Source organism: Aegilops tauschii, chromosome 5 (genome assembly GCF_002575655.3).
Source record: "Aegilops tauschii subsp. strangulata cultivar AL8/78 chromosome 5, Aet v6.0, whole genome shotgun sequence".
Classification (NCBI taxonomy): Eukaryota; Viridiplantae; Streptophyta; class Magnoliopsida; order Poales; family Poaceae; genus Aegilops; species Aegilops tauschii.
The window spans coordinates 575,946,418-576,090,596 of NC_053039.3; the positions used below are offsets into that span (position 1 = coordinate 575,946,418).

At 45.6% G+C, this 144,179-nt stretch overlaps 8 protein-coding genes and 3 pseudogenes across 8 annotated transcripts; 3 read left to right on the forward strand and 8 right to left on the reverse strand.

The window, feature by feature from the left end:
- Nucleotides 1–13,008: 13,008 nt before the first annotated feature.
- On the reverse strand, nucleotides 13,009–14,288 carry LOC109777774 (probable cytokinin riboside 5'-monophosphate phosphoribohydrolase LOG6). Its single transcript, XM_020336337.4, has 2 exons — nucleotides 13,604–14,288; nucleotides 13,009–13,476 (listed from the first exon to the last, which is right to left on the reverse strand). The coding sequence occupies exons 1-2, from the start codon at nucleotides 14,096–14,098 to the stop codon at nucleotides 13,228–13,230; spliced, it is 744 nt and encodes a 247-aa protein (XP_020191926.1). The 5' UTR covers nucleotides 14,099–14,288; the 3' UTR covers nucleotides 13,009–13,227.
- Nucleotides 14,289–43,040: 28,752 nt separating this feature from the next.
- On the reverse strand, nucleotides 43,041–44,164 carry LOC109777775 (cytokinin riboside 5'-monophosphate phosphoribohydrolase LOG3). Its single transcript, XM_020336338.4, has one exon. The coding sequence runs from the start codon at nucleotides 44,013–44,015 to the stop codon at nucleotides 43,269–43,271; it is 747 nt and encodes a 248-aa protein (XP_020191927.1). The 5' UTR covers nucleotides 44,016–44,164; the 3' UTR covers nucleotides 43,041–43,268.
- Nucleotides 44,165–49,670: 5,506 nt separating this feature from the next.
- On the forward strand, nucleotides 49,671–50,336 carry LOC109777777 (uncharacterized). Its single transcript, XM_020336341.4, has 2 exons — nucleotides 49,671–49,925; nucleotides 50,007–50,336. The coding sequence occupies exons 1-2, from the start codon at nucleotides 49,783–49,785 to the stop codon at nucleotides 50,131–50,133; spliced, it is 270 nt and encodes an 89-aa protein (XP_020191930.1). The 5' UTR covers nucleotides 49,671–49,782; the 3' UTR covers nucleotides 50,134–50,336.
- Nucleotides 50,337–50,762: 426 nt separating this feature from the next.
- LOC109777776 (receptor-like protein EIX2) lies at nucleotides 50,763–54,114 on the reverse strand. Its single transcript, XM_020336340.4, has one exon. It carries the CDS (start codon nucleotides 53,879–53,881, stop codon nucleotides 50,954–50,956), a length of 2,928 nt encoding a protein of 975 aa, XP_020191929.1. The 5' UTR covers nucleotides 53,882–54,114; the 3' UTR covers nucleotides 50,763–50,953.
- Nucleotides 54,115–57,375: 3,261 nt separating this feature from the next.
- LOC109777778 (receptor-like protein EIX2) lies at nucleotides 57,376–60,561 on the reverse strand. The gene has a single exon (XM_020336342.4). The coding sequence runs from the start codon at nucleotides 60,497–60,499 to the stop codon at nucleotides 57,557–57,559; it is 2,943 nt and encodes a 980-aa protein (XP_020191931.2). The 5' UTR covers nucleotides 60,500–60,561; the 3' UTR covers nucleotides 57,376–57,556.
- A 6,260-nt stretch (nucleotides 60,562–66,821) lies between these two features.
- Nucleotides 66,822–71,988, reverse strand: LOC109777887 (receptor-like protein EIX2; annotated as a pseudogene).
- Nucleotides 71,989–73,144: 1,156 nt separating this feature from the next.
- On the reverse strand, nucleotides 73,145–87,204 carry LOC109777886 (receptor-like protein EIX2; annotated as a pseudogene).
- A 579-nt stretch (nucleotides 87,205–87,783) lies between these two features.
- LOC120964200 (putative ripening-related protein 6) lies at nucleotides 87,784–88,529 on the forward strand. The gene has a single exon (XM_040388617.3). The coding sequence runs from the start codon at nucleotides 87,830–87,832 to the stop codon at nucleotides 88,229–88,231; it is 402 nt and encodes a 133-aa protein (XP_040244551.1). The 5' UTR covers nucleotides 87,784–87,829; the 3' UTR covers nucleotides 88,232–88,529.
- A 3,938-nt stretch (nucleotides 88,530–92,467) lies between these two features.
- LOC141023225 (uncharacterized) lies at nucleotides 92,468–94,141 on the forward strand. Its single transcript, XM_073499572.1, has one exon. It carries the CDS (start codon nucleotides 92,468–92,470, stop codon nucleotides 94,139–94,141), a length of 1,674 nt encoding a protein of 557 aa, XP_073355673.1.
- A 21,841-nt stretch (nucleotides 94,142–115,982) lies between these two features.
- Nucleotides 115,983–120,336, reverse strand: LOC141023226 (uncharacterized). Its single transcript, XM_073499573.1, has 3 exons — nucleotides 118,644–120,336; nucleotides 116,917–117,380; nucleotides 115,983–116,585 (listed from the first exon to the last, which is right to left on the reverse strand). Exons 1-3 carry the CDS (start codon nucleotides 120,334–120,336, stop codon nucleotides 115,983–115,985), a joined length of 2,760 nt encoding a protein of 919 aa, XP_073355674.1.
- Nucleotides 120,337–124,947: 4,611 nt separating this feature from the next.
- On the reverse strand, nucleotides 124,948–127,297 carry LOC109749245 (AAA-ATPase At3g50940-like; annotated as a pseudogene).
- Nucleotides 127,298–144,179: the final 16,882 nt, after the last annotated feature.

The following is a 144,179-nucleotide window of genomic DNA, read 5'->3' on the forward strand; positions in this document are numbered from 1 at the left end:
CAAATGTGATTTATTGGAGAGAATTAAACACAACTTTGAAGATTGGGAACTCGAGAAGGTAATGAGTCAGGTATAAACCTTAAGTTTGATTGTGTTAATATTTTATGGATACCAATGCTTTTCGTGATTTTAGCACTAAATATGGACTTGACTCTGAGATAGTAGCTTCTTTCTGTGAATCTTTTGCTACTCATGTTGATCTCCTTAAGGAGAAGTGGTTTAAATATCATCCTCCCATTGAAGTTAAAATAGTAGAACCTATTAAAGTTGAAGAAGAAACCATTACTTATAATGTTGATCTATTGTTCCTACTGCTTATATTGAGAAACCACCTTTCCCTTTTAGAATTAAGGAACATGCTAAAGCTTCAACTATGGTTCGTAAGAGTTATACTAGAACACCTACACCCCTGAACAAATTAAAGTTGAACCTAGTATTGCTATGGTTAAAGATCTCTTGGTTGATAATATTGATGGGCATGCTATTTATTTCTGTGATGAAGCTGCTAGAATTGCTAGACCCGATACTAAAGATAAACATGGACCTATTGTTGGCATGCCTGCTAAAAATAGGAGATCATTGTTATCATGGCTTATGTGATGTGGGTGCTAGTGTGAGTGCAATTCCTTTTTCCTTATATCAAGAAATTATGAATGATATTGCACCTGTTGAGATAGAAGATATTGATGTTACTATTAAGCTTGCAAATAGAGATACTATATCACCAATTGGGTTTGTTAGAGATGTTGAAGTCTTGTGTGGGAAAATAAAATATCCTACTCATTGTCTTGTTCTTGCTTCCCCACAAGTTGACTTTTGTCCCATCATATTTGGTAGACCCTTTTTGAATACTGTTAATGCTAAGATAGACTGCGAGAAATATATTGTTACTGTTGGTCTACGGGATATGTCTTATGATTTTAATTTCTCTAAATTTGGTAGACAACCCCATGATAAAGAATTGCCTAGTAAAGATGAAATTATTGGTCTTGCTTCTAGTGTCATGCCTCCTACTGATCCTTTAGAACAATATTTGCTAGACCATGAAAATGATATGTTTATCAATAAAAGAAGGGAATTAGATGAAATATTCTTTAATCAAGGGTCTATTTTGAAACACAATTTGCCTGTTGAAATCCTTGGGGATCCTCCTCCACCCAAGGGTGATCCTGTGTTTGATCTTAAACAATTACCTGATACTCCGAAATACGCTTATCTTGATGAAAAGAAGATATATCCTGTTATTATTAGTGCTAACCTTCCAGAGCATGAAGAAAAGAAATTGTTGAAAACTCTAAAGAAGCACCGTGCCGCTATTGGATATACTCTTGATGATCTTAAGGGCATTAGTCCCACTCTATGTCAGCATAAAATTAATTTGCAGCCTGATGCTAAACCAGTTGTTGATCATTAACGACGGTTAAATCCTAAGATGAAGAAGTGGTAAGAAATGAAATACTAAAGCTTCTGGAGGCATGTATAATTTATCCCATTGCTGATAGTAGATGGGTAAGTCTCGTTCATTGTGTCCCTAAGAAGGAAGGTATTACTGTTGTTCCTAATGATAAGAATGAGTTGATTCCACAAAGAATTGTTACAGGTTATAGAATGGTAATTGATTTTCGCAAATTAAATGAAGCTCCAAGAAAAGATCATTACCCTCTACCTTTTATTGATCAAATGCTAGAAAGACTATCCAAACATACACATTTTTGCTTTCTAGATGGTTATTCTGGTTTTTCTCAAATACCTGTGTCAAGATGATCAGGAAAAGACCACTTTTACTTGCCCTTTTGGTACTTTTGCTTATATACGTATGCCTTTTGGTTTATGCAATGCACCTGCTACCTTTCAAAGATGCATGACTGCTATATTCTCTGATTTTTGTGAAAAGATTGTTGAGGTTTTCATGGATGATTTCTCCGTTTACAGAACTTCTTTTGATGATTGCTTAAGCAACCTTGATCGAGTTTTGTAGAGATGTGAAGAAACTAATCTTGTCTTGAATTGGGAGAAGTGACACTTTATGGTTAATGAAGGTATTATCTTGGGGCATAAAATTTCTGAAAGAGGTATTGAAGTTGATAAAGCTAAAGTAGATGCTATTGAAAAGATGACGTGTCCTAAAGATATCAAAGGTATAAGAAGTTTCCTTGGTCATGCTGGTTTGTATATGAGGTTTATTAAAGACTTCTCTAAAATTTCTAGGCCTCTCACAAATCTCTTGCAGAAGATGTCCCTTTTGTTTTTGATGATGATTGTGTAGAAGCATTTGAAATACTTAAGAAAGCCTTGATTTCTGCACCTATTGTTCAACCACCTGATTGGAATTTACCATTTGAAATTATGTGTGATGCTAGTGATTATGTTGTTGATGATGTTCTAGGGTAAAGAGTTGATAAGAAATTGAAAGTTATTCATTATGCTAGTAAAACTCTAGACAGTGCCCAGAGAAATTGTGCTACTACCGAAAAAGAATTTTTAGCAGTTGTATTTGCTTGTGAGTTCAGATCTTATATTGTTGATTCCAAAGTAACTGTTCAAACTGATCATGCTGCTATTAAATATCTTATGGAAAAGAAAGATGCTAAACCTAGACTTATTAGATGGGTTCTCTTGCTACAAGAATTTGATTTTCATATTATTGATAGAAAGGGAGCTGAGAACCCCGTTGCAGACAACTTGTCTAGGTTAGAAAATGTTCTTGATGACCCACTGCCTATTGATGATAGCTTTCCTGATGAGATATTAGCTGTCATAAATGCTTATCGTAATACTCCATGTTATGCTGATTATGCTAATTACATTGTTGCTAAATTTATACCACCTAGTTTCACATACCAGCAAAACAAAAAAAATCTATGATTTGAGACATTACTTTTGGGACGACCCACACCTTTATAAAGGAGTAGATGGTGTTATTAGACGTTGTGTACCTGAGCATGAACAGGAACAGATCCTACGCAAGTGCCACTCCGAGTCTTACGGAGGACACCACGCTGGAGATAGAACTGCACACGAGGAATTGCAATCCGGTTTTATTGGCCTACTCTCTTCAAGGATGCGCGTAAGTTTGTCTTGTCTTGTGATGAATGTCAGAGAATTGGCAATATTAATAGACGTCAGGAAAACCTATGAATTATTCACTTGTTATTGAACCATTTGATGTTTGGGGCTTTGATTATATGGGATTTTTTCCTTCCTCTGATGGGTATACACATATTTTAGTTGCTGTTGATTACGTTACTAAGTGGGTAGAAACTATTCCAACTAGTAGTGCTGATCATAACACTTCTATTAAGATGCTTAAAGAAGTTATTTTTCCGAGGTTTGGAGTCCCTAGATATTTAATGACTGATGGTGGTTCACATTTTATTCATGGTGCTTTCCGTAAAATGCTTGCTAAATATGATGTTAACCATAGAATTGCATCTCCATATCATCCACAGTCTAGTGGTCAAGTAGAATTGAGCAATAGAGAGATTAAATTGATTTTTCAAAAGACTGTTAATAGATCTAGAAAGAATTGGTCTAAGAAACTTGATGATGCATTATGGGCTTATAGAACTACTTATAAGAATCCTATGGGTATGTCTCCTTATAAAATGGTTTATGGGAAAGCATGTCACTTACCTCTCGAACTAGAACATAAAGCTTATTGGGCAATCAAAGAGCTCAACTGTGACTTCAAATTTGCCAGTGAGAAGAGGTTATTTGACATTGGCTCGCTTGATGAATGGAGAACCCAAGCCTATGAGAATGCTAAGTTGTTTAAAGAAAAGGTTAAAAGATGGCATGAAAAAAGGATACAAAAGCGTTAGTTTAATGTAGGTGATCATTCTTTTGCTATACAACTCTCGTTTAAGATTTTTTGCAGGAAAGCTTCTCTCTAAATGGGAAGGTCCTTACATTATCGAGGAGGTATATCGTTCCGGTGCCATCAAAATCAACAACGCCGAAGGTACAAATCCGAAGGTGGTAAACAGTCAAAGAATCAAACATTATATTTCAGGTAATCCCATAAATGTTCAGACCAATATAATTGACACCGTAACATCGGAGGTGTACATAAGGGATACTTTCCAGAATGTTTCAGACTCCGAAAAGGAATAGGTATGTGGTACGGTAAGTAAACCGTCTCTGAAACATTTCCAATACTAATTTTTCTCCGTTTTGGAATATTTAAAAAATTAGGAAAATTAAAAGTAGTCCAAAAGATGCACGAGGAGACCACAAGGGTGGAGGGTGCGCCCCTGCCTTGTGGCCACCTTGTGTGCCCTCCGGACTCCATTTTCTTGCACAATACTTCTTTTGGTCGGTAAAAATTCATTATATAATCTCCTGAAGGTTTTGACCACCGTACCACGACAAAATACCATGTTTTCGTTTTGAGTTGTTTCTGCAGCAGATTTGGAGCAAGATGTCTTCGCAAGAGTCAGTCGGGGAGAGTCGTGTCTCTCATCCGACGCCGGGCCCAAGAGCAAACAGCGAAGCTGACCACTTTGGGCCATCAATGGAGGAAGAGATGGAGTCCGACTTGAAAAGGGTGGATGCCATGTTGGAGGATCAAGAAGTTACCTCTCGTCTTCAAAGTAGATTCATGATGGAGGAACTTCAGTGCTCAGCAATACCAAATTCGGTCATCCCTCCCAATGCTAAATTTCTCTCTTATGAAAATATGAAAAAGAGTGTTGCTTTTCCCCCGCAGCTACGAAACATCCATGGGTGAATGGAGCTCTAGCCGTCACGGGTAAACTCCGCAAGGAGGTAATGGATCTTAAGCAGCAAAATAATAGGCTCGAGGAGGAGAATCGTATCCTAAGGGGCATCGTCGCCAAGAATACCACATCACCACCTCCGAAGAAAGAGACATAAAATACATGGTATGGGCACTCCCCTTGGCAACTGCCAAGCTTGGGGGAGGTGCCCCAGTATCGTATTACCATCACACCTTTACCTTTATCATTTTTCTTAGTTTGATCCTTTTGGTTATATCTTTATCTAGTAGAATAAAGTTTTAGTATGATCTAGCTTTGAGTTTTGCTTTATGTTCCCTCTATGTAATCAAGTCCGTGAGTTATATATAATAAAGAGTAGTTTTGAGTTGAGGGCTTTGCTTTCTTGCTATGATCTTGAGGGAGTAAAATAAAAGAAAGAATAAAAAGAAATAAAAAGATCATATATTGATCTTATGGAGAGTAATGACTTCACATATAAAGAGTATGATGAATAAAAGTTGTTGAGAGTTGACAAACATAGTTTTGGTCATTGTTGCAATTAATAGGAAGTAATAATGAAAGAGAGGCTTCACATATAAATATACCATCTTGGACATCTTTTGTAATTGTGAGCACTCATTAAAATATGACATGCTAAAGAGTTGATGTTGGACAAGGAAGACAACATAATGTCTTATGTTTTCTTATATCCGAATAGAAGTTATATTGTCATGGATCCTCCAACATGTTGAGCTTGTTTTGCCCCTTATGCTAGCCAAATTCTTTGCACCAAGTAGATATACTACTTGTGGTTCCAAACATCCCTTAAACCAGTTTTGCCATGAGAGTCCACCATACCTACCTATGGATTGAGTAAGATCCTTCAAGTAAGTTGTCATCGGTGCAAGCAATAAAAAAATTTGCTCTCTAAATATGTATGATCTATTAGTGTGAAGAAAATAAGATTTATACGAACTTGTGATATGGAAAAAATAAAAGCGACATACTGCATAATAAAGTTCTTTATCACAAGTGGCAATATAAAGTGACGCTCTTTTGCATTAAGATTTTGTGCATCCAACCATAAAAGCGCATGACAACCTCTGCTTCCCTCTGCGAAGGGCCTATCTTTTATTTTTACCTTCTACCCTTATACAAGAGTCATGGTGATCTTCACCTTTCCTTTTGTACACTTTTTCTTTTGGCAAGCACTATATGTTGGAGAGATTCGTATATATATATATATATATATCCACTCGGATGTAGGTTATCATAAAGTATTATTGTTGACATTACCCTTGAGGTAAAAGGTTGGGAGGCGAAACTATAAGCCCCTATCTTTCTCTGTGTCCGATTAAAACTTTGTACCCATAAGTATCGCTTGAGTGTTAGCAATTGTGAAAGATTAAATGATAGTTGAGTATGTGGACTAGCTGAAAAGCTCTGATAATTGACTCTTTCCGATGTTATGATAAATTGCAATTGCTTCAATGACTGAGACCATAGTTTGTTAGTTTCCAATAAAGTTTTTGATTCATACTTTACCTTGTGAACGAATTCCTACTTTAGCATAAGAAATTATATGACATTATATGTTGCTGTTCTAAAGATGATCATGATGCCCTCATGTCCGTATTTTATTTTATCGACACCTCTATCTCTAAACATGTGGACATATTTTTCGATATCGGTTTTCGCTTGACGACAAGCGAGGTCTAAGCTTGAGGGAGTTGATATGTCCATTTTGCATCAGGCTTTTATATTGATATTTATTGCATTATGGGATGTTATTACACAATATATCACAATACTAATGCCTTTTCTCTCTTATCTTACAAGGTTTACATGAAGAGGGAGAATGCCGGCAGCTGGAATTCTGGACTGGAAAAGGAGCAAATATTAGAGACCTATTCTGCACAACTCCAAAAGTCTTGAAACTTCACGGAGAATTATTTTGTAATAAAAAAATAATGGGTGAAGAAAGCACCAGAGGGGGGCCACCTGCCATCCACAAGGGTGGCGGGCGCGCCCCCTGCCTTGTGGGCCACCTGGAAGGCCCCTGATGCCCATCTTCTGCTATATGGTGTGTTTTGACCTAGAAAAAAATCCAAAGGAAGCTTTCGGGACGAAGCGCCGCCGTCTCGAGGCGGAACTTGGGCAGAACCAATCTAGGGCTCCGGCGGAGCTGTTCTGCCAGGGAAACTTCCCTTCGGGAGGGTGAAATCGAAGCCATCGTCATCACCAATGATCATCTCATCGAGAGGGGGTCAATCTCCATCAACATCTTCACCAGCACCATCTCCTCTCAAACCCTAGTTCATCTCTTGTATCTGATCTCTGTCTCAAAACCTCATATTGGTACCTGTGGGTTTCTAGTAGTGTTGATTACTCCTTGTAGTTGATGCTAGTTGGTTTATTCGGTGGAAGATCATATGTTCAGATCCTTCATGATAATTAATACTCCTTTGATTATGAACATGAATATGCTTTGTGAGTAGTTACGTTTGTTCCTGAGGACATGGAAGAAGTCTTGTTATAAGTAATCATGTGAATTTGGTATTCGTTCGGTATTTTGATGAGAGGTATGTTGTCTCTCCTCTAGTGGTGTTATGTGAACGTCGACTACATGACACTTCACCATGATTTGGGCCTAGGGGAAGGCATTGGGAAGTAATAAGTAGATGATGGGTTGCTAGAGTGACAGAAGCTTAAACCCTAGTTTATGCGTTGCTTCGTAAGGGGCTGATTTGGATCCATATGTTTAATGCTATGGTTAGATTTATCTTAATTCTTCTTTCATAGTTGCAGATGCTTGCGAGAGGGGTTAATCATAAGTTGGAGGCTTGTCCAAGGAAGGGAAGCACCCAAGCACCGGTCCACCCACATATCAAATTATCAAAGTAACGAACGCGAATCATATGAGCATGATGAAAACTAACTTGACAACAATTCCCATGTGTCCTCGGGAGCGCTTTGCTTTATATAAGAGTTCGTCAGTCTTGTCCTTTGCTACAAAAAGGATTGGGCCACCTTGCTGCACCTTAGTTACTTTTGTTACTTGTTACCCGTCACGAATTATCTTATCACACAACTATCTGTCACCGATAATTTCAGTGCTTGCAAAGAATACCTTGTTGAAAACCGCTTGTCATTTCCTTCTGCTCCTCTTTGGGTTCGACAGTCTTACTTATCGAAAGGACTATGATAGATCCCCTATACTTGTGGGTCATCACTGTTGCAGAGATCGGTGAAGGTATGGAGAAGGAAGCCGGTGATGGTATTGCAGTGTGATCGGAGCATTGTGTTTTTGTACATCTTCACCACCATGGTCTGCGTTGTTGCTTCGTCGTCGGCCACTTCCTCCTGAAGTAGGGCCAGCGAACAAGCAATATCGAGGTTCGGCGGCTACTGAATCAGCACCACCGCACAAATATTCGAACGCAACCCCTTGAAAAATTGTGTCAGAAAGAATATGGATGAGTTAGTTCCGAACATGAAATCAAATGGTTCATCGACGTTTCAAAATGCTCAATAAAATCAACAACAGAAATTGTTTGACAAATAGCATAGAACTGGCAAATGTGTAGTTGATACTTATCACGACCTAAGCATGTGCCCAGGAGAGCAGTGAAGGATTCCCAAGTGATTCATGCCGATTTCTTCTGCACCAACTATAACTAGATGCCCACAGAATCGGAGAAATTGAGGATTGCCATGGGTACCCAGTATGATACATGCACAGTGAACATCTAGAAGTACTGCTCATAGAGCATCTTCCAAAGCTGTGGGGTTTCTCCAGTGAAATTCGAAAATGCCATGGAGGGTGGATGTTGACTGAGAGTGGCTAAAACTTGAGAGGACATTGGAACAGGGAATGGAGAAGAGGAGATGATCATACCATTGACTAGGGTTTCCTCCGGGGACTGGAGGGTCACTGACGCCGTGGCTTGATTACACGTGAGGTCGCCATGAGCCAAGAACGAGGTGTAGTAGGCACTCCTCTCGTGATAGTTGTTGTGGCAGAGGATCGTCCTGCATCGCAGAAATAGAGAGCTTTAGCTTGGCGAAGCATGCTTCGAGCTCCAGCTTCCACATGGTGAGGGCGTCAATGCATCCCGTCTGCGCGCCGAGCGCCTTGAGAATGGTGGCGGATTGGGCCCCCGCGATGCTGTCATGTTTGGCGGCGTGATCGATTGCATTGGTTTTCATCCTATCGAGGTAGGTGCAAAGTTCCAGATCCATGGCCGCAACGAGAGCTTCATGGGCTTGTTTCCGGCGAGGAGCATCCAACGCTGGCGGCCGCAGAATGGTCATGGTTGGTCTCTGATACCACGATCTTAGGATTCAGTTCTCTCTATTGATTTCACTCGCTCAAGTATAGTAGGTAGTCTCTCTCTCATAGTACAAGATTGCGAGAAAAGGTAAAACCAAAAATGTAAAAGTCGTCGAGCTATTGCCATGATCCACCGGATGCCTTCCTTCCCCTTGCACCTCTTCTTAAGTACTCCCTCTGTAAACTAATATAGGAGCGTTTAGATAACTAAAGTAGTGATCTAAACACTCTTATATTAGTTTACGGAGGGAGTAGCATTGGTCTAGTTGGGGCCAACATACTTGTGATTTGGATGCACGATCCGAGCTGGATGCTAGATGGGGTGACCCTCTCCTTGATTGGTCCCTGGGGTCCATGTGGCTGCCATGGCAGCGTTTCCTTGGGCCGGCTGTTTTGCTGCCGTGATAACGTTTTTGGCTGAAGCTGCAGCGTTGTCAACCGGGGCGATGACAGTGTTGTTTCCTAGCCTCAAGTCTGAATGTGCCACAACCACCAGCCTCGTGGAAAACATGCTTTTCTCATCGGGACCTCACATGTGAACGTGAATGTGCACTCCTCTAGGAATATACACATTCTAGCAGGCATGACTGGCCGCTCACGTCAGCAGATATTAACATGTGTAGCAGCCAACTGGAACAAGCATACGCACCTGTAATAATAATATAACACACCAAAGTCTGCCTGTCAACACTAATTGGGTATACACTATGGTCCAGGCGTACGTGTTGTTCTGCAATTGGTTCAGCAGTCTACGTACGTACTCGCTTGTTTCTTGCTTGACCAGCTCCGCGGAAGTAACCAAGGTAAGTTACCAAAGGAGGTTTGTCCACTTGAGGTACGACTTATAATAATCCGAAGATGCATGCGTGTTGACGATGCTAGACTACGTACGTTTGTACCAAATTTCAGCAAAGAAACCAGTCTTACCTGGCTAGATTAAAACAAAGTATATATATGGATAAATTAGCAGTTGCACTAACTTGTTGCCAACTACACGTTTGACTTGATGTCACCGGTGGAAATTTTAGAAACATACTTTTTCAAAGGGCAAAGATGCATGCATATATGTTGAACTCTGTTTCGACCAGCTGACTTTGAAGATATCTCTCTCCGCTTCAGCATGCAGTGCATGAATGATGAATCAACCTCAGCAGCTTACGTACGCGTAGGCATATTCGATTCCATTCGATTCTCGGACAAGATTCTTATCCAAATCTTGAAAGGTTGCTACTCGAATGGCCTATCTTGCCTCTTGGGGGGAGACATGGACGGCCACATGTACTACTTAAACAAGTTATGGTAATCAAACACAGACTGTAGTAACTCCGTAAAAAATGTTTGCCGTTCGGGTGAGTGGGATGTGTGTTGGTTGTTGAACTTATGCTCCTGTCATCTTTGATAGTGATGAAACCCAGGGGTGACTTGTAAGAAAAAGGCAAAAGATCTTTGTAACATGTTTACGTTTCTTTTTTTTCCTGCGCCGCCATTGTAACATTTTTAATTAACAGGCGTTCGGTGGAACCCAACCCAACCAACGACCTGACCATGTCCTTCATCGACTTGTCCCGATTTCAGCAAGTCGTTTGATCGATGACACACATGGAAATATTCGGGTCTTGGACCGGAAGGACACCGGAAAGAGTCGTTTCCTTTTTTTTTGGGAAGGTCTGGGTGAGAGATTTGGGTGGGTGGTGTTCCCTGCTGCCCCAAAGGGAAAGTGTCGTGTGCGTCCATCACTGGGAGAACACTAAGGGATCTATGACCTTGATGGTGTCATCACCCCGCAAGATTGACCAACCACACACCTTGCAATAGCCGGATCTCCGCGGAGCTCCTGTAGGCCAAATCCACTGCCACGCTACACCCACGCCGGTGCCTTAGCCGTCCGCCTCGCGGGAGATAATTATGTTTCCTAGACCATAATTCAGGGTGTGAAGTGCAAAAAATAGTAATGTTAGACTAGCCACAGTGGAAGTAACTTCAGCAGTACATCGAGTCCAACTTAACTCAGTAAATTTGGTTATGTGGCAATGAGTTAACGAGGAGAGAGGTAGTTTAAGTAACTTAGCTAGTTACTGTAACATCACATTTCCCAATGTAATATGAGTCTATAACCTAATAAATGAGGCTTTACATGTTACCATACTTATGTTACTACCCATTATGAAGGTAGTAACATAGTCTAGGGATATGTGTATGTTACTAGTGTATGTTACTCTCCATTGTGGCTAGTCTTATTAGGAGAGGATAAATAGGTAACTGATACTTCCTCCGATCCATATTAATAACTTTGTACTAAATCGGTGGCAATTAATATGGATCGGAGGCTCACGATGGGAGTATCATAACTAGTATCATGCATACTAGGCATTTTTGTTAGGCTAGTCATAGTGGGACTAACTTAGCTAGTAACATAGCGCACTTCGAGAAAATTCTGCTTATGTGGCAAGTAATTAATGAGAGCTGGTAACACAATATGTTACTGTAACATAGCGTTTTCCAAGACAAAATGAGTCTACAAGCTAATAAATGAAGTCATCTATGATACTACTATTATGTTACTTTGCATCACGAAGGTAGTAACTTAGACTAGTGTCCCAATATGACCAGCCTTAAGGTGACATTCAGTTAAATGAGGAGAGAGAGTGGATTGAGTATCATGATATGATACCGTATCATATTAAATGGTGTACTCCCTCCGTACCGGTGCATTAGTCATCTTAGATTGTGCACCGTGACCAAGACGGAGGGGAAAACGAGATAACTTAATGTTCATTTGCTAATTAATAATCCATCTATTTTTATTTAGTCCGCTTATTAACTTTGGTCAAAGTCAAACTTTGCAAACTTTGACAAAGTTTATAAACAAAAATATTAACATATAAACAATAACAAATCAATAGCATTAGATTCGTTGTTGAATGTACTTTCACATCATATACATTTGTTATGGTAAATATTTATATTGTTTTCTATAAACTTGGTCAAACATTATGAAGTTCGACTTCGGCCAAATCTAATATGCAGAGTAAATAAAAACGGAGGGAGTACCATTGTATGCAATGAACCACTATATATATGCCGTGCTAGATAGTCTCAATTCACTGAAAGCATACACGCCCCACATCTCTTATTGGTTGATTCCTTTATTCATGTTAAGAAATAAGAAACGATGTGAGAGTTAATGCACCGCGCCTAAGTGTTTTGGGATTATTTCATTTTTGCAATGTGCCTAATCCATCGATATGGAGGGAGTACTAATATGTGTCATGCATGATAATAAATGATGCAGATATGATGCTACGAATTTATGATATTGTGCATTATATTGTGGAGGTAGTATCATATGCATGATATACTAGTTTATGATACTTCTCATTGTGAGGAGTCTAAGAAGAATTGTGAGGGTGACTTGAGTAGAGTGAGCATTGTGAGCCATGCATTCTTTGGTTTCTTTCCACGTCTGGCCTGTGTTGGTTGGATACTTGGATTGGATCAGATTTGACTGGACAGCACATGAACAGCAGTACCTGGTTGGTTGGCTGCATCCTATCTTCCACAACCCCAGAGAAGGTCCCCGGCCACTACCGTTTGCTGCCCGGTGGTGCATCCACGTGCGTGAATTGCTGACCTCTCACACACATGCATGCACACGGCGCCACACGGGTAAAGCTGCAAGTTGTAGCTACTGCAGGTAGACAGGGATATGAATGAATGACTGAATGGATCCACCTTTTCCGACTGTTGGGGAGGTGGCCACATCCATCATCGATCTACCTTTTTGCAATGCAATCATTCATGCAACACATAATGTGTTGTAGTACATACGTACGTGTGTGGTTGCCAAGAACCCCCGAATGGGAATCAGCACCCCCCCCCCCCCCCCCCCCCCCCCCCCCCCCCCCCCCCCAGAAATGGGAACAAAAGATACCACATACTAGCACAAGCTAGCCAAAGCAGGCAAGAACACACATTCATATACAAGTCACAGAGTAATCACCAATTGATCAATATACTAAGTAGTCTATGTCTACAAAAAGTTCATGATATCAGTATGAATACGCGTACGGTTGGTTGGATGAATATATCATCTGATGTATAAATGTATGTCAATCTTAATTGTGTAGTTGAGCAGGTAGCTCCATCCTAGGCTAGTATACAAGCCAGGCTAGCTAGCTAGCGAGAGATATCGGGCTTGGATGGTAAGCAGGTCATGGTGTCCACGGACGACTCCCAGCTGAGCTTGACGGAGGAGGCGTCGTGGTGTGCCGGCACGTACTCCTCCAGCGCGGCGAGCAGCTCACTGGGCGTGGGCGCCGCCACGATGATGTGCCGCGCCGCCGGCGCCACGAACCCCTCCTCCACCGCCCTGTCGATGAACGCCAGCAGCGAGTCGTAGTACCCGTCCACGTTTAACAATCCCACCTACAGTTCACAAAATTCATTCACCTCGATCAAACTCATCACGAAAGCCAACAAAATCATCACAATTTTGCACGAAACTATACAGAAAAATATGTTCTTTGCGAGTTCATAGGGTGAGGTGACTAACCGGCTTGTCGTGGATGCCGAGCTGCGCCCAGGTGATGACCTCAAGCAGCTCCTCCAGCGTGCCGTAGCCGCCGGGGAGCGCGACGAAGGCGTCGGCGCGGCGGGCCATCTCGGCCTTGCGCTGGTGCATGCCCGACACCGCCTTCACCTCCTCCCCGCCGGGCGTCTCGCCGATCAGCTCCAGCGGGAGAACCGACCGAGGCACCACGCCCGTGACGCGCCCGCCGCCGCCGTGCACGGCGCGGGACACCAGACCCATGAGACCCACGCTGCCGCCGCCGTACACGAGGTCGATGCCGCGCTCCACCAGCTGCTGCCCGAGCTGCACCGCTGCCGCCTGGTACGCCGCCTTCCTCCCTGCGCTGCTCCCACAGAAAACGCATACCCGCCTGAACCGCGACGCCTTCTTGCCGCTGTTGTTGCTCGCCGGCGCCGGCGTTGGCATAGCCAGCGCCCCCGTCGTAAACGTCGGTGCCTCCATGGGATCTCTATCCATCGATCGCCTTGACTGTGCCGGCAGCTGCGCGCACGTACTAGCTGCTTGATGCAGGTAGAATCTAGGTGGGCGGAAGGGAAGGGAAGCAAAAGGTAGCTAAGGTGCGGTGCATATATATAGGCTGGTCTAGCTTGGTCGTCTTCCTCCTCCTCCTAGCTGCTTGGATGTTGGTATAATAAGCCTACCTGCCAGCCCAACTTAATTTTTTGTTGCTAGTTAAGCTGTAGCTAGTGGCCAGAGAGGATTCTTGGCAATCTCCTCTCTTGTCTCTCTCTGCCTTAGCATTAGTATTTGATTAATCTCCTTGCTAAGTAGCTAGCTAGCTAGTTCAGAATTAGTACAACAGAGCTACTTGATTAATTAGTTATTTTTTCTGCTGTCCATTAATCAATATAAGTAATAGTAAATGCACAATAACATACTGTTGCATATCTACCTATCCAAGCGTGTTTGTGTAGTGCAATTAAGGCTCAGTCCTTTTCGCGCATGATTCTACAGAATCAAAATTCTGCAAAATGCTCCCAGAATATGCCGTCGAGTTCATTTTTGAGATTACAATTTGAGATTTTAGAAAGAGTTGTGTGCTGAGAATCTGCCGCCGCAGTTGAGATGGGCTGCATTGGGAGTCAGGTGTGGCGGCGGCGAGGTCCACGGCAGTGAGGCGGGGCTGGCGGCGGCGTTGGAACCCTAGCGCTGGCCCTGCTCGAGTTCAAGCGATGCAAACAGATAGGGCATTGAGGCCCATGCGCTCACTCATCTTCTTCTGTACTGGACTTGGGTGGCTCGGTGGCATTCTTGTCGTAATAACCTGTTGCAACAGGGGCACTCTTTTAACTCCAAACATTTTCTTTTGTGGGATTACCCAAAATCCTGAGATTATGGAAAAATCCAACTATTTTAAAGATTTTGGATTGCACTAGGACGAAAGTAGAGGCTTTGCAACATCAACACCATAGATAAGATAGCATAGCCACCTCGAAACCACATATCCAAAATGCCATATGTGACAACCCGTAGGAACCAAAGCTGTTAGAACGTCTATAGCTGGGCGACTCAAACCCCCCTCAAACACCAGGTCTAACTGCTCTGTCAGTGACCGGTCAAAAAAAAAAGGAACCCTTACGGGTGCCTCAAACCGGCCTCAAATGCCCGAGCTGACAGACACCCGTCATATTCAGCCCAAATCTGTGGCGAATATGGGGAGGCCGGGCGCATCTGCCACATCGGAGCCGGCCATGCTGGCCCACCACAACCCCACATATATTCATCCATATCCGATTGCCGGACCCAATCCTAGCCAGTCCACTCCACTCCATTTCACTCCCCTCCGCCCCCAAGCTCACTTTCGGCGATCTCAGCCCTTCCGGCATGGCAGGCGGCGGATCAAGTCCTCCTCAGCCAATTTGTGAACTGGGACTACATCCCAGTCGGGTTTGAGAAGGAGATGACCGTCCGCACATCCACTGTGAGTAGAATGCCTCGCAGCTGTTGGACTCGATCCACTGGGAATCTACCACGTCCGCCCAAATGGTGCGTGGATCCAACGCATGGCGGGTCGTCGCTGCCTCGCTGGAGGCTGTGCGGTCCGTCCGGCGTCCAAACACCATGGTAGACCTGCAGCCCCTTCATTGTCGCACCAACGATGAGGCCATCCGTAACCCGTCTGGTGAAGGTATGGCACGGCGTGCCTACCGTGCGAGGTAGAGGGCGCGGGAGGCCGCGGCAGACGTTGGCGTGGTGGAGTCACACACTCCAGCATCGAGATGGATGGTCTACTACCTCGGGCGCCGCAGCCGCATCGTGCTAGACATGTCGGCCTCCGACCACGACGGATCCATCGTTGACCTCACATCCACCAGCGACGTCCCATGTCTTACTCTACCTTGCCGGCGACCGATGCTAACACTTCGAGGGGTGCGGCTGGCCGCCGGACATCGGCACGACGGAGCCGGAGGAACTTCGCTTAGATTAGGTTTTATGTTGCATGTAATTATATGGATTTGAGATTTGATAATTGTGATACCAATTGTGGAATGATTATTTAAGATGTGACCTATCAATGCCCGCGGATGCGCCGGACGCTGGCACATTCACGGTCTTTTAAGGGGGTAACATTTGGTGTATCCTGCTGTAGATGCTCTTGGTGCCTCATCCCAGGGGGTCGATGCCGTGATGAGGTTGGAGCCAGAACAACACTAATCGTAGCACCATCCCCGCAGGCGCATCATCGAAGCATCACCATGAGGTCATACACTCATGACGAGAGCGGACTTGCAGACTTGTCTCCGTGAGGTTGAGTTTTGTGTGACCGTGAATGCCCTAAAAAAGTATCAAATAATGCTCACACCGAGTATTATGTTAGGTGCTAAATATTTTCCACACTAGACGTTCTACTGATTGGACGGACGAATTTAACAAGACAAGAAAGGTCGATCTCTAGCCAGCCTTGAATGTCTTGTCCTGGTGTACAATGCACGGTCAGTCAAGCCAGCTGTGGATCCCAGTCTATAAATATAAATTCTTGGCTAGTTAAGTGACCCCTCTCTCACACACATAATATAAGATACTACTATATTGTGCTCGATCTGACAGACCAAACTGTTGGTTGAATTATAGAAAGGAGAAAAGAAAAGAAAGAAAGCTGGAGCTGGCTATGTCGATTGGGAGAGGACTTGAAGCCTGTAGGGGAACATTCTACTACTCAATTATTTGGCTGACTTGGCTCACTAGCAGTGTATACAAGTATACTACTCGGACACGTGGCGTCCTCCCATGGGTTCCTAGTGTATCTTCCACCATCTTCGAGCTCCCTGTCCAATCAATGTAAACTATGATCTCACTCTTGTCTTTCTCGAGTGCTTAAGGGAATTAGGTCAAACTACGCGGTTTCCTCTTACTGTTTTTCAATATACAATCTGCCAAAAGAAGATGAATTAAGTAATCCTTGATGATGCATGCTAAACAAGTTTTGCCACCCCTTTTGGCAAAAAAATTATACAAGCACCGGTCTCTGTCAGTTTGAAACGTGTACATGTATACATGTTTAGAAGCATAATCATGAGGGTCTTGTGTTAGTGGTGTGTGTGCAAGCACGTCTACATTACCCGCAAAAAAGAAGCACGTCCACGTTACTTATAAACAAGTAAGGAAAAATCCCCTAGAAAAAAAACAAGTAAGGAAGAAAAAGGTTACACCCTTTCACGAAAAGGAAAAGAAAGAAAAAGGTTACATCAACACACCTCGTGAAAAACTAGCTTGATAACAATATAGAAATTACTCATCATGCAAATAAGATGTGAAACACTAACTAAGTTAGTTGCACTTGATTGTAAAAAATTGTTCTTAATTGTTTTTTTTGCGGGGTCTTAATTGTTGTGCCTCGATATTCGGTGATGGAAGCAAGATCTACTCTCCTATTTGTATCGATAAATCCAGTCACTATTTGGTGGACGGCTAGCGATGCCGTCCACGTCAATAATAAAAATCACACGCTTTGTCTGATAAATTGTTTCGATTTTGCTGTTGGGGTGCATGATGTGCTGTTAATCATCTGCCCGAAAGTAATCTAAGAGCTAATTAAGTTCGGTGAGATAGCAAGGCACCATAGCTTAATTTTGGTAGCTTTATTAATTCCTCGTCAAAGATTCTGTTCCGTACCATTCCTAGTAGCTAGTGGGATTGATCAGCTCAATAATGCAACAAACGTGACTAGTAGTGGTCTACGCAATCGAAGCACTTGCATACACAGTTACCTTTTGCTTTAGAGGGACAGAGACGATTAAGGGGCATATCAACATGGACGGATGGCACAAAGTGATCACCTATATGTATGTGTGGCTAGATGCTGTTGTTGGAGAGGGAGAGGCAATCCAACATGATTCCATCGCATCAACAACTAGTATATTCCATATTGTCGATCCAGGAAAGCCAAAACGAATAATAAGTATCATTCATATATAAGAGCACCTCCAACAGTATCTCCATTTGTCTTTAAAAACCATGAGTTGGATTTGAAATAGATCAAGAGAAGACCGATCTAGGCGAGACGTCCGCCATGCGCATATAGACCAAGGGCCTATAGTCACGCAAGGCCGAAAGTGCAGGCACCCAAAAAAAATTAGGAACCTCCCTTTCTTCTCCATGAAAATTGACTTCAGACAACTTACAATTGGTTCACACGAATATATTCATTCAAGTGAATCTGAATATTAACGCCACGTCAAAAGATACTAACTCCGTGGAAAATATATATGCCACGTCAACAGATATTAATATGAGTATACTGTTGAAATATATTGCCCGCCTCCCTCCATCGGCTCGGACTTTTGGATGAGTTGACTGGTGCATGAATTTAATATGGTATCCGAGACAAGAGGTCTTGACTTCAAGACCCTGCCAACGCAGTATTTAAATAAAACGATTATGCGGCCTACATTGATCCCACGTCTAAGGACTAAAATAGCCTAGACGTGAGGGGGGGTGTTGAAATATGTTGCCCACCTCCCTCCATCAGTTCGGACTTTTGGATAAGTTGGCTGGAGCATGAATTCAATATATCCAACTGAAACACATATACGCACTAAGAAAAGTTCTGTCAACTACTAATTGAGTAAATACAATACTATGATCCAAGCTGATGTAGACTATTGACTCCAATGTAGCATGCGTAGGTGTTGCCCAGCAATTGGTTGAGCGGGCTGTAGAACATACGTACATGTTGAACATTAATTTAGCTTCGCCTAATTTGTTTGGTGTATTAGTAGTGTATATACTCCAGGTATGCTCCGGTAGTCCTTGTTTCTTGCTTGACCAACTCCGTGGAAAATGAGCTTGCTAATGGCAGTAATTAATTAAGGCAAGTTAAAAAAAGAAAGGTTGTCCATTTCAGGCGCTGCCTGCTCAGGCCTTAACCTCAACAATGTGTGTTGACGATTATAGACTCCTGTTCATACGATGAACCAAAATTTCAGCAAACAAATTGGTCCTAGCCTGATTAAAGTATAGATGGATCGGTCTTCATGAGTAGTTGCACTAACTTGTTGCCAACTGGTACGACTTGATGTCACCAATGGGAAATTAGAAGCAAATTACCAAGGTAAAGATGATGAACTCTGTTTCGCCCGAGTTCCACTTTACTTGGATGTTTCTCTCTTCCAGGAGGGGATTAGTTACTGCATCATCAGCTACGGATTAGTTACTGATTGATCTCACCAGAGCTTCAAGCATAAAGAGGGCTGGTCTATCTTGCCTCTTGGGAGACAGGGACTGCCACACAAGTAATCATGCACAACTAAACTCTGTAAAATTGTCTGGTGAGTGGGGTGCGTGTTTGGTGTTGGACTTCTGTTTCTTTATCTTTGATAGTGAAACCCAGGGGTGACTCATATGGGAAAAACATTAATATAAAATTTTCCATTAACATACGTTCAGTAGAACCCGACCCAGCAGATGACCTCATCATTCGCTGACCCGTTCCAAATTTCACGAGACACTCGATGGCACATCTATTTCTAATACTCTTTCCACTGTTCCGTAATGTAGTGCATATAAATTGTTTAAAAAGTCAATCATCACAAACTTTGACCAAATTTATGTAGAAAAACATTTACATCTAGAATACCAAACTTACATCATTAGATTCATTATAAGATGAACTTTCATACTTTATACATCTGGTATTGTAGATATAAATAGTTATCTCTAAAAACTTGATCAAAATTTTCAAAGTTTGACTTTTCAAAAAATTATACACACTACATTATGGAATTGGGGGGGGGGGGGGGGGGGTACTTCTTCTTGTTGAGATGACGGAAGAAGAAGGAAAAAAATATTCCTACACAAACAGTTTACAAATCTTCTTTATTTAATAATTCCACCTACTGCCCCAGATCCCCGTTTCCTAGGAATATGTGTGTGTGTCATCCATGTTAGACTGAGCTATGCCACTTATGGAGATAGTAGCAATTTGAGTGTTCCTCAAATGAATTCATGTCCAAAATGTTCAAGTTCTTTTTCATTTAGCTTAAAGAAAATTCCAATTCTTTTGCCACGAGTTTTGAATCGAGGAAGATTGTAGTAATTCAGGCCAAAATTACATGTATCACCATCATCCTAGCAATAAAAAAAACTCCCTATTTCTGAGCCCCTAACACATTCCGTGAGCCCCTAAATGCTAAATGGAGGTTACCTCCCATTACCTAACCCCCCGCCCCTCACGCTCCCGCGAAAATGCCTCCAACTCCAACAATAGTCCTCGTTTCTTTGCCTCTAGTTTTTATGAACCCATGGGAACCACTCGCTAGTGACTTTTCTTTATCCCCCACCAGTTCACTACCGGCTCATTTATTGTGGGAGCCCAAAGGCAGCAGATCGATGTGCGATGACGGCATTTGGTAGGATGTGAGATCAGAAAGACGACATAGGAGAAAATGCCAAAAAAACATTCCCCTAAAATGTGGGGTAGGGGCGGGGGAGACAGCCGCGCTAAAACCGACGTGAAAAAATTGTGCAAAGTTGTTTACAGATTTAAAATGGCAGGGGTGGGTGGGAGTTGACAGTTGACCATCGACACCAAGAACCGACAGTTGAAAATGTAGGAAAAGAACGACGAGGTTGCACCAAACTTATCTGATGTTTTGAAATCTTCAATCTAAAATATGTTTACTAAACTAAAAATTTGGAGTGAGAAGTGCAAACATATTAGGGCAGGATAAAATGGGACAAGCAGAATTGCTGAGGGTGACTTTAGTAGTGAGCATTGTGAGTCATTCAATCTTTCCACGTCTGTCAATCTGTTGTGATGGTTGGATTGGATAGTACTTGGTTGGTTGGTAGGTTGGTTGGTTGGTGTCTATCCATCTTCCACAGCACCACCAGATCCCCAGCCACTACCCATCAGTGTCGTTGCCTCCACGCGCGTCAACAGGACATGTCACATGCTCAATGTAATATCCCAAATTTTTAATTTGGAATGTTATACATTAGTTCATCACTGCATATCATATTTTATTGCATTGTGGCTTGATCCTAGAAATTCTATGCAACTCAAGGACCCACGGAGAGAGTTGGGGATTCGTTATTTTCATATTTGAGTTTTCTCGAATTTTGAAAAAAGGATCGTTTGATTTTAATTATTTTCTCTTTGAATATTTCTTTTATGAAAATAAAAGAGAGAGGATAAAATGACTTCCCCAAAACAAAGAAATATTGGAGATTTAATATTAAAATCAAATAAGAATTTTATTCGGAGTTTTACTGCTATTTTATTTGAATTAGGAAAATATGCGTTTTTAAAAATTGCACTAGAGTCCCAAATAAATGTTCAACTTGTCCGGTAGATTTTTAGAGGATGGGGAAATTTTATTTCAGGATTTTTAGAGTCCGTTTAGTATTTCTTTTATTTGCTTTTCTGCATGGAATAATTTAAAAAAAATTACCGACCTAACCGGGCCGTGTCCGACCTGGACACTAGCCTGGCCGGCCTTTATAAGCCGCGGAGGCCCGAGCCGCAGCCCCGCCACCCGCAAACCCTAGCCGCCGCACCGCCCGCTCCGCCTCCCAGCGCCGCCGCCCGTCCCGAGCCCCGCCGCCGGAGCCGCCCGCCACCGCCGCCGTCTCGCCGGACCTCGCCGGAGGTACCGCCGCCACCCTCGGTTTTCGCGAGAAAACAGGTCGTTTAAAAAAAACCCTAGATCCCGTTTTTTTATTTTTAGATCGGTTTTTTTCCCGGTTTATTTATTTAGCGAACGCCCGTTCGTTCGTTCGTTTTAACGAACGATTTTCACCGTTTAGCCGCAGACAGCGAACGTTCGTTCGTTAGCCTGTTCGTCAGTTTTTCTTTTTCTCGAATTTTTTGCGATTATTTTCGATCGCGATTTCTGATCCGATTTTCGTTTTAATTTATCTTTTCGCTCGTTTATAGGAATCAGGCGATTTAAGCGCCTAGAGTTTCGTCTCGAAGCCCTCTTTGTGTTTAATCAACTTAAACAAGTTTTTACTACTGTAAAATTTGACTTTAGTCCAGCTTAGTATACGAAGCTTGTTTCTTTCGTAGTTTGAGTTTCGTTGCTTCGTTTGTTTTGATTCTTTTTGCAAAACGGAGTTCTTAAGTTGAACTTCCTGGTTAGATCTTCTTATTTGAGTTTTACCCATGCATCTTTGCTTGATTGCTTATTGTATGCTTGTTTGTTTGCGATAGAGTACCCGGAGTGCGAAGCGTGCTACTACGAGTCTCTAGGTTTCACGGATCATCAGCAAGGCAAGTAACACTTTGATCATACCTCTTTACTACCCAGTTTTATTGCATTAGGTCAATCCTCAAACAATTGCATGGTTAGAATCTAATTAAATTGTGGGTTTTAGGAAGTAGATGAGGTAGTACCTATTCACCTGTTTATTATCAAACCTATGGGAGTTACTTCTACGTTGCTTACATTGCTATGCTATGCTAGTAGACGTGGTTTGGGTTTGAGTGTATTCATGACAGATGTGAGTATTGCTAATTAATGGTTAACTTAAGGTGGCAACTTTAATACACATCTGGGTGGATTGAGGCACCTGGGAACCCAGTGTTGTCTGTATTTTTGAAAATCCCGGGGTACCGTGTGATTCTCCTATGGACTGCCACCCAGGCTCAAAGGGATCATATGATTATTCAAGCTGGAAACTTCCGTGTGCAGCCACATGCCATTATGGGCTCTGGCATAGTTGAGTAAGTTGTGGGAAACCTTTCCATGATGGGCTAGCAGATGTAGGGGATTGTAGGTGTACAGGCCTATCTATCGGTTAAGGGGACCTCTTCGGAAAGACTATGTCTCGGTCATCCGTTTATCAAACATTATGTAGTGCAAGAAATCCAACGGAGGAGATCGTGTCTTGTGAGGAAAAGTGCACAAACCTCTGCAGAGTGTACAAACTAATCATGGTTAGTCGTGTCCCCGGTTATGGACATCTTGAGTATCTAGTTCTTGGATTATCATGTGGATCTCATCACTTTTAATATAATTTGATTGGGTTTAATGATGATGCTTAATTGGGATTGAGTTGGGTGAACCTTCTCAATGTTTAACAACTACCATGATAGTTAAATAAAATTTATTCCTTTGTTGTAGGAAAAAAATTGGCCTTCCGCAAAACATATTAACCACACAGCCTCCACCAGCCATATATGCATGTAGTGATAGCTTTATTCTGTTCATTACTCTTTTGTGTTGCCTTGCCAGCATATTCCATGTGCTGACCCGTGGGCTGCAACGTATCATGTTGCAGACTTTTCAGACGACGAGTAAGGAGCCATAGGTCGTTGTCTTTCACTCAGTGATGCCGTTGGAGTTGATGGACTCACTTTATCTTTCAAGCCTTCCGCTGTTATCGTATTAGATGGCCTTAAGCCATATTTATTGTATTAAGTTCTCTTTTGAGACATTCTTTGTAATAAGTGTGTGATTGCTACTCTGTTATAAATCCTTCAAGTACTGTGCGTGTCAGCAATACCGATCCAGGGATGACACTGATGCACAGAGATCAGACTGTTTGAGGTCTGGTCGCTACACTCAAACATATGCACACGACTAAGCTGCAAGTTTTAGCTAGTGTAGAGAGTTGGTAGATAGAGCTCTCATGATTGAAGGGAAGCAGCAGCAGATTGACAACCGCAAGAGGAAGTATGGACAAGGGAAGTATAATTCTGGAGCTCAGCAGAGACCCCGTTTCACCCCGAACTCGGGAGGACCCCTTCAGCATAACCATGGAGGTCACAATCACACTGGAGGAGGTTCGCACAACCATAGTGGCTCCAAGAACGGGAATGGTAATGGAGGAAGCAACGGATCGAACCGTTCCAACCCAGCAACGCCCGCTAAGATAGATCTAAGCCACGTTACTTGCTACAAGTGCCAGAAGACTGGACATTATGCCAATGAATGTCCTGAAGCTAAGAATGGAAACGGCAATGGAAGCTCTGGGAAGAAACCCAATCCTTTCACCAAGGGACAAGTGAACCACATTAACGTGGAGGAGGTTGAAGCCCAGCCAGATGAAGTAACAGGTAAGTTTTTGGTTAAGTCATTTACTGCAGTTGTTCTTTTTTATACTGGTGCATCGCATTCATACATATCAAGGGGATTTGTGGATAAGTATAAACTGCCCACCAAAGTTCTTAGTACGCCTATGTTAGTGAGCTCGCCAGGAGCAGAGTATATGGCAAGCCAAGGATGTTTTCAGATGCCATTGACCATAGGTAGGCATGTTTTCCCCTCAGATCTGATAAATTTTGGAGTCGCAAGGTTTGGATGTGATTCTGGGTATGGATTGGCTATCGATGTATGGAGGAAACATCGACTGCGCCAGTAAGACGATTTTGCTCACCACCCTAGAAGGAAGAAGTATCAAGTATGTATCCCGGCATGTGCCGAGTAGGACTCAAGTAAATTCCTTATCAGGAGTTGTACTGGAGGAAGTACTAGTGGTGAAGGATTTCCCGGATGTATTTCCAGAAGAGTTGCCAGGCATGCCACTAGATAGAGACATTGAGTTTTTGATTGAGCTTTTGCCAGGCACAGGGCCGATATCTAAGAGACCGTACAGAATGCCCGCAAAGGATTTGGAGGAAATTAAGAAGCAGATTAAGGAGTTACTGGATAAAGGTTATATTCGCCCAAGTTCGTCACCTTGGGGATCACCAGTGATTCTAGTGGAGAAGAAGGATGGATCGTTAAGGATGGTTGTTGATTATCGAGGATTGAATGAGGTGACGATCAAGAACAAGTACCCACTGCCGATGATCAATGATTTGTTTGATCAGCTGCAAGGAGCTAAAGTGTTTTCCAAGATCGATCTGCGATCAGGGTACCACCAGTTGAAGATTCGAGAGCAGGATATACCTAAGACAGCCTTTACCACAAGGTATGGGCTATATGAGTATGCCGTTATGTCATTTGGTCTGACTAACGCACCTGCCTATTTTATGAACATGATGAACAAGGTGTTTATGGAGTTTTTGGATAAGTTCGTTGTGGTGTTCATTGATGATATTCTGATCTACTCGAAGAATGAAGAGGAGCATAAAGAGCATTTGCGTCTGGTACTTGGGAAGCTCAGAGAACATCAGCTATACGCCAAGTTCAGCAAGTGTGAGTTTTGGTTGAAGGAAGTTGGATTCCTTGGACATGTTATATCCGGAGAAGGAATAGCGGTAGACCCCACCAAAGTTGTCACTGTGACAAATTGGGAGGCACCCATGTCAGTTGGAGAGATCCGGAGTTTTCTTGGACTCGCAGGATACTACCGGAGGTTCATTGAGAATTTCTCAAAGATTGCAAAGCCTATGACGGAGTTGTTGAAGAAAGACACCAAGTTCAAATGGACTGAGGAATGTGAGGCCAGTTTTTAGGAGTTGAAGAAACGCTTGGTTACATCACCAGTGTTGATTCTGCCAGATCAACACAAGGATTATGAAGTGTATTGCGACGCTTCTCGTCGAGGACTTGGAGCCGTACTAATGCAGGAGGGAAGAGTTGTTTCATATGCCTCACGACAGCTTAAACCCCATGAGTTAAATTATGCTACGCACGATTTGGAGTTAGCAACCGTAGTGCATGCGTTGAAGACTTGGAGACATTTTCTCATCGGAAACCATTGTGAGCTATACACAGGTCACAAGAGTTTGAAGTATATCTTCACGCAAAAGGAGTTGAATCTCAGGCAGAGGAGATGGTTGGAACTCATTAAGGATTATGATATGAGGTTGCATTATCATCTCGGAAAGGCTAACGTAGTGGCCGATGCGTTGAGCCGCAAGAGTCATGTCAATACACTCATGACCGGAGAATTACCCAAGGAGTTAGCAGAGGACCTTCGCGAGCTATATTTGGAGATAGTTCCGAGAGGCTATGTAGAAGCATTGGAGATACAATCTACTTTGATGGATAGGATAAGAGAAGCTCAGAAGACAGACAAGGAGATTGCCGAGATAAAGGAAAGGATGAGCAAAGGAAAGGCTAAAGGATTTCGTGAGGATGAGCACGATACCTTGTGGTTTGAGGACCGCGTATATATGCCAAATGATCAGGAGATCAGGAAGCTGATTTTGCAGGAGGCACATGACTCGCCATATTCGATTCACCCAGGAAATACCAAGATGTGTCTGGATTTGAAGGATAGTTTCTGGTGGACCGGAATGAAGAAGGATATTGCGGAGTATGTAGCAGTTTGTGATGTATGTCAGAGAGTGAAGGCAGAGCATCAGAAGCCAGCAGGATTGCTACAACCATTGCTGATACCCGAATGGAAGTGGGACAAGCTAGGCATGGATTTTATCACGGGATTGCCCAGGACTCGTTCAGGCTATGACTCGATATGGGTTGTAGTCGATCGTTTGACGAAAGTAGCTCATTTCATCCCAGTGAAGACCACTTACACCAGTGCTAAGTTGGCAAAGATATACATGACCAGGATCGTATGTTTGCATGGAGTTCCGAGGACCATTGTATCAGATAGGGGAACCCAGTTTACCTTAAAGTTTTGGAATCAGTTGCATGAAACTTTGGTAACCAGGCTAGAGTTCAGTACATCTTTTCACCCGCAGACAGATGGACAGACTGAGAGAGTCAATCAGATTCTGGAGGACATGTTGAGAGCTTGTGCACTAGACTATGGATCTAGTTGGGACGATAATTTACCATACGCAGAGTTCTCTTACAACAACAGCTATCAAGCCAGTTTGAAGATGGCCCCTTTCGAAGCATTGTACGGAAGGAGGTGCAGGACACCGTTGTTATGGGACGAAGTTGGAGACCGTCAGTTGTTTGGACCAGATTTGATTAAAGAGTCTGAAGAGAAGGTTAAGCTGATTTGCGATAGACTCAAGGTAGCCCTGTCCAGACAGAAGAGCTATGCGGATTCTAAACGCAAGGAGACTGTTTACAAAGTTGGAGACATAGTGTATCTTCGTGTATCCCCACTTCGAGGAGTGAAGCGCTTTGGAGTTAAGGGAAAGTTAGCACCATGTTTTGTGGGACCATACAAAGTTTTGGAACGTACGGGAGAAGTTGCTTACAAGTTGGAATAGCCCAAAGGATTGTCAGGAGTTCATGACATGTTCCACGTTTCGCAGTTGAAGAAGTGCCACGCAGAGATGGCTGATATCCCTCTGAGGGATACAGTGCCGCTGGAAGCGATTCAGTTGGATAGCGATTTGACCTACGAGGAGAAGCCAGTCAAGATTCTCGAGTTTGCCAGCCGAGTCACACGCAGCAAGGTTATCAAGTTTTGCAAGGTTCAGTGGAGCCACCATACCGAAGATGAAGCCACCTGGGAACGAGAGGAAGACCTACGGAAGGATCACCCTCACCTATTTTCTAGCCAACCCGAATCTCGAGGGCGAGATTCATCTTAAGGGGGGTAGGTTTGTAACATCCCAAATTTTCAATTTGAAATGTTATACATTAGTTCATCACTGCATATCATATTTTATTGCATTGTGGCTTGATCCTAGAAATTCTATGCAACTCAAGGACCCACGGAGAGAGTTGGGGATTTCGTTATTTTCATATTTAAGTTTTCTCGAATTTTGAAAAGAGGATCGTTTGATTTTAATTATTTTCTCTTCGAATATTTCTTTTATGAAAATAAAAGAGAGAGGATAAAATGACTTCCTCAAAACAAAGAAAAATTTGGAGACTTAATATTAAAATCAAATAAGAAGTTTATTTGGAGTTTTATTATTATTTTATTTGAATTAGGAAAAATATGCGTTTTTCAAAATTGCATTAGAGTCCCAAATAAATGTTCACCTTGTCCGGCAGATTATTAGAGGACGGGGAAATTTTATTTCAGGATTTTGGAGTCCGTTTAGAATTTCTTTTATTTCTTTTTCTGCGCGGAATAATTTACAAAAAAACATACCGACCTAACCGGGCCGTGTCCGACCTGGACACTAGCCCGGCCGGCCTTTATGAGCCGCGGAGGCCCGAGCCGCAGCCCCGCCACCCGCAAACCCTAGCCGCCGCACCGCCGCGCCGCCGCCGCTCGACCCCGCCGCCGGAGCCGCCGTCTCGCCGGAGGTAGCCGCCGCCGCCCTCGGTTTTCACGAGAAAACCGATCGGTTTTTTTAAACCCTAGATCCCGTTTTTTATTTTTAAATCATTTTTTTCCGGTTTATTTATTTAGCGAACGCCCGTTCTTTCGTTCGTTTTAACGAACGATTTTCACCGTTTAGCCGCCAACAGCGAACGTTAGTTCGTTAGCCTGTTCGTCAGTTTTTATTTTTCTTGGATTATTCGCGATTATTTTCGATCGCGATTTCTGATCCGATTTTTGTTTTAGTTTATCTTTTCGCTCGTTTATCAGAATCAGGCGATTTAAGCGCCTAGAGTTTCGTCTCGAAGCCCTCTTTCTGTTTAATCAACTTAAACAAGTTTTTGCTACTATAAAATTTGACTTTTGTCCAGATTAGTAAACGAAGCTTGTTTCTTTCGCAGTTTGAGATTCGTTGCTTCGTTTGTTTTGATTCTTTTTGCAAACCGGAGTTCTTAAGTTGAACTCCCTGGTTAGATCTTCTTATTTGAGTTTTACCGTGAATCTTTGCTTGATTGCTTATTGTATGCTTGTTTGTTTGCGATAGAGTACCCGGAGTGCGAAGCGTGCTACTACGAGTCTCTAGGTTTCACGGATCATCAGCAAGGCAAGTAACACTTTGATCATACCTCTTTACTACCCAGTTTTATTGCATTAGGTCAATCCTCAAACAATTGCATGGTTAGGATCTGATTAAATTGTGGGTTTTGGGAAGTAGATGAGGTAGTACCTATTCACCTGTTTATTATCAAACCTATGGGAGTTACTTCTACGTTGCTTACATTGCTATGCTATGCTAGTAGACGTGGTTTGGGTTTGAGTGTATTCATGACAGATGTGAGTATTGCTAATTAATGGTTAACTTAAGGTGGCAACTTTAATACACATCTGGGTGGATTGAGGCACCTGGGGAACCCAGTGTTGTGTGTATTTTTGGAAATCCCGGGGTACCGTGTGATTCTCCTATGGACTGTCACCCAGACTCAAAGGGATCATAAGATTATTCATGCTGGAAACTTCCGTGTGCAGCCACATGCCATTATGGGCTCTGGCATAGTTGAGTAAGTTGTGGGAAACCTTTCCATGATGGGCTAGCAGATGTAGGGGATTGTAGGTGTACAGGCCTATCTATCGGTTAAGGGGACCTCTTTGGAAAGACTGTGTCTCGGTCATCCGTTTCTCAAACATTATGCAGTGCAAGAAATCCAATGGAGGAGATCGAGTCTTGTGGGGAAAAGTGTACAAACCTCTGCAGAGTGTACAAACTAATCATGGTTAGTCGTGTCCCCGGTTATGGACATCTTGAGTATCTAGTTCTTGGATTATCATGTGGATCTCATTACTTTTAATATTATTTGATTGGGTTTAATGATGATGCTTAATTGGGATTGAGTTGGGTGAACCTTCTCAATGTTTAACAACTACCATGATAGTTATATAAAATTTATGCCTTTGTTGTAGGGAAAAAATTGGCCTTCCGCAAAACATATTAACCATACAGCCTCCACCAGCCATATATGCATGTAGTGATAGCTTTATTCTGTTCATTTCTCTTTTGTGTTGCCTTGCCAGCATATTCCATGTGCTGACCCGTTTCGGGCTGCAACGTATCATGTTGCAGACTTTTCAGACGATGAATAAGGAGCCATAGGTCATTGTCTTTCACTAAGTGATGCCGTTGGAGTTGATGGACTCTCTTTATCTTCCAAGCCTTCCGCTGTTATCGTATTAGATGGCCTTAAGCCATATTTATTGTATTAAGTTCTCTTTTGAGACATTCGTTGTAATAAGTGTGTGATTACTACTTTGTTATAAATCCTTCAAGTACTGTGCGTGTCAGCATTACCGATCCAGGGATGACACTGATGCACAAAGATCAGACTGTTTGAGGTCTGGTCGCTACACTCAAACATATGCACACGACTAAGCTGCAAGTTTTAGCTAGTGTGGAGAGACAGGGATATGAACGAATAACTGAGTGGATCCACCTTTTCCGACTGTTGGAAGGGCCACATCCATCATCAATCCAATCTTTTTTCAATGCAATCATTCATTCAACAGACGAACATACATGTGTTTGCCAACCAAAATGGAAATCAACATCTCTCCCCAGAAATGGGAAGAAAAGAAACCACATGCTAGCACAAGCCAAATTAGCCAAGAAGCCACACATTCATATACAAGTCGCAGAATAATCATCGATTGATTAGTAAATCCAAGATATACTAAGTACTTCCTCCGATCCATAATAAGTATTGCAGTTTTGAACTACCTTTCCTCAGTTAGTTCAAATTATGGGTCGGAGGGAGTGGTATATATCTACAAAAATTACATGGTATCAGTATGTATACGTGTATGTTTGGTTGGATGAATATATAACCTAATGTATATGTATGTCAACCTTAATTGGGTAGTTGAGGCTAGCTAGCATGATATGTCTGGCTTGGGTGAGAGCAGGTCATGGTGTCCACGACGACTCCCAGCTAGGGATGTCACCCGCAAGGTTTGGGTACTGGAGTAGCCAGCCCATACCCTTAACCATCTCATTTAGTCATACCCATCACATGTACCCATACCCGCTAGTGGATACAGTTTTTTTTCATAACCATCATTCGTCAGGATTAGTGGGTACCCGTAGGTAAAAATACCCATGTTTGCATAACATCAATTTGAGCAACACATAATCATAAACAACAACATATAATCATAATTTATAAAGAGCAACCCATAATAACATCAATACATACTTATAAATATTAACACATCATAAACATCAACACTTTCTTGTACACAACAGCACATCAAAACATCACCACATAATCATAAACAATATAGCACATAGTCATACATTTTAAGTTCACAAACTCATGACAAAGGGTAGAGGTAATCTGCCCATACTTGTTTGATTCTATAAGGGCACATGTGTATGCGGGTATGGGTTATATAATCCCATACTGTACCCGCTCTACCCAATGGGTTTGAGATTTCACTATTTATATACCCATGGGTAACTTTTTGTTCCATACCCATACCCTAATAGGGTTTTTACCCGCAGGGTACGTCGGTAATGGGTACCCGTTACCATCCCTACTCCCAGCTGAGCTTGACGGAGTAGCTGTCGTGGTTCACCAGTGAAAGAAACAGCAACGAATGAACAATAACATATCTACACATCCACCTTTTCTAAAACAAATCTACACATCCACCTACAGTTGGTAAGGCTGTGTGGATCACTCGATGCGTAGGCCGAGGGTGTTCCCCTCTTTTAGAAAATAAAAATCCACCTACAGTTGTTCTAGGGATGAACATGGGGTAGCTGGATAAATGTACATACACATGCGTTTATGTATAGTACAATGAAGGTTCTAAGGTGGTCGACGCTCACAGGAGGTCCCAACCTTTCCACTTGTACTCAAGTATATATGTCAGCTCGTGGATCATACCATTAAATCCCTGGCATGGGCCAACTACCTATTCCCTTTTCCCCTCAACTGCTTAGTTTTCGGCTTATTGTTTTTGAAAAGAAGTCTAGTTGAAATATCCACCATGGTCTAGTGAAAACTAGAAGATTGGCCAATGAATTGCTTGCACTGACATGTAGAGTATAAGGCCGAATCACCATAGTAGGTCCCGTCGATTGGTGGGACTATGTGGTGAGAAAAGACTAAGTCACGGGTGAAGCTCACCGGTCATGGACTAGCGGAACTGGAGGCTTTGCCTACATGAACACACATATGGGATAGCAGAGCCGCCTCGAAACCACCAGATCCAAAAATGCCAGACATGATGGCGTGTAGACACCAAAGCTCATTAGCGCCTGATCACCAAAAGGGTGCCGCCCCTGCTGATCAGGGTCATGATGATGTGCTCACGGTTTCTGTTGAAGTTCACAGCCAGGGCATGCGTTTTGGTCTATCTGCGCAAGGAGATATGCTCATGTCTCTCCTGCTGACTAACCCAGTCCGTTGCCAACAGCTTAATACAGCTCTGTTCTCTACTCTGCGCCCGCTAGTGGCTGCTTTTGGGCCATGGAGCTCGGGTCTTGGTTTCCGACAGGAGTCTGTTCAGGTGGAGATGCAAGTGTCCCTTTCGGGTGGAATTATTCAGTTTTCTCAGGTTCAAATTATGACCTCTACTGATCAGGCAAGTTTGTCTGCTGCACACGCTCCTCTGCCAGTGACTTTGCTACCTGCAGCTACTCCTTTGCTCCTATCTATGGAGTCGTCTGCACACCTGGATGAGATCACCAGCTCTGATGAGATGCACCTTGATGTTGAACTCCCTCATTATGCTCCGTTGGAGAATGTTGTGTCCGAACCCATGTTGACTTCTCTGTCGCTGCCTGATGAGGCTTCTCTGTCGTTGCCTGATGAGGGATCGAGCTCTCTGCCCACCAGTGCACAAGCTTCGAAATAGCGCAAAGGCAAGATGCTTGCCCCGATAGACACTGCTACCCTGCGTCGAAGCAACAGAATCAACAAGTATGATGGATTCCGGGTCACTCATGCTTCTGATGCGCGCCCTGTCAAGTCCAAGGTCAAGCCTCGAGTTATCCCTTCTGCTGTGGAGATCTCTGAAGACGCCAATCCTGCTGCATCTGTACCTGTTGCCTCCAGCATTGATGATGCAGCTCCGGCATTGCCCCCTCCGACACCCATTGCCACTCTGCAGGCCATTGGTACTAATCTTTGCGCCGTACCTGCTGAAGAGCTCACCACTTCAGCTCTGTCTGAAGAGTAGGTGGGTTTCTTTTATCGTTTCTGCAGTTATCTGAACTTTTATTCCCTTGATGCTTTTGCATAATTGGGATGTACTTTGCTGGAATGTGCGCGGTCTTAATGCGCCTGAGAAACATTTAGCGCTTGGTAATGCGATCCAGGCTAGTGGATGCGCTGTGATTTGCTTACAGGAGTCTAAGATGCCCTCCTTTGATGTTGCTACCTTAAAATCTTTATGTCCCTGACGTTTTGATCAGTTTGCATTTATTCCCTCGCATGGCGCTCCCGGTGGCATCATTACGATTTGGAATAGTAGCATTTTCACGGGCAGGGTCTTTTTGTCAGAGAATTTTGCGTTAGGAGTAGAGTTCACATCCACGCAATCTAATCATTGTTGGAAGCTTGTCAATGTATACGGTCCTTGTCAAGGTGAGCCTCGCACTACTTTTACAAGCTGGTTATTCGATTTGAATATCCCTCTTTCCGAAGATTGGCTTATTCTTGGCGATTTTAATTACATCCGTTCGCCTGATAATCGCAACAAACCGGGTGGCAGTGTTCAAGATATGGTCACCTTTAATGATTTCATTCGTGAACAAAACCTTACTGAATTGCCAATCAAGGGCAGAGCGTACACTTGGTCCAATATGCAACAACAACCACTTCTTGAACAGCTTGATTGGTTTTTCACCATGCTCAACTGGACTACCTCATTCCCAAATACAATGGTGAATCCGTTAGGGAAGCCCGTCTCTGATCATACTCCTTGCTCTATGATCATTCACACAACGATCCCAAAAAGTAAACTTTTCAGGTTTGAATCATATTGGATTGCTCATCCTGGTTTCATGGAGGTGGTGGAACATGCTTGGAACAAACCCATTAAACACAATAGACGCTCCAACTCTGCTGTGAGAATTGGGCAAAAATTCAAGGCTGTGAGGTATGCACTCAAGCACTGGAGCAGGAAAATCTCCCGCCTAACCATTGCCATTGAAAATACTAACAAAGCCCTTCTGGAACTTGATAACAGTGAAGATCGCCGGCCTCTTCGTACTCCAGAGAGAAATTTTCGCAATATTCTCAAAAAACACCTCTTAAGGCTTCTTCAGTACTAGAAAGATTACTGGAGGAAACGATGCACCATTAGATGGATTCAGTTTGGCGATGAGAACTCTAAGTTTTTCCAGACTGTAGCTACTGAACGTTACAGGAGGAATTGCATTAGCTCTCTTAAAACTACCGATGGAGGGATAGTTGAGGATCATGCTGGGAAAGAATCCATACTCTTTGAGGCTTTTAAAGCTCGGATGGGACAAGCCAACCCTTTGCCCATGAAATTTAACTTAGACAACCTGCTCAAAGACGATGTACTCTTTGCCAACCTTGTGGCTCCGTTCACACATAAAGAGATTGATGACGTGGTGGCGGCAATGCCACCTGACCCTACCCCCGGCCCTGACGGCTTCAATGGTGCTTTCTTGAAAGCGTGTTGGCCCATCCTCAAAGAGGATTTCTATCTTCTATGCGAGGAATTTCACCAGGGTGGCCTGAATCTGGAGAGCATCAATGCTGGCTATATCACGCTGATTCCAAAGACCAACTCGCCTGACAATGTCAATGACTTCTGGCCCATCACTCTACTAAACTACTGTATGAAGCTGATCACTAAAATTTTGGCCAGCCGCCTTCAGAACATTATTCTTCAAGTGGTGCATAAAAATCAATATGGCTTTCTTTGTGGAAGATCCATTCATGACTATTTGGCCTGGGCTTTCGAATACATACACCAATGTCAAGCTTCTAAGAAAGAAATTGTCCTCCTGAAACTGGACTTTGCCAAAGTCTTTGATACCATTGAACATTCTACAATGCTCCTTATCAGGAAGAAAATGGGTTTTCCACCCAAATGGCTCGCTTGGATGGAAAGCATCTTCTCTTCCGGCAAGTCTTCTATGCTTTTGAACGGTGTACCCGGTCGGCAATTTCATTGCAAGTGTGGAGTTCGTCAAGGAGATCCCATGTCTCCCCTCATTTTTGTCATTGTGGCCGATCTCTTGCAATCTGCCATTAACGAAGCGCTTGATCAAGGCATGATCAGACACCCCATCCCTCCCAAAGGTGATGCAAAGTATCCGGTGATCCAGTATGCGGACGATACTATCATAGTCTTGCCAGCGTGTCTTCTCCAAGCGGCCAAGATAAAACCAATTCTTGAAGACTACGCCACCTCCATTGGCCTTAAGATCAATTTTCATAAATCCACACTCGTGCCTATTAACACGCGGCGGACACATGCAATGATCTGGCCAATCTTTTTGGTTGCACTCAAGCCAACATGCCATTTACTTACCTGGGTCTGCCCTTAGGAACCACTCAACCTTCGGTTCTTGATATGACACCATTTGTGTGCAAAGCTGAAAGAAAGATCAGGACAGCTATGTCCCTCATGTCACATGCCGGAAGGTTGGCTTTGCTCAACTCGCTCATTACCTCGCTCGCCATCTATCCGATGGGCACCCTGCGACTGCCGCCGAAAATCCTTGCTCAGCTGGACAAAATACGCAGACACTGCCTCTGGAACAAAAAAACTGCGGATGGCGACAAACATAACTCACTAGCTGCTTGGCCCATGGTCTGTCGACCTAAATCTAGTGGTGGCCTCGGGATTCTTGATTTGAAGGTTCAAAATGATGGTCTGCTTCTAAAATTCCTTCATAAGTTTTTCAACAAAATGGACATTCCTTAGGTGCAGCTGGTTTGGGAGACATACTATGTTGATTCGATCCCCCATGCAACCGACATATGCGGCTCCTTCTGGTGGCGCGATCTTGTTCACCTAATGCCAATATATCGCGGTATCACTCACGTTCAAATCAAAAAGGGTACATCTGCACTTTTTTGGAAAGACAACTGGAATAATGTTGTATACGCTGATAAGTACCCGAGGGCTTTCTCATACGTCCATGATGAAGATTTATCGGTCCGAGACTTCTTGACGGCCACCACCCTGCATGAAACCTTTCAGCTACCGCTCCCCATGCAAGCCCATGATGAGCTCAAGCTATTCAGCTTGACGTCACGGCTGTGACTTTTGATGAGCATGACGATGTTTGGTCATATTGCTGGGGGTCGACTGTGTTCAAGACTGCCACGTACTATTAATTTTTCTTTCGTGATGTGGTCGCACATGTGGCTTTCCGTTGGCTTTGGCGCGCCAAGTGTACCCCAAAAATCAAGGTCTTTGGTTGGTTCCTGTTGTCTGATCGCCTCAATACACGAAACATGCTAAAAAGGAGACATTACAACATTGGTTCCAACCTTGATTGCTTGCTCTGTGGTCTTCACGTTGAAGAAACGGTGGAACATCTCTTCTTCCACTGCACTTTTAGCAAGGATTGTTGGTGGCGATTAAACATCCACTGTGCTGCTGTTGGGAATAGGCTGGATCTTGTGGAACAACTGAAGACACGGCATCCTCGCAAAATGATCATGGAAATCTTCCTGGTTGCTGCTTGGAGCCTATGGAAGGAGCGCAACAATAACTACTTTAAACACATCATGCCTTCCATGGCCTCCTGATGGGATCGGTTCAAGTGTGACTTTAGTAACATTCAATATAGATTGCCATAGCATAAGAGACATGTGGTCTCTTCCATCTTGCAAAACCTACATCAGGACTCTTAGTGGTTGTACATTGTTAGCCCTGACCAACTACCCACCTTTGTAATTACCACCATGTAATAGTTCTATTTTTTATTTAATATATATGCTGTAGGAATCTTTCCTACTGTCTTAACCTTCAAAAAAACCAAAAGGGTCGACCTCTATGAGGTTGAAGCCAGAACAACATTATGCCTAGCACCACCTCTATCGCCGCATCATCGAAGCAACGCCATGAGGTCAACCATTCAAGAACTAACCACACACTCAACAATTGAGATCTTAGACACCCCCCCCCCCCCCTCTCCCACCATCAGATCGGCGATAGAGGAGGATAGCGGATTGGCGGGCTCCTTCGTGAGGATGGATGTTTTGTTTGATTGTGAAGGCCCATTCTAAAAAAGATCAAATAATGCTGACACCAAGTATTATAGACCCATTAGGTGCTAAATATTTTCCACACTAGACTTTCTAGTGATTAGATGGACTAATTAACCAAACAAGAAAGGTCGACCTCAAGCCAGCCCTGAATGTCTTGTCCTGGTGTACAATGTATGGCCAGTCAAGCAGATGTGGATCCCAGTGCATAAAAAAAAATCTTGGCTAATTAAGTGACCTCTCTCTCTCTCTCTCTCAAACATATAAGATACTACTACTGCTATCCGACATACCAAACTGTTAGTAGAAAGAAGAAAAGAAAAGAAGGAAAACTGGAGCTGGCTATGTCGATTGGGAGAGGATTTGCAGCGTGTAGGGGAACATTCTATTCCTGCTCAATTATTTGGCTGACTTGGCTGACTAGCAGCATATACAACTATACTCATCGGACACATGTGGTCCTCCCATGGGTTCCTAGTGTATATTCCACCGTCTTGGATCTCCCTATCCAATCAATGCAAGCTATGATCCCACTCTTGTCTTTCTAGAGTGTTTAGAAGGAATCGGGTCAAACTACGCGGTTTCCCTCTTGCTGTTTTTCATTATACAATCTGCGAAAAGAATATGAACTAAGTAATCCTTGATCATGCATGCTAAACAAGTTTTGCCACCCCTTTTGGCAAACTATGTATACAAAAGCATTGGTCTCTGTCAGTTACAAACGTGTATATGTATACATGCTTGGAAGCATAATTATGAGGTTCTTATGTTAGTGGTGGGTGTGCAAGCACGTCTACATTAATTGACATCAAGTAAGAAAAAAAAGTTACACCCTTTCGCAAATGTTACATCAACATACGTCGTGTTAAGTTATAGTTGTTGAGAGAGACAACTAACTTAATTAGCATAAAGAAGTTATTTATGGTGCAAAGAAGACGTGAAACACCAACTAAAGGAGCGCTTGATTGTACAAATATATATTAATCGTTACGGCTCGATATTAGGTGATGGAAGCAAGATAGGATCTCCCATTTGCTTCGAGAAACCAGTCACTATTTGGTGGACGGTTAAGCGACGTCGTCCATGGTAATAATAGAAACAATGCGCGTTGCCAGATAAATAGTTTCGATTTTGCTCTTGTGGGATGCATGATGTGTTGTTAATTATCTGTCTGGAAGTAATCAAAGAAGTTCGGTCGGATAGCAAGGCACGATAGCTTAATTTACGTATCTTTACTATTTCATCGTCAAAGATTCCATTCTGTACCACTCCTAGTAGCTAGTCGGATAAATCAGCTCAATAATGCAACAAGCTGGCTAGTAGTAGCCTACGCAATCCAAACACTTGACTAAATAATTTCTTTTCTCTTTCGGGAGACAGAGACGACTAAGGGGCAGAGCAACATGGATGGATGCTGCTGTTAGAGAGGGAGAGGCAATCCAACATGAACCATGATTCCATCGCGTCAAGAATTAAGAATTACTCGCTCCGTTCACTATTACAAGATGTTCTAACCTTTTTATTTCCTGAATCGAATGTATATAGACACGTTTTAGTGAGTTTGTTCACTCATTTCAATCTGTATGTAGTTCATATTGAAATATTCAAAACGTCTTATAATAGTGAACAACGGGAGTTGTATATTCCATTCTGTCGATCCATGAAAAGAAAACTGAATAGTGCCCTTCATATATAGGAGCACCTCCAACGATATCTAGATTTAATTATCTCTATAAAACAAGATTTAGATTTAAAATGACACAGACGAAGACATGGCCTAGCGAGACATCCGCCACATGCACATAGACCAGGGGCCTATAGTCACGCAGGACATTAATGATGCCGGCATAAACCAGGCTGAAGCAAAGGCATCGCACAAGAAATATATGGGGCAGAGTGCACTCGCTTGCGGTCGCCTTGCCCAGGGCGGCTCTGGAGTCCCTACCCTAACCCTAGCGCCGCCACTCTTCTTACTCCCCCCTGCCGCCGCGGCGCCGCCAGATGACTTTGCCCGGCGGTCGACGATGGCAGCGGGGCTTCCTCTCGCAGCGCCGCCTGGATCTCGTGGGCACTGATGCGGGTTGTGCGTCGGCGTGCGCTAGGACGCGGGTCCTGGCGGTCGAGACGGAGATCGACTACTAGATGGACACGGTGGCTGTCCTTGGCGATAGGCCTTCGTCACGATGGTGGGTGCGTGCGGGCGCGGATGGGTGTGCGCTGACTAAGGCTGGGTTGCCGCGAGGGACTTGTTCCAGCGTGCGTGCATCCTCTGGCAGGCCGGATGGACTTGTTCCAGCCTGATCTCCCCTCGCTGACGCGCGGGGCATGGAACGGTGGTGGTGATCTCGATTTTGATCGGCCTATTGGTGGTGGGTGCAGACTGCCTGCACCGACCTCCTGTGGCTCCATGATGGTTGTGGCACCGATAGATCTTCGTGGGGGTGTACCTCTCCGGATCCGGTGCTTCGGCGATGAGATGCAAACTATGACGGCGACTTGATGCAGAGGGATGGTTGTGCAATGGCGGTGATTGCATCGCGTGTAGCTGCTGGGATTACGGAAAAGTGGTAGTAACATCACATGAGTGACTACGATGGTGGTGCGTATCGAGCACCCTGTATCGAGCTCCGAGGCGAAAGTCCAGGTCTGACCTGAGTTGGTTACCTAGCAATGGCGACTATTATATGTCATTACCTTGTTGAAGGCATTGCTCGGTTATGCTCGGACTGTTTCTTCATGGGGAAAACCTAGATCATGTCCTTCAGTGGTTGGATCTGATGACGACGGTGTTTAAGCGTTGCTCCCTTCCTGAAAGCGTTACTGTCAAAGAACTTTGTCGTCTGTGTGTTAACATGAGATGGCTGGTGCGGATATGGTCTTTCGTGTAGTTTGCCGATCTTGGATCTAGTCACTTAGGTTTTTTTTACCGCCTATGCATAGTTTTGGTCTTATATGACTTTGCTATTTGCCGACGTGTTTTTTGTGTGCGTTGGTGTTGGTTGTGTGCATCCTAGCTATGTAGAGGCCTGGTATGTGCTCATCGTGTTTATATCCTCTTGATGCTTCATTTTGAGTTAATAAAATTCACCCTTTATCGAAAAAGAGTGCACTCGCTTGCATTGGGGATGAGAGCTTGCAGGCGCCAATCAGGGTCGAGGTGGATACTGCCCGTATGAATATATTTTTAATCATGCGATTGTGAATGTGCACTCTCATATGAATATAAACGTGATGACGACACATGCCTGGCCGATCATGTCAACAGCTATTAACATGAGTAACCAACTGAAACAGACATATATGATCCAGCTGGCTGATGTAGAGCATTGACTCCATGGTAGCAACACGCCTACGTGTTGTCCAGCAATTGGTTCAGCAGGATATACGTGCGTACGTGTTGACCATTAGTTTAGCTACCCTAATTTGCTTGACCAGCTTTGTGGAAAATGAGCTGATAGAAGTTACCTAGGTAAGTTAACCATGGAGGGTTGTCCACTTCAGCTCTCGGCTTAATCTGAAGATGTATGCGTGTTGACGATCATAGACTCCTGCTCATACGTTGCACCAAAATTCCAGCAAAGAAATCGGTCCTTGCTAGCTAGCTAGATTAATGTATACATTGTAATGGATGGATAGGTCAACATCGATCAGCTGTTGCACTAACTTGTTGCCAACTGTTTTGACTTGATGTCACCAGTGGGAAATGAAGCACCAATTTCCCAACACGGAGATGATGAAGTCGGTCCGTTTACTTGTGCCCTAATCAACCTGTGAGCAGCTTCTTAGCTTCTTTTGCACCCTACGAATATTCAATTCTCTCTCGGACGATTCTTATCCAAAAGTTGAAAGGTATCATCGCATCGCATAAAGGAGGCTTGGCCTATCTTGCCTCTTGGGGGGAAACAGGGACTGCGTGCCACACGTACTAAAATCATGATCAGACGCACTGTAGTAACTCTGTAAAAATGTTTGTCTTGGGTGAGTGGGATGTGTGTTGGACCTCTGTTCCTTTTATCATCGACGATGATACTGAAACCCAGGGCGGGGTAACTCATATGAAGAAAAGGCCAATGTAAAATGTTTAATTAACGAAAAGGCCAATGTAAATTCTTGCTTCCTCGATCATCCTTGCCAGCACCGCTGATACAGTGGATGGTTGTTGTTTGAAAATTCTGGCATTGCGCTCGTTCCATGTGGTCCACCATACTAGCTGAACAAGGGAACTCCATTGTTTTCGCTCCGCTCCGGTGATCATGGTGGTGGTCTGTTCCGCCCATTGTGTGATAGATGTGGTGGTTGGAGACGGTGCTAGGTCCAGCCGCAAGTTGCAATAGCGCAGGATCGCCTGCCAAATTTGGATTGAGAAGGGGCATGTTGCCAGCAAGTGAAGCACATACTCCCTGGGTCCATTGCAGAGGGCGCAAGCCGCGTCATGCGGCCACCCCTTTTTCGCAAGCACATCAGCAGTGTTGCATCTGCCAAGCATGGCTAGCTAGGCAAAGATCTTGCATTTACCCGAGATTTTCACGAGACGTTCTATAGCACACATCTATTTCAAGTACTTCTTCATATTGAAAAGAGGGAAGAAGGGGAAACAAAGAGATATTCCTACTCAAACAATAGGGGGTGCTGATATCTCTCTCGCCCGCGCTGCAACGCGCGATTTCCGACATGCCACACTTGCCCTTTTTAGCAAGTCTGGGGATATCGTTTAAGGTAAATCCGGGCCCCACCCCAGGCCCCACCCGTTGAAATCAGGGGGGAGGGGTGAGATTAAGTTTTACGGGAGAGAGAGAGAGAGAGTAGGAGGGTCCAGCACTGTATGCGCACATGTAGGCTGATGTGTCTTCATGGGTGGGCCCATCTATCCTTGGCTTCCGACAGTGCGAGCAAACGAGATCGCTCGTTGCAATGCTCGCTCGCTAAGGAGTCTTTCCGAATGATAAGTCATGTTGTGTACATGTCTTCTATATATAGTAATTCCTATGATTGCTCCCTATCCCCACTTACTATGAAGATGTGTGTGTGTGTGTGTGTGTGTGTGTGTGTTAGACCGAACGACGCCACCTAAGGAGGGGGTGCCAATTTGAATCTTTTCCAAATTAAATCAAGTTTCATTGAGGCTCTTGAATTCAAGGTAAATTGTACTAATTCAGGTTAAAATGTGCAATTATATCAGCCTCTCTAGCAATAGTCCCCATTTGAGAGCCCCTAAAGGTTAAAGGGGGACCACCTCCAATTTCCCGGAGCCCGGAAAATGCCTCCAACTCAAGTAGTTGTCTCCATTTCTCAGCCACATTTTCTTATAACACATGGTTCAATTTTCACCATGTTTTTTTTCCTCCCGCCTCTCTCCTTCCTCATCTAGTGTCGCAACTCGGATGTGGTGGCGGAGCTTCACAGTTAGCGGATCGGTCCACGATGATGACATTGTATCGGCAATGTTGCGCGGCATGGGTGACGTCAGGAGGCTTCAGCTAGTGACTTGAAATGGGGATATTTTTAAGGTGGGATTGTGGGCCTCCCAATTTTGGACACCTCAAAAAACTTATTTGGTGACCTGAGAGGGGGGTGGGGGCTTGTTAGCTAGCTAGCAAGAGGATAATTGATGAGAAGAATTGGTGAGGGTGACGTGAGTAGTGAGCATTGTCAATCATTCTTTGTCTATTGTGTTGGTTGTGGATAGTACTCGGTTGGTTGCTGCCGGCCTATCTTCCACAGCACCAGGTCCCGGCCACTAGTGCTGGTTCCACGGTGGTGCATCCACGTGCCTGAATTGGCCACCTCACACCCGCACACCCATGCAGCTAGGATGCAAATTGCAGAGGGAAAGAGAGGACAGATGGACATGGATATGAATGGATCGGCCTCACTTGTCCCCTTCCCAACTTTTCCGATGGTTGGGGACGCCACATCCATCATCAATCCTCCTCTCATCAGTCTATCTATCCTTTTGCATTGCAATCAATCAATCAATCATGTTGCTGCTGCTGCTGTGGATCCGAATCATATCAAACCCCAAATGGAAATGGGCTTCTCTCCCCAGAAATGGGAACAGAAGATACATAAACAGCACAAGTAGAATGAAAGTCAGCCAAGCACAAGCACAAGAACATAAAGTATTTGCATACGTTCAACCATACGGCCCACAGAATGATATGATATCTAATTGATTAATCCAAGATATCCAAAGTATTTACAGAGTATATACGGATGATGAATATCTATGTTTGGTTGGGTGGTAATGGATATATAATCTAGAGTCTGGTATGTGTGTGTTTGTCAACTAATCTTGGGTTGGTGGTTGGTGACGGTGAGTTGATCCGGCCGCCGGCCGGCTAGCGCGAGATGTCCGGCCTGGGCGGCGAGCACGCCATGGTGTCCACGGACGACTCCCAGCTGAGCTTGATGGCGGATGCGTCGTGGTGCGCCGGCGCGTACTCCTCCAGCGCCGCCAGCAGCTCGCCGGGCGTGGGCGCCGCCACGATGATGCGCCTTGCCGCCGGCGACACGAACCCCTCGTCCACCGCCCTGTCGATGAAGTCGAGCAGCGAGTCGTAGTACCCCTCCACGTTCAGCAGGCCCACGGGCTTGTCGTGGATGCCGAGCTGCGCCCAGGTGATCACCTCCAGCAGCTCCTCCAGCGTGCCGTAGCCGCCGGGGAGCGCCACGAAGGCGTCGGCGCGGCGGGCCATCTCGGCCTTGCGCTGGTGCATGCCGGACACGGCCTTCACCTCCTCGCCGCCGGGCGTCTCGCCGATGAGCTCCCGCGGGAGGACCGACCGCGGCACGACGCCCGTGACGCGCCCGCCGCCGCCGTGCACCGCGCGGGACACCAGGCCCATGAGCCCCACGCTGCCGCCGCCGTACACGAGGTCGATGCCGCGCTCCACCAGCTGCTGCCCGAGCTGCACGGCGGCCAGCTGGTACGCCGGCTTCCTCCCCGGGCTGCTCCCGCAGAACACGCACACCCGCCGGAACCGCGACGGCAGCTTCTTGCTGCCGTTGCTCGCCGGCGCAGGCTTTGGCGACGTGGCCAGCGCCACCGTGGTCGTCGACGTCGGCGCCTCCTCCTGCTGCTCCATGTCTGTCTCTCTCTCGGTCGATCGACGGTGCTAGAGAATGTATATGTGCCGGCCGGAATGGGGGAGGAGAGGTGCCCGGCCGGTGTGGGCGCGTATATATAGCCTACTGTTGAGTTGCGTTGCGTTGGTCTTCCTCCTCCTCCTCCTCCTGGCTGCTTGGATAGGGACTATATATATAATAATTATCTCTGAATCTTTATCTATGTATATAGTTGATTGATTAACAATTTGTTGCTAATTTTTTTGAGGGGTAATTTGTTGCTAATTAAGCTGTGGGTATTAGCTATTGTTGGCTGGAGAAGATTCTGGGCGATCTCCTCTCGTGGCTTGATCTACCTTCTCTCTTCCGAGTCAACCAGTTTGATTAAATCAATCTCATGTGCTATACATGTTCCTACTTGCAAATCAACAAAGCCATAAAGCAACTAATCTATTTATAGTTAATCATCAACCAACGCGGGAATGAAGAGATACGGAGTACTCCCTCCGTTCCTAAATATAAGTCTTTGTAGAGATTCCACTAGGCGGGCTACATACGAAGCAAAATGAATGAATCTACACTTAAAGTGCATCTATATACATCCGTATGTGGTTCATAGTGGAAGCTCTACAAAGACTTATACTCCCTCCGTCCCAAAATTCTTGTCTTTGATTTGTTCAAATATGATGTATCAAGTCACATTTTAGTATTAGATACATCCGTATCTTGACAAAATCTAAGACAAGAATTTTGGAACGGAGGGAGTAGTATACATCTTCTTATCTGTAGATATCTACCTAGCGTTGTTTGGTCCAGGGACGGACACGAGGGTGCTGGATAATTGTACGTACACACACATGCGCCTGTGTACACATGTAGTGCACTTAAGACTCTGAGGTGGCGCCGGTGGTCCCACATGTCCACTTGTGCCAGTACCACTCCATCTGTTCACATGTGGACCCATCATTTTCACTAATTAAACCCTCGGCATGGGCCGACTATTATCTATACATTTCTCCACAACTTCTAATTTTTTTGTAAAATTTGTCACCGTCCACTCGTTGAAGCGCCTTCAATGGTTAACGGTTTAGCCGGAAAACCAGAAGATTAGGCATTGGATTGTTTTCACCGAGATGTGGAGTATAATAAGATCCCACTGAATTGTCACAATAGTAGCTCACTACATATATAGGACATGATCCCGAGGTGCGAGAAGGAAGATCCCCGATCTGGACTGACGGTTGGGCAGCCCAACAGGGCAAAGCCGATAGCTCATTGATCCCTTGGGTGCTCCTTGTCTGGCTCTTGCCTCCATTGTCCCGAACATTTTGCTGAATGCCAAACTACGATGATATGTGTCAACAAGTTGGGCTGGTGTTTCTTTTCTTCTCGGGAAAGAAAGAAAGGCTCCTAGACGTTTAGGGTTTCTCTACTGCCCGCCGCCGGCGCCGCCGATTTACCTCGTCTATTGTGGCCTTAGGGCCATGTAGGCGCGGTAGATCCCAATCCTTGCCGGTGGGAGGGCCCCATCTTCGTTTTAGGTGTTTTTTTAGTCTGTTTAAGATTTGTGTCATACTCGAAAAAGCGAGTTGGCGGCAGCTCTCTGAAGATAGAATAAGGCTCTCCCCGCCTAGCCCGCGTCTCGACCATGCGTCCTACGTTGAGAAATTGCAGGAGCATAGGGTTGCTGAACTTGCACTTAACTAGCTAGGAGGGGCATGTTCTTAAAAGAACCAAATAATAATGCTTAATTACGCAGAGTGATGTATCCGTCAGGTGCAAATATTTTCCACGCTACTTTCTGGCGATTGGATGGACGAATTTTAAGCAGACAAGAAAGGTTGACAGCCTCGACTGTCCTGTCTTGATGTGGTACTACCATGCAGGGTGTGGGTCCCAATTTTTTTACACAAGAAAAATCTTGGCAAAGTTAGATACTACTGTAGTATCTGCTCCGACAGACCAAACAGTTAGTGAGAAAGAGTGAAAAGAAATAAATAAAGAAAGGTTGGAGCTAAGCTGAGGTGGGTCTATGGGGAGAGGAGCTGCAGCTGTAGAGGGGACATTCTACTGCAGCTCAATTATTTGGGTGTCTAGAAATACTAATATACTAAAACTTGGACACGTGGCACCCTCCCAATGGGATCCCAGTGTACCGTCCCAGAACTCACTATCCAATCGATGTAAGCCATGATGTCACTCCTCTCTCTCTCTCTCTCTCTCTCTCTCTCTCTCTCTCTCTCTCTTTTCAGTTCTCGATCTGCTGATGTCGTGGGGGAATCGGGTCAAATTACGCGGTTTCCCTCTTGCTGTCATCTATACAATCTACTAGGACAACATAAATTATAACCTTAATCATGCATGCTAAACAAGCTTTCCCACACTTTCTGCAAATTATGTGTATATACAAGCCGGTCTCCGTCAATTACAGACATAATTATGTGTGCTTAGGGAGGCGTGAAACACGAACCTATGTTGTAAAAATTGTTAATCGTGGGGGCTCGATCTTAGGTGATGGAAGCAAAGATATAATCTTCCATTAGTGTTGGAAAACCCAGTCACTAATTGGTGGATGCCATAATAGTAAAAAACCGCGAGCTCTTGTCGGAGGGATTGTTTTCATTTTGATGCTTGCCAAATGCATGCCACGTTGTCGAGAAATCTATGAAAAGAACATGAGTAAACCATCTGTTTTTTCTTGTAATTTATGAATACAGACCGACTCTTCGTTGGTTCTAGATGTCTGGCTGTAAAGATTGTTAATCGTGGGCGCCTGATTTTGGGTGCTCAAAGCATGATCTCCAGCTAGGTCCCATTTGTATTTGGAAAACCCGGTCACTAATGTCGTCATCTATGGTAATAATAACAATCAAAAACATCGTGCTTGTCGGAGGAACTGTTTTAGTCGTGCTCTCGCTGGACGCGTGATGTATTGTTAATCATATGAGTAATTAATGAACTAAACCCGGTCAGATAGCAAGGCACCATATATTATCTTAATGAATCCTCGTCAAAGATCCCATTCCTGCTGGTGTCTTTTGACGATTACTGCTCGATGCGTACTACTACCCCTGATAGAGGAGCTAGACATATAGTTGGATTAATCAGCTCAATAATGCAAACAACCTGGCTAGTAGTGGCCTATGCGATCCACACACTCGCATACATGATTGCCTTCTTCTTTTCTTTAGAGGTGGAGACGATTAAGGAGCAGAACAACATAGATGAATGGCGCATCAAAGTCAGCTATATGTGTTGCTAGCTAGAAGCGATCGTTAGAGATGAATGGAGAGGCAATCCAACATGCATGGATCCATCCCATCAAGAACCTCTTAGTATATTCATTCTGTCGATCTAGGAAAAGGGATCCGAATACAAACGACCACTCATATATAAGAGCTAGCATATCTAACAACATTTATATTTAAAACAAAAGAAGCAAACAGTTGGATTTAAAATGGTGTGAGAGAGGACATAGGCCCATGGGAATGGGACCGATCCTTAGTGTCCACCTCTTGTTAATTATGCATATGGACCGGGTCTTCGTCGATTCTAGACGGTTGACTGTGTAAAGATTGTTAATCGTGGGCGCCTGATCTTGGATGATGGAAGCTTGATCTCTAGCCAGCTAGCTCCCATTTGTATTGGCAAATCCAGTCACCAATTGGTGGACGGTTAGCGATGTCGTCGTCTATGGCAATAACAATAACACCATCGTGCTTTCTCGGAGGAACTGCTTTAGTTCTGAGCTCGCGGGACGCGTGATGTGTTGTTAATCATATGTGTCACAGTAATTAATGGGCTAAACCCGGTCGGATAGCAAGGCACCATTGCTTAGCTAATTCAATTCCTTGTCAAAGATTCCATTCTGCTGGTGTCTGAGATGATTACTATAGAGGTGCTAGCTAGCGGGATTAATCAACTCAATAATGCAACAACCTGGCTACTAATGGCCTACGCAATCCAGACACTTGCATTTTCCTTTAGATCGATAGAGACGATTAAGGAGTAGAGCAATGTTGGTGGGTGGATGGATCAAAATCAGCTAAATTTGTGGCTACTAGATTGTAGAGAGGGAGGGCAATCCAACATGAATCCATCCCATCAAGATTCTCTTGTTGCATTCTCTCATCCAAGGAAATGGGAACCAAATACTACCAACACTTCATATTTAAGAGCTAGAATCTCCAACAACGTTCAGATTTATCTTGAAAAACAAACATTTCGATTTATGGTGTGAGTGAGAACATACTCCCATCCCATGGAATCCCATTTTATTGCTCCACCGGCATCGATCTTCCTATCCAATCAATCAACTGTGATGTCACTCCTCTACCTATTTCTCTCTAGTTGTTTCTGATCTAATTTATCTAAAGGACATAGATAATCCTCGATCAATCATGCATGTTAAACAAGTTTTTTTTTTACAATTTACCTTTTTTGCAAATTATGTGTATACATGCGTGTCAATTCTAGATGCATGTATATATGCTTATGGGGGGCTTGTAACACGGATCTAAAATATATAGTTGTTCAAGTTATAGATCGTGGGTGCCTGGTCTTAGGAGATGAAAGGCGATCTCCAACTAGCTCCCATTTGAATCTGGGAGATTCAGTCACTAATTGGTGGACCGTTAGCGATGTCGTCGTCTATGGTGGTAATAGAAGTAAGAAACACCTTGATGCAACCATGATGAAGGTTGTCAGCATCTGTTTTGCACATTCATACAAACACTAGTGTCGATAGCGCATGATCTAGCTAGGCACTGCCATTGTCGTTTGGTTTTCAATATCTTGACAAAGTGGTCGCATAGGCTGAAAAGTTGTGATCAAAAGGTGCACACTTTTTTGGGGCGTGATGATCTCTTCTCACTTTCTACGTGACGTTGCAAAACTATTGTGACGCCATGGAATTATGCTCGTGGGGAGCCTCCCCTAGAAGCTCGAAACATCAAGAAGTCTTGTCGGAGAACATTCTTTAGTTGTGTGTGCGTGATGTGTTGTTAACCATATGAGCCATCAATTGTAATTAATGAGCTAGTTAAGCTCGGTTGGGTAGCAAGGCACAATATAGCTTGATGAATTAAGTTATTCGTCGTCAACGGTTCAATTCATCCTGGTGTCTTTGATGATTACTGGATCCGTACCGCTCTTAGTGGGATTAACCAGCTCAATAATGCAAAGCTCTGGCCAGTAGTGTCCTAGACAAAAGGCAATCCAAGCACTCACATAATGGCCACCCCTCTTTGTTTCTTGGACAGTTAGACAGAGAGCATGCAACATGGTTGGATGGATGGTTCAAAGTCAAACGAGCTAGCACAAGGGGCGGACGAAGGAGGAGCGAAACACACACATTTTTTATGGATGGATGGATGCTGATCTAGGAAAAGAAAGTGAAATGGAACCAAATACTCCATGAACCATTTTTTAATTCTAGATGAACCGTGTGAAGGAAAAAATAATGTAAGGAGATATAGTGAAGGTTATTTTTTGACATTATTGACCTTAATAAGTTTGTAAGAATGAACTTGGTGGCTTAGTTTTTTTTTCATTGTTGAGGGGACCTTAGTGGCTAATTTCATTTTCAGCAATGAGTGCTCTCGTTGGAAGAGTTGATCTGCGGGCCCATCATGCCGTGGGCTCATATGGTGGCCCATACGATAGGATGGCCGACGCAAAGATCGGCGAGGCCGGCCCGGAAACCTCGATGAGAGACACCCCATCATTTCCCCTCGGCAAAAAAAAAAGTACTCGTATTTCCCAGAGAAGAATCGGGAGAAGTGACCGATGGAGAAAGACACGGCGGCGACGGCGACGGCGAGGGTGTGCCGGCGGTGCAAGGCGAAGTACTCGCCGTCGGGAAACACGCCGCAGTCCTGCAGGTTCCACCCTTCCTTCTTCGTCTGCCGCCGCCACGACGACCAGAAGAGGTAGCCACTCCGATCCCCACTCTCCCATCATCAATTCGCTAGATCTCGGCCTAGTGATTGACCACGGCGACGGCTGTGCAGGTACTACGAGCTTAAGGACGGCGACCCTCCCTACGCCGCCAAGTTCTACGACTGCTGCGGCGCCGAGGACCCCGACGCCGCCGGCTGCGCCACCAGCTTCCACCTCTCCTACGACGACCCTGAGTAACGAACTAGGACTAGTATGCTTGCTTGTTCCTCTGAAGCAAACGCACTGTTCTGTTACTTTGTACAGTCAGTAGAACAAACATCCATCTGAATTTTGTGTATAAATCCTATCAGTGTTCAGAATAAAATCCTATCCTGTAATATCAGTGTTCAGAATAAAATCGTCAGAATGAATTATGGCTGTGAACAATAATTCAGAACAAATTTGCTTGTCTCCAGATGTCTGAAACCTGTGAAAATGTTTCTCTAGTGAAGAAATTGCGTGTGCGTGCAGTATAGTGTGTCATGACTGAAAGGGTAAAATTAAAATCTTTCCTTTTGAGTTTGACAGCCTTTGCACAGACTAAATTCTGGCCGTCAGAAATCCTAGTCCTATTAGAATAAACATGATGAATTGGATTCAGAGCTAAGAATGGGATGTGGCAAGAGAGTTTGTCTCAAGTTTGAACCATGTATAATATTTTTCCAGTGAAAAGTCTGAACCCTATGCATTGTTTCTCTAGTGAAGAAACTGCATCGGCGCCCAGTATAGTGTATCGAATGAAGGAATCGAGCCTTGCTTTGTGTGCGCACGGGTGTTGATCTTATAACTTTGAGCACCGGTTAATTCAGTCATTGACAAACACACTCCTGGAACAGGGGTCTTGGTGTGGCCCCTGGCATTATTGATTACAAATCAACTTTACATTTATCCAAACCCTAGTCTACAACACAATCCACAAATATGTATATGTGAACTGTATGAGTACAATACTGTAACAACATTGATACATGGTAAAATCCGCACACTCAAATGATAGCAAATGGAGAACCAAAGCGAGCTAGTGATTGGTCTCAGCTTCTGCGCCTTTTTCTCTTGTCCAGGAAGCCCAGGTTAGAACCACTTGCACATAGACCCGGTCATACAAGCTGTCGCAAACCGAGTACCAATAAACTGTCCATTTCCTCTTGAACAGGAAGGTGCAGAAGACCACCCAGATACCCATTACATATCCAGAACCCATAGCGATGAAAAACGATGCCACGTCGTTTAAATCACCATGGTGTTTTGGAGTAGATGGAATTGGCTCTGGTTGTGGACATTTATGCGAGAGAGGTGGACCACAGAGGCCTGGGTTGCCAACATAAATATATTCTGGGTCCTCAAGTGTCCGCAGTTGATCTCCTGATGGCACCTCTCCTGTCAGGTTGTTATATGACAGGTTCAAGCGGCTTAATGATGTAAGAGCCGACAAGCTTGCAGGGATTTCACCAGACAACCTATTGTGCGATAGGTCCAGCGACTCCACTTGCGCCAAGGCGCCAATATTTTCCGGAATTTTTCCACTGAAGATGTTCCATGATAGGTTCAGGCTCTTCAATTTGACAAGAGCGCTGATATCTTTGGGAATATCACCAATAATATTATTACATGATAAATCAAGGTTCACCATGTATATGACCTCTCCTGTATATAATCTCTCTTGACCCTTTGTGACAACCGTGAAATTCTCGGTATAGGTGACCAATTCATTAGGGCCATGTTCCCATTCATCATTGAAGCCAAAAGCACGATGGGATGCATCACCACCATCATCATAATTATCTCTTGTTGCTATCATCCCTTTGCAGTTAACAATAGATTTTGGTATGCTACCAGTTATATTATTGTAGGCAAGGTCCAAATACTGAAGCCTGACTAGCTTCGTCAGCTCCTCTGGAATGTGACCACAGAACATGTTCGATCGTAGTCGTAAGAAAGCCAACTGTGGCAATTTCTCCCGAATCCATGTTGGCAAAGTTCCAACGAAATGGTTGTGTGCAAGATCAAGAAAGACGAGTTCTTGGCAGTGTTGAAGAAATGAAGGAAATTCACCGGAGAGATTGTTGTTTCTTAAGCTTAGGTTAAGAATACTCATACTGGTCATGTTTGTTGTGGATGTATTAGTAGAGCAATCAGGAATTGGTCCATTTAGCTTATTTCCGGAGATATCCAATAGTATTAATGATCTCATTTTGCAAAATGAAGAGGGAATGGTGCCAGATATGGAGTTATCAAATAAAACTAGTTTCATTAGATTCGGAGTTCCAAAATCTAGTGGTAGTGGTCCATCTAATTTATTTCTACTGAGATCCAAGTCACTTAGACTAATGGGAAGCTTAGGCATTGTGCCATTGAACTGGTTAGAACCAAGATCAATTGCGGTTGCTCCCATAAATTCTATTGTAGATGGAAGAGAACCACTAATTTTGTTATGTCCCATTTTTAGAGTGTACAATGTAGAAGCCGTTATCCAAAACCAATCTGGAACCGTGTCGGATATGCTTGTGTTTGAGATATCAAGATTGTCTAGACTAGTTAGCCATCGAAGCCACGGTGGAAATTTAGGCCCGAGAAGGCATGACCGAAGTTCAATATTTGTTAGACTTGAAGGAGGAACCCATGTCGAATTCACTGTGAGGGTTAAGGAATTATCAGAGAGCCACAACCACTCCAAGCTTTCTAGTCCTGATAAATGACCTTCATGTATGAAACCATCCAAGCTGTTGTAGCCCAGGTCTAGGTAAGTTAGCTTTGTGAGCTCTCCTATCCAGAGTGGCATAGGACCGATGAGCTTGTTACGACTGATATCAAGGTAGATCAAATTGTTTAAGGGTTCTAGTTTGGTTGGTAGTCTCCCTGTCAAGTTGCTGGAAGCTAGAGACAAGTATGTCAACTTATTCCATGAACAACTAGGCAAACGCTGGAAGAATTTTGTTATACTTCCATTGATGTTGGTTTCATGTACAAAGAACTCTTCCAAGCTACATATGTTCTTCAGGTTTGACGGTATCATGCCAAAAAGGTTATTCGATGATAAATCAAGCTTTACTATCGAGGTCATATTACCAATCTCGTCCGGTAATTGGCCATAGAAACCATTCGATGAGATATATAGATACTTGAGGCTAGTCAAATCCCAAAACCAGTTGCGTGCGATATGTGTATGGAAGCCATTGGCGGAAAGGTCAAGGGTTTCAAGAAAAGTTAGATTTGAAAGCTGAAGTGAAGCAGAGCTAGTTCTAAGATTGCAATTGATAAGATGAAGAACTTTTAGAGATGGAAGCATGTTCACCACCGGAAGCCAGTGAACAATTGTAGTGAGGTTCGTGCCGCTCAGGTCCAGGTGCACAAGGGATGTTAACTGTGACAACCAGGTGATATCCATAGAGTATGTGGTATTGAAATATTCCGAGTTGAGATTTAAGTATTGTAAGTTGGAGAGATTACCCAGCTGCGGTGGTATCCTTCCTATGAAGCTTAAACTCGATAGGTCGATATATCTCAACTTGTGGAGAGAACCCAAGAACTCTGGCACTTGCACCCCATAGAACCCGTTGCAGCTAAGATCAAGATACTGTAGATGTCGTAGACCAAGCAAAGAGGAGCTGATGTTGCCTCCTAGCACTTGCGTCCACGCATCGCTGTTGAGGTCACAACCATGGCCCTGGAGATCAAGCTTGACAACATGGCTGTTTCTGGTGCTGCAATGGACGCCCTTCCATTTGCAACACTCATCACCCTTCCATGATGAAAGGAGGTATGCAGGGTCCGAGAGGCCTGCTTTGAAGCCGAGAAGTGCAGACCTCTCACTAGCGATACAGCTTGTGACCGTATGGTTTGGATGTGTGTGAGAAGATGATGATGACTGTACAAAGCTCTTGCCTCTGGTGAACAAGAGAAGGGCACCAAATATCACTATGTGGATGGAGAGTAGAACCTTGTCCATTGGTGCTTTTTCAATGGATCTATGTTCTTCTTGCTATAGGATGCAAACTCCGTGTCATGATATATATAGTGTAGATTATCCCATGGTATATATCTCGTTTTCTCTTGAAAATAAATGAGAAACTTTAAGCATAGTATAACTGAGATTCCTGCGACACTGACCTGACAGAAATGTGACTACCCCTGGAGAAGAAATTTGAACCGGTGAAAAGGACACTGGTGGCCGTTCTAGATCGTATTCTGTTCACATGGTCAGCAAGTTGCCTTTCTTTTTCTTGGAGTACTGATTGATGGAAGTAATGAGCGCAACAGCATGCTTCTTCCGTTCGTAGAGTACCGTTGATATGGTTTCCAATATGCATATTAGATCGCTATTTTTTTATAGATATTTAAGTAGAAGTTTTTATATTCTATATTCATGACAAACTTGCTAATAGATGTTTCATCTTGTCAATCTAATTTGTCTGTGCATATTAATTAGTATATAGTCACATTTAGAAAAGCTTGACTGCACAGTACAAGTATATATTAATTAGTATATAGTTTGTATCTTTTAGTTTTTCAGCTTATACAAGTATATATTTGGTCTGCATATTAGTACCGTCTAGCGAGCACCCGAACGACGACTTGGACCTGACGACTTAGATCTCATGACTTGGAATTCCAGACGACCGAGACATCGATTAATTGACTCAAAATGATGGTAAGGTGTCACCAAAAGTGCCTTGCCAGATGTGTTGTTTTCGTCCCCTTCTATTCTTCACATGCACCCCACCATACCAACAAAGGCAGAATTTGTTTGTGTGAAAGCGTCTGAACCCTTGGTATTATTTGTTTCTCTGGTGAATAAATTGTGTCTGAACGCAGCATGTCTGAACCCTGAGCATTATTTGTTTCTCCGCTGAGCGAATTGTGTCTGGACGCAGAAAGTGAAAGCATCAAATTGAGTGATTCAGATCAGTTCTTGCGTTGTACGCCTGTAAGTTCGGCCATTGTGGCTTGTTGGTTTTGGGTAATTACTATCTATTAGTATAGTCACAAGTTAGAAAAGCTTGACCGCATACTAACATAGTTGGTGTCTTGTAATTTTTCAGAATATCCAAGCATACTGACAGAAAGGACTAACGAGTACAGGAACGATGACTTGACTTCCAAACGATTGAGGCATGAATTGACTCAAATGGATGGAAAGGTGACACCGAAAGCGTGTTGCCAACTGCGTCATTCTCACCTTCGTCGGTTCTTCCCGTGCACCGCACAGTACCTGATGAGGCGAAATTGGTTTGTCTGAAAACGTCTGAACCCGGGACGTCGACTTTGGTCAGATGACTTGGAATTCCAGGCGATTGAGGCATCAATTGACTCAAATGGATGGTAAGGTGTCACTGAAAGTGCCTTCCAGATGCGTCGTTTTCGCCCGGGCCCGCGCACCTCACCGTACGCGACGAGGCAAAATTGGTTTGTGTGAAAACTTGTGAACCCCGAGCATTGTTTGTTTCTCTTGTGAATAAATCATGTCTGAACGCAGCAAGTGAAAGCATCAATTTGGGTGATGCTGATCAATCCTTGTTTTCCTTTTTTGCAGTTGTAGTACTCGAGCAGCCCTCCCGATCGAATTAATTGTGCACAAGGAATTACTTGTTCTTCTGCCTGTGATCGATCTACAAGTCCAGTGTCATGGTCGTCTCCTCTGAAACAAAAGTGGTGTCCCGGCTGTGCGAAAACTGAAAAGAAAGTTTGAACCCTGTCAGTCATCTGGATTGTGTGTAGAAATCAGGGTTCAGAATAAAATCATATCCTGCAACATCACTCGTGTTCGACACCCTGTAATATCAGGGTTCAGAATAAAATCGTCAGAACAAATTCTGGGTGTGAGCAATCCTACCTGAACAGACAAGCTGCATTTGCATTCAGGCGATTTTGCTTGTCTGAATAAGTCTGAAACCTGTACAATAATGTGTTTCTCTAGTGCAGTATAGTGTGTCGACTGAAGGGTAAATAAATCCTTTCCTCTTTTGTTTTACACCCTTTGCACAGACTAAATTCTGGCCGTCAGGAAATTCTAGTTCTATCTGATTCAGAGCTTAGAATTTGCACATACTAAATTCTGGCCGTCAGAAATTCTAGTTCTATTTGATTCAGAGCTTAGAATGAGATGAGGCAAGTATAATATTTCTCCAGTAAATGTCTGAAGCCTGTACATTGTTTCTCTAGTGAAGAAACTATGTCCGCGCCAAGTATAGTGCATGAAGTGAAGGAAAAAAAATCGAGCCTTGCTTTGTGTGTGCACGGGTGTTCAACTTATAACTTTGGGCAAGGTTAATTCAGGAATGGACAGTTTGACACACACACACCCAGAACAGGGGACTTGGTGTGGCCCCTGGCATTATTCATTACAAATCAACTTTACATATCCAAACCATAGTCTACAACACAATCCACAAAAGTACAATACTTTAACAACGTTAGTACATGGCAAAAATCGCACACTCAAATTATACATGGGAATATTGTGATAACATTGTTAATAGTATCTGCTCCCTCTGTAAATAAATATAAGATCGTTTAGATCACTAATATTTCTTTACAGAGAGAGTATCACTTACGTAATCGTGTTTGAAATTTGCACAAACTTGATTATGTCTGTGGGTAATTCTATGCCTACCTGAACAGACATGACACGTTTGCATCCAGGCAAATTGGTTTGTCCGAAGTTTGAAACCTGTAAAGTGTTTCTCAAGTGAACAAGTATAGAGTCGGCGTAGTAAAATCCTGCCCTGTAAGGTCACTCGTGTTTCACACCCTTTGCAAGGCCTGAAGAACACACCTATCCTACCCTGTCATAAACTCTGGCTGTCATAAATCCTACTCCTGTCTGAGCACACCTGATGAATTGCTCAACACCAGTTAATTTAGGCCTTGACACACACACCCGAAACAGGGGACTCCTTACAGCCCCCTGGCATTACTCATTATACAACGACATTACATACTCAAACCTCACTCCACAACATAATCCTCAAAGAACACATCTGTGAAGAGTACTACTACAATGAGTACTTTAGTAACATCCATAATTCAAGGTAAACTACTTGAAGAAGTTTGAACCATGTATAATATTTCTCCGGTGAATAGTGTTAAACCTGTACATTGTTACTCTAGTGAAGAAACTGTTTCCACCTCTTCTACGACGGTCGACGACCCCAAGTAAAGAGCTAACTAGTAGGCTTACCTGTTCCTCTTCTGAATAAACATGATGAACTGGATTCAGAGCTTAGAATGAGATTTGGCAAGTTTGTTTGTCTGAACCATGTATAATGTTTCTCTACTGAAAAGTCTGAACCCTCTATATTGTTTCACATGTGAAGAAACTGTGTTGGCGCCCAATGTGAAAGAATAGAGCTTTGCTTTGTGCGTGGCTGTGGGCGTTCAACTTATAACTCTGGGCATCGGTTAATTCAGGCATTGACACACACACACCCCCGAAACAGGGGATTTGTTGCTGCCCCTGGCACTATTTTCATTAGATATCAACTTTACATACCCAAACCTTGGTTTATACGGCACAATCTTCAAACATGTATATCTGAACTGTACTAGTACAATACTTACACATCATTGATACATGGTAAAATCCCCATACTCTGCATAGTACCAAACAGAGAACCAGAGGTATCTAGCAATCGGTCTCGGCTTCTGCAGTTTTTTCTTTTGTCCAAGAAGACCAGGTAACGGCCACTTGTACATAGACCCAATCATACAAGCTGTCACAGACCGAGTACCAATTAACTCTCCATTTCCTCTTGAACAAGAAGATGCAGAAGACTACCCAGATGCCCATTACGTATCCAGAACCCATAGCAAAGAAAAATGAAACCTCATTGGTTACGTCGTCATGGTGTTCTCGAGTAGCTGTACTTCGCTTGGGTTGTGAACAATTCTTTGAGAGAGGAGGTCCACAAAGGCCTGAGTTACCAATGTAAATATATTCTGGATCCTTGAGTGTTTGAAGTTGATCTCCAGATGGTACCTCTCCCGTCAGGTTGTTATAGGACAGGTTCAACCAACTTAATGACATAAGAGCTGATAAGCTTGGAGGGATTTCACCAGACAACTCATTGTTGGATAGGTCGAGTGACTCAACTTGCACCAAGGCACCAATGTTCTCTGGAATTTTTCCACTGAATGTGTTCCATGATAAATTCAGGTTCTTCAATTCGACAAGAGTGCCTATTTCTTCTGGAATGTCACCACTAATGTTATTACAGGATAAATCAAGATTCACCATATACATGATCTCTCCTGTATATAATCTCTCTTGACCCTTTGTGACTACCATGACATTCTCGGTATAGGTGAAATCATTCAGGCCCATTGACCATCCATAACCGAGAGCACTATAAACTGCATAATCATAATCATCTCTTGTTGCTATCATCCCTTTGCAGTTAACAATAGATTTTGCTATGCTCCCTGTTAAGTTATTGTAGGCAAGATCCAAATGCTGAAGATTAACTAGCTTTGTAAGCTCCTCTGGAATGTGACCATAAAACATATTTGATCGCAGCCGTAAGAAAGCCAAATATGGCAATTTCTCCTGAATCCATGTTGGCAAAGTCCCAAAGAAATGGTTGTGTGAAAGATCAAGAAAAATGAGTTTTTGGCAGTATTGGAGAAATGAGGGGAATCCACCCGAGAGGTTGTTGTTTCTGAGGCTTAGATTAAGAATATTAAGACTATTCATGTTTTTTTTGGATGTAGAGCAATCAGGCATTGTTCCGGTTAGCTTATTTTTGGACATGTCCAACAGAAGTAGTGATCTCAGTTTGCACAACGAAGAGGGAATGGAGCCAGAGATGGAGTTGTCAAATAGAATGAGTGTTACAAGCCTCGGTGCTCCAAAGTCTAATGGTAATGGCCCAACTAAATTATTTCCACTAAGATACAAATCCGTCAGATTAATGGGAAGCTTAGGTATTGGACCATTGAACTGGTTAGAACTGAGATCAATTGCAGTTGCTCTCATAAATTCCATTGTAGATGGTAAATAGCCGCTAATATTGTTATGTCGCATATTTAGAGTTTTCACTGTGGAAGCCAACGTCCAAAACCAATCCGGCACCGTGTCAGATATGCTCGTGTTTGAGATATCAAGATTGTCTAGACGTGTTAGCCATCTTAGCCACAATGGAAATTTAGGCCCGAGAAGGCATGACCGAAGTGCAATATTTGTTAGACTGGAAGGAGGAACCCATGTGGAATTCATTGTGAGGGTTAAGTAATTATTAGACAACCACAAATACTCTAAGCTTTCTAGGCCTGATAGATGACCTTCATGTATGAAGCCCTCCAGTTTATTGTCGCTCAGGTCCAATTTAATTATCTTTGTGAACTTTCCTATCAATAGTGGCACATGACCAGTGAGCTTGTTCATACCAAGATAAAGGTTCCTCAGATTGCTCAAGGGTTCTAATTTGGTTGGTCGGATTCTTGTGAAATTGTTGGAAGGTTGATGCATGTATTTCAACTTATTCCTTGAGCAACTAGGCAAGCGTAGGAAGAACTCTGTTATGCTTCCACTCATGCTGTTGTTACCTACATCAAATTCTTCCAAGCTACATAGGTTCTTCAGGTTTGATGGTATCATGCCCACAAGGTAATTTGATCCCAAATCAAGCTCTACTATGGAGGTCAGATTACCTATCTTGTCCGGAAGTTGGCCATAGAAACCATTGCCTCCAATATCTAGATACTTGAGGCTAGTTAAACCCCAAAACCAGTTGGGTGTGATGTGTCTAGGCAAGCTATTGTAGTAAAGGGCAAGTGTTTCAAGAGATGTCAGGTTTGAAAGTGGAAGTGAAGCAGGGCTAGTTCTAAGATCACAACTTCTAAGAGAAAGAACGTTCAGAGATGGAAGCATGGCCACAACCGGAAGCCAGTGAACAATTGTACTGAGGTTTGTGCCGCTCAGGTCCAGGTACTCAAGGGAAGTTAACTTTGACAACCAGGTGATATCCTTGGAGTACGTGCCAGCAGCATAGGCGAGATTTAAGTATCGTAAGTTGGAGAGATTACCCAGCTGCGGCGGTGTCCTTCCAATGAAGCTTGAGTACGACAGGTCGATGTACATCAACTTGTGGAGAGAATCCAGGAACTCAGGTACTTGCACCCCATAGAACCCATTGCAACTGAGGTCGAGATACTGTAGATGTCGCAGGCCAAGCACCGAGGAGCTAATGTTTCCTCCTAGCACCTTCCATCTCACATCTCTGGGGAAGTCGTCACAACCAAAGCCCCAGAGATCGAGCTCGACGACATGGCTGTTTCTGCTGCTGCAAATAACGCCCTCCCATTTGCAGCAGTCATCGCCCTTCCATGATGAAAGGAGGTTTCCAGGGTCCAAGAGGCCTGCTTTGAAGCCAATGAGCGCAGACCTCTCATCGGCGATACAGCCGGTGGCCGTGTCGTTTGGATGCGAAGATGATGAGGATGACTCTACAAAGCCCTTTCCTTGGATGAGCAAGAGAAGGGCACCTAGTAGCACTATGTGGATTTTGGAGAGTAGGAACTTGTCCATCGGTGCTTTTTCCATGGATCTACGCTCTTCTTGCTGTAGCATACACACACGCCATTTGTTTGTTATATACAGTGGATATTATTCTACAATATACGTTTCATTTTCTCCTGAAAACGAAGGAAAATCTCGAAGTGTCATATTATAGAGATTTCTGTGATGCTGACCTGCCATAAATTTGAGGACAACTTAGAGGAGAAATTTCTACAGGTGAAAAGGATACTGTCGGTCATTCTAGACCGAATTCCGTCCAGGTTCAGCAAGTGTACGTCCTCTCCTTTTCTTTTAAGATACTGCAGTTTCCAAGCATTTCCAAATCACCGAGACTGCTGACTGACTGAGGAGCACAGCAATGACGAGCTGGGCAGGGCCTCCGGCCGTATCCTATGAGAAGTGAGTGAAAGCACCAGGGCCACGTACATACCTCAAGGTGAGTGATGCAGATCAATTATTGATTTTCAGTAGTGAGTAGTCCTTGAAAACTGAATAAAACTGTTGCTTATTGATGATTTGGTGTGGCATACAAGAGTATATAAGAGGGTACAAACCGACTTGGGGTAGGGGTACAAAACTGACTTGGACTAGAAGTCATATACCATAATGACTACTCTAACATCCCCCCGCAGTATCAACGGCAGGCTCGACGACGTTGAGACTGAAACAGATATCTTAAAACGGCTTAGTAGGCAGTGCCTTGGTGAAAATGTCAGCAAACTGAGCCGTAGAGGGAACATGAAGCACCAGAACCTGACCAAGAGCAACCTTTTCACGAACAAAATGAATATCAATCTCAATATGCTTTGTGCGTCGGTGTTGAACTGGATTGCTGGTCATGTAGACTGCTGATATGTTGTCACAGTAGACAATAGTGGCCTGCTCAATAGGCCTGTGTAGCTCGGAGAGTAACTGCCGAATCCAGATTGTATCTGCAACGGCATGTGCCACAGCGCGATACTCAACCTCGGCCGACGAACGTGAGACTGTAACCTGTCTTTTCGAAGACCAAGAAATCAAATTGTTACCAAGAAAAACACAAAAACCGGAAGTGGACCTTCGAGTGTCAGGACAACCAGCCCAGTCTGCATCAGAGTATGCGGTAAGCGAGTTTGGAGAAGAATTATTGAGGTGGAGACCATGATTGAGAGCTCCTTTTAAATACCGAAGAATGCGTTTAACATGATTATAGTGAGGAACCCGGGGATCATGCATATAGAGACATGCTTGTTGAACAGCAAAAGAGATTTCAGGACGAGTAATGGTGAGATATTGGAGAGCACCTGTTAGGCTACGATAGAGAGTAGGATCGGAAAAGGGTTCACCGGTAGCCGAAAGTTTAAAACTAGTATCGATAGGAGTGCGAGATGATTGACAGTCAAGCATACCAGCACGATTAAGAAGATCAAGAATATACTGGCGTTGGGAAAGAAAAAGGCTGGAGGAATCTCGAATAACAACAATGCCTAAGAAATGATGAAGGAGTCCTAGGTCAGTCATAGAAAATTCAGATCTAAGAAGAGAGACAATATGATCTAAGAACTTTTGAGAGGAGGCGGTAAGGATGATATCATCTACATAGAGAAGTAAATAGGCAGTGTCAGAAGTTTGATGATACACAAAAAGAGAGGTGTCGGAGAGAGATGGAGTGAAGCCTATTGTTTGAATGAAGGAGGAGAAGCGTTGAAACCAAGCTCGTGGGGCCTGTTTAAGACCGTAGAGAGATTTCTGAAGAAGACATACATGAGTTGGAAATGATGGATTTTCAAAACCCAGAGGTTGCTGGCAGTAGACAGTTTCTTGAAGGGAACCATGGAGGAAAGCATTTTTAACATCAAGTTGGTGAATGGGCCATGAAGAGGAGACAACAACACTAAGAACGGTGCGAATGGTGCTAGGTTTAACAACAGGAGAGAAGGTTTCTTCGTAATCAATTCCTTGTTGCTGAGAAAAGCCACGACAAACCCACCTGGCTTTATATCGTGAGAGGCTCCCATCGGAGTGGAACTTTTGGCGAAAAATCCATTTGCCAGAAACAATATTTGTATTGGGAGGACGAGGAACAAGTTGCCAGGTGTTGTTTTGAAGTAAAGCATTATATTCTTCTTGCATGGCAGCGGCCCAATTGGGATCAAGTAGAGCAGTTTTGTAATTCTTTGGAAGAGAAGTGAGAGATACGGAGGTATGAAGGTTTAGGCGGTCTTGGGGTTGATGAAATCCTGATTTGGCCCTAGTACGCATGCGATGATCATTAATCGGGGCTGCTGTAGGAATAACACGAGGGGGTAAGGTGGGTACTGGTGAGTCCGGCGCAGCGGAAGAGTCGGACAAAGGAGTAGGGCTGGATGGTGGAGTGGGAGCAGGGCTGGGTGGTGGAGTGGGAGTAGGGGCCGGGGGTGTTGGGGAGGGAGCAGGGGTCGGGGGTGTTGGGGACGTCTCGGGTGGGGTGAGTGTATGGTTGGGATTGGCTATGGTGGGTGTTAATGGTGGTGGTGATAAGTTGTGTTCGGCAGGTAGGGGAGTATATAGTTGGAAAGGACGGGGAGAGGGGGTGTTTGCGGAGCTAGGGGTGTTGGATGGTGTAGTAGTGCGTTGTGAGAAAGGAAAAATGTGCTCAGCAACGTGACATGACGAGAGACATGAACGTGTCCGGTGTGAAGGTCGAGACAGCGATAGCCTTTGTGCTCGTCAGAGAAGCCGAGAAAAGCACATGGGATAGAGCGTGGTGACAATTTATTTGCAGAAGTGGCGTAGGCATTGGGAAAACAGAGACAACCAAAAACACGAACCGCGGAGTAGTCGGGGTGGGAAAGAAAGAGGGAATAATAGGGAGTAGTGTTGGGTTTAGTTTTAGAAGGTCGAATATTTAGAAGGAAGGTGGCCATGTGTAGGGCTTCAGCCCAAAACTTGGGAGGCATAGATGATTGAATGAGGAGAGTGCGAACTATATCATTGAGAGTGCGAAGAGAGCGTTCTACTTTACCATTTTGAGGGGAGGTGTAGGGACATGATAATCTAAGCAGGATGCCATGTTGTAAGAAGAAAGTACGATTTTTAATGTTATCAAACTCGCGACCATTGTCACATTGGATAAAGCGAATTGGGAGGAAGAAGTGAACAGACACATAGCGTTGAAAATTAAGGAAAAGAGAATGGACCTCGGATTTGTTGCGTAGAGGAAAAGTCCAGACAAAGTGGGTGAAATCATCTAGGATAACAAGGTAGTATTTAAAACCCGAAACACTTGCAATGGGAGAGGTCCATAAATCACAATGTATTAATTTAAAGGGATAAGTGCTACAAGAACTAGAGAAACTAAAGGGAAGACGCACATGTTTGCCTAATTGACAAGACTCGCAAAACACAGAATTATGAGAGTCCCTATTACATGGTATGGTAAATTCACTAAGCATAGAAGCTAAGATGGCGGGGTTGGGATGGCCCAAGCGACGATGCCAGAGATCGACAGAGGCCAGCATGGATGTTGGAGGGGTGGCGGCAGGAACTCCATTAAGAGAATAAAGATCACCGGAGCTATTGAAGCGAGCGATCTCGGCCTTGGTCAGGTAATCCTTCACAGATAAACCAAAAGGGTCAAATTCAGCCGAAACTAGATTGTCGCAAGTAAATTGGCGAACAGAGATAAGATTTTTAATGAGGGTGGGTGCAACTAGAACATCGCGAAGTAAAAGAGGTTTGGTGGAAGAGGGAAGTTGAGCCTGACCAACACAATATATAGGAATAGATGATCCATCTCCAAGGATAATGGAAGGGAAAGGAGATTTAGTGCAAGAAGATAACCAATTACTAGATGCAGACATATGACTAGATGCCCCTGAATCAAACATCCAATCCGTACCTGAGTTTCCTTGTGCAGCAAAGTTATTCATGGCCTGGAGAAAGGCAGCTTGATCCCAGCTCGGCGTTGCAGGTGAGGGTGGCGTCGGAAGCAGTGCTGGCGGATACGATGGTGAAGGCAGTAGGGCCGGCTGGGGAGTGTAGTAGGCATTGGTCGGCTGTGGTGGGGGTGGCGTCGGGAGCAGGGCCGGCTGAGGTGTGTAGTAGGCGCCGCCGTCGGTGCTGTAATGACCATAAGGAGCATACGTCGGGGCGGCGTGATAGGCATTGGCCGGCTGTCGGGGGTTGAGAACCCCGGGAGCACCAGTAGGCGGCCGAAGGCCGGGTTGCCAGGCACCTGAGTATGCCGGCGGAGCACCGAGGGTGGACGGAGCGGACCAGGGCATGGGCCATGCTTGAACAAGCCCCGTCCAAGGATCATGAGGAGGCCGCCATGCAACCGCAGATGGAGCACTGGTGGGTGGTGCAGGACTCGGTGCTGGTGATGTCGTAGGCGGAACCGAACGAGTGGACGGCGGCCTGTAGATAGGGTTTTTGCCGCGGTAGTTCGGACTAGGACGCCAGCCTGGGGACGGCCCGGCGGCAGGAGCCGGCCTGGAAGGCGGCGCTGGTGTAGACGACAGAGGAGGACGAGCCGCCGCAGCATGAAAGACCTTGGGGCGAGAGTCCTTGCGAGCTTGTGTTTCCGCCGCGAGTTGTAGCAAGGAACGAACTTCAGCGAAGGTAGGAGGGGGCCGTATCATCGGTATGAACGAGGCTTGCTTGTCAAAGTCTTTGCTGAGGCCGACGACGACGATATTGATTAGCTGTGAGTCGCTAACTGTATCGCCGAGTTCGCGGAGCTCATCACCAATGGTCTTAACGCGCTGGCAGAACAGGTTCACCGGGGCGTCTCCTTGCACCATATTGCGAAGCTCGGAATGGAGAGCGTTTTTCCGAGCGTCGGTGTTGCTTTGGAAGAGCTGACGGAGGGAGTGCCAGATGTTGGCAGCGGTGGCGCCGTCGTGATCGAGCATGTTGAAGATCTCGGTGGTGATGCGGGTGTAGAACCACTGGACGATCGCGAGATCGTCTTTCAACCATTGCGGATCGTCGGGGCGGGGAAGACAGTTGGCGGCGACATGCGAGCGCAGGTTGCGGCGGCCGAGGTGGAGATCGAAGAGATGTCTCCAATGGTAGTAGTTGTGGGCGGCGAGATCAAGAACTATGGGGATGTAGGGGCTGACGTCGGAGATTGTGTCAGCAAGAGATATTGGTGCGGCGAGGATGGGTGCAGGGTAGTTTTGTGGAGCTATGGTGAGGGCCGAGAGAGAAGCGGCCGCGGCTTTGGCAGCCTTGGCGATGAGTGCGGCCCAGCGCTCGAAGTAGCCGGGCGGCGGCGGCGGTGGCGTTGGCGGAGCCATACCCTAAACCCTGGGACCGGTATCTGATACCATGAAAGCTGAATAAAACTGTTGCTTATTGATGATTTGATGCGGCATAGAAGAGTATATAAGAGGGTACAAACCGACTTGGGGTAGGGATACAAAACTGACTTGGACTAGAAGTCGTATACCATAATGATTACTCTAACAGTCCTTTCAAATTATTTGCGCACAACGAATGAGCTCATCAGGCAAGCATCATTTCTTTTGCGGTTCAGTGGTTGCGATTGCGATGGATGTGCACAATCAATCAACCTCTTTGATCCTGAATTTCATGAACCTGCTATTTACAACGACACAGCAAAGTTGATTGATGAACTGTCATTCACTCACTCACTTGCAGAAAAGAGAGGCTCAAGGACGGCGACACGCCGTACATGGCCAGGTTCTATGACTCCTGCGGCGCCGAGGACCCCGCCGCCGCCGGGTGCGCCACCGCCTTCCACCCCTCCTACGACGACCCCGAGTAAAGAGCCAACCAACTACTAGTACTACGCTTACCTGTTCCTCTTCTGCCAGTGCCTCCTCTATAACAAACGCAGTGTTCTACATGTCTAGCCTGTGACTCTGCACATTAAATCAAACACCGTGCAAGTGATCTCGATTGAGTGAAGAATTCAAACAGTGCAATCAACATAAAAAATCCTGTCATGCAGTAGTCTCACTTGTGTTTCACTATCTGCACAAACTTAATTGTGGTTCATTCAGGCAAGTTAGTTTGTGATGAAAGAATCTGCTGAAACTGAAGTAATTGCGGCTGCGCCCAGTATAGTGCGTGGGGTGAAAGAATCGACAAAGTAAATTCACTTGTGTTTGACACCCTTTGCACATACTTAATTATGGCTGTCAAAAGTCTGAGCCCTATTTGAACAGACATGATGGGTTGGATACAGAGCTTGAGAACAAGATGTGGCAAAACTAGCTTGTCTGAAAAACTCCGAAACCGTGCATTGTTTCCTTAGGGAAGAAACTGTGTTTGTGCAGCGAATGAAAGCGTCGAGCTTCGCTGCTGCCTGTGGCTGCACACCTTATACAGCTTTCGTGGCTTATAACAACTTCACACATTGACACACACACCCAGAACAGGGGACTTGGTGCTGCCCCTGCCATTATTCATTGCACATCAACTTACATATCAAAAGCTTACTTTACAGCATAATCCTCAAATTTATGTATCTGTGAGCAGTACTTAATAACAACGATACATGTAAAGCCACACACTCTACATAATACTAAATGAAGAACCAGAGAGCTAGTTGCCACTCTCAGCTTCTGCAATTGTTTCTCTTGTCCAGGAAGCCCAGGTAACGACCACCAGCACATAGACCCAGTCATAAAACTTGTCGCAGACGGAGTACCACTTAACTCTCCATTTCCTCTTGAACAAGAAGGTGCAGAAGACTACCCAGACGCCCATTACATGTCCAGAACCCATAGCGATGAAAAACGATGCCACGTCGTTCAAATCTTCATGGTGTTCTTGAGTAGCTGGAATTGGCTCCAGCTGTGAACATTTCTGTGGCAGAGAAGGACCGCAGAGGCCCGGGTTGCCAATATAAATATATTCAGGGTCCTCAAGCGTTTGCAGTTGATTCCCTGATGGCACCTCTCCTTTCAGGTTGTTGTAGGACAGGTTCAACCGACTCAATGATGTGAGAGCCAATAAGCTTGGAGGGATTTCACCAGACAACTCATTGTGTGATAGGTCGAGTGACTCCACTTGCGTCAAGACGCCAATATTCTCTGGAATTTTTCCATTGAATGTGTTCCATGACAAGTTCAGGTTCTTCAGTTTGACAAGAGCGCTGATTTCTTCGGGAATATCACCAATAAGATTGTTACAGGATAAATCAAGGTTCACCATATATACGACTTCCCCTGTATATAATCTCTCTTGACCCTTTGTGACTACCGCGGAATTCTCGGTATAGGTGAAATCAAGACTAAGTAATCCTTCATAAAATAAAGCAAAATGAATTGCAGAATATTCATAACCCTTATCTCTCGTTAGTATCATCCCTTTGCAGTTACCAATCCATTTTGGTATGTTGCCTGTTAGGTTATTGTAGGCAAGGTCCATGTACTGAAGATTAACTAGCTTTGTAAGCTCCTCTGGAATGTGACCTTAAAACATATTGGACCGTAGTCTTAAGAAAGCCAAATCTGGCAATTTGTCCCAAATCCATGCTGGTAAAGTCCCAAAGAAATGGTTGTGTGCAAGGTCGAGAAAGAGGAGTTGTCGGCAGTATCGGAGAAATGAAGGAAAATCACCTGAGAGGAGGTTGTTTCTCAAGCTTAGATTAATAATACTCATATTTTTTATGTTTGTTGTGGATGTATCGGCAGAGCAATCAGGAATAGATCCTGATAGCTTATTTTCAGAAATATCCAACAGGCGTAGTAAACGCAGTTTGCACAAAGAAGAGGGAATGGTGCCAGAGATGGAGTTGTTAAATAGAATAAGTGTTTGTAGATTTGGTGCTCCAAAATCTAGTGGTAGTGGCCCGTCTAAATTATTCCTACTAAGATCCAAGTACAATAGAGTGATGGGAAGCTTAGGTATTGGGCCACTCAAGTTGTTAGAACTAAGATCGACTGCAACTGCTCTCATAAGTTCAATTGTATATGGCAGAGAACCGCTAATTTGGTTTTGTCGCATATTCAGATAGTCCAACGTGGAAGCCATTATCCAAAACCAATCTGGCACCGTGTTAGATATGCTTGTGTTGAGATATCAAGATATACTAGGCGCGTTAGCCATCTAAGCCACAATGGGAATTTCGGCCCGAGAAGGCATGAACGAATTTCAATATCTGATAGATTGGAAGAAGGAACCCACGCCGGATTCACTTTGAGGGCTATAGAGTTATAAGACAGCCACAACTTCTCCAAGCTTTCTAGGCCGGATAAATGACCTTCATGTATCAAACCAGAGAGGTTATTATAGCTCAGGTCCAGATCAATTAGCTTTGCGAGATCTCCTATCCATAGTGGCAAAGGACCGGTGAGATCGTTAAAGCTGAGATCGAGGCTGATCAGATTGCTTAACGGTTCTAGTTTGGTTGGTAGGCTTCCTGTCAAATTGCTCACAGGCAGAGATATGTGTGTCAACCTATCCCATGAACAACTAGGCAAGCGTTGGAATAATTCTGTTATCCTTCCGTTGATGTTATTTTCGCCTACAAGGAATTCTTCCAAGCTACATAGGTTCTCCAGGTTTGATGGTATCATGCCCACAAGGTTATTCCCTGATAAATCAAGCGTTACTATCGAGGTCATATTACCTATCCCATCCGTGAATCGGCCATAGAATTGATTATCTGCGATATTTAGATACTTAAGGCTAGTTATGTTGGCAATTATGATAGGAAGGGCTAAGGAAGCTGGTCAAGTGGGTGGCCTGGTTCCTCACCTCGTTGATGGAGGTGTGTCCATCCTTCAGTACGCCGATGATACAATCATCTTTATGGAGCATGACTTGGCAAAAGTGAGAAATATGAAGCTGGTGTTATGCCTATTTGAACAATTGACCGGGTTAAAGATTAACTTTCACAAAAGCGAGTTGTTCTGCTTTGGTAGAGCCAAAGACGAACAAGAGGCATATAGGCAATTGTTTGGGTGTGATTTGGGGGCTTTACCTTTCACATACTTAGGAATACCAATCCACCATCGTAGGCTGACAAACAGAGAATGGAAGGGCAAGCTCATGTCATACGGAGGCCGATTAATTCTGATAAATTCGGTTCTCACGAGTATGCCTATGTTTCTTTTGTCGTTCTTCGAAGTCCCAGTTGGAGTAAGGAAAAGACTGGACTTTTATCGATCACGATTCTTTTGGCAGGGTGATGAACTAAAACGAAAATACCGTCTAGCCAAATGGGATATCATCTGTAGACCGAAAGACCAAGGGGGCCTTGGTATCGAGAATCTTGAAGTTAAGAACAAATGTCTTCTCAGTAAGTGGCTGTGGAAGTTATCTAGTGAGACTGATGCTACTTGAGCGCAAATTCTCCGTAGCAAGTATCTTCAGACCAAAACTTTGTCTCAGGTGACAGTAAGGCCGACTGACTCACCTTTTTGGAAAGGGCTTATGAAAGTCAAATTATCCCTGTTTAATAGGACAAAGTTTATTGTTGGTAACGGTGCTAGTACGCGATTCTGGGAGGATACTTGGCTCGGAGACACACCCCTAGCCATCCAATACCCGTCTTTGTATCGTATTGTTCAACGACGTGAGGTGTTCGTTGCAACGGTATTTCAATCTATCCCCCTTAATATTCAGTTCAGAAGGGTACTAGTGGGCAATCGTTGGGAAGAACGACTCCGTCTAGTAAGTAGACTGATGGAGGTTCATCTTTCTCAACAACCCGGTGAATTACGCTGGAAGCTTACTAGGTCCGGAGTATTTTCAGTTAAATCAATGTATGTTGATGTTATCAATTCAAACCCGATTCCTAGTTCCAAACATGTTTGGGCTGTCAAAGTTCTTTTGAAAATCAAAGTGTTTATGTGGTTTGTCCATAAACAAGTTATTTTAACCAAGAACAACTTGACAAAGCGTAATTGGACAGGACCTACTAGGTGTAGTTTCTGAGATCGGGATGAGACGATCAAACATCTTTTTCTTGATTGCCAGCTAGCCAAAGTTTTATGACGGAGGGTCCATATTGCTTTTAATATTACTCCACCGAATTCTGTCAACACGTTATTTGGAACATGGCTTAACGGGATAGAGCCCGATTTAGCGAGACATATTCGCGTAGGAGTCCGCGCCTTGTTGTGGGCTCTCTGGAATTGCAGAAATGATTTGTTTTTTAACAGGACAACACGCATTCATTTTTTGCAGGTTATTTTTCGAGCCACGGCGTTGATCCGTTCGTGGTCGCTACTCACTCCGACGGAGGCCAGGGAGCGTTTGGTTACTGGATCTATCCGCTGGGAGATGGTAGCTCGGGATATCTTCAACCGGTTTGGATGGTGGTCATGTAATAGGATAGACAATTAGTTTACCTATCTATCTTTTTGCCCGCCGGTTGTGGTGTCCTTTATTTGGCTAGTTTGTCTTCTAGCTTTTTTGGCTCTGTGTGAGCTCTCTCTTTTTTATTTTTATTTGGAGACTTTAAGACCTTGTTGGAACCTATTTATTTGTTTAATAAGAGGGCCGTATGCATCGTTCTGATGCAGAGGCCGGGGAGTCCCCTTTTCAAAAAAAAAAACTCCTAAAACCAGTTGGGTGTGATATATGTACGGAAGTTATTGGCAGAAAGGTCTAGTCTTTCAAGAGATGTCAGATTTGAAAGCTGAAGTAATCCAGAGCTAGTTCTAAGGAAACAATTGCGGAGGTAAAGAACTTTCAGAGATGGAAGCATGTTCATCACCGGAAGCCAGTGCACAACTGTACTGAGGTCCACAAAGGTCAGGTCTAGGTGCTCAAGGGAAGTTAACCGTGACAGCCAGGTGATACCATTGGAGTATGTATTAGAAGCGAGATTTAAGTACCGTAGGCTGGAGAGATTTCCCAGCTGCGGTGGTATCCTTCCCGTGAACATTGACATAGATAGGTCGATGTATCTCAACTTGTGGAGAGAACCTATGAACTTTGGTATTTGCACCCCATCGAACCCATTGCAGCTGAGGTTGAGATACTTTAGTTGTTGCAAACCAAGCAACGAGGAGCTGATGTTGCCTCCCAGCACTTGCGTCATCGTATCGTCATTATGGTCGCAACCATGGCCCGGGAGATCGAGCTTGACAACGTGGTTGTTTCTGCTGCTACAGTAGACACCCTTCCATTTGCAGCAGTCATCACCCTTCCACGATGAAAGGAGGTTCGCAGGGTCCAAGAGGCCTGCTTTGAAGCCGACAAGCGCGGATCTCTCGTGGGCGATACAGCCGGTGACTGTATCGTTTAGATGGCAACATGATGATGATGATGATGATGATGATTCTATAAACCCCTTTCCATGGGTGAGCAAGAGAAGGGCAGCTAATATCGCTACGTGAATGTGGGAGAGTAGAAGCTTGTCCATTGGTGCTTTTGCCATGGATATATGTTTCTTCTTGATGTAGGGTACAAACCGCGTGGTTTGCTATAAATTGTGTATATTATCCAACAATATACGCTTCATTTCCTGATGCTGACCTATCATAAATGTGAGTACATCTTGGAGGAGAAAAATCTCGAAGAGTCGTATTATTGCGATTTCTCTGATGCCGACCAGCCATAAATGTGAGTACAGCTTGGAGGAGAGATTTCTACAGGTGAAAAGGATACGGTAAGTCATTCTAGGCCGAATTCCCGTCCAGGTTCAGTGAGTGTATTCTCCAAGCATCTCAAAATGAGTGAGACTGCTGACTGAATGAGGAGCACAGCAAACGACGACCTGGGTATGATGACTTGGAATTCCAGGCATCAAGGTTGTTTTCGCGTTGCCGTATACGGCAGGGCCTCCGGCCATACCTTCTGGGAAGTGAATGAAAGCATCAGAACCACATACATACCTCAAGGTGAGTGATGCAGATCATATCCTCTCGAATTATATATTTGTGCACACGTTGACGCCCCAGAGTAACCAACCAACTAGTACGCTTGATTCTGTCACTATGTACAGTAGTTAAAAAGAACCAACCAACATAATAAAAATCCTATCCTGTAACACCAATTGTGTTTGACACTCTTGCACAAACTAAATTCTGGTTGAGAGTAATCCTAGTCCTATCTTTCTGAACAAACATGGTGACTATGCATTTATTTCAGTAAAATTTGTTTGACTGAACAAGTCCGAAACCTGTACTAGTGTCAGCGCCCAGTATAATGCGTCGAGTGATTTGATCTTCACAATAAAACCGTTTTGCTACAATTTCCTTTGTGTTTGACACTCTTTTACATAGTAAATTCTGTCTCTCGGAAACCCTAGTCCTATCTGAACAGACACCAGAGATATGGGTTGGATTCAGAGATATGCCAAATTAGTTCACATGAAGAAGTCTGGACCCCTGTACGATGTTTCCCTAGGGATATGCGAAATCACGTCCACGCCCGGCATAGTTCATCGATAGAAAGAATCAACATAGTAAAATCCTACACTGTAATATCACTTGTGCAGACTAAATTATCTATGTCAGAAATCTTAGCCGGAGTCGCATGTGGTAAATTAGTTTCTGAAAAAGTCTGAACCCCGACACCCCGTGCGTTGTTTCCCTAGGTAAGAAAATGTCTCTGCGCCCAGTATAGTGCAGCGAATGAAAGTGTCGAGTTAGGTCTGCGTGCGCAAACCCAGCCAAAGGCTGCTGCCTGTGGCTGTTCACCTTATACAACCTTAATTTGTGGTACTAGCTTAAAACTTCGGCACGCACGCCGACAACCGTTGCAAACTTTGGCCACCAGTTAACTTCACAGATTGAAACACACACACCCGGAACAGGGGACTTGGTGCTGCCCCTGGCATTATTCATTACACATCAACTTTACATGCCCAATCCTTATTCTAAGGCACAATCCTCAAATACATATCTGTGAAAAATAGTAGTACAATACTATAAATCCCCACACCCTACATGGTAGAAAATGGAGAACCAGCGTGAGCTAGCGATCGTTCTCAGCTTCTGTGGTTTTTTTTCTAGTCCAGGAAGCCCATGTAACGGCCACTTGCACATAGACCCAATCACACAACCTGTCCCAGATGGAGTACCACTTAACTCGCCATTTCCTCTTGAACAAGAAGGCGCAAAAGACTACCCAGAGACCCATTACATATCCAGAACCCATAGCGATGAAAAACGATACCTCATCGTTTAAATCTTCATGGTGTTCTCGAGTAGCTGGGATTGGCTCGGTTTTTGAGCATTTCTGTAAGAGAGGAGGACCGCATAGGCCTGGGTTGCCAATATAAATACTAGTTGGATCCTCAAGTGTTTGCAGTTGATCTCCTGATGGTACATGTCCTGTCAGATTGTTATAGGACAGGTTCAAGCGACTTAATGATGTCAGAGCCGATAAGCTTGTAGGGATTTCGCCAGACAACTCATTGTGTGACAAGTCCAGCGACTCCACCTGTGCCAGGGCGCCAATATTCTCAGGAATGTTTCCACTAAAGCTGTTCCATGATAAATTCAGATTCTTCAATCCGACAAGAGTGCTGATTTCTTCGGGAATATCTCCAATAAGATTATTACAAGATAAATCAAGATTCACCATATATATGATCTCTCCTGTATATAATCTCTCTTGACCCTTTGTGACAACTGTGGAATTCTCGGTATAGCTGATCAAGGCATTAAGAGCAGTTGTTGATTGCCAATTTAAAGCATCATCGAAATCACCACCACCGCCGTCATCTCTTGTTATCATCCTCTTGCAGTTAACAATAGATTTGGGTATGCTTCCTGTTATGTTATTGTAGGCAAGGTCCAAATACTGAAGATTCACTAGCTTCGTAAGCTCCTCTGGAATGTTACCATAAAACATATTTGAACGCAGCCGTAAGAACGCCAAATATGGAATCTTCTCCCAAATCCATGTTGGCAAAGTCCCAAAGAAATGGTTCTGACCAAGATCAAGAAAGACGAGCTCCTTGCAGTATTGGAGAAAGGAAGGAAACTCACCAGAGAGGTTGTTGTTTCTCAAGCTTAGATTAAGATATTCATGCTTGTGTTGTTTGGTGTGGATGTATCATAGGAGCAGTTAGGAAATGGTCCAGTTAGCATATTATTGGAGATATCCAATAGACACAATGATCGAATTTTGCACAAAGAAGACGGAATGGTGCCAGAGATGGAGTTGTCAAATAGAATAAGTGCTTCTAGATTTGGTGCTCCAAAGTCTAATGGTAGTGGCCCGACGAAATTATTTCTACTAAGATCCAAGTTAGTCAAATTATTGGGAAGCTTAGGTATTGGGCCATTGAACTGGTTAGAACTGAGATCAATTGTAATTGCTCTCAGAAATTCCATTGTAGATGGCAAATGACCTCTAATTCTATTCTGTCACATATTCAGAGAAGTCAACGTGGAAGCCGTTATCCAAAACCATTCCGGCACTGTGTCAGATATGCCTGCGTTTGAGATGTCAAGAAGGTCTAGACGTGTTGGCCATCTAAGCCACGGTGGAAAATTAGTCCCGAGAATGCATGACCAAAGTCCAACATCTGTTAGGTTGGAAGGAGGAATCCATGTTGAATTCATCGCGAGGGCTATGGAGTTATTATTGAATAACAACATCTCCAAGCTTTGTAAACCTGATAAGTGACCTTCATGTATGAAACCATGTAGGTTATTGTAGCTCAGGTCCAATTTAGTTAGCTTTGTGAGCTCACCTATCCATAGTGGCACAACACCAGTGAGATTGTTACCAGCTAGATTAAGGTGGATCAGATTCCTTAAAGGTTCTAGTTTGGTTGGTAGGCTTCCTGTCAAATTGCTGAAAGGTAGATTCAAGTTTATCAATGTATCCCATGAACAACTAGGCAAGCGTTGGAAGAATTCTGTTATGGTTCCATTGATGTTGTTTCCATATACAATGAATTCTTCCAAGCTACACAGGCTCTTCAAGTTTGATGGTATCATGCCCACAAGGCTATTTTGTGATAAATCAAGCCATACTATGGAAGTCATATTACCAATTTCGTCCGGAAATGGGCCATAGAAACCATTCCGTGAGATATCTAGATATTTAAGTCTAGTCAAACCATGAAACCAGTTGGGTGTGATACGTGCATGGATGTAATTGGCAGAAAGGTCAAGTGTTTCAAGAGAAGTCAGATTTGTAAGCTGAAGTGGACCCGAGCTACTTCTAAGATCGCAAGTGCTAAGACATAGAACTTTTAGAGATGGAAGCATGTTCACCACCGGAAGCCAGTGAACAATTGTACTAAGGTTCGTGCAGCTCAGGTCCAGGTGCACAAGTGAAGATAACTGTGACAACCAGGTGATATCCGTGGAGTATGCACCCGTGTTAGTAAACCCAGGGTTGAGATTTAAGTATTGTAAGTTGGAGAGATTACCGAGCTGCGGTGGAATCCCATGTTGCAAGATTGAGTATATTTTTCTTAGCTTTTTTGTCGATAGTGGATCATATTAAAGTGTGTGCTCAATTTTTTTTCGAAAGGGGGGCTCCCCGGCCTCTGCATCAGAATGATGCATACGGCCACTTTTATAAAAAGTAAATAGGCTCAACAAGGTCTTGCAGTCTCAAAACAAGTAATAAAAGCTCACAAAGAGCCAAAAAAAGGCCAAAAAGCCACAACCGGCTGGCACAAAAAAGATAGGAAAACTAATTGCCTATCCTATTACATGACCGCCATCCAAACCGGTTGAAGATATCTCGTGCTACCATCTCCCACCGGATAGATCCAGTAACTAAACTCTCCATGGCCTCCGTCGGAGTGAATAGCGACCACAGACGGATCAACGCAGTGGCCCGGAAGATAACCTGCAAAAAATGAATATTTAATGTTCTGTTAAAGACCAAATCATTTCTGCAGTTCCAGACTGCCCACAATAAAGCACATACTCCTACGCGGATATGGCTCGCTGTTTCGAACTTTATCCCGTTAAGCCACGTTCCAAATAACGTGCTGACAGAGCTCGGAGGAGTAATGTTAAAAGCTATGGGCACCGTCCGCCATAGAACCTTAGCCAACGGGCAATCCAGAAACAGGTGCTGGATAGTTTCATCCCGATCGCAGAAGCTACACCTAGTAGGTCCTGTCCAGTTACGCTTTGCCAGATTGTCTTTAGTTAAGATAACTTGTTTATGCACAAACCACATAAACACTTTGATCTTCAACGGAGCCTTGACTTTCCAAACATATTTGGAACTAGGAATGGAGCTAGAATTGATAACATCAAGATACATTCATTTAACTGTAAACTCCTCAGTCCTAGTAAGCTTCCAGCGCAGCTTATCGGGCTGTTGAGACAGCTGAACCTCCATTAGTCTAGTCACTAAATGGAGCCACGCTTCCCAACGATTGCCGACTAGCGTCCTTCTGAATTGAATATTAAGGGGGGTGGACTGAAGTACTGTTGCAACGTAAGCATCACGTCGTTGAACAATACTATAAAGCGACGGGTATTGAAGCGCAAGGGGTGTCTCTCCTAGCCAAGTATCTTCCCAGAATCGCGTGCTAGCGCCATTTCCGACAATAAACTTTGTCCTATTGAAAAAGGCTGCTTTAACTCTCATGAGCCCTTTCCAAAAAGGCGAGTCCAGCAGCCTCGCTGTCACCTGTGACAATGATTTGGACTGAAGATACTTACTACGGAGAATCTGTGCCCATGTGGTCTCAGTCTCAAAAGATAACTTATACAGCCACTTACTGAGAAGACATCTGTTCTTGACTTCAAGATTTTCAATCCCAAGACCCCCTTGGTCTTTTGGTCGACAAATGATATCCCATTTGGCAAGTCCGTATTTTCTTTTTTAGCTCATCACTCTGCTAGAAGAAACGGGATCGATAGAAGTCCAGCCTTTTCCTTACTCCAACTGGAACCTCGAAGAACGACAAATGAAACATAGGCATACTCGTGAGAACCGAATTAATAAAAATTAATCGACCTCCGTATGACATGAGCTTGCCCTTCCAACAACTCAGTTTCTTCTCAAATCGATCCTCGATGCACTTCCATTCTCTGTTTGTGAGCTTACGATGGTGAATTGGTATACCTAAATACTTAAAAGGTAACGTCTCCAATTCGCACCCAAACAATTGCTTATAAGCCTCTTGTTCGTCATTGGCTCTTCCAAAACAGAACAATTCGCTTTCATGAAAGTTAATCTTTAACCCGGTCAATTGTTCAAATAAGCATAACACCAGATTCATATTTCTCGCTTTCGCCAAGTCATGCTCCATAAAGATGATCGTATCATCGGCGTACTGAAGGATAGAGACACCTCCATCCACTAGGTGAGGCACCAAACCACCCACCTGACCAGCCTCCTTAGCCCTTCCTATTAAAATTGCCAACATATCAACTACAATGTTGAACAAAATAGGAGACATCGGGTCACCTTGTCGCAGGCCCTTATGTGTCTGGAAATAATGACCTATGTCGTCATTCACCTTAATTCCAACACTCCCTTTTTGTGTGAAAGATTCTACCTGGCGTCGCAAGGCTTCATCAAAACCTTTCATGTGTAAGGCCTGTTGAAGGAAAGGCCATTTGACTTTGTCGTACGCCTTCTCGAAATCCACATTGAAAACCACTCCATCGAGAGTAATCTCTTTAAACACAGGGACCCGCCAACTTCCTCAATTCTCCTATTCCTATTGTCCAAAAAAAAATCAGTTTTTTCGTCTAGTTTATCTCTCTGTGCAGTAAAGAAAATACCTCAAGTTCCCTCAAAAAAAAAACCCCTCAAGTTCAGGCCAGGATGCAGAGGTCTTTCTTTTTATTTAGCTCAGCACTCTTTGACTAGTCCTCCCGATTTAATTGTGCAGAAATAATCAACCCCTCCCGATTTAATTGTGCAGAAAGAATCAACCAAAGCATCATTTCATTTGCGGTTGAGCGATTGCGATGTGCACGATGAACCAGGTATGCACTTTCCTTCACTGTAACCACTTGATGAAATGAAGTTTTAACTTGAGTAGTATGTCTAGTCAGGTCCAGCAAAGTTCGTGTGAATAAACTAAACAATTCAGTAGTGCTACTCTTATCGGACTAATTCTTCATTTCTTCAGTAGTGGCTCTGGCGTGAGCACAACCAATCAACCAGTATGTAATTTCCACATTCAAAAAAGAAATGCAATTTCCGTCCCATGTGCACAACCAATTTGATTCTGGACTTCAGGAACCTGCTATTGCAACAACAAATAATGCTACTATGGACTAACCTTTCCCCTTGAGTAGCGCGGATTCAAAATAATCTTTTATAAGGAACAATTAATTACTGTCATTTGTATTACTCTTTAAGAATAAAGATAATGAAAAAAGTAAAAAATAAACTTACACACACCTTTGCACTAAAATTGTACTTTTGTAGTATGCAAACAACAATCATATACTAGTGTAATTTTTGCGCATATTGAATAGTATGTATGTGTATACATTTACACTCACTAACATCCAAAAAATACCTACAAAAGAAAAAGTAAAACCAACCAATAAAGAAAAACAAATAACAAAAGAAGAAACACATAAAAACATAAAAACAGAAGAAAAAAATAAAGGGAAAGAGGGCTGGGATGGGTTGGGCGGTACAGATAATGGGCTTCAGCCCTGTAGCAATCAGTTAAAAAAACCAAACCAACTGATACAACAGCCTAGAAAAGAACAGCACGAATCTCAGAGCAAAAATCAATGGGCAAGAAATTGGCTGACCCAAATTCAAAATTCAGGCGACTTACATATAGCTAAAGTGGAAGAAATTAAACAATCCAATCGACATAACAAAATTCCTATCATGTAGTATTTCTTGTGTTGGGCACCGAATAAATTCTGGCTGTGAGTAATCCTAGTCCTACCTGAACGAACATAGTGCGTTTGCGTTCAGTACGCTTCCTTCTTCCTCTTCTGCCATTGTCATGCTAGGTTTCTGCAGTCTGTCTTTGCTGTGAGTGATGCAATTGCCAGATTCGTGTGCCCCGGGCGAAAGCCACAGAGCCATCTCTGGATTGGATGATGACGGTGTTTTGATGCCGTCTCTACCCCTTGAGACTTTGTTTTTAGAGCCACAGATCCGCTGTTGGTAGCTTGATGTCTGGGTTTGAGTGCTTGTTGGGTTGTTTGAGTGTAGGATGGTGGCGGTGGAAGTGATTTGTTGCAGTGACAATTCCCTGGTCATTCTGGTGCTAATGGTTGACCTATCACCTGGGGGCTTGTGGCAGCGGTGAGGTCTCGGAGTTCGGTGCCCTTTGATGATGCCTGAGGTTTGGTAGCCTTGCATAATGTTCTGGTTCTCTCTATTTGTGATGGTGGTCGTGGTATGGCCCAGACGAGATGTAGGACTGTCTCAGTGGAACATTGCCAGTCGGCACGATCTGGGACTCTCTCCATCTTGTCGTGGCCAGGCCGTGGGAAGCCCTTCGATGGTGGCTGCGACCCTCCTAGTTCTTCAAGGCGTCGAGTGATCACAAGGCAGCAGGTGACTTCTTCTCTACGTCTTCTCGGTGACGTATCTCCTTTCGACTGATGCAACAATACTAGTTCCCGCTCTTCTCGGTCTACCTATTGGTGATGAGGGCTAAGCTCTTGGTGTTGGCTGCTTGCCAAAGCTCATTTCAGGTTCTCCTTTGTTCTTCCTTGTACCATCTGGCGTGTGTGTCAAAAAAAAACTCAGTTTTCTCAGTCTAGTATGGATTGTGTCCTGGTTTATATAAAGAAGAAACAAATCGAATCAGCAAAATAAAATCCTCTCCTGATACCGATACTAATGTTTTTTTGGTTTGTGTGAAAACTTGTGGTTGTGCTCCCCTCTGAACAAACATAAGGGGGTTGCATTCAGAACTGAGGATGATCGATGAGATGTGCCAAAAAAGAGTCAATTACATCACAGGTGTCTGAACTTAACGAGGAAAGTCAGTTTGGTGCTAAAATTTATGGCATACATTGAACCGGTGACAAAACTTGGCTTGTGCGTTCATCTACGGTGCTAATCGCGTTTGTATACGCATAGAATGATGACGAGGCTCGCCAACATGGCGTGGGACCCAGTGTCAATGACTGGAAGGCACATGCAAGGGCGTGTGCCTCGGTTTTTTGTGAAACCCCCTGGAATTTTATTTTACTCACAAAAAGACACGCAATTTTTTTCTTGAAAAAACAAATGAAACGTTACTATGGCACTTGGGCCCCTCCAGTCAGGGCGGAAATTGGGACGCAAAATATTACTGCACACAGGATCGAACACACGACCTGTCCCTATCTGGCTGGCCAGGTCGGCCACCACACCAAGCGGTGCGGATCCAGGACCCAGGCGGGGGGGGGGGGGGGGGGGGGCTGGGCCCTGATGATGAATTACTTCGTTGACTGTAGCAAAGCGCGCACTGTAGCGACATTGTAGAGGAACTGTAGCAGCATGGGCCCTGGGCTTGGCCCAATGCTGGGTCCGCCCCTGACACCAAGTATCACTCCCGGTCCAAAGACGATTTGTATCCTTAATGGATGAATATAAACGTTTTTTTAGGCAATGGACTGAATATAAACGAACACGCACATAAGGCTTAAGTGTGCAGCAGTCACCGCTGCCCATTTGCAGATGTTAGTTTTTCTTCCTTTCCTAGAATTCTGTAAAAATATCTAAATTAATAATAATATTCATACAAATGTTCACCGCAACCCATCTCGTTTATGGTCGATGTAGGGGCTGTTGTGCCTAGTTAAACTGATATATGGTGTCGCCAGGTTTTTCGTCCTGCAGTGGGTAATCTCGATGGCGAGTGCTCACAGTGGGTTTCCCGACGATGCTCGAACCCGCTCCCTCCTCTCCTATCTCTTTCTCTGGACTGATGTATTTCCATTATGTCACAGTAATGGAAAGGGGTTATGCCCGGTTTAAAAAAATATTTGCAATTATAAAAATTGTTCTTATTTAAAAGAATGTTCATTTTATTCGAAAAACATTCACATGTTATCTAAAAACATATAACTGAAACAATATTTATGAATTATAATAAATGTCTTTAAGTATAAAATTATTATTAATGTATTCAAAATATATTCATTTATTTTTAGGCTATATTAATGTGTTCACCAGAAATATTCGTGTATTCTCTTTACGAGACATATTATTATTTATAATAATGTTCACGTAATTTAAAGAAAAATCTAAAATTAAAATAATAAATATGATTTTTGTTAGTATTTACGAACTAAAAAATATCATGTGAAAAATGGTCCGCGGCTGCTGCTGCCCATTTAAGCCCGATTTTCGTGCTCGTATATGGTAATTAAGTTTGTCTATCCCAGTTAGACATGAAGCCAAACTTGGAGGGCTGGCTAGCATGGACCGCATTTTAGGTTAAGGTCGCCGGTATGTGGCGTGCCTCCTCAGCATCATTTGCGTATATAAACGTGATTTGCATCGTAGATGCACATTGAAGACAAGTTTTGTCACCGGTTCAATGTATGCCGCAAGTTTTAGCACCAAACTGACTTTTCTCGCCAACTTCAGACACCTATGGTGTTATTGACTCGCCAAAAAATTTAGTTAGTCTGTCTGAAAAAAGTCTGAACCCAGTGCAGCCAGTGTAGCGCAGCAAGTGGAAACATCGAGCTTTGCTCTGTGTTTCTAACTTTCAAGCTACTACAAACATATACCTCAGGTCCAGGGATGCAGAAACTTCTTGCTCTCTAGTTCAGCACTCGAGTAGTCAAAAAAAAAATGTTACATCAACTCGCTGCTCATGATCAAACATCAGCCAAAAGGTGATATTTTTTTGGCGGGGAACATCATTGCAGATACTCATCACTTGAAATAGTTGACCAAACCTGCCGCTTTGGTCCAAAAGGTTGTGTTATTAAGGGGAAATTTCATATCACGTAGTATCTCGCCTTGATCAAGTCTGCAGGTGCAGGTATGATCCTACCTCCGCATATGAAGCTGAGATTCTAGCATGCATGGATTGCACTTGTGTATTCCATGACAGAGTAAGAGTAAATTGTTGCTGTCGAGGAATACAACTTAGGTCCTACTGCCGTATGAGGACCGTAATGTGTCTTTGTTTGATTAATACGGAGCAATATAGTACTTCATTTTGCAGCCAAAAAAATAACAAAAAGACTTGACTTCTGACTTACTGATGAGCACACCAACGACGACCTGGTTGTGATCGATGACTTGGAATTCCAATGCCCAGACATCAAGGCCGGGTTGTTTTCTGCGTTGATTCCTCCAGAGTGCCTTGCCGTATAGGAGAAGAAAAAAGATGCTATGCTGCAGCAAGTGAGTGAAAGCAATTAATGTGAAGGATGCACATCATCAATTTTTTTTTTCGGTAGTGGTAACTTGTAGTCCTTTCAAATTACATTTTCTAGGGGAAGTCCTTCCAAATTTTACTGATTCGTGCTACCTATGTGTCCTTTGGTTCAGGTCAGTACAGCAAATTTGGGCCTCATGTGACCCGTCCCCGAGTCATACATGAAGGTGTTCGTCTTTATTGGTCACATTGATTCAGGTTGGTTGTCTTCCTAGCACCTTTTCGGTACAACTAGTTCTCCCCACCCGCAAAAAAAAAAAAATAGACACAATTATTTTCGGAAAGAATATATTTACATGTTTCCAGCAAACTATATTTTTATTGAAAATATTGTCAAGTTCATATAATTAAATGAAAAATAAGTTGTTTAGGTCAACCCTTTAGTCTCATTGTGTCACAATAAATATTTTAATACCACGAGTGGGAAAAAAAGTTCAGATAGAAATATTTTATTTTCCCCTAAAAAATATATTTCATTGAGAAAAATGGTTAAGTTCTTGCAAATTAATTGCAAATAAGTTCTTTAGGTCAACCATTTGGAGTCCCATTGTGTCATAATAAATATTTTATTACCACAATGGATAAAAATGTTCACATAGAAATTTTTTATTTTCCCTAAAATTTTGAGAATATATACATTACTGAAAATAATTGTATTCACATATGGAAAATGTTCTACCCAATCTACGAAATGTTCATATATTTGCAAAGATATCTAACACATACTCCCTCCGTCCCATGTTGATTGTCTTTGAAATGGATATATCTAGATCTATATTATTGCTAGATATATACGTTTGATCGGATGCTGGAGGAAGAAGACTTCGGCACCCCAAGGATATGAATGTAATGTTATTTTCTGTTTAAGTGTTTGTAAGGACCTGTGATGCTTAATATATGGCTTCAAACCCTTTTGAAAAAGAAAAGAAATCGTCCATACGTTTTAGGAAAATATTTGTACAAGAGGGTTGTTGGTGGTTGGATGTTAGAAGTTGGGGTAGGCAAGTAGGCACAGCGAGATAGTGAATCTAATGGATGGCGCCTATATAAAGCTAGCCAGCCCACAACCCATCAGTATACTACACCCACGGCAAGTTTTTTTTTGAACCAAAGACCGTAGAACAATCGTTCTACGATAAATTTCATTCAAAAATAAGCAAAGTTCTGTACAACAAAGTAAAGAAAATACAACATCCCGCCATCTAACCAATACCAGCTCTAGGAAAGTCCATGAGAAATTAAGTTAGATTTGTTGGAAATATGCCCTAGAGGCAATAATAAATTGGTTATTATTATATTTCCTTGTTCATGATAATCGTTTATTGTCCATGCTAGAATTGTATTGATAGGAAACTCAGATACATGTGTGGATACATAGACAACACCATGTCCCTAGTAAGCCTCTAGTTGACTAGCTCGTTGATCAATAGATGGTTACGGTTTCCTGACCATGGACATTGGATGTCGTTGATAACAGGATCACATCATTAGGAGAATGATGTGATGGACAAGACCCAATCCTAAGCATAGCATAAAAGACCGTGTAGTTCGTTTGCTAGAGCTTTTCCAATGTCAAGTATCATTTCCTTAGACCATGAGATCGTGCAACTCCCGGATACTGTAGGAGTGCTTTGGGTGTACCAAACGTCACAACGTAACTGGGTGACTATAAAGGTTCACTACGGGTATCTCCGAAAGTGTCTGTTGGGTTGGCACGGATCGAGACTGGGATTTGTCACTCCGTATGACGGAGAGGTATCTCTGGGCCCACTCGGTAATGCATCATCATAATAAGCTCAATGTGACTAAGGAGTTAGCCACGGGATCATGCATTACGGTACGAGTAAAGTGACTTGCCGGTAACGAGATTGAACAAGGTATTGGGATACCGACGATCGAATCTCGGGCAAGTAACATACCGATTGACAAAGGGAATTGTATACGGGATTGATTGAATCCTCGACATCGTGGTTCATCCGATGAGATCATCGTGGAACATGTGGGAGCTAACATGGGTATCTAGATCCCGCTGTTGGTTATTGACCGGAGAGGCGTCTCGGTCATGTCTGCATGTCTCCCGAACCCGTAGGGTCTACACACTTAAGGTTCGGTGACGCTAGGGTTGTAGAGATATTAGTATGCGGAAACCCAAAAGTTGTTCGGAGTCCCGGATGAGATCCCGGACGTCACGAGGAGTTCCGGAGTGGTCCGGAGGTGAAGAATTATATATAGGAAGTCAAGTTTCGGCCACCGGGAAAGTTTCGGGGGTCACCTGTATTGTACCGGGACCACCGGAAGGGTCCCGGGGGTCCACCGGGTGGGGCCACCTATCCGGGAGGGCCCCATGGGCTGAAGTGGGAAGGGAACCAGCCCTTAGTGGGCTGGGGCGCCCCCCATGGGCCTCCCCCCTGCGCCTAGGGTTGGAAACCCTAGGGTGGGGGGGGGGGCCCACTTGCCTTGGGGGGGTAAGTTTCCCCCTGGCCGCCGCCCCCCCCTTGCAGATGGGATCCAGGCCGGCGCCCCCCTCCCAGGGGGCCTATATATAGTGGGGGAAGGGAGGGCAGCAGGATGACAGCCCGTGGCGCCTCCCTCTCCCCCTGCAACACCTCTCCCTCTCGCAGAAGCTTGGCGAAGCCCTGCCGAGACCCCGCTACTTCCACCACCACGCCGTCGTGCTGCTGGATCTCCATCAACCTCTCCTTCCCCCTTGCTGGATCAAGAAGGAGGAGACGTCGCTGCTCCGTACGTGTGTTGAACGTGGAGGTGCCGTCCGTTCGACACTCGGTCATCGGTGATTTGGATCACGACGAGTACGACTCCATCAACCCCGTTCATTGGAACGCTTCCGCTCGAGATCTACAAGGGTATGTAGATGCACTCCTTTCCCCTCGTTGCTAGTATACTCCATAGATGGATCTTGGTGATGCGTAGAAATTTTTTAAATTCTGCTACGATCCCCAACAAGATTATCTGTAATCCATCCTCTGAAAGCCTCTCTGTGTTTCTCTTTGGTTCTGAGAAGTAACAACTTGAGATCATCTCTGAGAAGATTTCTCCATGCTTGAACTGATGGATTTTGAGCTTTGAAAATTTTAGAGTTTCTCTGCATCCAAATGTGCTAGCAACCCATGGTGCTGATGCTCATTGCGAACTGCTTGGGTAAATGGATTAATAACAAATTTATTTCATCGAAACACATTGATGCCTCTGACTTTGGAAGGCACAATTGAATCCCAGCATTGCAGAGCAAAAGGGCAGTCCCAGAGGAGATGAAGGCTGGTTTCCTCACAAGAACAGTTACAAAGTTCACAATTGTAGCTTGGCAAATGGAAATGCTTTCTAGAGAGAAGATTTCTGACATTTACTCTGTCATGCAATAGCAGCCATAGAAAAATCTTATATCTTAACATAGCAGCACTTTTCCAAATACTCTTAAACAGTGGAGGGCTACCTCTTTTCCTTGCAAATGACCATACATTTGGATAGCAGAGAATCCATCATTCTGCTTGTTCCATGGGAAGCACCATTTGTCTAGTGAATTATTCAGATGGGTAGCTTGCAAGATGGCTGAGAGTTCTTGAAATTGCTGGTGTGCTTGAATGGATAGTGGAGTAAAAAAATGTTCAGATACCTCCTCCAAGCCTTTGATTTTCTGAACTGAAATTTGCTCATGTCTGCTGAAAGAGAACAGCCGTGGGAATCTGTCTTTCAATATGCCCTGATTCCAGTTGTCAATCCAAAATCTAACAGTGTTCCCAGATCCTAGCTTGGGGACAGCAGCCTGTCTAAACTCAGGCACTAACTTTAGAATACTTTTCCACCAAAAAGATCCTTGTGGGTTAGTGGAAAGCATTCTGTCTGGATAATAAGCCTGCCAAATCAATTTGACCCAAGGAATATCCTGTTGATTTAAGAATTTATGGACATGTTTCACAAGTAAACATTTGTTGTGACTGGCAATATCCAAAACTCCAAGACCTCCTTTTTCTTTGGGCTGGCAAACTTTGTCCCAAGCAATCAAGGCAGTGCCTCTGTCTTCCATTCCATATTTCCTCCAAAAGAAATGCTTGAGATATTTTTTAATCTGCTCCATGACACCAGAGGGCAGTGCTAGTGTACACATGAAGAAAATGGGCAAGTTGTAAAACACAGACTTAACCAGGACTAGCTTGTCCCCATATGATAAGAGGGAGGAACAACCAGCAAGCCTTCTTTCAATTCTTTGCATAATGGGCATAAAATCCTCAATCTTTGGTTTGGAGAGACAGAGAGTTAAACCCAAATATGTGAAGAGGAGAGAGCCAACTTTGCAACCCATAATGTTAGCCAATTCCAGCATTCTATCATTTGTAGTGTTGATAGGAACAATTACTGATTTTTCATAATTAACCCTCAGGCCAGTGAATGTGCTGAAGTACATGAGCAAGTTTTTGAGCTGGTGTAATTGAGCAGCACTAGCATGCATGACAAGGACTGTATCATCTGCATACTGAATTATAGGAAAATCCTGATCAATATTAGCATGCAGAGGAGCAGAGATCAGATCATTCTTCATTGCTTCATTAAGAATTGTTTGGAGCAGATCAACAGCTATGACAAACAGTAAAGGTGAGAGAGGATCACCTTGTCTGACCCCTCTTTTACAGAGGAACTGTTTTCCAGGTACACCATTTAGCAGCACTAAAGATAGCCCAGAAGAGAAAATCATATCCATCCACATAATGCACCTAGGTCCAAAGCCCCTAGCAATGAGAAGTTTCTTGATAGCTTCATGCTCAATCATATCAAAAGCTTTCTCAAAGTCCAATTTCAGAATAATTAAATCATGTCCTGATTGATGACATTGGTGAATGAATTCATATGACCAGGCCAAACAATTCTGAATTGATCTCTTCTTAAGAAATCCATATTGATTCTGATGAACCAACTGTAGGATGACAGTCTGCAGTCTATTAGCCAGAAGTTTTGTGATGATTTTGATGGAGCAGTTGAGCAAAGAGATTGGTCTGAAATCATTAGCATGCACAGGAGCTTCCTTTTTTGGCAACAGAGTAATAAAAGAAGAGTTGATGCTTTGCAAGTTTAAATTGCCATTATAAAAATCTTCAATCAGCTTGTAGAAATCACCCACGGCAAGTGAATTGAAAGGCCAGCAAATAAGCATAGGCAGAAGCTTAGCAATGGCCATCACCAAGCTTGCGGTCGTTGCCATGCTTGTGATACTACTGCATGTGTCCATGTTATGCGCCGTGGCACAGCACCACGGCGTGATGACGCTGAACGGGTTCGAGAAAGGCCAGGAAGGCGGGGTGCCGTCGGAGTGCGACGGCAAGTACCACAGCAACAAGGAAATGATCGTGGCGCTGTCCACCCGCTGGTACGGGGGCGGCCGCCGGTGCCTGAAGATGATCCGCATCACCAGCGAGCAGAACGGGCGCGCCGCGCAGGCCAAGGTGGTGGACAAGTGCGACTCCAGCAACGGATGCAAGGACAGCATCGTGGACGCCTCCGCCGCCTTGTGGAAGGCGCTCGGCCTCAACACCGACATCGGCGAGGTCCCCGTCACCTGGACTGACACCTGAAACTATGCATCGATCCACCGGTAAGCAGCGGCGGGCGACCGCAAAGACGGCAGTGCTAATCGGTGCAGTCATGTCGAGTACGTATATACGCATATGGCAGAATAAACTACCCGTATGGATAGCAGTGCGGGTTTACGGAGTAAGTATCTTGTAATTTAACTAGTCGGTGTTTTCTGTTGTGCAATAACCCGACCTAGGCTATGCTGGAGTATTGTACTACTCTCGTACTGTATTACGGAAGAAGAAATGCTAGCTCTTCAGCAGTCTTCACTAAATATCTCTATCTGAGTTCATCTTTTGTGCTTGTGTACATTTTCTAGATCGTCCACTGGTGTAGAATCGTCCTATGCGAACGGTTAAAAACCCTTTTCCTGACACAGTTTTGAACCGCTGCATTGTGAAGGTGTGCGATAGGAAGGTTCATCGCTCACGACATGGATTAATAGTTTGCGATAGCTCCTTTGATCACGTCTGTGATTGGGATTTCGGAGAGCTATCACAAACAATTAGGCAGAAGAGGTCGTGTGAGATAGGGTGATCTATCACATACGCCTTTCCTGCTGAAAACGTTTTGTGGCCTGGCAGTATATCATAAACGTTTTTCTAGGAGGACACTGTTTGTGGTGATTCATTGATCCCAAATGCTCATTTTGTAGCAATTGTGTGTTGCTAGTGGTCATCGCCCACTGTACTTAATATGTAACTGTGTGCAATGCAATGACCCAATTAACATGTTTATTAGCCTATTATTATTAATCCTTCTAACAGGCAAATCCACATTTTATATCGAACAAATGTTCACCATGATTTCTTATCGGAGACACGATATATTTCATATCCATGTACTAGCCGCTAGGATTTTATAATTGACATCACGGTACATTATATAACTAGCTAGTTCACCATAACAAAATACACTACATAGCTAGTTCACCTTAGCCAGGTGCTCCTCCAGGATTTGGGGGCCAGCGCGCATGACAATCATGGCGACCTCATTCGGCCGTGCGGCCACAATCTGCTTCTACGCGGCCAAATGATTCTTGGGCTCCCGGCCATGCAGCGTGGACCATATTGACGTCTGGCGAGGGTTTGGAGGATCGGTTGATGATTTAGATGACATGTGTCACACCGGCAGTTAGACCATGTAGGATGGAGAAGGAGAAGGAGAAGGAGGAGGATGACGAGGAATGAATTACCTGACTAGATCAACGAGGCAAGCATGGAGAGGGGCTTTGCTGGCAAGGAGGTCCCGCATCAAGAAGGGTATGAGCTTGAAAAGGGGGAAGGAAACGTGTGAAATGTGGCTTTTGGTTGGAGAGAAAAAGGGGAAAAGGTAGATGTTGGCACGGCTCACGAAACATTTCTTCTGAACAATGTGTCATGAGACACAATTTCTTCTGAACAATTATGTGTGAAAGCTTCTCATCGCAAACGATTCTCATTCTTTGCCCGTGTGCGATGATTTAGAACATACAAATTTTGGCATGAATTTTCCTAGTTATAGTGATCATCCACATCATCACATAATTTAATGATAGTTGCTAATTTGAGTAAACAAAAGAGTCAACAAGATGGCTCATACTTACTTCATCAAGCAAGTTAACTAATTAAACAAAGTTACAAGAACTAAACATAGCTCTAAGAAAAGACATGCGCTCTACCAAAGACTACCAGTACATATAATTTAACAAAGCCACCGGCGCACCATCCTGTGCATCGCAGTTGACCGATGAGATGTTGATGACTTGTCCGGACATCATGTCTGAGGGGGAACACTCCGTGTCCCCTAGGCTGAGCTCGTTGTTGTCGTCATAATCATCGAGCACTACATCGTCGTAATGCTCGAAGTGGTGGCGGCGCCAGAGCTTGCGCTGGTACTCCACCGTTGAATACTCGATAGACCACCGCATCTCTTTCTCCGCCTGACGCCCTGACCAATGCCCTGAGGATGCTGCTGCTTTTGTTATGAAAAGCCCTACCTTCACATGTTCTTCAGATGGATGGATGAATTGCACCTGTCTAGCAGAGTTAGTCCAGCTAGTTTAGACTCATACGTGCCGGTTAGGGCAACTCTAATTCATCCTCAACCATTACAAGCAATGCAGACTTTCACCCGGATCCGATCCAATCCGATCATAGGAGAAGCTGCCTGTTTTAATTGTTCCTATTTGTTCAAAGTAATCCTAACTGACTCTGCTCAAGGGCAGGCAAAACCAACACACAATAGTCTGAACTCTCAACCCTACTTGCTTCTCTGCTGCTCCACAGTGCACTAGTTCCTTGTACCATGTAAGAACTTGTGCAGCTTTTCATAGCTGGCAGCCTCAAGTCTGAAGCCAGCTCTGTTGCAGTTTGTTATCGATAGATAATTACTACTACTCGGTCCAACAATATAAGACGTTTTTGCAAACTATGTCAGCTTGCAAAAACGTCTTATATTATGGGATGGAGGGAGTACAAGGCAAGAAGATATTTACAAACCAATCTCTTCCCCGAAACCCAACTATAAGTAAATACATAAATATCTTGACAAAAATGCAGCACTCTGCTGGTGAAAAACAAATAGTACTGTTTCTTTGGAGCAGGTGAGCAATTCAGTCTGCTGCATCAGTGACGGCTAAAATGCCGTGATTAACTATTCAAACTATATATTCCGCATCGTGGACGGGCAACAGATGCAGTGCTCATGCATGAATGCAATGTAATTAAACATAATATATCCTAGAGTTTATGATATGATGCTAAAGCTCATAGGCCAGCAGCTTTTTATTCTAGCGACCATCAGAACAGAAAACTCCGTGCACACTGCAATGAATCCCTTTTGAAACAATCTATCCATCCTGGAAAACAAGTGCAGCTTGTTGTTAGCTTGGTTGCAGTTTGTCTCTGAACTTAAACCTGTTAGTTAATCCATAAATCTCACAAGGCAATAATTCCTTACTAATATTTGTTGCAATCATCATACCATAAAATTAAGTCTGAGCCCTGCACACTGCTTAAACTTAAAAGCAACCTAAAAGGGCCATCTTTGTTTGCTATGCCGCAATCTGGAAAGCCAAAAGAAGAAGCTGAAAATCAAACTGTTTCCTGAGTTCTGAAGCCTTTTTTTTACTGAAACTCAAACCGAACTGTTCCCTTAATTCAGAAGGCTGTTACTGCATCTGTACTGTAGTGATGCACATAATAAAGTAGGAGTAGTACTTAACCCACCCAAGCTATGAATGAAATCAGTCACCATATCTATTATCATGAGATGGAAGGCATGAACCACTCCGGTGGCGGCCAGCTCCGGTGCCGCCCAAGGCCCTCCACCTTCTCCAGGCTGCCATCCTTGAGGCTGAACGCCCGGACGGCATTGTAGTAGTGGCCGCAGGCATCCTTGTATGCGCACGGATCATCCTCGGTGTAGTAGACGCAGCCGGCATGTCAGCGCACGACCTGCCCTGACAGCCAAGACCTAGGGGGCTGCCACGGCAGCGAGCCATGTCACCAACGACGGCCTGGCGGCAAGGCGAATCAGCAGCAGGCCCAAGAGGATAGCGCAGCCCAACAGGAGATTCATCGGGCCGGAATGGGACCGCTGAGCCCATGTCGCACCGGCGCCTACTTACCCCTCACGCGCAAAGGAAGAAACGAACGGCGGCTCTCCCCTCCTCTGCTTTCCCCACCTACCTTCCTTCTTTCCCAAGAACAACGAGAAGCTGAGTGTAATTCGAATTGAGCCTTGTAGCTGTAATAGATCGACCTGGTACCTAACATCCTGGTATCAGAGACCTCACACCACCTGATCCGCTGCAAATCCACCCTGGAAACCCGTCCCCGCGTCCACGCGCGGCAGGTCCTTCTCGCCGCCATGGATCCGGCGCTCAAGGAATATCTCGACAAGCTTCACCAAGATGTGAAGAACGACTCCGCCACCGTCCTCAAGCAGCTCCAGGCGCAGACGTCCCAGATCTAGAGGCCCGCTTCACCAAGCTGGAGACCACGGTCGCCTCGCTTCAAGCGGCCACGCCGCACTCGTCGAGTGGAGCGGCGCCCCTGCTTCCAACTCCGCCGCCGCTCTCCGCCGCGCGAGGAAGCCTCCACGGGCCCAGTGGCCACGGCGATGTCAATCTTACCGGGGGGCAGCCACCGGTGACCTTGGAGTCACCGGGGGTACTCCCGGTCACGGGTACGCCTTCCCTTCCACTCGTTCCCTCCTATCCACCTCCCCTGTCGTCCTCTGTTCTCGCCACCATGGGACAGCCACCACCGCCCGTGAATTTTCCTTTATTCACCGGCGAGAACCCACAACTCTGGAAAACTCTCTGCGAGCAGTATTTCCAGATGTTTTCAATTCCAGACTCCTATCGCGTACCAATGGAAACTCTCAATTTCTCCGGTCCGGCAGGGATCTGGCTGCAATCCGTTCAGAAAAAATTAGTTGGCCTGGACTGGGAGGCCTTTGCCTCTCTTCTCTGTACACGTTTCGGGCGTGATAAACACCAGATGCTTATCCGTCAGTTCTACGCCATTAAACAAACCACCTTTGTTGCTGATTTTATCGAGCGATTTGAATCTCTGATGAATCATTTGATTTCATACTCGGAATCTACTCACCTTTATTTTTTCCTAACACGTTTTGTTGAGGGACTGCGACCGGACATCTGTGCCGTGGTGCTCATACAGCGCCCACCAGACCTGGACACGGCGTGCTCTCTGGCCCTACTTCAGGAGGAAGTGGCCGACGGAGAGCCATGCTACGGGCGTTTTCCGCATGTTAACCGCGGCCAAGGCCAAGCTTCCAGGACGGCGTCACCACCATTCCTTGGGCGACCTGCCACGCCTACAGCCAATTCTGAAGATAGGCGCGGTACTGACGCCGCCCGAGCTACATCCGAAGTCAGCAAAGTGGCCGCACTCTGCGCATTCCGGCGCGCTAAGGGGCTTTGTTTCAAGTGCGGCGAGAAATGGGGCAAAGACCATGTGTGTCCGCCTACAGTTCAGATGCACATTGTAGATGAACTGCTCGCTATGTTCAGTATCGACGAAGCCTCATCAGAATCACCACCAGACTCGCCAATCTCTGACGAAGAAAATTTATGCACTCTGTCCTGGCAAGCTGAAGACGGTACATCAGCCCCTGGTGTTCTGCAGCTCCAGGCCTGGGTACAAGGGCATGAAGTTCTGCTCCTGGTTGATTCGGGCAGTTCCACCTCTTTTGTGGACAGCTCTTTCGCGTCCAAGCTCTCGGGTACCACTCTGTTGGCACGGCCGTGCCGTGTGCGCGTTGCCGATGGCGCCACTATTCCCTGCACTCACTATATCCCTGACTGCTCCTGGATCGCGCATGAGCACGAGTTCAAGATTGATTTCAAGCTTATCAAGCTCGGTTCATATGACGCAATATTGGGGATGGATTCGTTACGCAAGCACAACCCTATGAATATTGACTGGATCGAGCAACACCTGACAGTCACAACACCAAGCGGCCAACTAAAGATGTCAGCGGTTTCATCTGATCAGACACAATGTTCCTTGATCTCTGCCCTTGAACTGCTCAAAGCTTGCAAACAAGGCTCTGTCGCTCATGTTATTCACCTCAATTCTCTGGATGGGAGCAGCACAACTGACGCACCAATCCCAACTGAGGTCCTGCGCCTGCTAGAACAATTCACGGATGTCTTTGAAGACCCACGCAGCCTCCCACCACGACGCGAGTGCGACCACAGGATCCCTCTGATGGCGGGGGCTCAACCAGTCAACTTACGGCCGTACAGATACAAACCGGAACTCAAAACAGAGATCGAGCGACAAGTTCAAGAACTCCTCGACGCCGGCGTGATCCAAAAAAGTTCAAGTCCTTTTTCCTCACCAGCCTTGCTCGTCAAGAAAAAAGACGGCTCCTGGCGCCTCTGCGTGGATTACTGACGCCTCAATTCTATGACAGTAGTCAGCAAGTACCCAGTGCCTATCATTGATGAGCTCTTGGACGAGCTTTCGGGCGCCAAGTGGTTCTCTAAACTCGATCTGCCCGCCGGTTTCCATCAGATACGCATGGCAGAAGGAGAAGAATACAAGACGGCTTTCCAGACTCACTCAGGGCATTGGGAATTTCGTGTCATGCCGTTCGGTGTTGCTGGAGGACCGTCGACCTTCAATGGTGCCATCCACACCACCCTCCGTCCGGTGAACGGCGTCTGCGTCATCTCTTTCTTCGACGACATCCTCATATTCAGCAAGACTTTGACAGATCACATACAACACCTCAGGCAAGTTTTGCAACTACTTCGAGACGATCACTGGCAAGTAAAGCAGTCCAAGTGTTCGTTTGCCCAAAACCAGATTGCATACCTCGGCCATGTCATTAATGAGCACGGTGTTTCTACCGATCCCGGAAAAATTCTGACAGTTCAGGAATGGCCGACCCCCACCTGCGTTAAGGAGGTGCGTGGGTTTCTCGGCCTCGCTGGCTATTATCACAAGTTCGTCCAACATTTTGGAATCATTGCCCGACCGCTTTTCAAACTCCTCAAAAAGCACCAGCAGTTTGTTTGGACAAGTGACACACAACAAGCTTTTGATACTCTGAAACTGAAACTAGTCTCAGCACCAGTCTTACAATTGCCTGATTTTACCAAGAAATTCACCATTGACACGGACGCGTGTGCCTATGGAGTGGGAGCAGTTCTCCAACAAGAAGGGCACCCCATTGCTTACATGAGCAAGCCTCTGGGCCCCAAGAACAGAGGCCTGTCCACTTACGAGAAAGAATGCATGGCAATTCTGATGGCAATTGAACAGTGGCGTCCTTACCTCCAGACGGGCGAGTTCGTTATCCGCACGGATCAACGCAACCTCGTACACCTAGACGATCAACACTTGTCCACTCCCTGGCAACAAAAGGCGTTCACCAAACTGCTTGGGCTCAGATACAAGATCTGCTACCGACCGGGGGCGACAAACTCAGCAACTGATGCGTTGTCGCGTCGCACACCGGACGCCTCCATCACAGCCATTTCAGTTTGCAAGCCTGCCTGGCTGGACGATATTGTGGCCAGCTACAAGACAAACACTCAAGTGCAGCATATCATCAGTGATCTGGACAGGCGACCAGATCCCAAGAAGCGCTTTCAGATGCGCGATGGGCTGATATACTTTAGGGACAGAATCTGGCTTGGGGGCTCTCCTTCTCTGCAACAGCGAATGCTCCGTGCCTTCCATGACAGTACAATGGGAGGCCACTCTGGCGTGCCCATGACCTACAGACGCCTCCGCCGGCTATTCGCCTGGCCCAAAATGAAAGAGCATATCAAACAATACGTGCAATCGTGCTCTGTTTGCCAGCAAGCCAAGCCGGAGCGTGTTCGCTACCCCGGCCTGCTTGAACCTCTTCCAGTCCCAGATGGTGCGTGGAAGGTGGTCACCATGGACTTCATTGACGGCCTACCCTCTTCGGGCAAGTTCAACTGCATTCTTGTTGTGGTCGACAAGTTTACTCGCTACGGCCACTTCCTAGCTCTCAGCCACCCGTTCACGGCAGCTAAAGTGGCTCATTCTTACCTGGAGAACATCTACAAGCTGCACGGCCTTCCTGAAGCGATAGTCTCTGACAGAGACCCTGTGTTCCCCAGCAGCTTTTGGCGTGAGCTGTTCAAGACTATTGGCACCGAGCTCAACATGAGCACACCATATCACCCGCAAACAGACGGGCAAACAGAGCGCGTTAATCAGTGCCTGGAGATTTACCTCAGATGCTTCACCCACGCCAACCCGAACAAGTGGCACCGCTACTTGGCTCTTGCAGAATTTTGGTATAACTCCAGTTTTCACTCTGCTCTCAATACTTCACCTTTTGCAGCCCTCTATGGACATGAGCCACGACATTGGGGAATCGAGGCCGCCTCCACTTGCAAGCTGCCGCAGCTCAAAGAATGGCTCGAAGAGCGCAAGCACATGCAACAAGTCCTAGCGAAGCACCTGCATCGGGCACGTAATATCATGAAGAGCCAAGCTGACAAGAAACGCTCCGATCGCTCCTTCGTCGTCGGGGACTCTGTCTTCGTCAAGCTGCAACCATATGTGCAGACAACGGTCGCCCGCCGCTCCAACCACAAGCTCTCCTTCCGCTACTTCGGGCCCTACAAGATCGTCCGCATGGTCAACCCCGTCGCATACGAGCTCGAGCTGCCAACGGCGCCAAGGTGCACCCCGTCTTCCACGTGTCGTAGCTACGCCGAGCCTTGTCCCCTGCTACTCCGATCGAGACGACGCTGCCAACCCCAACTGAAGATCCTCTGACTCCAGTCGAGATCATCAACACAAGATGGCGCCACACCCCGCAAGGGCGACGCGAACAAGTGCTCGTGCGCTGGTTTGATCCCTCCGTCCTCGACGCCACCTGGGAAGACGCCAAGACGATGCAAGACCGCTATCCCTCTCTACTGGCTTGGGGTCAAGCCAGCTCTCAAGGAGGAAGGGATGTCAGCGCACGACCTGCCCTGACAGCCAAGACCCAGGGGGCTGCCACGGCAGCGAGCCATGTCACCAACGACGGCCTGGCGGCAAGGCGAATCAGCAGCAGGCCCAAGAGGATAGCGCAGCCCAACAGGAGATTCATCGGGCCGGAATGGGACCGCTGAGCCCATGTCGCACCGGCGCCTACTTACCCCTCACGCGCAAAGGAAGACGCATCCAGAAGGATCATAACGAACAGCGGCTCTCCCCTCCTCTGCTTTCCCCACCTACCTTCCGTCTTTCCCAAGAACAACGAGAAGCTGAGTGTAATTCGAATTGAGCCTTGTAGCTGTAATAGATCGACCTGGTACCTAACACGGCAGTGGCAGAGCTAGCAGAAGATCTCAGGGGGGCCAAACAAGAAATACACATCTTTGGGGGGGGGCAAATTGCTAAACTCTCCTTAATTTAACCCTCCAAAAAAATTCCTTCAGTAATTAGGCCAGGGCTGGGGGTGCAGTGGCCACCCCAGGACTGCATGTAGCTCCGCCACTGGCAGCCAGGCCAGAGCTCTGGGTGCTTCCTCGTGGACACGCAGAGGGAACCCTTCGCCCTAACAAACAGAGTGGCTTCGGCCGATGTCGTCCGTCTCCTTCCACCCTTCCTTGCCCGCGTTGAGGACCTGCACCATGAAGTAGTAGGTCCGTGTACCCCAGCGCTCCTTGAACTCCATGAGCACGACCATCAGCCGCCCGCCTGGTGCCGCTACCAAGTACTTGCGGTGGTGCGGGTGGGCCGGCAACTGCAGGTTTGGCGCGATGCCCACCGCACTTGTGAACACGCCGGGTGCATCGGCATCACAATCTTCCCACGCCTCCACTTCGCCGGAGTATGTGATTGAGTAAACCTGCCCTTGTGGTAGACTGTTGACGTATAATGTGTTGCCTAGTCTCTTCCATCAGATCGGTCTTTTGGTTGCATTGGCTAGAGCGTGCACTTCTACATGGTATCGGAGCCAAGAGGTCTTGAGTTCAAGACCCTGCTGGCGCAATTAAATTGCAGCCCACTTTCGGTCCACGTTTAGGCCTGAGGGAGCCACACGTGAGGGAGAGTGTTGACGTATAATGTGCTGCCTAGTCTCTTCCATCAGATCGGTCTTTTGGTTGCATTGGCTACAGCGTGCACTTCTACAGGCATCCTCGACGCCGTTGTGCAAGTGGCGTGGCAGCCTCCACGTATCGGCCTCCCCCGTGGCACCATGATTAGCATGGCGATGGCGGCGGTGTCGGAGAGGACAACCTTGTGGTAGAGCGAGCGTTGCATCTGGTCGGCTCTCAACGTCATGGTGCCGTGAGGGTACGGCGGCGGCCCCCTGAGGAACCACATCACGTCGAAGGTGAAGTGGCTGCGCCCGTAGTGGACGTCGAGGCAGGGGATGGTGTAGATGGCCGGGAGCACGCGCCGCTCGCCCGTGACCGGGTTGACGAGGCGCAGCCGGGCCCGGTCGTCGGCGGTGATCAGCCACCCGCAGGAGGATGAGGATCCCAGAACGGAGTGGCCGCGATCCAGGGCACGCGCGGCAGCGGCGCGGCGGTCGGCGAGGGAGAAGAGCTCCGGGGCGTCACCGCCTCGCCGGCCAGGACGAGACACGGCGCCTCCGGCCTAAACGCGTCGCGAGAGGTGCGGAAGGCCGCGGCGAAGGCCAGGCGGTCGACGAGGTTCATCCGGCCGTGGATGCTGGATAGCATATCTGGCGGGAGGCCGGCGGCGCCGGCGACGACCGACTTTGCTCGATTTCGCCGCATCGGAATGAGAAGGATGGATCGGGGGATCGCGATCGAGATCTAGGTGTCCGGATTGGAGATCAACGGTTCAAAAGTACCGACCTAGCTCCACCTTCCGCGTCTCCGAATCTCTATCGGGTGAGAAACTGCAAAAGACAAAACATGCCCAAGCTAAACAAACTTCAAAAGGTTTTGGAGTTGAAAACCCATGAGCACAACAAGCGTCTGACTTTTCAAATTAATAACAGAAATGGTAGCTGGCGAATGTTCGCCAGGAACAAGTGGCATTTCGAACGGTTTTGATGGCATTTTTAGTTATATGTGGGATGACGGTTTATGCCAGAAAATGCCAGGTCACTCTAAAGAAATGGTCATCCCACACACAACTAAAAATGCAATGAAAATGTTCACAAATGCGACTTCCTGGTGAATGTTCGTCAGATAAGAGGGTCCATTAATAAAGCCCTGAACTACGTAAGCACAATCACAGATAAATATGGCATACGATGCACTATAAATTTGTTTATTGTTGGCATGGATGGTATAGTTCTTTGGGCGTCGCTTGTGCCACCTCCGTGTCCTTCCTCTTCTTAGATGTAGTCACAGCTAAAAAAAGATGGACCATTTGAAGATGTAGTCAGCGGTATGACGAGGAATAAAACCTTCGACAGCAAGCTTGTTAGGGCATGGCCAATGCATAGCCCTAGGAGATGCCCCGGAGGCCATGTATGATCGGATATCAGAAAAAGTAGGTTCGTATGGTGTTGCGGGATCCTCGGCAGGAGCCGGGTGCTTGGGAGAAAAAAGTATAGTCCGGTGCATAAAGCTGAAAAAGTTGACGTGGAGGTAGGGATGCATGTGTAGTGGGAGTCTACTTTCTATTATTTGATAATGGCCACTTGTAGTAGTTTGCATTGGGAGAAGAAAAAATCAATATAGATGCATGAAGCTATTTTTTGTCATGGGGCATCTGTATCCATATGCCACCATTGTACATACCCTATTGACTACTTCATAAATGCCAGAAAGGGTTGCGAACACCCTTCAAGAGATTATAAATTATTGCCCGAATAACCCCATGAGCAGATGGATGGCTTCTTCAAAGTCAGAATGGTTTCAAAGAGCACCCGAAGCTCTCCCTGATACAATTCCAGAGAAACTTGGCCGGCGCATTAGAATAAAATGTGGTTAGCATCTTACGGTTCCTGACAAAGCGCACAAGTTCTGTTCTTAAGACCATGGTGTTTCTGGAGACGTAAGCCTATCTCGACTATCTTGCCACCGAAAGATGTGATTTTTAACGGAACTGGCATCACCAGCAATTATTTGGTATGTTGAATGGGGTGGACATCGACTAGACGATTATATAAGGATTTGACCAAGGAACTACCGGACATTTCCAGATCGAAGAAAACCTTGTCTAGCTCGTTAGAGCCTCTTGCTCGAAGATATCCGGGCGGGCGGCTAACACAAGAGCTCATGGTATTTGGTGTAGAGTGCCGCCTGATGTCTCTCTCATTTCCGACCATAGAACTAACCCCCTAACAAAAGATATATTTGCATTTTCTATCATGTTTCATATCTGAGCTCCTCTCTTATGTGAATAAAAAAAGGAGTCGGGCAAAAATCCATTTCTGCACCCGAGCTCATCTGCACCCGCGCCGACGAAAAAAATCAAAACAAATTCTAGAAAAATTTAAAAAATTACAAATAAAATTTGTGCGGTAGACAATTTGATGCGTGAGGCCCGCTCCAAATTTCAAGTCATTTGGGCATATGAGCAGCTCTCAGCAAAAAGACAAATTGGGGATCTGTAAAAATGTTTACTGTTCATGTACTATTTTGGCCCGAAATGTCCTTTTTGCTAAGAGCTGCTCATATGTCCAAATGATTTGAAATTTGAAGCGGGCCTCACGCATCAAATTGTCTACCACACAAATTTTATTTGGAATTTTTTGAATTTGTTTTGAATGTTTTACGATTTTTTTTCTAACCGGCTGTAGATGAGTCTGGGCACCAAAACGCCCTACTCGGAGTCGGGGAACTATTCATCCTTTAGAATTGGAGCCCAAAGGCAAGAGCTATTTTAGGAAGTTTTCCAAGCCCACATGGTAATCAGATGTTTGGAAATAAAGACCCCTAGCGCCCCTTGCGCTTTAGGGACACACAAACATCCTCCCGACGAACGGACCATGTAGTATTTCGTTTAAGCAAATAGTCGTTTTGGAGGACGACTCTCTCGGGTCTTGGTATCACCCTCGTTTGTTTCCCTTTGGATTCCCACCACGCCTTTATTACTCCTTGTATTCTCGCTTTAGAAACCACCATCCTGTTGCGTATAAGGTTGGCGTATATCACAGCATGGCCCATGTCTGCTATGCCGGCTGTTCGTACTTGGAACTCCTCCAAACAAATCGTGCACCTAGCCGCCGCCACAACCAGGCGACTAGGGAGGCGGATCTTCTTCCACCGATCTCCACCGGTCAGGATGTTGGCCCCCTCACCCTCCGGCTGCTGCTTCGGCAGCAGGAGGGAGGGGGACCCCTGTCGTGGAATTGTCACGGCAGATGTCCTCGTGTTAGGACTTAAACGTGGAGCCATCGCCGCTAGGAAGTTTAAAGGGGTTAAACGGGACAAGGAACACGAGGGTTATACTGGTTCGGCCCCTTACGGTGAAGGTAAAAGCCTACGTCCAGTTGAGGTGGTATTGCTTAGGGTTTCGATGACCAGGGAGCTTAATCGCTATGCCCGGTTCTCGATCTGTTTTTCTCTCCTCCTGAACCGCCGCCGGGTCGTCCCTTTATATAGAGAGGTTGACGCCCCGCAGCTCTCAGAGTCCTGGCCGGCTTATAACAGTATCCGGCTCGGACTCTTAATTACCCTTGCCTTACATTACAAGTCTTGCCATAACGGCGGGTTATCACTACGGGCCTTAAGCCGCCTCCGGGTCTAAGCCCATTATTGATCCGCCATCCTCAAGCTTGGCACTGGGCTTCGCGTGATGACCATTATGACGTAACCCGGCCCCTCCTGGGCGGGTGAATTTAATGGTTATATCCACAACATTAGGCCCCAGATTGATTTGAACCGGTTCATGTCAATCTTCAATCCTTCTGAAAGAAAATCTTCCGGCTTCTGCTTGTGCGAAAGTTATAACCCGCCGTGACGTCATCTTCTGTTCTTGGTAACCCGCCGTGACGTCATCTTCCATTAAATTTATTTTTTATTCTGTCATATCGCAACGGATCTTATCTTTAATGACCATCCCAAAAATCGAGGCGTTTTTGTGGCGAGATAATCACGTCTTGGCCTCCTCGTTTCTCGCGCCCACTTATCAGTCACCCTTATAAATAGGCCCGGCCCATAAGCCTTCATTCACTCCTCTCTCCCATCGTCTTCCTCCTCTGTCGCCCGAAAGCTCGAGCTCCGCCGCCGCCGCCGCGCCCCCGGTCTTCCTCAACCTTGGCCGCTGCATCACCCTGAACTGATCCAGAGAAACAGCGGCGACCTCCGCATCTCATCAGCGCTAGTAAGTCCTTGCACCTCCCTACAGTAGATTCGCATTAGGGTTCCGTAGTTCGTCCTCTGTTCTTCACAGTTCGTCGCCATTTCTTCACAGTTCGTCGCCATTTCTTCACAGTTCGTCGCCATTTCTTCACAGTCCTTCCTACACGGCCCCCTTGGATCCAGAAACCATATAGAGCTCGTGCGGCTGTGGTCTCGCACCCATTTTCAACAATAGCATGTCCCCTTTACTTGCAAAGATATCTTCTTAGAGCTCATGAACTTCTCTGTGTCAGCTTTCTAGGTCTAGAATTTTTTTCTTTCTGGACGATTATTTGATCCAAAATAATTACTGCGATATGTGAAACTTGTTTGTGCCACACTTAGTCAAAAATTGCATATGTTAGCTATGGCGGCTCATATCTCCGGCTTAAAAGAGGCCAAGCGCCGTGAAATTTCCGGCTCATTTATGATAGAGTTTTAAATAACTTGAATGACTCATGATGCCCGCAGCGGCTTAGCTAACCCGACACAATTAGCCATATGTCATTAGGCCCCTTCATAAGTCGCCATCTTGAATACTGAACTGTAATCTTCCTCCGGCTTATATTTGAACCGGACATTTCCCTTTGTCATAGGCTTTCGTCTTTCACAATGCCGCCCAAAGCTCCCAAGGCACCCATTACGTGCAACTGGATGAGATCCAATGTTACTGATGATACCTTAGCTGATTTCGTGAAGACGGGTTATCTGCCTAAGAAGGAGGTCATGTCTTATCGTGCCCCTGACCCGTCCGAAGAAAGACCTCAACCAAGAGATGGAGAAGTTGTGATATTTGCTGATCACATGAGCCGGGGCTTTGCTCCGCCCGGCTCAAAATTCTTCAGAGACGTTCTGAACTTCTTCGATCTGCGACCTCAAGACATTTGACCCAATTCCGTGTCGAACATTTGTAACTTTCAAGTGTTTTGTGAGGTATACCTTGGAGAGGAACCCAGTCTGCTACTCTTTAGGGAGTTATTTTACTTAAACCGCCAGAATGAGTGCGCCAATGGGCCTACCTTGGAACTTGGCGGAATCTCCATTCAACGACGGAGAGATTGCCTCTTTCCTTATGCTGAGCCGCCAAGCCACCCAAAGGACTGGAACCAGACATGGTTCTACTGCCAAGATACTTCTCCGGCTGATGAGAACCCTCTGCCCGGCTTTCGTGCCCTGCGTCTGGAGCCAACTCACCCCCTGCCAGACAAACTATCTCAAGCCGAGCGTCAACCACTGATCCCCACCATCAACAAGATTAAGGCTCTTCTGGGAAACGGCCTTAACGGCGTTGATCTGGTCCGGGTTTGGATTTCTTGGCGGGTGATTCCCTTGAGCCGCCGCCCCGGCTTAATGTGTGATTACACGGGCCGGAAGGATGATCCTCTGCGGCATAGCCCCAACGATCTACCTGAGGACGTCGTGGACGACATGACCAAGTCCCTCTTGAACGAGAGCTTAGCGGACTGCGGGAGGACCGGCTTAAGCCCCTTCTGCCAGGCTAACCCGGCTCCGGCGGTAAGCTACCAATCTGAGCACTTGACTTTCCATTTTAACAGTTTTCGTTTTAACCTCAAGGAAACCTTTATTGCATTTTTCCAGGCTAATGACAAGTTCTGGAAGGTCAAGTATGACCATGAGGCTTCTAAAAAAGCCAGGAAGGCTAAGAAAGCCGCCAGGAGAGCCGCTCCCCGCAAGAAGGGAAGTAAGCCTAGCGCCTCAGAGCTGCTTCAATTGGATGATAGCTCCGAGTCAGAGGTAGTTCTTGATTCTTTAGGCTCTTCTTTTGTTTTTCATCTGTTTTTAACCACCTTATTGACACTAATTATCAGCAGGATGATATCGGAGCGAGTAACCCGGTGATTGAAGAGGTAACTATACTTTCCTCCGACTCGGACCCCTCACGAAGGCTGAAAGTCCGAAGAGTAACCCGGAAAGTAAGATTTTCGCATCCTTTAGCTTATCAAGATCCTCAATTTCTTTTGAAGCAACAGATTCATAAGAGCCGGAGGCAAACCCGGGCCAGCAAGGATGCAGACCTCTCCTCCGGCTTACCCGAAGCATCAAGAAAGCGCCGGACCGAGGTTATCTCCAACTTATACCCTTTTCATCCTTTAGCGGGCGTCACTCGTCAACCACTCAATTCGTCTGATTCAAACTATCAGGAAACTTCACCTTCATCCGGTGACTCCATGCAATCCAACTTGCCGGCTTTCAAGACCGCACCCGGGTAATGATAATCACCTCATTTTGTGCTTATCTTACTTATGTTTTTTGTACTAACCTTTTGACTTTTAGTGCCCAAGCCAAGCTCAGCAAGAGGGCCAAGAAAAATAAGCCGGTCGAAGAGCCGGACTTAACTGAACCCAATGCCTCTGCCTCTGAGCCGCCATCTGCACCAGCTCCGGAAACCGCCGCCTCAACTGAAGAACAAATCATGGCGGGTTCTGTCAACCCGGAGATTCCCAGCTCAGCTCAACCGGCCGATGACCCGGATGTGGTGATTACCCGGACTGAATATGTTGAGCCGGGAAGACCCACTGTGCTGGCCAGATGCTCTGCCAAAGAAGAACTGCTGGAGCGCCGCAAGGCTAGACTGGAGATCACTGACTATGCTAACTTGAGCATTGGAGACATTGTTTCTGGTTACATTGGTCAAGTGCACAATAGCCGGGACCTAGAGATTGATATGGTGAAGCAGATACAGCAAAAATTGGAGGTACAACTCTCTTGCTTACTCCATAGTCATCCTTACCATGCTAGCCCCCAAGTCTATTACTTATGATAGAATATGTTGTAGACTTAATTTCCGGCTTACCTTCATGAACCGGCAATTGTAAATAGAATCTTTCAGCATACATTAGCCCCCAAGTGCCAAGTGTCTTTGCTTGCAAAGTGCTTGGGACTTCAATGTTGCATAATAATCACTCACACTGTAACCCGGAATTTGTACAGGCTGCCTGCAAGAAATTTGAATCTGAAATCGCTGAGCTGAAGAACCGCCTGAAGACTCGGGAAACTGAGACCCGGAAGGCCAACGCCAAATTTGAGTTCAGTGTTGCTGCACAAGAAAAGCTGAAGAAAAAATTTGAAACAGAAAGAAAGACTTGGGCCGAGGAGAAAACTGCTTTGCTCAGCCGGGCCGAACAAGCGGAGGCTGCTCTGACTGAGAGAACCGCCGAAGACTCCGGCTTAAAGCGCCATGTGTCACAGATGGTCGCCGCAATCTTCGGTAAGTCATTCTGCAAGCTTTTCACAAGTTTACATTCTTTATGTCTTATAAGTCCCACAATTGCCATCAGCTCACCTGACCTTGTTATACAGGTCCCAGAAGCTCCAACCTTATGTCTTATGTGTCACAGATTGTTCTGACCAAGTTGAAGGCTGTTTACACCTTGGTGGAGCAACTCTACTCCGGGTCACAGCGTGCGTTAGCCGTTGTGGCTCTGTCCAATGAGGTTCTGACTCACCTGGCGGACGTACTCAGGCGGCTTGCCGTTCTTCCTCAGCGCTTCCAAGAGCTAAGACGGGCCTCTGCAAGAGCCGGAGCTATAGCTGCTTTGAGCCGGGCCAAGGCTTTTCTCCCGGAGCTAGACCCGGCCGACATCGCTCTTGGATACCCCAGCCTGAAGGAAGATGGCACCCCCTTTGACCAGAAAGATTTCGCTGCCTGTGTAAAGAGCGTGCGCCCGGTGGCCACCCTGATTGGGAATGACACCGACCTTACCAAGTATCAGCCGGGCTATGACGCGGAGAATCAGAGGATCCCCACTCCACGCTATGAAGCAATCAGCTTGATCCCTCCGACTTGTAAGCATACCTTCGCCCCAGAAGTTGACCCGGCCGGGTTAATTGATGACGAGGCTCAGTTTGAAGCTTTGAGCGGCATTGACTGGAAATCATCAACCTTCCAGGTCATGGAATCAGCCGGAGGAGCGGAGAGGGATGAGCCGGAAGCTTCGACCCAACAAGCACCTTGATTTTTAGGCGGCTCATGGCTACACCTTAAAACAATGCCTCACCTTTTGGACTCGGGGAGTCTTGTAATAGAGTAGGACAAACACTTAATTTTGTCGTGCCATCGTGCACGTGTTGAATGCTTAACTCCATTTAGGCTGCTTCTTCATATTCCTCCGGGTTATAATTGATCATTTATTTTCCTTAAGTTTGAAGAACTGTCTTCAATTGTTCTGCATAGAAAAATAAATCACAAGTCTCTAGGCGGCTTACCGCATGGAGAGTCACATATCTTACACTTAACCCGGAACATAACCAAGGTCATAAAAGACCGGCTCCGGCTCTCAACCATATCTGGTGCTCCGGCTCTCAACCATATCTTCAGGATAACCACAATATCCTACCTGCAAACTTTGCAAGTATATGTCCGGTTTATGTAACCCAAATAATGAGGTTGAGAACTCAACTCCGGTTCACCAGCATTGATAATGCTTTATTGTGTGCTAGCAACATTGTTAATCGAAGTTAAGCCGGCGGAGCAAGAACTGCCCTTGCACACTGTTGATATGACCAGAAGAACTTGTTGCAAATCAGAAGATCAAAACTTAGGGGCTTCCGGTTCGAATACGACCAGAGAACCGTTCCAAAGGGGTTAAGCTAAGATTCGAATGCAATCATATAGCCCCCAGTGGCTGTGGCGTTGCCGATCAAGAGGGTACCGACATCTATGTTCTCTTTGGTTCGAATACGACCCATGTTTGAACAGGAAGCCCCCAAATGACCTTGAGAGTTGTTTAACGACGCCGATTCGAATACGATCCACGTCGGTTCTCAAAGGGGGTTGAGCTATGATTCAAATATGATCAAGAAAAACTCCCCAATGAGCTCGGCGATTTGCCAATCAAGTGGGTATCGACAGCTATGTTCTCTTTGGTTCGAATACAACCTATGTTTGAACAGGAAGCCCCCAGTGATCATATTGGTAACGGCCAGATGCGGATACGATCGTAAGCCGGACCCACCTCCAAGTGACCATGTAATGTTGTAATGGAAATGACACATTTACCTTTGGAGGAAAAAAGGACAGAGGTCCTGCTTTATTATATATACATGGCTATAGAAATATGTACATTATGAGAGCCGGTGGCTCAAGTGTAATAAGGCCGAAGCTGAGCTATGTTCCACGGCCGACGGGTCTCTTCCTCCGACTTGCGTGAATCTTTGTGCTCCCGAACATCGATAATGTAGTATGACCCGTTGTGCAAGTTCTTGCTGACCACAAAGGGCCCTTCCCAAGGCGGGGATAACTTGTGTGCATCTGTCTGATCTTGGATGAGCCGGAGCACCAGATCACCTTCCTGGAAGACCCGGGACTTAACCCGGCGGCTGTGATAACGGCGCAGGTCTTGTTGGTAAATCGCCGAGCGAGCTGCTGCCACATCACGCTGTTCGTCCAACAAGTCAAGAGCATCTTGGCGCGCCCGCTCATTATCCGCCTCAACATAAGCCGCCACTCGAGGCGAGTCATGACGGATGTCGCTGGGGAGGACTGCTTCCGCTCCATAAACCATGAAGAAAGGCGTGTAACCCATAGATCTGTTAGGAGTAGTATTGATGCTCCATAACACGGAGGGTAACTCCTCCACCCAACAACCCGGCGTCCGTTGCAAAGGGACCAAAAGCCGGGGCTTGATGCCCTTCAAAATCTCCTGATTAGCTCTCTCAGCTTGACCATTGGATTGAGGGTGAGCCACTGATGAAACATCAAGTCGAATATGCTCTCGTTGACAAAACTCTTCCATGGTGCCCTTAGACAGATTGGTACCATTGTCAGTTATAATGCTGTGTGGAAAACCAAAGCGAAATATCACCCTTTTCATGAACTGAACCGCTGTGGCCGCATCACACTTGCTAACTGGCTCTGCCTCAACCCACTTTGTGAACTTGTCAACTGCCACCAAGAGGTGGGTCTTCTTATCCTTGGACCTTTTAAAAGGTCCAACCATATCAAGCCCCCAGACCGCAAATGGCCAAGTAATTGGAATCATCCTCAGCTCCTGAGCCGGCACATGAGCCCGTCGTGAGAACCTCTGACAACCGTCACATTTACTGACCAAGTCCTCCGCATCAGCATGAGCCGTCAGCCAATAAAAACCATGACGAAAAGCCTTGGCCACAAGGGATTTCGAGCCGGCATGATGGCCACAATCCCCCTCGTGAATCTCACGTAAAATTTCTTGACCTTCCTCAGGGGAAACACAACGCTGGAAAGTTCCAGTGACACTGCGACGATGTAGCTCACCATTGATAATTATCATTGACTTAGACCGCCGGGTTATTTGTCTGGCCAAAGTTTCATCCTCAGGCAATTCTCCCCGGGTCATGTAAGCCAAGTATGGTACTGTCCAGTTTGGGGTAATGTGGAGAGCAGCCACCAACTGTGCCTCCGGGTCAGGGACAGCCAAGTCTTCCTTTGTAGGCAACTTAACAGAAGGGTTATGCAAGATGTCCAAAAAAGTATTAGGCGCCACCGGCTTTCTCTGAGAGCCCAGCCGGCTTAAAGCATCAGCCGCCTCGTTCTTCCTGCGATCGATATGCTCTACTTGGTAACCCTGAAAGTGTCCAGCAATGGCATCAACTTCGCGGCGATAAGCCGCCATGAGAGGGTCCTTGGAATCCCACTTGCCCGACACTTGCTGAGCCACTAAATCTGAGTCGCCAAAGCACCTTACCCGGCTCAGCTCATCTCCTTAGCCATCCGAAGACCATGGAGCAAGGCCTCGTACTCAGCCGCATTGTTAGTACAGGGAAACATCAACCGTAGCACATAACGAAACTTGTCACCTCTAGGGGAAGTTAATACAACTCCAGCCCCCGAGCCCTCCAATTGCCTAGACCCGTCGAAGTGAATAGTCCAATATGTATTATCCGGCTTCTCTTCAGGCACCTGCAGCTCTGTCCAATCGTTGATGAAATCCACCAAAGCTTGAGATTTGACAGCAGTGCGTGGCACGTATTTCAGACCATGAGGCCCAAGCTCTATAGCCCACTTAGCCACTCTTCCTGTGGCTTCTCTGTTTTGGATGATATCTCCTAAAGGAGCAGAACTAACCACAGTGATGGGGTGACCCTGGAAATAATGCTTAAGCTTCCGGCTTGCCATGAACATGCCATAAACAAGCTTCTGCCAATGTGGATACCGCTGCTTGGACTCAATGAGTACTTCACTGACGTAGTAAACCGGCCGCTGAACCGGATACTCCTTACCCTCTTCCTTGCGTTCCACCACCACAGCCACACTGACGGCTCGTGTGTTAGCGGCTACATACAGTAATAAGGGCTCCTTGTCAACCGGAGCAGCAAGAACAGGGGGCTCAGCCAGCTGTCTCTTCAAATCCTCAAAGGCAGTATTAGCAGCATCATTCCAGACAAAGTCATCTGTTTTTTTCATCAACTGGTACAGTGGCATGGCCTTTTCCCCCAAACGGCTTATAAACCGGCTCAAAGCAGCGATGCGGCCCGCCAGACGCTGGACGTCGTTTATGCACGCCAGCTTAGCCAGAGAGGTGATTGCCTTGATCTTTTCTGGGTTAGCTTCAATGCCTCTGTTAGAAACCAGGAAACCCAAGAGCTTGCCTGCGGGAACACCAAAAACACACTTGGCCGGGTTAAGCATCATCTTATAAACCCGGAGATTATCAAAGGTTTCTCTAAGATCATCTACCAGGGTCTCCTTCTCCCTGGACTTAACCACGATATCATCCACATAGGCATGAACATTGCGCCCAATCTGGTTATGAAGACAATTCTGCACACAACGCTGATAAGTCGCCTGCGCACTCTTGAGTCCAAAAGGCATAGACACATAACAGAAGGCTCCAAAGGGAGTGATGAACGCCGTCTTCTCCTAGTCCTTAACTGCCATTTTAATCTGATGGTATCCAGAATAAGCATCCAAAAAACTTAAGCGCTCACAACCCGCCGTAGCATCAATGATTTGATCAATACGGGGGAGAGCAAAAGGATCAGCCGGACAAGCGTTGTTTAAGTCCGTGTAGTCCACACACATCCGCCAAGTGCAGTTCTTTTTTAGCACGAGTACCGGGTTAGCTAACCATTCTGGATGAAAAACTTCAACAATAAACCCGGCCGCCAAGAGCCGGGCCACCTCCTCACCAATGGCTTTCCGCCTCTCCTCATTAAACCGCCGAAGGAACTGCCTGACCGGCTTAAATTTCGGATCAATATTGAGAGTGTGCTCAGCGAGTTCTCTAGGTACACCTGGCATGTCAGAAGGTTTCCATGCAAAAATGTCCCTGTTCTCACGGATGAACTCGATGAGCGCGCTTTCCTATTTCGGATCCAGATTGGCACTGATGCTAAACTGCTGAGATGAGTCACCTGGAACGAAGTCAACAAGTTTAGTCTCATCAGCTGACTTAAATTTCATTGCCGGCTCATGCTCCGTGGTCGGCTTTTTCAAAGATGTCATATCTGCCGGGTCAACATTGTCCTTATAAAACTTCAACTCCTCTGTTGCACAAACAGATTCTGCATAAGCCGCGTCACCTTCCTCACACTCCAAGGCTATCTTTCGGCTGCCATGAACCGTAATGGTCCCGTTGTGACCCGGCATCTTGAGCTGCAAATATACGTAACACGGCCGTGCCATGAACTTGGCGTAAGCCGGCCGCCCAAATATAGCATGATACGGACTTCTTATCTTAACCACCTCAAAGGTTAATTTTTCCGCCCTGTAATTGTACTCATCTCCAAAAGCTACTTCCAGCTCAATCTTACCAACTGGATATGCCGACTTACCAGGCACCACACCATGGAAAACAGTATTGGACTGGCTGAGGTTCTTATCAATCAACCCATACGACGGAAGGTCTCATAATAGAGGATGTTGATGCTGCTGCCTCCGTCCATGAGCACTTTAGTGAACTTATATCCCCCCACCTGAGGAGCCACTACCAGGGCCAGGTGACCCGGATTATCAACCCGGGGAGGGTGGTCTTCCCTACTCCATACAATAGGCTGCTCAGACCATCTTAAATAGCGTGGAACCGCCGGCTCAACAGCATTCACAGCCCTTTTGTGAAGCTTCTGATCTCGCTTGCACAGACTGGTGGTAAACACATGATACTGTCCACCATTGAGCTGCTTTGGATTGGTCTGGTATCCCCCTTGCTGCTGCTGCTGATGACCCTGGCCGGACTGCTGATTAAAGCCCCCTTGAACATTCTGAGAATTGGAATTTGAACCGCCGCCCGGGCCATGAAAGCCGCCGGCGCCTGAGCCGCCGCCCGGGCCATTATTGCCATTGAAAGTATTGGAATTTTTGAAGGCCTTCATGATTGCGCAGTCCTTCCACAGATGAGTGGCCGGCTTTTCCCTAGAGCCATGCCTTGGACAAGGCTAATTTAACAACTGCTCAAGCGTCGGGCCTGACCCGCCGGCGCGGGGAGGTGGTCTCCCCTTGCGCCGGTGGTTGTTAGCTTGTGAACTTGTGTTGGCCACAAACTCCATACTGCCATCAGCCTTACGCTTGTTACCCCCCTGGTTCGCCAGGTTATGCTGGGGGCCCTTGCCATTGCCATTCCGTTTTCCCTTCCCTGTCCTTTCATCATCCGACGCGGGATCCTTGGTACTATCAGAGTCGGCGTACTTAACCAGAGCCGCCATCAGCGTACCCATATCGTTGCAATCGCGCTTGAGCCGCCCGAGCTTCATCTTCAGGGGCGCAAAGCGACAATTCTGCTCTAACATTAAGACTGCAGAGCCGGCATCCATCTTATCAGATGAATGTATTATCTCCTTGACCCGGCGAACCCAATGGGTTGTAGACTCACCCTCCTGCTGCTTACAGTTAGTCAAATCCACAATTGACATAGACTGCCTACAGGTATCTTTGAAGTTTTGGATGAACCGGGCTTTCAGTTCAGCCCAGGACCCAATAGAGTTTGGTGGCAGCCCCTTCAACCAAGTGCGGGCAGTTCCATCCAACATCATGGTGAAGTACTTGGCCATTGCTGCTTCACTAACCTCCAGCAACTCCATGGCCATCTCGTAACTCTCGATCTAGGCTCCGGGTTGTAAATCAGCCGTGTAATTAGGCACCTTCCTAGGTCCTTTGAAATCCTTGGGCAGACGTTCATTGCGGAGAGCCGGCACCAGACAAGGGACACCCCAGTCCTCGTAGGTATACCCGCATCGATAGAAGCCGTCGGATAAGCCGGGGGTGGCTGGTAAGCCATCAACTGAGGCGCCTGCTCCGCCTCTTGTCGTGCCCTGTCTTGATCTACCGCATGAAAGGCTCCGTTATGAGCCGTCGGATAAGCCGGGCCATGGCCAGGAGGCAAGTCATTGCGTCAGACGTTACTTGAGCCGGTCGCTGAGACCATGTGTCTGCTATAACTCGGGCTCCGGCCTGGACGAGGGGTTGAATGAATCCTGTCCCGGCTATAAGAATATGCCTCCTGCTGCGCCAGAGCCGTCTGAAGGAGTTCTCTGACCCGGCGGGTTTCAACCGCCGTTGGAGAGTCGCCATCGATTGGGAGAGCCGCCAGTCGCGCTGCCGCGGCGACCATTTTTTCCAACGGGTTGGCATAATGACCCGGTGGTATTGGCACATACTGAGGCGGGGCAGCGTTCGCCCGAGGTGGTCCCATCACTTGGGGCTGAATTGATGTTCCAGCCCCGGGCGCCGTGACCTCTGGCGGGTTACTGGGCCCTGCACCAGGCATGTTGAAGAGGTTTCGAGGATCGTAAACCGGAGGGAGTCGAGATTGGGCCTTTTGATGCCTCCTTCTCATGACCTCATTGGACGCGTTCTGATCCATCGTGAGCCGGAAAGACTGTGCCTGAATCAACTGAGTCTGGGCGTCGAGAGCCGCCCTCTCCGCAGCCATCCTGATCCCTTCCGCCGCTAGATCCTCCTTGGCTTTTGCTAGATCCAGCTTTAACTGTGCTACCTCCGTGTCATGCTGAGCTTGATCTGCTGGTGTGACCGTGGCGGTTAACAGGGCCGTCATCTTATCTGTGAGATCCATCAGCACCTGAGCCGGCGAGGGCACAGGGCTTCCTGCCCCGGCGGCGGGGTTTTGAACAGGTTGTGCGCCAACCATGAAGATTCCAACCCGGCTCGGCAGCTCAAAGGGGTCCGGAATACTATCGTCATCGGAACAACCCCTGAGCCTGTCGTCTTGAAGCTGATATAACGAATCGGTCTCCTCTGTGGATGACTCGCCGTCAGAGCAAGCGGCCGTCTCATCACCAGATCCAGATCCTTCAGAGAGCTCTCCGTGGACGCATCCCACGAAAGCACGCTTCAAGGCAGGCAAAGCCCGGGCGGGTCGTGCACGTTGAGCCGTCTCGATGAGATCGGTGCAGAGGTCCGGCTCAGGGCCCGGCTCACCAATCTTGCCAATAAAGACATGAATTTCGCCGAAGGGGACCCGGTACCCGTACTCAATTGAGCCGGCGTCGGGGCCCCAGTTTGCATCGTCGATGTAGAGCTTGCCGCGACGACTCTTGGTCATCCGGCCCACAGCGTATCCCTTGAGCCCTTCGAAGCTGCCCTTCAAGAACTCAAATCCACCGTGCGCTTGCCCCACGGTGGGTTAAACGGGACAAGGAACACGAGGGTTATACTGGTTCGGCCCCTTACGGTGAAGGTAAAAGCCTACGTCCAGTTGAGGTGGTATTGCTTAGGGTTTCGATGACCAGGGAGCTTAATCGCTATGTCCGGTTCTCGATCTGTTTTTCTCTCCTCCTGAACCGCCGCCGGGTCGTCCCTTTATATAGAGAGGTTGACGCCCCGCAGCTCTCAGAGTCCTGGCCAGCTTATAACAGTATCCGACTCGGACTCTTAACTACCATTGCCTTACATTACAAGTCTTGCCATAACAGCGGGGTATCACTATGGGCCTTAAGCCGCCTCCGGGTCTAAGCCCATTATTGATCCGCCATCCTCAAGCTTGGCACTGGGCTTCGCGTGATGACCATTATGACGTAACCCGGCCCCTCCTGGGCGGGTGACTCTAATGGTTATATCCTCAACAACCCCGTTTCTCCGTTCTGTAGTTAAGGTTTGGATTTGTAGCTCGTGGTGCATCGTTGGGATGGTGGGAGCGGCGCCCGAACGAATAAATCTGTCTGAACTCCACTCCCACACTGGCGGTGCTCATCATGGCGGCGTCTCGGAGTTTATGGCATCGTGTGTTTGCCGATCCTTCAGATCGGCGGCATTAGGGTTCATGAATGGTGTCGGCGAGGCGGCGGCGGTGGCTCCATCAGGTGTGTCTCTCCTTCTGCTCTGTCCCCATTGCTACGGCGTTATCTCTGACGTCATGGTGGAGCAGGGAGGTTTTGTCGTCCAGGAGTACGCGCAGACGGTTGTCTACGAAGTGACAGCTGGAAGATGGTGCATCTTGTGCTGAGTTTGTGTTTGAAGGCTGGCAGTTCTGGTTTCCTCCTCCGGCGTCATAGTCGTGCGGTGGTGTCAGTTCTGGAGTTCAATGGCATGTCCGGGGACATGTTTTTTAACACAATACTATTTTTGAGGTCCGTAAAGCTGCTGACCAGCGATGGAGCCGCGTCGAGCTCGTGTGAAGAGGTGATCTGTCTCCTTTTCCTTAGAGGAGAGGGACAGGCGCCAGTATTTTGGATACGATTATTCTATCTTTCCAGTCATGTAATGTCGATGTTTACGTGTCTTGTAACTGAATCTTTATTTTATTAATGAGACACGTATTATCATGTAAAAAAAATCATGCACCATGAGTTGGTAGTTGTTGAGCAGGTACATGGGCCATGCACAGGAATCTTCCATTACGTCCCCTTAAAAACATATTTGACATAACCAAAACATTAGTACTTTTTTATGTAAATAAACAGCAGTGATTAAATCATGCTAAAAAAACAGCAGTGATCAAATCATGTTAATTAATTATTTTCCATTTAGCATGGCCCCTGGTTAAAAGTCGAGGTAAATTTTGGAAAATCAACGTAAGCAGCCAGATTCAAAGTTTATCCCGGCCGGCATCCAGTACAGGAGCCTCACGCACATTCAGTACCTAGCTAGAATATAATTTTTTTTAAAGTGAGATTATAGTTAGGTATTTTTTTTTCGAAACAGAATATAGTTAGTTGTAATTAGTTCAGTTTGTTTAGGGTTGAAAAGGGATCATCACTTAACCATCATCGCCAACTGTACGAGACCCCGCACATATTCTCCATCGGATTCCTGCATCACCGTGAAAAGAAATCCCGCGACTGGTTTTTTAATATTTCACTGGCACGACGCGGTGGATTAGCTGATCATTCATTGTGATGTGGGGGTAGTCTGGGAGGAAAGCTCGGGCATGTCATGTCATTAAACTAGTTGAGCACTGTTTGTGTTCCTTCGCTTCACCCGAACCCTGTACTCCTACCTCGAATTAAATCTGACACGTTCTGTTCTGACTCAATACAATGTTGTATACCACTGGTGTGTTAGACGTATTAGGGTTTGGAACAATGCTCGATACCCTTGGTGGGTACGGCTGTCATATATTTATAAGAGAGAACCGTACAAATACAAGTTGTGTTACAACACGTATATCTAATATATACTTAGTCTAACACCCTTCCTCAATCTTAACTATGTCCTGAAACACTCAAAAGGTTAAGATTGCGACGACATCCTTCAAAAGAAGGCAAGGGCAAGGGTTTAGTGAAAATATCAGCAAGCTGATCCTTCGAAGAAATAAACTTAATCTGAAGGAGCTTCTGAGCAACACGTTCCCTCACAAAATGATAGTCAACTTCGATGTGCTTCGTTCGGGCATGAAATACTGGATTGGACGAAAGGTATGTTGCACCGATGTTATCACACCAAAGAACAGGCGGCTGAGTTGGGGAGACCTTCAACTCTCGAAGCAATGACTGCACCCACATGATCTCAGCTGTGGCATTAGCAACAGCTTTGTACTCAGCTTCGGTACTACTCCGGGACACCGTAGCTTGCTTGCGAGCTTGCCAGGCGATCAAGTTAGGCCCAAAGAACACAACATGTCCCCCCTGGATCGCCGATCATCAGGACAACCAGCCCAATCGGCATCAGAGAATGCTGAGATCAGTCCAGAACGCGCAGGCTGAAGATGGAGACCATATGACCCAGTGTGACGAACATAGCGCAAGATGCGCTTAACAGTTGACCAGTGAGAATCACGTGGTGCATGAAGATACTGGCACACACGGTTAACTGCAAATGATATGTCTGGTCGAGTAATGAGCAAGTACTGCAGTCCACCCACAATGCTGCGGTACTCTGTGGCATCCTCAGGAGCAAGCAAGTCACCAGCAAGAGCTGTCAGTTTGTCTGTAGCAGACATGGGAGTCGTAGCAGACTTGCACTGCAACATACCGGCACGACGCAGGAGATCCTGAGAGTACTTCTTCTGAGTAAGAGTCAAGCCACCATCAGAATGAAGAACCTCTAGGCCCAGAAAATAATGCAGTCTCCCAAGATCCTTAACAGCAAACTCAGCACCAAGAGAGGACACAAGCCGGTTTGTAGTAGAAGCAGACGAACTGACAAGGATGATGTCATCAACATATATCAGAATGTACATAGTCACCTCAGGTCGCTGTAGAATAAACAGAGACGTGTCTGCTGTAGAAGGAACAAACCCATGCGCACGAAGAGCAGCGCCAAGACGGGCATGCCATGCACGCGGGGCCTGCTTCAAACCGTAGAGAGCTTTGACAAGACGACATAAATGATGTGGCTGAGCAGGGTCAACAAAACCTGGCGGCTGACACATATAAACCTCTTCTTCCAGAACTCCATGGAGAAAGGCATTCTGAACATCAAGCTGTCGAAGCGACCATCCGCGAGTAACAGCCAAAGAGAGAAGAACACGAATAGTAGTTGGTTTAATAACAGGACTGAATGTGTCTTCATAATCAATGCCATACCGTTGTTTGAACCAGAGGTGGCGCTGGAGCTGCCATACCAGAGGAGCCACTATCCATCAGCGGCGAGGAGGACGCACCGGCGGGCGAGTCAGCAGGCGCATCCAGTGGCACGGTCAGGGTCAGCGAAGACAGACCGGGCGTGATCGGCGTCGACGGACCAGGCGACGAAGACTCGGTGACCTGCGAGGCCTCCGGCTCAGGGGAGAGCGCCGCGGGTCCAGCCAGCCCGGCCGACAGCTCCGCAGGTTCGGCGGGCCCAGGCGACAGCGAGGCCGCCGGCCCCGGCGACTTGGTCACCCCGTCGGATCCTCGTGCATGGGGCATGCACGCGTGATCGACGTCGGGGTCAAGCGGGGTAGTGGCGGGGGCAGCCTCGTCGAGCGCCTCATCCGGCGTGGCAGCAACTGGCGCAGTTGTGGCCATATCATCATCCAGAAGCTCAAGTCGAGCGCCTCGTCCAGTCCCTGCACCATGGTTAGGCAACAACAGAGGAGAATAGGCAGCATCCACAAATTGATCAGGCAAAACTGGAAAAGAGTGCAACTCAGTGACGGGAGTATTGGTGGGTGATGTGAGTGTGGAAAACGGGAAGACAGTCTCATCGAACACAACATCACGAGAAATGTAAACACGATTTGACAGGATGTGAAGACACTTGTAACCTTTGTGGAGAGGACTGTACCCAAGAAACACACATTGTTTAGATCGATACTCAAGTTTATGCTTATTGTACGGACGAAGATGCGGCCAACACGCACAGCCGAACACTTTGAGGAGGGAGTAATCTGGAGTTTCATTAAGCAACACTTCGAGTGGAGACTTCATGTGAAGGCGTCGTGTGGGAATCCTGTTTATCAAAAAACGGGCAGTAACAAAAGCATCGCTCCAGAACCAAAACGGGACAGAGGCATGTGCAAGAAGTGTCAGGCCAGTTTCAACTATGTGACGGTGTTTGCGCTCAGCTGCACCGTTCTGCTGATGTGTATGAGGACAAGACACATGGTGTGAGATGCCAAGCTTCTGAAAGAAGGTGTTAAGGTTACGATACTCACCCCCCCAGTCTGACTGGACATGGATAATTTTGTGCTTAAGCAATCGTTCAACATGTGCTTGAAATTGCATAAAGACATGAAACACATCAGATTTGCGCTTAATAAGATAAATCCAAGTAAAGCGACTGAAAGCATCGATGAAACTGACATAATAGTTGTGACCACTAACAGAAGTTTGGGCATAGCCCCACACGTCTGAAAACACAAGCTCAAGAGGAGCCGTGACAACACGACTCGATACAGAAAAAGGCAACTGATGACTCTTGCCTTGTTGACAAGCATCACACACTAGAAACTCCTTATTACTCGACTCAACAGGAAGATGATGGCGATGAAGCACATGGCGCACAATGGGAGTAGCGGGGTGGCCAAGGCGAGAGTGCCACTGCGACGACGACACCCGAACACCACTGAAAACTTGAGAGACTCGTGGCACATCAAGTGCGTATAAGCCGTCGCGAGCTCGACCACTAAGAAGAACGTCCCTCGTGTCCCGGTCCTTAACAAAAAAATGGAAAGGGTGAAACTCAACAAACACATTGTTGTCACGAGTTAACTTAGGAATCGAGAGTAAACTACGTGTGACTGAGGGAACACGAAGGACATCAAGCAGATGCAAGGTTTTAGTGGTACGTGAAAGAAGAGATGCCTGACCAACATGTGAGATGGGCATACCTGATCCATTGGCCGTGCGGACCTGATCGTGACCGGTGTAGGGCTGGCGAGTGGCCAGCTTGTCAAGCTGACTCGTCAAATGGTCCGTAGCGCCCGTATCCATGTACCAGGCAGGATCCACCGAGTATGAAGGAGTGAACCCGGGATCCGGTGTAGCGAGAGCAGCTTGCTTCTCATTGCCCTTCCCATTGTTCCCAATGCCAAGAAAATCTCGTTTAAAGCGACGATGGCAGCGAGACGCCAAGTGCCCCTCGATGCCGCAGAGTTGACACTCAACCCCACCACCACATGCCTCGCAGTGGAGCCGCTTGCGGCCAGCCATCGGAGGTGGAGCGGGCGGACGGGGCTGGTTGCCTGAGGTTGGCGGCGCCTTCTGCTTGGCACCGCGGGCGCCCCCGCGGAGAGCAGCGTTCACAGAAGGGCCCTCCGTGTAGACGCCAACGGAGCGGCGAGCAGCGAGCCTCTGTTCGGTGTTGAGAAGGCGTGCATAGAGATCGCGAGGCGGCATCGGTGTGTCATGTCCATTAATGTTTTCAACGAGAGAATCATAGTCCTCATCAAGCCCATTGAGAATGAACGAAGTAAACTCCTCATCACGAAGAGGCTTCCCAATAGACGACAGTGTATCAGCCAAACTTTTGACCTTGTTGAAGAAGGCCGTGACGGAGAGGTCATTTTTCTTGACCTCACCCAGCTGGTTACGAATGGCAGAGGAACGGGCCAGCGATTGCGAGGAAAAGCTGGAGTCGAGCGTGGCCCATGCATCCCTCGACGTCGCGGCAAAGACGACCATGCCAGCCACGGATGGAGTGAGCGACGACTGAATAGCACCCAGGATGGCTTGATCTTGAGCAGTCCACCGACGATGAGCAGGGTTGGGGACCATGACAGAGCCACCATGGGACGAGGGTACCGGAACCATAGCCGAAGGGCACGGCAGGGAGCCATCAACATATCCTTCAAGGTAGTGGCTACGCATCAGCGGCAACACTTGAGCGCGCCACAGGGGATAGTTATCAGCAGAAAGCTTCACCGTCACTAGATGGGCTAAATGAAAAGGCCCTGGTTCGGCCATCGGCGCGGAGAGCGGCAGATCAGGCGGCAGACCAGGCGGCAGGACAGCACTATATGGGATTAGTGCATCGGCCGATGGTTGTTGATGATGGCCATAAGCCGCCGGGGAGTGCGCACCATACGGGAGCGCAGGAGGAGCGGCGTACATCTGGGCAGCGGCGTAGGACGTCGGGGCGGGAGCAGCATACGACGCAGCCGACGGCGCGAGGTAGGGCGCCGGGTACGGGCCGCCATACGGCGCCTGGATGGGAGCGCCATAGGGCCCCGAGGCCAGCGGCGCATCGTGGTACGGGGCCGGGGCTGGAGGACCACCGTAGGCCGGCTGCCCATTGGCGCCGTAGGAGGCCGATGGTGGAGGCGCGCCCCGCGACTGGATCGGGGTGGCCGCGATCGGAAGCGCAGCAGGCGACCGAGGCGGCGGCAGCATGGCGGGCGATCGCTGTGGCGCAGGAGGTTGTGATCCCGTCGCAGTAGATCGGGCCCAGGCAAGTGGAGGCGACGCCAGGAACGGCGACTCCATCGCCAGAGTGGAGAGAGGCGGCGCGGCGGCGGGGGCCGGCGCGACGGCAGCAGAGGCGGCGGAAGCGTGACGCGGATCGAACGCGTCGTCTGATACCATGTTAGACGTATTAGGGTTTGGAACAATGCTCGATACCCTTGATGGGTACGGCTGTCATATATTTATAAGAGGGAACCGTACAAATACAAGTTGTGTTACAACACGTATATCTAATATATACTTAGTCTAACATGGTGTGATGCATAACGAAGCCTGGACTGTTTGTAAAGTCAGCATGGACAACGGCACGGGAATCACGATCCTTATACGAGCGGGTGAGATAACGTCAGGTGCCCGTCCGCTGAAAATGCGCTCTGTTCGTTTGAGGGCATTCCCTTCCCAGAATAACTGGGATCGAACTTTGTCGAATTGGGTTTGAGTACCGTCGCATAAAAGGGACATACTCATCGCATGAGGAAATTGATGTGAGGCGAGTGTTGGCAAGGATCAGCCTCGGCCTCGAGGAGGGAAGTTGGCCTTGCCAAGGGTCAACCCTTTTTTTCAACTTTATCATGCGTGGTCGGATGCCATTCAGAATTGTTTAAGGTTTTGTGAGGCATAGGGATTTCAGGTAAGTGATTTCTTTTAACACAGTACAGACGCAAACGCTCATACATACACACATACATTCATCTCTATAAATGCACGCACGCACACCCTATCACTATGAGCACCTTCGAGAGACTGAGCCAGCATATCATCTTGAGATTTACGAAGCCAACGTAGGCGCCTCGTCATCGACGGGCGTCTCCTCCCACTGGAAGCGCATCGCCGGAAATCCTGAAATAAATTCAGGAATAATAATGCGACCACCAGGACTTAAATCCTGGTGGGCTGGGATACCACTGTCCCTCTAACCATCCAACCACAGGTTGGTTCGCGATATGATGGGGAATGAAGTGAGATTGCAGTTAAGGAGGTTGAGAATCCTAACACCCTCAATATGGTGTACCCCAAGGAAATCCTAAGGAACCGCTAGGGATTAGACTACTGATCCTAGCATTCCATCAGACCATCGCATCACCGTAGATTAGAATGCTTCTCCTCGTTGGATTAGTATGGATGTGGGTCCTCTTCTCTAGGTAGTTTCCATGTGATTGTTTTCAGAGTTAGTTGCACCATAAAATCTTGGTGGAATAATTAGCATTTGAAGCGTGGGTCCACAGTTGTTTCCATGTAAATTGCTCTGTCAAAGTAACAACATGAGAAAATCAAGCGAGGACAAAGCTACAAAATTATGTATTTCCTTCTTTCTACTTTTCGTATTCACACATGTCGTACAGGACTAAAATTGCCTTGAACTACTCCTAGAATTTGCTTCCTGTACATGTTGAGTTTGCTTTGGTCTAAGTATAAATTTGGTTTGCATTTAGTGAAAAATGCTTCAATTTGCTTCTATTGGAACATATGTAATTTCTATTCTTACTCCACGTTGCTTCTGACAATACCCAAATTTGCTTCAATTCAAGAATAATACGCTTCCATATTTTTTTCAGACTTCCATTAGTCATGGTGCTTCCATATACTGCAATCATGTATGTTTCCATATTCTCATGATGCTTCATTCTTTTGCATACTTGTTTCCATCATATGATAAGCATGCTTCCAACACTAGAAGTAATTCGCCATGACTCAAAATCGCTTCTTGCTCCAGATCATCATTCATTTTCTGCTATGAAGCATGTGTGACTGTATATTGAAGCACAATTTTGTTATGGTTGAAGCATGAAAATGTAGTATATTGGTGCATTTTGTACGCTAGTGAGCCATCGAAAACATAGTTTGGCAAATGTTGTAGCAACAACAAAAGAATTACCACCAACATTACCATGGTTGTGTAAATAAGGAAGCAAACAATTTGGAAACATAATGTAAGCTGGAAACAAACTACATATGATTTCAAATTACGTGTGTGCAACTAAAACAAAGGAAGCAGACAACAGGCAGTAGGAAACTTGATACACGGACCCAGAAGCATTATTGTATATGTGACAACAAACCACACATACTCACTCTAAGGTGCAGAGCCGGTCATGTTCAATTGCATGAAGAATCAGAGAAGATGCCGACTCGAACAAGAGTACTGTGCAGAGGTATGTCTTGGAGGAAGATGTTGCCGCCACCTACACTAGCAACCTCGATGTCGACGGCCCACTAGGGCAGTGGAGTCCAAGAGTCATCGTTGTCGTTCGGCCATGTGACATGCCTTCGCTCCAGAGAAGGGTCGGTGCACAATAACCTGCAATGTAAACCACGTCGCAGGCTAGAATCGTCGGTGTGCCTCCATGGCGCCTGGTGTGCCTACCACCCGCTGGTGAAGGGCACTGTAGCTGCCTACTAGCGACGGTGTGATCATATGGTGAGCTGCGACTGGTTGAGAAGGGGCCATGCCACATGTCGTGTTGAAGGTGGAGCGCTGAACAATGTCGAGCCCCCGAAAAAAACAACAACATCGAGGGGCATGGTCATCAGCGATGCAGTGGAGAGCAACAATCTATCCGATTTGGGAGGAAACTAACCGACCTGGGAGGAAGGTGTGGGATTAGGGGATGATGATCATAGGCATGCTTTTTTCCGCTGGAGTAATATAGGTGGTAGGACCAACATATTGTTGGAGCTTCTCAGCCATACAATTGAAAGGCAATCAACATGAGAGAACTAGTCAGAGGATCTTAATAGGTCAGACGTCTGCCTATAAGACTTTCCAAATCCCCATACAATTGAAAAGCAATCATCGTGAGAAAACTAGTGTGGGGATTGGAATAGATCAGACATCTGCCTATGAGCGTTTCCCAATCCTAAGGGCATGTATAATTGTGCTATTTTAAAAGTGTCATGTAAGATGAATGTTGAGTTGGAGGAGAGATAAACCACAATAAAAGGTTTGCCTTCTCTGAACTAAGAGATGATCTCTAACTATGAGAAATAAGACTAAGAAATAATCCATTGTACATCATTTTTTATTATCTCCTCTAGATTATGTGGCGGACTTAAGATAAAGCTGTCTTATCAAGCATTGTACATGCCCTAACAATCCTAAAAACCAAAAAAGAGATCAGAGCCTAAACTATTTGGAAGCACATATGAAATATAGAGTATATCAACATAGAGTAAATTAGTAAAGGCGATATTGGTTTTCCTTCCCAGAGCATATATGGAAAGCTTAACTAACTGCAGCGAATAAAGTACACTACCTTATACAACTCAAAAAAAAGTACACAACCTTTATTGAGATGGCAAATCAGTAAAGGCATAATTTACCTTTATTAAGATGGCAAAGTACTTTTATTTTGCCATGGCAAATTTACCTTTAGTGCAATAGCAAATTTAATTTAATTTTGCCACGGCAATTTTACTTTATACCATGGGAAAATTATTTTTAGTGCCATGTCAAATTTACTCTACATCCATGGTAAAATTACTTTCATTCCTCCTGGTAATTTTTGCTTTTACGGACCATGGTAAATTTATTTTATGAAACATGTCATTACACCTTTTTTGTGTTCTACACGATGGCAAATTTAAACCACATTTTTTTGTCTTCAAGTATATAGCAAGAATAGCTTACAAATTTTACACTCCTTATATTCTGGAATGGAGGGAGTATAAAACAACTTTTGCCATGTCGTTCCTGTAGTTTTTTGCCATAAAATTGAAATCATCGTAAACTTATAAGGCATCATTGCATGTATCGTGTGTTGGCCATGGCATTAGTTTGTTGCCATGGCAAATTATTGGGATCATGGCAAATTTTATTTGTTTCATATGCAAAACTATATACCTTTTGCCATGGACATTTGTGGTTTTAGTTAAAAATGGCATGGTGTTTTGCAATATGTTTGCCTGGATCAAACGACGCAGAGGGGGAGGTCGGGTGGGGGCTGAAAAATTCCTTTATATATAAATCATTCTTTTTTTTGCGAAACTTATATATAAATCATTCGTTTTTGTTTTGCAAGGTTTTCATATATTTTTTTCTTACTGTTTTGGTTTTTTTGGACTTCTTTTTAGTGCAACAGTAGGTAATTGGGTTGCGCTGGCCTTTTTCGTTTTTGAGACTGCTCCTGTTCCAGAAGGGCCAGCAGGAAACGTTCGATTTAGAGTCGCTCCCATTTTCGGTTAATCGGTTTGATCATTCGATCGGTCTGGGAGCTACCCAGATGGAACGTCAATATTGTGTTTTAACGTACGTACATTCTGATGTCTAGTTAAGGTACATTGTAGTCAAAATTGTACTACAACTAGACGTAAGGCGGCCACCTCGCTTATGCCTAATATATGCAGTACTTTCTTCAACCTTGTGTTTTAACATACTAGACGTAATTTTGTCTACTATTAAAGGAGAGTTCATTGATCATTTGGTTTGGTTTCGTCCCTCCACACAAAATCATGTCATGCATGAACTCAATTAAAATAAATAATTTTTTTTATCAAAAGCTCAACAAATAATCAAAACTTTCCTTGCCTCCCAATTCATATCCAAATCAAATCAAATCTTATCAAACCTCAACGAAAGCAAAAATTTCCTTGTCTTTTCCTATCTAGACTAAAATCAAACCTTACCAAAATCTACAAATATATATAATGGGTGTACTGACAAGATTAATATTGAACCACTAGAATTGTTATGTATGACCGGTTGCAACACACAGAGGCAACTTGGCGACTCTGCTATCCCGTTATTATGCCGTCGTTCTGCTTGTCGTTTGTTTTGCTTCTCCTTGCTTTGAGGAATTCCATAAGCACACGCAGCGCAGCGTCGACGTCTTCACTCCGCAGCAGCATCTCGGACACCTCCGCGGGTGTAACCTCCACCGCCGCAAGCAGTTGTTGAATCTCCGGGAAGAGAGCGTGGTCGTCGACGAGGTGATAGTTCCGGGCCAGCGTCCTGAAGGCCTCCCAGCCACAGTGTCCCATGTAGACGTGCATGTCCATGCGGCCCGGGCGTAGCAGCGCCCGGTCGAGGCGGTCCTTGTAGTTGGTGGTGAAGACGATGATGCGCTCCTCGCCGGTCGTCGACCACAGGCCGTCGATGACGTTGAGCAGCCCCGAGAGTGTCATCTTGTTGCGCTCCCGCCCCTGGAAGTATCCTCTTGCTCCGACGTCGCCGTCCTCGTCTGTGTCGGTGTAGTCGGTGTCGGCCGCCTGGCGTAGCTTGCCATCTTTTTCCCTGGACATGGTGTCGAAGCTGCAGTCAATGTCCTCGATGACGAGGATGGACTTGTTGGGCATGTCCATGAGCAGCCTCTGCAGGCACGAGTTGTCGTACACCCCGGAGAGGTCAAGGTCGTAGAGGTTGAAGCGGAGGTAGTTGGCCATGGCGGCGACCAGGCTGGACTTGCCGGTCCCGGGCGGGCCGTAGAGAAGGTACCCGCGCTTCCACGCCTTGCCGATCCGCCGGTAGTATTCCTTGCGCTTGAGGAAGCGGTCGAGGTCGGCCATCACGGCCTGCTTCATGGCCGGATCCATGGCGAGCGTGTCGAACGTGGCCGGGTGGTGGTGGTTGATGCCTCTCCAACTCGAACTCTCGTTGAGAAAGATCTTTAGCGCGCGGTCTCGCAGCCGCAGATCCTCCGCCGTGGACATAATGAAGGGCACGTACTTGTCGAGCGCCGTCTCCGTGTGCTCCGCGTCGAAGCTGAGCTCCAGGGATTCCTGGGCCCGACTCTTGCCGTCGTTGCCGCCGTTCTCGATGGACGTCCACCGGAACTCAACGCCTTGGAAGGTGTCGGCGGTGGAGCCCCCGTTCTCCATGCTCAGGAGCGTGCTCCAGCTGGCGCTCCCGCCGGGCTCCTTGTTGCGGGTGCGCGAGAGGCAGAGCCGGCTCATGCTCTGCGGGTTGATCTTGGTGGCCAGGTACGTGAGCGCCGCGTCGAACAGGTCGTTCTCGTTGTACCCGCCGCCGAGGCTGATGCCGCCGAGCACGCGCCGGATGACAATGGTGTGGCGCTCCTTCTTAGGAGCGCTGTAGCGGGAGCGCACGAACGCGGCGCCCCAGCGCACCGCGGCGCGCAGCTCCTCGGGCAGGAGCTCCCGCGCCATGCCGCGCGCCAGCATTGCGTACGCGCTCACCGTGCCGCCGTGGCGAGCGCCTTCTTGTACGCGTCCACCACCGTTGCCCCCTCCGGCGACGACGCCATGCTGCTTGTCTTTGGCAAGTACTCCATGGCTACGTACCAAGGACTTGTTTCGATCGAGTTGCGTCGCCTTGTGTTGCCAGTGTACGTCCTCCCCCTTGATTATTTATACTAGTATTGCAGAAGAAGAACCAACTTGATTGATTCTACCCGGACTCTACAGATCACAACGCGGATGATACGGAAACGGCTCTACGAGCGACCTGGCCTCCACACGGACTTTTACTGGGCCGGGCGATTTCTACTGGGCCGGTCGACGGTACTTCTTCCTATTCCTCTGTTTTTTGTCTTTCCTTTTTTTGACAAAAAAACAATAACGTCACTCGAAATCACTAATCGCAAAGACCGCTCCCACCTTGTCAGGTTATGACAAGTGGCGCGCTCAATGTGTGCCACTTGTCGCAACCTGCTAGTTTTCCCTTTCGTAGATCCGTTTATTCAAAATGTCTTATCTCTTAAACCGTGCGTTCAAATTTCGAACTGTTTTCACCGTTCGATTTCTTGCATCGATATCTTCAAAACTAGATCTCACGTTGATAAGTTTTGACGAACTTTTTTTTCACAAAAAAAGCCGGACGAAAAAACTTAACCGGGAGCATGGTTTTTTTCTTTTCCGAAACAGGCACGACCGTGCCTCTCCTAAAATCACAACCGTGCCACTCGAGGAAGCAAAACTGTGCCTCTCGTGAAAGAAAAAAATAAACAAAAAACACATTATTTTTCCGTTTTCGAGAAGGTACGACCGTGCCTCTCGCGAAAGAAAAAAATAAACAGAAAACACAAAATTTTTATTTCCGAAAGGCACGGTCGTGCCTCTCGCGAAAGCAAAACCGTGACTCTCGCGGAAGCAAAACCGTGCCTCTAGCAGAAGAAACAAAACAAAAAACGTGTTTTTTTTCGTTTCCGAGAGTCATGGTCGTGCCTCTCGAGAAATAAAAAACGTGCGTCTCGCGGAAGCAAAACCATGCCTCTGGCGGATGAAGAAAAGAAAAACAGAAAACATGTTTTCTTTCAGTTTCCGAGAGTCATGGTCGTGCCTCTCGCGAAAGCAAAAAATGTGCCTCTCGCGGAAGCAAAAACATGCCTCTGGCGGATGCACAAAAAAATAGAAAATGTGTTTTTTCCCGTTTCCGAGAGTCATGGTCGTGCCTCTCGCGGAAGCAAAACCGTGCCTCTAGCAGAAGAAGGAAAACAGAAAACGTGTTTTTTTTCGTTTTTGAGAGTCATGGTCGTGCCTCTCGCGAAAGAAAAAACGTGCGTCTCGCGGAAGCAAAACCATGCCTGGCGGATGAAGAAAAGAAAAACAGAAAACATGTTTTCTTTCAGTTTCCGAGAGTCATGGTCGTGCCTCTCGCGAAAGCAAAAAAAACGTGCCTCTCGCGGAAGCAAAAACGTGCCTCTGGCAGATGCAATAAAAATAGAAAATGTGTTTTTTCCCGTTTCCGAGAGTCATGGTCGTGCCTCTCACGGAAGCAAAACCGTGCCTCTAGCAGAAGAAAGAAAACAGAAAACTCGTTTTTTCGCGCAATTTTTTTCCTGAATTTGTTTTTGTCCAAAAGTTAACGAAGACCGGTGGAAAACCGAAACGTTGAAAAACACCGGGAAAAACTGTTTGAAAAGCCAAAAACGCGTGCGGAAAAATAAAATAAAATCCGAAGGGAGCGTCCAGAGCGCGACACGTGGCGGGTGGCCGAGAGCGCGCCAAGTGGCACTGATCGTTGTGAGGCTCCAGAAGGAGCGCTCCATAACTAGTTGCTCCCAACGTCACTTGATATTCTTATATTGACCAGGCCGTGTTATGAGCTATGATACAACGCAGGCCACAAACCAGTTCCGTTTGCCTCTCCCTCAATTTTTTTCCCGTCCACTCCTTCCATTTTGCTCAACAGAAATCATCTTTTGTTTCCTTCATAAATTGAAAACCTTCTACAACTCTGCATCCAGTTCACTGCTATTAAGTAAAGATCATCATGTAAAGAAAGAGAACACTTCAATTCAGCACCATAATAATAGGCTCTCTAAAACAATTCTACCAATAAGACAAAATTAATATGTTTTATGTTTGAGAGCGTTGAGCTCGCAAGATGGGTCTTTTTGTGACATGCTTCTCTCCTCGTATGGATTAGACATTTTGCTATTTCTCATGTGATCGAGAAAATGGTTGTTTCTCATGTGAACGCCGGTACTAAGAACCATTTAATCTAGTCAGTAACAATTCTTCAATCTCTTTATTTTTAGAAGAGAACTGTTATTCAAGCCAATACAAGGGATAACAACATCTTGACCTAACGTCTATCAGCATTCTCAGTCGAATTATATGGATGATCACTCACTTAGAACTATTTTGCATTTTTCTATCTCTTGTTATGTTTCATTGCAAAACAATTCTCTTGTTACATTTTTTTTCTCTTGCACCAAGTTAAATCCTAGTATGTTGAATGCGCTACAACACGTGAGACTCATTTAAGCAAAAAAATAAAGGATAAAGGCAACATATTGAGTATTTGGTGACAAGCCCTAGAAAGCATCAAATTTTTTTGCGAGAAAACTTCCAATGTATTCATCTTCAATCATGACAATACAACGGACACCAAAAATAAAAAAAATTATATCTAGGTCCATAGACCACCTAGCGACGACTACAAGCACTGAAGCGAGCCGAAGGCGCGCCGCCGTCATCACCCCTCCCTCACCGGAGTCGGGCAAAACTTGTTGTAGTAGACCGTAGGGAAATCGCCGTGCTAAGGCCCCATAGGACCAACGCAGCAGAACAGCAACCGCCGCTGATGAAGAGTAGCGTAGATCGGAAGCATCCAACCTGAAGAAACACAAACGTAGAAGAACTATGACCAAATCCGAGCAAATCTACCAAGGATAGATCCGTCGGAGACACACCTCCACACGCCGACCGACGATGCTAGACACATCACCGGAACGGGGGCTAGGCGGGGAAGACCTTATTCCATCTTCTGGGAGCCGCCGCCGTCTCGTCTTCCCGAGCAGGACACAAACCCTAACAAAACTTGAAGAGAGCATCAAATTTTTTATTTGTATGTACCTAATCATAAGCTAGAAACCAGTATGAGAATATATCCGAGACAATATGCTCTATTAAGATATTTACGGATACACACACATTTATATATAGACACTATGTCCATGAGATTATTACAAATTAATCTGCGAAAAATATTTCATTTTTTGGTTCTTCCTTATTTTCTCTAACATATATGAGGATTTAGTTTGAACATCTATTGTTTGCGGAACAATTTGAACATCGACACTATAATATGCAGTGTATTGGAGATAGAAAAACTAATATAATTTTCTCTATAAACACGGTTCAAATTTATCACAGTAGATGCATATTTTTCATGAAGATTTGCTATTGCATTATAAGACACAAACATTAATATTTCAACATTATCATCTGATTAATTATCACAATTAACTTAGAGAAAAGTACTCAACTCGGATAAAACATATCATCTGAGTATCATTTATGGTCTGATAAAAAAAGGTTATAAGTAAATATAGAAGTTCGGTATAAGTATATCTAATTTATTTCTTATTCGGTTTGGGGTAATTTTTTTTATTTGATCGTACCTAGAGGTGACAGTGATGATGGGTGAGAGAAATATTGGTTGATTGATTGGTGATTCTACCCGGACTCGATCACAATGGTTCTACGCGGATACAATCTCGAAAATCTTTACAAACTCAACACACGCACGACACGGAAATAGGACAACAACTGGGCCCAGCGATTTCTACTGGGCCTTTCTTGTCTTGGCTACCTAGGCCGACTGAAAGACATTGCCATTGTGCACCACCACCGCTGCCCCCTCCGGCGACGACGACATGCTGCTTGTCTTTGGCAAGTAATCCGTGACTACCAAAGGGGGCTTGTTTCGAGTTGCGTCGTGTTGTGTTGCCGGCATTCTCCCCCTTGAGAATTTATATTGCAACAAGAACCATAACAGATTGATTCTTCCCTGAGTAGATTAAAACAAGAACCATAACAGATTGATTCTTCCCCGAGTACGCGGATACAAACTCAACATGTGCACGCCACGGAAACGGCTCTACGACAAGCAGTCAGAGGCTAGCGAACCAGGCAAGGCAGACCCGTGCGAGCTACTGGGCCTTTCTTGTCTTCGCTACCTGGCCCGACTGAAAGGCATTGCCATTGTGCACTAAGAAAATACCTAGATGGCAAATTTGTGTAATTAAATGTTTTAAAAAGGGAAAAATCTACAGAAAATTGCGATCTTCCAATACAAAGAATTATAAACTGTAAAATGTTGCCCTGCCATGGTCCATGGCAATTCTAAGGGCAATATTTTATGTGCAGAACATGACAAATTTTGAAAAATGGTTCGGCTGTTCACATCACATTCTTTTAGAAAATAAGTTTTGTAAAGAAAAAACATGGAAAATTTGCATTGTCCAGTATGAAAATAAATAAATTAACTACACAGCAAATACCTACAAAATGTGGCGAACAAAACAAAATCTAGTTGCCAACCCTTCTACAATGCCCACTAAGAAGATCAGTTATGACTTGTAGATTGACCATGATGTAATGCAAGTATTTGCCAAATTTGCCATGAATGTCTACATACAGAAAAAGATCTTTGATAGATTTATATATTCTTGAGCAAAAAATCTAGGCTTGGCATGATTTAATGAACATTTGCCAATAATAGAAAACTAAAAGTAGCAATTGTACAACTATGCAATTTGCCATATTCTTTGAATCAACTTAGCAATGGATGCATCCCGCAAAAAAAAAACTTAGCAATGGGTGCAAAACTTGCCATAAATTTTATTTGTGCTTGTGAGAAGGCAGAAAGTTTCCATGTTGATAAAATATCGTAGTATGTAAAAAAAATAACCATGGTATGTTAAAAATTGCCATGCTGTAATTAATAAAGTTGCCATGATCTAAGTAAAATAAATTTGCCATGGTGAGTCTACTAAATTTTCCATTGTAAGTCAAATATATTTTCCCATGGTGAGTCTAATAAATTTGCCGTGATCGAAGACCAAAAAATGCTAATGTAAATTTGCCATGATGCATACATATGATACTACATGCCATGATGCTCTAAGTTCGAAAATTTTCTAAAATTTACAAAGTTTTGGAAGCAAGGAATATGTTTTGAAATTGTCATGTGACCATAAGAAACAATTTTCAAAATGTTCTATTGTGTGACAAAAAAATTTGCTAGAGTTGTTGTGTGTGGAAAACAAAATTCCTATAATTTTTCATGGTACATAAAGTTTATTTGCCATCGTCCATAAAAGTTTGTAGAGCCATGACACTTTAATATGCTCTACAACATGTCAAAATCCTTTTATTGTTAAGGTCCCATGGCAAATTTATGAAAATTATTCTCTCATACATGGCAAAACTGGCAAAAATGTCTAAAAGTCACATGGTAAATTTTGGAAATTCATTTCCTAAAGTAAACATGTGCAAGTTTGCCATGACGGTAAATTTAGTGCAAATTGCCATATGTGAGAAATAAAAATTCTCAAATTTGCCAAGTGACCGTACAAAATGTCTTCAAAAAGTTGAATGATATAGAATGTAATTTTCCCTAAAATTGCCATGATGTAGTTCAGCCAAAATTGCCATGCTGGAATCCAACAAATTGTTGTAATGGTCACAGAACATAAAAAAATTTCTCTAAGAAAAAATAGATCAACTAAAATATGCTTTAAAAATTGCAATGGCATTGAAATCGACCACTGTTGTGAAAACATTGTCATGGTCCACTGAAAACATTGCCATAGCCTACAAATACACTATGCTAACAAATCACTCTCACCTCTTATATGTTTACTTGATTCAAGTGGAATCATAATTCAAGCGAGCGCGGCAAAAAAGCAGTACACATCATGTTATCTACCTCACCAATTTGGAAGGGTGGGGACGCAAAGGGAGCATATGAATTTGCCGCCGTGGCATTTCACATCGCCTGAAACGCGGCACACACAACTTCAGGATGGGGGGAGAAGGACAGGACGCCAGAGACGCCGGTGGCGGGTAACCTAGAGGAGCACGAAAGTGTCCTGGATTAAGCCCGTCACCGGTGACAACGAGCGTGGTCCCCTCCTCGTCCTGCTCGAGCTCCCCTTGGAGAGCCACCTGCTACTTGTATATGCGTTGGGATTTCCCCGAAGAGGAAGGGTGTGATGGAAATATGCCCTAGAGGCAATAATAAGATGGTTATTATTATATTTCTGTAATCATGATAAAGGTTTATTATTCATGCTAGAATTGTATTGACCGGAAACTTAAATACATGTGTGGATACATAAAAAAACGGTGTCCCTAGTAAGCCTCTACTAGACTAGCTCGTAGATCAAAGATGGTTAAGGTTTCCTAACCATAGACATGAGTTGTCATTTCATAATGGGACCACATCATTAGGAGAATGATGTGATGGACAAGACCCAACCGTTAGCATAGCATATGATCGTTCAGTTTATTGCTACTGCTTTCTTAATGTCAAATACATGTTCCTTCGACCATGAGATCATGCAACTCCCGGATACCGGAGCAATACCTTGTATGCTATCAAACGTCACAATGTAACTAGGTGATCATAATGATGCTCTATAGGTATCTCCGGAGGTGTCTGTTGAGTTGGCATGAATCGAGATTGGGATTTGTCACTCCGTGTATCGGAGGGGTATCTCTAGGCCCTCTCGGTAATACACATCACAAGAACCTTGCAAGCAAAGTGACTAAGGAGTTAGTTGCAAGATGATGTATTGCGGAATGAGTAAAGAGACTTGTCGGTAACGAGATTGAACTAGGTATAGAGATACCGACGATCGAAACTCGGGTAAACAACATACCGACAGACAAAGGGAATTACGGATGTTGTCATAAAGGTTCAACCGATAAAAGATCTTCGTGGAATATGTAGGAGTCAATATGGGCATCCAGGTCCCGCTATTGGTGATTGACCGCAGAGGTGTCTCGGTCATGACTACATAATTCCTGAATCCGCAGGGTCGCACGCTTAACATTCGTTGACGCTAGAGTATTATTGGGATATTTAACGAGTGGTAACTAAATGTTGTTTGGAGTCCCGGATGAGACCCCGTATGTCACGAGGAGTCTCGGAATGGTCGAGAGGTAAAGATTTATATATGGTAAGTCATATTTTGGGTTCCAGAAAAAAGGTGCAGTTTTTTCGGCATTGTACTGGGAAGCTTCCAGAAAGTTCCGGAGGATCCGGAGGGGTCTGAAGTCCACAAGTGGATCCACCACGGCTCAAGGGCTAGCATGGGCTGTGGGGAGGCGCCCTGGCCATATTGGGCTAGGCGCACCAAGTCCTTAGAAACCCATGTGGCTAGGCAAGGCAAAAAAGGAAGGAGTCCTAGTAGGAATAGGATTGGACTTGGAGTCCAAGTCCTCTCCCCCTTAGCTGCGCCCTACGGCATGGAGGGGCTGTTTCCCATGCCCCTCCACCTATATATAGAGGGGAGGGGTGCCCCAAGAGGACACACCAAGCCCTTGGCGCCCCTCTCTCTCTCTCTCTCTCTCTCTCTCTCTCTCTCTCTCTCTCTCTCTCTCTCTCTCTCTCTCTCTCGTTACTCCATAGTTCCACCGCCTCGTCCCGGCGACGCTTAGCGAAGCGCTGTCGGTGCTCCACCACCACCATCACCACCAAGCCGTCGTGTTGGTTGTGATCTTATCTACTTGTCCTCTCCCACTTTCTGGATCAAGAAGGAGGAGACATCATCGAGCTGCACGTGTGCTAAACTTGGAGGTGTCGTCCGTTCAGCACTAGATCGGTTGGGTCGTGATCGGATCGCGAAGAGTACGACTACATCAACCGCGTGATAAACACTTCCGCTTAGCAATCTACAAGGGTATGTAGATGCTTTCCCCCTCTCGTAGCTATACATCTCCATGGATAGATCTTGGATGTGCGTAGAATTTTTTTGTTTTCCATGCGACGTTCCCCAACAGTGGCATCATGAGCCAGGTCTATGCTTAGATGATATGCACGAGTAGTACACAAAAAATTTGTGGGCGGTGATGTTCATACTGCTTACCACCAACCTCTTATTTTGATTTGGCGGCATTGTGGGATGAAGCGGGCCGGACCAACCTTACCTGTCCACGCACAGGAGACTGGTTCCACCGTCTAACATGCAACTTGTTTTGCATAAAGGTGGCTGGCTGGTGTCTGTTTCTCCTACTTTAGTTGAATCGAATTTGACTACCGCCGGTCCTTGAAGAAGGTTAAAACAACAAACTTGATAATCACCATTGTGGTTTTGCGTAGGTAAGAACGGTTCTTGCTAGTTGCCCGTAGCAGCCACGTAAAACTTGCAACAACAAAGCAGAGGACGCCTAATGTCACAGCCCTAGCTCATCCCCTGTTGTCATTGCTTGATCATCATGTCATCATGTTTTAAATTCAAATGAATTTGAATTGGCGATGTTCAAACCCTAGCACTAAATCAATTCAAATAGGGTTGAATAAAATCTTTTTCAATAAAACCAAAATGTCCCTAAGAAAAGTTCATGATTTCTGGTTAAGGTAGAATCCTCTGCCAAAAATGATGAATATATTTTTAGGTCATTTTTGGATTTTTGAATTAAATCACAACTATTTGAATTGGGGCTTTTAAATGCTATATATATTTTCAACAGCTCCAATAATTCTGAAACTTTTGTTGGAGCTCTGGAATTATTCAGTTAGAATCCAAAAATATTTTCAGAATTTACTAGAATGGTTTAGTACTTTTACTAAATCAAAACAGAAAAAATAAATTAGAAAACAGAAACTAATTTGGAAGCGGAGAGAGAGAGACAAGAAGATTAACCTGGCAGCCCACCTGGCCTAGCACTGTTGGCCCAGCCCACCAGGGGCAAGGTTGTCTTCAACCTTGTGCCCACTAGCAAGCCAGCGCACGCGTGCCCGTGCACCACCTCCTGCTTCGCGCTGGCGAGCTCTCCCTTTCCCCCTTCGCGCCACGGAGACGTCCAGAGACCTCTCTCACCTCCCCCGCACTCACTGCTCTCTCTCCCCTCCTCTGTTTCTCTCTCACGCCCGCGACCGAGAGCTGCCGTTGCCGCGGTCCGCTGTCACCGCGCTCACCGATCACCCCTCACTCCACTGTCGTGTCCAAGAGCTGCGCGGCACTGCCCCACGCCTCTCCACCGAGCTACGCAATCGCCGGACAAAGTGACGCCTCGCCATCGAGCTCGACCCCGCCACCTCTGTGCCGAGATCGCCATCGCCGTTACGCCGCTGTCCGGACCTCCCCGAGCTCGCTGAGCGGCCCTACCGACTCCGTGTGAGCCCCTGCTTCGTTTCCCCCTAATGCCATGCTCAATTTTGAGCTCTAGCCGCCTCCTACACCGGAGCCGAGACGCTCTGCCGCACGAGCACAACGTCGGCGACACTCCGGTGACCTTTTGGTCATGCGTCGGTGTGCAACGCGTTCGCAGCTTCACTTAGTGTAGTGCAAGAGCTTTGGTTCCCTCGTTTGCATCCCGTAGCACCAAAGCCGCGAGCTCCCGAGCGCCAGCCGCCGCGGTTGAGCTCACCGCTGTCGACTCCGTCCACCTCAGCTCCGGCCGAGCCCACCGTTGGACGTGCCATCACCATAGCTCTTCACATAGCCCGCCCGCGCATCGAATGGTGCACTCTAGGCGATTTTCGAGCCACGCCGCCATCTTGGGCCTCGCCGGTGGTTTAGCCCCGGTTGACCAGGGATTTGACCCCCCTGGGTCACTGACATGCGGGGCCCTGTCCTCCTAATCACGTAGTTAGGGTTAGTTAATTTAGGATTAGCCACAAAGTCACTGACATGTGGGCCCCAGTGTCAGGTTTGACCTGGACCGCCCCTGTTGACATGCTGACATCATGCTGACGCAATTAAGAATTTTCTGGATTAAAAATAATTCAGGAAATTCCAGGAAATGTTTAAAACTTCAAAAAATCATAGAAATTAAACCGTAACTCCAAATGAAATAATTTATAGATGAAAAATTATCAGAAAAATCCAATCTATCCATTGGTACTGTTTTCATGCATGTTTGAACAACTTATACCTGCTGCTCAGGTCAAACCAATTAAATGGCATTTGAATAATCACATATGGAGTTTCAATTTGAATCTTGTATTCAAACCAACTCCATTTAAATTGTTGCAAGCTACATTAGCCAAAATCACAACATGTTGCCATGTCATGATCATGCACCATATTGTTGCATTGCATTGATTGTGTTCCTTCTCTGTTGCCGGTGTTTGTCCCCTCTCAGTATACGTTGTTTCGACGATGTGATCGATGACACTGGTGAAGACACAGTGCTATCTTCTAAAGTGCCAAGCAAGCAAAACTCCCATTGAACATTCCGATACAATCCCACTCTCTCGCTCTTGCTCTCTTTTACTGCATTAGGACAACAACGTTTCAACTGTTACATGATGCGGTAGTTGAACCCCTTTCCTCTGCATGACCTGTCATTGCCACAGTAATTAGTAAAAACCCACTAGCATGAGTAGGAGTTGTTTGAGCCATGATGTGCCTACTCATTCATGCTTGCTTGTTATGCCTGCTATGCTTAGAGTTGCGTCAGGTCTGATTCATCTAGGATGGATTGGAATGGTGTGAACATGTCCTACTGTTGAGAGCTAAGTGTGTGAACATGATTTGGTAAAAGGTAGCGGTGAGAGGCCATGTAGGAGTACATGGTGGGTTGTCTCATTGAAACCGTTCTCAGGAACTGAGTTCTGTGTTTGTGATCCAAGAACAGCTACTACCATACATTGGGCCCGAAACCCATGCACCCTCTCAGTTTATTGATCGCCTTGTCCGCTGTCCAAGAGTTGCAAGTAGTTTATGGTTTTTGTAGTATTCTGGAGGCCGTGCGCATCACTGACCCTAGGGGTGGCCTGTGATGCGGCAGGTACGTGGCCCGGTGTACCGAGACGCCCATTTGGTGAATATGCCCTAGAGGCAATAATAAAGTATTTATTTTATATTTCCTTATATCATGATAAATGTTTATTATTCATGCTAGAATTGTATTAACCGGAAACTTGATACATGTGTGAATACATAGACAAAACACCGAGTCCCTAGTAAGCCTCTACTAGACTGGCTCGGTTAAGTTTCCTAACCATAGACATGTGTTGTCATTTGATGAATGGGATCACATCATTAGGAGAATGATGTGATGGACGTGACCCATCTGTTAGCTTAGCATATTGATCGTTCAGTTTTATTGCTATATCTTTCTTCATGACATATACATATTCCTTTGACTATGAGATTATGCAACTCCCGGATACCGGAGGAATACCTTGTGTGCTATCAAAGTCACAACGTAACTGGGTGATCATAAAGATGCTCTACAGGTATCTACGAAGGTGTTTGTTGGGTTGGTTGTTGGGGAACGTAGCAATAATTCAAAATTTTCCTACGTATCACCAAGATCAATCTAGGAGATACTAGCAACGAGAGAGAGGGAGAGGGAGTGCATCTTCATACCCTTGAAGATCGCTAAGCGGAAGCATTACAAGAACGCGGTTGATGGAGTCGTACCCGCGGCGATTCAAATCGCGGAAGATCCGATCTAGCGCCGAACGGACGGCGCCTCCGCGTTCAACATACGTACAGCCCGGGGACGTTTCCTCCTTCTTGATCCAGCAAGGGGAGAGGAGAAGTTGAGGGAGAACTCCGACATCACGACGGCGTGGTGGTGGTGGAGCTCATGGTTCTCCAGCAGGGCTTCGCCAAGCACTACGGAGGAGGAGGAGATGTATGAGGAGGGAGGGGTTGCGCTTGGGGAAGGGGTGCGGCTGCCCTCTCCCTCCCTCACTATATATAGGGGGAAGGGGGGGAGGAGGCGCCCTAGGGGAGGGGCGGCGGCCACAGGGGAAACCCTGGATGGGTTTGGGCGCCCCCACCCATAGGAAACTTGCCTCCCAAGCCAGGAGGGGTGGCTGCCCTAGGGGAGGCGCCCCCACCTCTCCACGTTACGTGAGATGGGGTGGGAAAGGCGCACAGACCCTTAGTGGGCTGATGTGCCCCCTCCCCTTTGCCCATAAGGCCCCCCAACGCTTGCAGGGGCCTCTGAAACCCCTTTCGGACACGCTGGTCGTCACCCGGTACCCCCGGAACGATTCCGGACTCCAATACCCTTCGTACAATATATCGATCTTCACCTCCGGACCATTCCGGAGTTCCTCATCACGTCCGGGATCTCATCCGGGACTCCGAAGAAACCTTCGGTAACCACATACTATTTCCCATCACAACTCTAGCGTCACCGAACCTTAAGTGTGTAGACCCTACGGGCTCGGGAGACATGCAGACATGACCGAGACGTTCTCCGACCAATAACCAACAGCGGGATCTGGATACCCATGTTGGCTCCCACATGTTCCACGATGATCTCATCGGATGAACCACGATGTCGGGGATTCAATCAATCCCGTATACAATTCCCTTTGTCCACCGGTATGTTACTTGCTCGAGATTCGATCGTCGGTATCCCAATACCTCGTTCAATCTCGTTACCGGCAAGTCTTACTTGTTCCGTAACGCATTATCCCGTGACTAACTCCTTAGTCACATTGAGGTCATTATGATGATGCATTACCGAGTGGGCCCAGAGATACCTCTCCGTCATACGGAGTGACAAATCCCAATCTCGATTCGTGCCAACCCAACAGACACTTTCGGAGATACCTGTAGTGCACCTTTATAGCCACCCAGTTACGTTGTGACGTTTGGTACACCCAAAGCATTCCTACGGTATCCGGGAGTTGCACAATCTCATGGTCTAAGGAAATGATACATGACATTAGAAAAGCTCTAGCAAACGAACTACACGATCTTGTGCTATGCTTAGGATTGGGTCTTGTCCATCACATCATTCTCCTAATGATGTGATCCCGTTATCAATGACATCCAATGTCCATGGTCAGGAAACCATAACCATCTATTGATCAACGAGCTAGTCAACTAGAGGCTTACTAGGGACATGTTGTGGTCTATGTATTCACATATGTATTACGGTTTCCAGTTAATACAATTATAGCATGAACAACAGACAATTATCATGAACAAGGAAATGCAATAATAACCATTTTATTATTGCCTCTAGGGCATATTTCCAACATGTGGAACCCCCCTCCACGGTTTACTCCTCCGGTCATATTCACGTAGTGCTTAGGCGAAGCCCTGCGTGGGTCACTTCACCATCAACGTCACCACGCCATCGTGCTGACTGAACTCTCCCTCGACACTTTGCTGGATCAAGAGTTCGAGGGACGTCATCGAGCTGAACGTGTGCAGAAAGGGTTCGACTACATCAATCGCATGATAAATGCTTCCGCTTAGCAATCTGCAAGGGTATGTAGATGCTCTCCCCCTCTCGTAGTTATGCATCTCCATGGATAGATCTTGCGTGTGCGTATTTTTTTTTGTTTTCCATGCAACATTCCCCAACAGGGTGATGTAGTATCACTACAAGAAAACACTTATGTGATGATATGTGTTTGTCACAGTAGGTCACGTTTTCTATCACGCATGTGCATGATGATTTTATGATAGAATGAAGATAGTCATACATGTGATGTCGTAGAAGTGTTCCATGACAATACTCAATTTATTGTCACGGAAGTGTTCACTTCCGTGTTGATAAATGGCGCGTCATGGAAGTGTTTTCGTTAACGGTAACTGACACGTGGCATCCATCGCAATGGGTCACCATTAAACTATCGGGTGCCGGTTTTGGATCTGATACCCGTTAACATCCCGAACCAATGGCGATTTTCCACGTGTAAAATTCCCATTCGTGAACGGAACCACGAGTCAGCTCGGCGTTGCATCAGATGTCATTCGTCCAATGGACAAGACGCGCCAATAAAATGTCGACACGTAGAACGGCCCAACAGTAGCCCATTTAAGTTAAAAGGGCTAGCCCAGCCAAAGGCCCAAAAGATTTTGTCAGATACTAGTGGACTGTCCCGTTAAGAGCTTGCCATGTTCTGGGCAAAGTTACGGCCCATATCATATCTAGCCCGTTAATAGTACACTGTGTTCTTGGGCCCATTAAAAGGCCCGGTTTGTATTCCGTCCTGTTAAAGGGCCACTGAACAGTTTGACCCAGTTCGGCGCAATGTTGTTTTGGCCTATTAGCGGCCCTTGGTGCAATTGGGCCATTTTTAGCCCGGTTTCACTTTCGGGCATTCAACGACTATGCTGCATTTGGGCCAATTTCTGGTCCGAAGTGACATTCGGCCTCTTAACGGCCTGTGAAAGTGCGTTATATCGACTAGAGGGGGGTGAATAGGTCATTTTTACAAATTCTTCACTGAGGAAATACAACTTGAGGAATTTGCTAAGTAACAAACTACAAGCAGCGGAATAAGTACTCATGTGCATGCATAACAAGACAGTAGCATGGTCATCATGATGAAATGAAACATACACATAGCATAGGTAGCGTGTAGACAGGATAAGCAGGCAGAAGATAAGATGACTGAAGGAATAGGATTGAGGAAATTGAGAAAGTCTTCAGTCAAAGTCTTCAAATAGTATCGTTCAAGTACGCAGCAAGTATGCGAGGAAATGAAAGAGTCGAGGAAATAGAACTAGTAGCTCGGTGAAGACAGTGATTTGGTAGACCAGTTCCAACTGCTATGACAGTTGTACGTCTCGTTGGAGCAGCTTTTTATTTAAACCAAAGGACACACACTCCCAGGACACATAGTCCTTACTGTATTCTCCTTGAGCTAAGGTCACACAGACCTCGCCCAATCACTCGTGGTAAGTCTTCAAGGTGATTTCCAAACCTTCACAGACTTGGTCACCCGGCGATCCACAGTTCCTCTTGGATGCTCTATTCCTTGACGCCTAACCATCTGGAAGATACAGAGTCTTCAAAGGTAATAAGTGTCAGTTCCACACAGGAACAATCTATTCAGTGATGCTCAATCACTTTGGGTTTTAGGTGTTGGGGTTTTGGGTTTTTCCTCACTTGATGATTTTCGCTCAAAGTCCCCGGAGGATGGGATGCTCTCAATCACAAGTGTCAGTTTCTCTCAAAGCAGCCAACCAGCTAGTTGTTGTAGGGGGCGGCTATTATAGCCAGGGAGCAGCCCGACATGATAAGGTATAAATGCCCATCAATGATATGACCGTTAGGTGGATAAGATATTTGGGACAGCTGGCGCTTACCACAGCAACGATCGGAAATTTGAGCTCTCAAATTCCTCAGGGCTATCATGTTCCTCACTTGTAGTCAATCCGCACTAGCGAATTCCTTACTCCTCAGTCAGAACAAATTCCTCAGAGAACAGAAGAACTTCGTCTCTGTCATTGAAGAAACTGACTGAACTGTATGAGATTTCCAATGGCTTCACTCGAAAGGATTGGGTATATGTAGGCTTTGAGTTGAGCATCACTTGGAAACTTTTCCTTAGTTTTATCTCGACCCCCTTTAACAGTACGGTGTTTCCTATGACTCAAAAAATAGAAAAATAAACTATGAAAACAAAAGTCTTCACGCTTCATAATCCTCGCATCAATATCAAAGTCTTCAAGGTCACACCAATTTCCTCATTTTCAAAGTCTTCAGGAAAACTAAAGTCTTCAACTGAAGACATTCATTTTTAGGGGTCAACTTTCTTCGTAAATATCAAACTCCTCATAGATTTGTAGAACATGTGTACACTCACAAACACATTAGTCCCTTAACCTATAAGTATTCAATACACAAAAATCACTAAGGGGCACTAGATGCACTTACAGCCTGTAATCTTCGTGGATAAATTTCATCCCACCTGACTATCGACCTGTTAAAGGCCCGTGATATAGTTGGGCCTAATTATGGTCCGCTTTGCATCTGGCATGCTTACAGCCCATAATGTGATTAGGGCAACCAAGGCCCGAGATAAATTTTGGCACATTAACAGACCGTCATGTAATTGGGCCAATCATGGGCCGAGGTATATTTTGGCCTGTTATTGGCCCGTGAATTGTTCGACACAATTCAGACCCAGTCTACTTTTCAGCTTGTTAAAAGCACATGGTATTTTCTGGCCCAACTAAGGCTCGCGGTTTACTCATCCTGTTAAAGGTCCGAAACTACTTTGGGGGCCAATTTACGTATAGGCCTGCTAATGACCTGAGATTATTGTGGGCCCATGTTTTGGCCCATATATACCGAGCTATATGTCGGCCCGTTTGCGTAGCATAATTTTTTTTATATACTGCTGACAGACCGATAATGTTTTGGCCCATTGGCCTCTATCGAAGATTACAGCCTTTTCAGAGAGCGATGATAGCATATACAGTAATAAATTGTAGCATAGTGACTAAGAATAAACCTAGACTATACAATAAGGAAATTACGCAATATTACATCCACTGGGCATCAAAATTCGCTATCAGTGATAAGAAAGTGCTACCAGATAGCATATTATATACATTGGGCATCAAAGGTCACCACCAATGCAGATAAACATGCCGACAAAATAATACACAGAACTGACAGCACTACAACACAGTTCAGGAAAGATTAACCCTGCCTAGGAGCTGCAGCATAAGCAGCTGAGCAAGCTGATGAGACTGCACTTTTTTGACGCTTATATCCTCTAACTCTAGTTGCATAGCTGATGACCCACAAGTATAGGGATTAATCCTAGTCCTTTCGGTAAGTAAGAGTGTCGAACCCAATGAGGAGCAGAAGGAAATGATAGGCGGTTTCTGACAAGGTATTCTCTGCAAGTACTGAAAGTAGTAGTAACAGATAATTTTGTAGCAAGATAATTCGTAACAAGTAACAAGTGACAATAGTAACAAAGGTGTAGCAAGGTGGCCCAATCCTTTTTGTTGAAAGGACAAGCCGGAACATTCTCTTATAGTAAGCAAAGAGTTCTTGAGGACACATGAAAATGTCATCTAGTCATGTTCATCATATTTATTTGATTCACTTTTGCTACTTTGATAATTTGATATGTGGGTGCACCGGTGCTAAGATGTTGTTATTAGATGAACAAGCAACAATCTTATAATTACCCCCTCTCACAAGCATCCGGTGCTAGTGGTATTACCAGTGGAGTATGGCTACAGTCTGCTGGAGTCGGGCCTAGGTTTTGTGGCGCTGGTTCGTCAATAAAAGTGGGGTGCTATCTGATATCTCCGGTACCACCACCTTCTTCAAAGACCTTGTTTGTACTCCTTCAGGTTCTGCAATCACCCTCTTTCTTTTGGATAACTGATACACAAGAACAACATTTGAATGGGAAAACATGGTATCATGATAGATGGAATATGTATTGATAATAAATAAGAATGGCATCTTCACATATATGATGAGTAAACTAAGCAGATGGTGGTGCAACGAAGTAGAAGAAATTCAAGACAACTTATGCAAGATACGTGCAACGAATAAAACCTTGCCAAATTAGAACATGCACCTCGATGGGCGAACATGATATGTCATTTGCATTTGACTCCCCGAGCTCAGAATAGTCATTATGAGCATATTCTAAACGAGAATGCGTAGCTGGGGACCGTGTGGGTTTCATTGCATCCAGGATGGAACTCAATCCCTTGATGCCAAGTCTGTTAGCTATTGTATTGTTCCGTAATATTCTTATGATGTGTACACTATCATATTTATTGTGATCATGTTCAATATCTGAGATGCATGAAAACATAAATAGTAGAGAGATTATCTATGTAATGGGTATGATATTCTAATAT

Excerpts from the sequence above, each read along its gene's own strand:
- LOC109777774 (XM_020336337.4), bottom strand. The coding sequence starts at position 14,098 with ATGGATAGAGATCCCATGGAGGCACCGACGTTTACGACGGGGGCGCTG. Across the intron at positions 13,477-13,603 it reads TCGGCATCCACGACAAGCCG|GTGGGATTGTTAAACGTGGA; the intron begins GTTAGTCACCTC and ends TGTGAACTGTAG.
- LOC109777775 (XM_020336338.4), bottom strand. The coding sequence starts at position 44,015 with ATGGAGCAGCAGGAGGAGGCGCCGACGTCGACGACCACGGTGGCGCTG.
- LOC109777777 (XM_020336341.4), top strand. The coding sequence starts at position 49,783 with ATGGAGAAAGACACGGCGGCGACGGCGACGGCGAGGGTGTGCCGGCGG. Across the intron at positions 49,926-50,006 it reads CGCCACGACGACCAGAAGAG|GTACTACGAGCTTAAGGACG; the intron begins GTAGCCACTCCG and ends ACGGCTGTGCAG.
- LOC109777776 (XM_020336340.4), bottom strand. The coding sequence starts at position 53,881 with ATGGACAAGGTTCTACTCTCCATCCACATAGTGATATTTGGTGCCCTT.
- LOC109777778 (XM_020336342.4), bottom strand. The coding sequence starts at position 60,499 with ATGCTACAGCAAGAAGAGCGTAGATCCATGGAAAAAGCACCGATGGAC.
- LOC120964200 (XM_040388617.3), top strand. The coding sequence starts at position 87,830 with ATGGCCATCACCAAGCTTGCGGTCGTTGCCATGCTTGTGATACTACTG.
- LOC141023225 (XM_073499572.1), top strand. The coding sequence starts at position 92,468 with ATGGGACAGCCACCACCGCCCGTGAATTTTCCTTTATTCACCGGCGAG.
- LOC141023226 (XM_073499573.1), bottom strand. The coding sequence starts at position 120,336 with ATGGTATCAGACGACGCGTTCGATCCGCGTCACGCTTCCGCCGCCTCT. Across the intron at positions 117,381-118,643 it reads CCGCACGGCCAATGGATCAG|GGACTGGACGAGGCGCTCGA; the intron begins GTATGCCCATCT and ends ACCATGGTGCAG. Across the intron at positions 116,586-116,916 it reads CACCTCTGGTTCAAACAACG|CGACCTGAGGTGACTATGTA; the intron begins GTATGGCATTGA and ends TTTATTCTACAG.